Source organism: Molothrus ater, chromosome Z, assembly GCF_012460135.2.
Source record: "Molothrus ater isolate BHLD 08-10-18 breed brown headed cowbird chromosome Z, BPBGC_Mater_1.1, whole genome shotgun sequence".
Lineage (NCBI taxonomy): Eukaryota > Metazoa > Chordata > Aves > Passeriformes > Icteridae > Molothrus > Molothrus ater.
In genome coordinates, this window is record NC_050511.2 from 40,943,207 (window position 1) to 41,065,102 (window position 121,896).

The window sequence follows — 121,896 nt, forward strand, 5'->3', positions numbered from 1 at the left end:
ATATAAAACTAAAAAGACTCAGTGGAACTGCCTGTGCTTTTATTTTAGACACAATAGGAACCTAACCTTCATGTAGGAAATCACAAAGAGAAAATAAAATATGTCACAAATACAAACACTTTGTCACCTTTCCACTGTTCAACACAATTTACAAAATACCTTGAGTGAATAAAGCATTAATTTGTAAAACATCAGCTAATTTTGTTCTTAGATTAACAATTAAACAGGAATCACTTCTGATTCACAGTAGACAATCAGCAATTTAAACAAACTTTATAGCTAAGGCTTATTTGGACTTTGTTGCCTGGTCAGTCTGAGGTGTTCTGCATAAAAACATGTTTTGCTAACTATGGCAAGCAGCAGTCTCAGTAGGCAGATATTTCTGAACAGCACAGAGACAAGCAGGGACACCTGTCAATCTTGCAAAATCACATTTATTTCTGCACTATTCAGGTGGGAATTACTAGGTCCTTTTCCTCACCTGAGTGCTCAGTAAAATGACTCATAAGCTGCAGAAATTAAATACAAGTCCACTGCCCTAGAAGGAATGAAAGAATTTCAATGCCATAGATGTTTCTGAGCACAAGTCTTCCACTTGCAAACAAAAAAGCAGTTCAGATATTTCAAAGTTCCTGGTGTCATAACACCATTTAGAATGTCCTAACACTAGGACATGAACATAACACAAACATAAACAAAACATAAATATTAGGACATTTTTCAAGGCAATCAAACACACTTGAAAATAGGAAGAGGTAATAATTTTTCAGTATATAAAGAAATGTTTCCCAGCAAAGAGTACCCATATGATTTGTATCAATATCCTAGGATGCACTACTCAGCAATTCCCACAGTAAAAATCTCTTAGGGCCCTGGAGTGAAAGAATAGAACTCTTACACAGAAAAGGAGCAATACATACCTCGAGCTGCACAGAACCATGGTGCTGACTACTCACAGCGAACTGGTTCATAACTAATTTTAACCAGAAATGGTGCATTTCTGAGCAATGACTGCACCTTACTTCACAGGCAGCTGGGCTCCTGTGAAGCTGTCTGTCATGGCAACACTGGAAGAAATCTTGCACATCACCAGTAACATGGCCTTTAACACCCAGAAATCAATCTGTTCCTGTTCACTGTGACAGGTCTTTGGCTTCATTCTGCCACAGATGCTACTTCTTTTCAATCAAACACAGAAACATTTCTTCAGAATGTGCAACAACTCTGGGAAAAGCCTGGGAGAACTTTCTCTTTGGTTTCAAGCTTCTTTGTCAGGCCACTCATATCAGACTAGTACTGAAGGAGCCTAAATAATCCATTTGCCTTTGTGCTGCTTTCTTAATTGAAGACAGAAAAGATTAATGAATGACTGTGATAAAGAAGATAATCCACAGATAGTGAAAAAGGTAAGCAACACAAAAGTCAAGAAAAAACAGAACACAAGAGTTAAGAATATATGCTATAGAAAAGGGAGCAAAAGCCCCAACACCCTTGAAGAGACATTTTCTACCAATTAGTCCTTCTGAGTTTATCTCTGAGACAATATGCTCATGAAAACTCCTGTTGCTTTGCCACACACACATCCCCCTCCTGCAATTCTCCACAGTTCATCCATTAAAGTAGCCACTCTCACTCAAGTCATCCACCCCCTGTATATTTATAGCACTTCTGCTATTAATTCACTCCTTTTGTGGGTGATCTCTTGAGATATGCTTTCCCTTGCATCCTGTGATTATTCATGACAGCTAAAAATAGTCATCTGAGTGGGTCGGCACATCCCTTCCCCCTCTCTGAAGCAGATTTAATCTACACAAATATTCTGGTCCTCATTTGCTGTGTGGGGACGTCTTCACTGCTGTAAGAAGACACTTGAAGAGGATATCGCTGAGACTACAGTATTTGATGAAATAAAATTAGTGAGGTACTTCTCCAGCTCTCCTGGGGAAGAGGAAGAGAAGGAATAGAGTCTTGTATAAAGTACAGGCAGATGCTTTACCTTTGCAGGGTCATGTCACCCAGAGCAAAACATTTGTGAAGAAAGCTTCTCAACTCTCTTATCTCCAACTAGTGGCCACATGGCTATACCTGGAATCATGTCACATTCCACAACAACTATTAAGACACCGTGTCATTTCTTTTCTTTCTGTGCTAGGGAATCATGCCAAATTTTCCAATCTTGTAACAGGAAGAATCCATATCAAACAACTATTTTAAGCCACGCTAGTTTAAGCTGGCCATATATTAGGGAGCCTTAACTGATAGGACAATAACCAAGGTTCAACATAAAACTCACCAAACAAGCCTGGAAAAATATCAGCCACTGTCAGTATGACCATTAATTAGTGCAGGACAGCAAATACAGATCACAGAAATTCTCAAAAATTAAATCATAGATGTCTTCAGAGCTTATAGTGGTAGGTAGCAGTCTCACCTCATACACCTCTGGTATCTGTTATTACAATCCACATTCTTATCATATGCATATCTCTTGAGGACTGCAAAAATATGCTCAAAACTGCTCAAAATCTTCTTAAAGCAAGAGACACAAGGTCTGTCAGATTCAATTCCAAAACAAGCAACATGTTTTTTCATTTCTTCTATTTAAACGGCTGAGGAAAACAGTATCAGCAAAAACCCCAACATAAATAATTTTAAAACGAAAAAATTTATAAAAAATCCAGTTCTGTTCAGAACCCTAAAAGAAGAATTACAAATTTCTCACATAGAAAACTTCTGCTTATGGAGATCTTGTGAAACTACTCCAAGGGAACACACAACTACTTTCTAGTGACACAGCAGCTGGTGTTTTCAGATTCATCTGAAGGCAACCCACTGACTAAACACATTGAAAGAAAACCAAGAGAGGAATGCAAAAGGTATGAGATGTACACACAGAAATTCAGTAACCTAGCTATTTTCACTGAGGCTACAAAATCAATGCTTGTAATCACATAAATACAAAGCAGATTTTGAAATCACCAAACAGTACTGAAAATAATGCAAATTTTGTTTCCAAAACTCATCTATAAATTGTGTATACATTACGCATGAGATTTCTCAGGACAAAATACCCTTTCAATGGTATTTCTACTTGCCCAGAGTTCTTGGAAATCTGGTATGTGTCAAAGGAAAGTATCACAAAAGTGTCAGACCTTTTTCAGTCTTTTCTACATCTTTCACTGTACCTCAAATTCCTGATTCATAGGACATCCAGGTAACACCACTAACAACATATAATTTCTGTGTAAGTAGGTTTCAAACGTTAGGTGCTGAAGTCAGATAGTGTGGGGCCCAGTCAAAAGGAAAATATCTATCAGTTTCAGTGTTTTCAGGCTGGAGTTTTGACCAGAAATTCAGAGCTGGAATGCATAATTTCTGGACCACAATCAAATTTAATAGGTGATATTCAGAACATTGCATTTGCTGTTTCATAAAATGACTGTGGAAATTAAATGAAAATCATACATTGATCTAAAAGTGCAAACCCCACAGAATTAATTCCTTATACAAATCTCCAAAGTCTGAAAATAAACAGGAATGCTGCAAATTATTGTGCTCCACAGCCACTGTCCTGTGTTACTTCTTTGTCTTGCAGCACAAAGACAGCTCTGTCTGGAGGCAGCATGAGACAATGACCTATAAGAAAAGAAATTTATAAAAACCAGCATTTACAAATAAAAGGTGATTGAAACAAACACAAGGATTAGCCACACAGCCACTGTTCCCTAGGTGCCATGTAAGTGACATGGGCACATATCATTTCCATCAAAATTAATAGTGGTAAGGTGCTTTAAATGAGAACAGAATAAAGTCATTCATGTACTGATCTCTCTCATTGTGTCTGGTACAGAGAGTCTGTGCTGGTGTAGACCAAAAGACCATGTTGCTGTTAGATAAAATATCATGTCACAAATCCTTGATATGATCTTAGTAGAACAACATTTTTGATGTGTGCCCAGCCCAAATGACAACTATATGTGTTGACATCCACTCCTAGACACACTGGTCTTTGACTACAAATTTGTGCTGGTCCAGGTCCCACCGGCCTTGGGAGTACTGTAACATCAAACCCCTCGATATTTTGCAATGACAGCTTATTCATTAGCTATTGAAAATGAATACTCAAATATAAAGATAGGCAGAAAGTTGATATAGTAGTAGTAATTTGATGCAGAAACTGATTTTTGTCAATTAAATAGTAAAGGAAGAGATTCTTATAAGTGTATATCTGTACTTCTAAAAAAATAAGTACCACAAACATCAAACAGTGCTCAGAATGAGATGTAAACAGCTTCTTAAATATTTATCTCATTGTGTAAAATTTTCTCCTATGCACAACTATTTTCTTTAGAAGACTATTCTCTGTACAAGTGAAAGCATCATATTTACAGGCCTTTACACAGTTCCAAGGAAAACAGAAAGAGCATTGAAGGAAATACAGAGAAATGACAGATTTTGAATTTAACTTCATGTTGAACTACGATTCTGCTTTCTGGTCTTCCCTGCCTAACCCAAGCTCCTGGGGCTTTCAGCTGCTTGGGGCTGAGGTATAAATGTGCAAGCAGTCCTCCACCTTGGGGTCATTCTGTTTCCTATGCTGTTCCACTTCCTATGGTGCCTATCCCAGTGGGGTGGGTAGAGAATTTGTCTAAAATTTTTCTAAAATTTGTCTAAAAAGCTACAGCAACTTACAGCAGTGATGATCCTGCTGCAGCGAGGGTACTTAGCTCCCTTTTTCATTGCCCTCTCCAGTGCATGCACAGTTACCCAGTAACAGCTGGAAGGATGCCACTGGTAGCCATTCTGTGTCCATACATGCTACATGACCATCCGCACAGATGCAAATGAAGGATTTGTGTTCCAGAACCAGAGAGCTCTGTATTTAAGCTAAATAAGGCTTAGATTATGCCTTTTCTTCCCAGGCTTGCCAATGGGTGGGGCATAAATAACACTATTCCAAAAACATCCCAAAAAATAACATGCCTGGGAGACACACATTCCTACTCTTCTCTGGAGGTGGGAAAAAATTATTATCAGCAATGTTTCTCATCAGGCAATAGATCCACCACCTCAAATATCAGGTGCCCCATGAACTGCATCTAGTTCCACACCTATTTACTTTCAGCTCTGCCACAAACTTCGGAGACAAGGTTTGATAGACACCATCACCCTTAAGCAAGTTGTTCTTGCTCCAGCAGACATGCTTCTGGGGGCATGTGAGCTGTAGCACTAAAGCAACAAGAAACTAATTTTTGTTACAACTGATGTTTTAAGTATTGCTGTCCTTAGAAGACTTTTAAAAGAGTAGCAATGAGCAGAAAAGATATATGAAAGAAGCAGGCAAACTTAGTTTGGGAAATTGAATAGTGAAAAAAAAGACCTCTCTCCAGCTCTCTCAGTAGCTGGAGAACCTGACATTCTGAAAAAGGTAAGGCATATAAAAAGGTAGAGTGTAAGACAACACAAATGAGAAGATATTAATAAAGAGGAACCTTAAGAAATAGGAAGACGTTTAATATCAGTAGGGATCTTTGTGTTGCGTTGGCATAAAAAGGCCAATATTTCATCTTATTTCTGTACTGCCATGCAGGAAATGGCTCAGTGTATAAGTTAATAAAATAAATAACCTAAAGGAATAGCATGCAGTAAGGGCATGAGCCTGAGAATCCCACAGACAGTACTAAGTAGTTGGTATGGTACTAGTATTAAGTACTACAGAGGCAGTAGGGTGTCGCCAAGAATGTCACCAAGAATATGCATTACTTGTCATACCCAGTGACAGAGCAGTGTCCCATGCCAGAGGAGCAATAAGGCTGCCAGTGTCTGGGCAGCAGTGTGGGTGGATGTTGCCACACAGCACTGCCTCACACCACACTGACACTCTCAAGAGGAACAGTGAAAAACATATTCCGAACTTTAAAACAACTTGCCACTATTTTATGTGCAGGTATGGACGGCATCATGTGAATATGTGTGAAATCATCTGGCGGGCTCACTCATTTTCAGGTCTTCTTCCACCAGCAATCCTCCTACTCCGTTCAGCGACACAATCCTCAGCCTGGCCTGCAGGCCATATTGCCATCTGGGCATTATTTACACAGACCCTTACTGTGACACTTCAGCCATCGTGTTCCATGAAACAGCAACAAACACGCCATCCATTAGCTCCTAAAAAGCTCTTAAAGACTGATTGACAGCAGTGGCACGCAGTGCTTCTGGGGAACTTCTTGTTTCAGCAAGTAATAACACTTCTTAAGGAATGCTATGCGGTATGGGAGGAATTTATCTCCTGTGTAAAGGGAAACAGATGTCGAAGAGAGCAGGACATAAGAACATTAAGGGGCTGCTGTGACTGGTCTAGGGCTCTTTTCTGAACAGTGCTTGTTTTCTACTTTTCCAATAATGTTTAGTCATTATTGTAAAGTCATTACATATGCCAGATTTTTAACATTTCTGAGCACTCTCAGACCCTCTTAGCTCCAGTAATTTCTAAGAATTTCTCAGTGGCTTTCAAAATCAGATCTATTATCTCTTTTAAAATGTTAATTTTGTTTTCCTACCCACCTCCACTTCTCTTTTCTTTCCAGCATGTAAATTTCCCATGGCAGAGACAGCTAGAATTCCAGTTCCTAGAATGAAATGCCTTTACACTTAGAGTAGATAGACAAGAAGACCAGATTTTAGCCTAGTATGCTACTAATACAAACAGTGTCTTCTGTTTGAAGTGCTCTTCCTCTGTGCTGTGTCACATGGCCCCTTTGGAATAGATAAACTGGCCTATGAGGGAGTTTCTGGTCTTCCCAAGCAAGTTTAGGGGTGGTGTAAGTAGCCTTAACCCAGGCTGCCTGTAGACAGATATGCTACAATGCTCTGCAGACATAGAGGCACTTAAAGGCCTCTTTCTTTCCATCACTCTATTACCTGGATAACTTAGGTCTAGTCTAGATATGTATTTATTTCCACTGCTAAGGGAATACATGTTATGTTTCCACAGCTTACTTCCATATGTCCCACTGTGAGTCTCCTCCTTGGTTCTTTATGTGTCTTGTCAGCAGTGACTTGTCCAAGCTGGCGGTAGCCAAGATGTAATTTGCCATACAGTCCCTGCACACTGTGAATGAGCCTCAAACACAACTTGAATTTCATTTTCCAGAATAGACTTTGAGGGAATTTGGAGACTTTGAAAGGAAAGGTAACTCATTAACTGAATAAACTTGATATGGCACAGCCACACCATTTTAAAGCATGGAATACCTCAGAATTCTAACTCACAATGCCTCATAGGTTCAGCAGAAGTGATTCATTCATTGTCAGGGGCCTGGGGGCACTACTCACTGGAGAGCCATATCTCAGCCCCATCTCTTGCTGTTTCCCTGTCTGTACCAAGGGTGGCCATGACCCCATAACCAGCCCTTCCACTGCCCCCTTCTCACAGCCATAGGTGAGGGCCTGGACATGTGAGGTAGCCCCTCTCCAGGCTCCCAGACACAAAAGATGTTATAATCAGAGCCTACCATACCTGTCTGAGGTATGGCATGCCCTTCAGCGGAGACAGCAAGGCTGATGTGAAACTTGAACCCACAGTGCTTTGCAGACCCGAGTACAACACGGTGGCCTGTGGTTTAAAGAAACAAGACCAAGCTATGACCGTCTCACTTATAGACAGCAATAAGTTTCAACTTATCCCAGCAGGGCAAGAAATTCATGCCCCACTATTACAAGAGTTAAATACATCACATCAAGCATCACAGTGAAATGAAGTACAATCTTCCAGCATTACAAAAGCATTGTGTCAGTACAAACTCAGGGGAAAACCTTCCTGCTTTGTGCCTTTTTGCTGTCCCAAAAGAGGTCCGTTTTCAGCAAGATGTCCCCAGAATCCAGCTGTTGTTTTTTTTCTAGCCTTTTTCTTTTTTTTGGCCTGTCCCAGGCCTTCAAAATTCCAAAACAGTTGCATCCTTCCAAGAAGGACTTAAGTGTGTAGGTGAAAAAGAAGCTCAATATTCCTCAGCACTGCATGCTTGCAGCCCAGAGAGCCAAACGTGTCCTGGGCTGCATCCAGAGCAGCGTGGGTAGCAGGGCCAGGGAGGGGATTCTGCCCCTCTGCTCTGCTCTGGTGAGAGCCCACCTGGAACCCTGCATCCAGCTCTGGAGTCCCCAAGAAAAGAAAGATGTGGACCTGTTGGAGAGAATCCAGAGGAAGGCCACGAAGATGGTCTAAGGCCAGGATCAGGCCCTCTCCTACAAGGACAGACTGCAAGACTTGGGATTGTTCAACCTGGAGAAGAGAAGACTTCAGGGTGACCTAATTGCAGCCTTCCATTATGTGACTACATTACATCAACAAGAAAGCTGGAGAGGGGCTTTTTACAAGGGCATGAAGTAATAGGACAAGGGGGAATGACTTTAAACTTAAAGACTGTGCATATCAGGAAGAAATTCTTTACTTGGAAGTGAGATACTGGCAAAAGTTGCCCAGAGAAATAGTGGATACCCCATCTCCAGAAGTGTTCAAGGCCAGGCTGGATGCATCTCTGAGTAACCTGTGTCCTGGAAGATGTGCCTACCTGTGGCAGTGGAGGTGGAATTATTTAAGGTCCCTTCCAACCCAAACCATCACATGATTCTATTTGCATCTTCCTTTAATATGTTTAGCCTCTGCTTGCTTAATATCTCTATTAACTAAAATTTGGTTCTTTACTGCAAATTCTATTCAAAACTCTCAAATTTATTTTGATTTTTAGTCATACTGTAGTACTTGGCTAGTTTAGAGGAGTTCAATTGGATGACCTACAGTTCATTATTTTTCTCTTCACGCTTTTTTGCCACTTTTGCTTAGAGTTGAGGCTTTCCATTCTTTCAGCCCATCCTTTTGGTTTCACTAAAAAAAAAGATGAAAAAGAAGAGTCAGTGTGCTCCAAAGGACATGCACACATTCCCACCATGTGATGCTGTGTTAGGGAAGTGTAGAAGTCTTCCAGAGATGGTGTGTGTACAGCTGTGCCCATGGATTTGGCAGGGGGCACCATGCCTCAGCCACGCTCTGCCTGCCCTTCACAGGGGGCAGGAATGCCCAGCACCGGAACTGGGTCTCATGGAGGAGCTCTGCAGGACCTGTGTGTGATGAGTGATGCTGCAGCAGTGGCATTCACATGAGCTGGCCCAGGCCACCCTGGACATCTCCCTCTGGCACCCTGAGGCTCTCTGTACAGGAGGAGATGGCAACAGCTGGGGAAGGATGGGAATAATGTGCAGAAAAGAAAGGAGGGACAAGCCTTCAGACAGTGATGTAGGCATCTTCATGTCTTCCTGTCTAGAGTGTTGAGCTGCAGAATGCAGATGGGGAAGCCCAAGGAGCTGTTTGACTGAACTAATTTCTACTTTTTTTTCTGTATTTCACTTTTTACATCATGTCTGGCTGGAAGTGCTATGATAACAGCTATCTTTCCTTTAACATGTGCTGTCTGCACAGTGATGTACATCGAGCTGAGTCAGTCTGAACATTAACAATACCAATAAATATCTGGCCATGCTCAGAGCATCTGCCCCTTTATCCCTAGAGAAAGGTGTCAGTTGCAAGGCAGACAGAGTTCATCTTAGCTAAGCACATGATCCCTGTAGTTAATATAAAACTTGCAACTGAAATATGTCCTATAAGAATATATTTACTTACGCATATGCTATGGTAGCGCACGAGGAGGTGAGAAAAGTCATAGTTTTTGAAGTTTCCAAAATATCCTCTGCTTATATTTTATAATTTTTGACATATTTCTTCTTCAATGTAGTATCCAAGTGTATTTAAATCCCTGCAGATTATGCTTTAAAAGCTCTCCAAATAAATGTTCTCCCATTTTGATTTTATTTTTTATATTCAATTGAAATATTAATTAATCACACATCTTTCAATGATTTCTAATTTAAACAGTCCTACATTTAATACTGGCTTAACACTGAGTTAGAGTCACAGAAATAAGAAGAAAATGGTGTTACAAAAAATATGTTGCACCATTTCATCTTCTAGATGGAATAATGCATAATACATCTGTTAATATAAAGATGATAGTTCAGCAGCTGTAGAAAAGTAGAGAGCTAAAATAGGCTATCACAGAATCAGATGAATATCATACTGCTTTGATTTGTAATTTTAAAATTGCCTTGCTGCTGTTTAGCTTTCATACCCAAACATTCAAAATAAGTTATTGATTTTCCAAATGACGAAGCACTACTTCAAGAACTCCAGGCAAGTAAATCAATGACAGACCTGTACAGCATTGGATGAATGTCAGTATGAAGAAATTATAGCTAGCACATTAATAAAATTTTGCATTATCTTGACAGACAAATATTACAAAGATTTTATCATGCCCTAAACAGTTAACAGAAAAAAGACATTCTTCAAGGACTTAACTGTAACTACTACATGAGAAGGTCAATATTAATCTTGAAACTTTATCTGTTTTGTCTGTAGAGAAACCACAATATCTTTCATCTGAGAGTAACTTCCGATTTTATTGCATATTTATGTATTTTATCTATCTGTAAATAGAAGTGACTTTAACCACTTTTCTGACTTTAAAGCATGTATTGAAAAGCCATCCATATCAATGGCACTCATCATGCACTATATTCACTGGACCAAATATTGCATTTGGAAAAAAATTACCCTTTCTTTAATCAGCTATTCTCCACGTAAAACCCATGACAGAAAAGCAAATCCACTGGCTGTCACAGGGTGATGAGAGGCCCAGAATCACTCAGATAACTTCACTAGGACATTTGCTGAACCCATGGCACTCACTGAGCCTTCTCTCTCTGAGTTCCTCTGCTGACTCTTTGTCTTCCGTGCTACAGAAACACCTTCTTCATTCAATACCCACTAAAATGGGCAACAGACATGCTTTTAAATGTGCCATGGCTTGCCCCTTAGTCAAGATCACACTTAATTGCAACACAGAAGAAAGGAGCACAGACAGGATTCGGCCCATGTCAACTTTGGAGCTAGAATTGTGCAGGATAAATAGTGCCCCTGCTTGTGACTCCAAACCACTGTGCCCTGCACTGCCTTCTCATTGTACTTAACAGCTATTAGCAGCCCTTTACTCCAAGTGGTTTTAACAGATTGTTTAACCACTTTTTCTCTCATGTTCATTGGTTTCCACGACTCAACAATACATTGATAGAAATTTGTCCCCTTGTGTTTTAAAGTATCCCATCTTGTGTTTTTCCATCTTTTTTTTTTTTTGACCATTGATTAACCAGAGCCAACCTGAATTTTCCCTGCACAGATAACTTTTCTAAATATTCCATTGCCTTTTTTGCCTTTTTGTGTTTTACAGAATAAGAGATGAAGTAACCATAGAACTCATGGTACTCGATGTGTCAAGCTCACAGAAGGGCTCAACCATGTTTTCCAATTTGTTATTCTTTCCTTTCTTATTCATTCTTAGAATTCAGTTTCCCTTTGATAGTTAATGAATGTCAGTTTCTTTTTAAGGACAATCCACAAAGACCTCTCTTCTGAGTATAAACACTCCACACGAATTTGTACATCTATTACTAGAATTGGTTTTCTATGTTTCACTTAGCAGCATGGAAATGAATACTGCATTTTATCAGTAGGTCACTCAGGACCTCCAAGTCTTGCAAATGTCTCGTTCTCAGTTTTAGTTTCACTGTCAAATACTCCCAATAAGATCAGTAAATAGTACTTTCCCATTATTCATCCTGATTGCCCAATCACTCAGGAATTTACAGGGAAGAAAGGATTTCTCATCCTCAGAAAACTGAGCTGTTAACCTCCTGTTGCTATGAAAATTCATCACTGCTCCTGGCCTTCTCTTTCTGTGTCTTTCTTAGTCATTAATCTCTCTACCCCACAAAAAGTAATTTGTTTTAAGGTTGAGATTGTGGAGGAAAGCTCTCCATGGGTGCCTCACTGGCTGTTGCATGACATTTGGAATTGAACTAGTGGGTTGTATCAGCTATTGCCAAAGAGGCTGAGCTCTCAGAAGGCTTTTGCCAACATTTGCTTTGGCCTGAGATGTCATAACTGGCAAATCCCCTGCAGCCTCTGAACAGGGACTCTCTACCACCCTTGGTTCCTAGGTAGGTCCTCCAGCTTGCCCTTCAGTATTCTCCCACCTACCTCCTTCAGTGACATCAGCAGCCACTGCAACCACAGGGGTCAAGAGCATCTGCGAGATGCCTGCTGATGAACCAGACACCCCTGCAGCACAGCTGTGTATGAAGTCAGTTTCCTATGATGGATAGGAAAGATGGGCCATGAGGTTCCTGTTCTCACTTGGTGGGACTGCGTTGCTCACAGTGCTTTGCTGCCAAGGTGGTTTCAGGCACCACCACATCAGACACTATCAGAAGTCTCAGCCAGAAATAACATCATACACCACTTCCCTTGCACTGCAGTGGGACCTTGTTGCTAGCCACTCCTGTGGGTTGCTGGAGGGGGTAAGCCCAACTGAAGGCAATTTAAAACCACTACAGCAGGACAGCTCAGGGCACAGTTTGTCACTTCCTGGAACTATTGCTAAAAAATATTTGTGATCGCAGTAGCTTGTCCCCTCATCCATGACAGCTTGGTAAGAGTGAGTATTTCTTCTGGCTCCCCTCTCTAAGTAACCACAAGGTAGTAAAGGAAAAATAAGGAGAGAGGGGACAATAACAAGGAATAACAGCAGAACACAGAGCCAGGATAGGGGCTACTTACATCCACTATATATGAACAGGATCTTGTTGGTGTGTAGCAAGTGGCTGTCAAGAGGACTACAGAGCTTCCTAGGGTGGTTTTTAGGGAATCTGTAGAACAAGGCTTTACGGAGCAATGAGAGAGTAGTAATTCACAGGCCTGAGCTCCCCTTTGACAAAGAGTGGTGTGTACCTTTACGTGACATGGAAAAAGTTTTCCACTCCTATTCTGCAGAAGATAGCAGCTTTCACACAGCACACAAAACAGGAGGACAGGAGATAAGGCTAAGACCATTACAGATTACACTATAGTCCTATCCATAGCTAAGTGGGGCCATATCCATTAGGTCCATCAGCTTGGAAGCAATTTTACCACCATTTTGTTCTGTGTAGTCCTTATTTCCTACCAAAGTCCTAAACCAGAAAAGTTCTATTACTCCTCTTCAGGAGACAAAAAGCAGTCACAGGAACAACCATTTACTCTATCAGTTTGAACTTCTGGCTATAAAAAGCCTAGTTCTGCTTTCCTCCAGGACTTTTCTTCCATGCAGAACAGCAGTGCAGGCAACCCAACAGCCAGGCCCATGGCATGACTCCAAGTATGATGATGCTCAGGTCCAGACAGGAGGCTCCCAAGAAAAACACTGACTGCTGTGAGACGATAGGCAACCCTACACATCTGCCTCTGCTTAACAAGGTTGCTGTAGTGCCTCTGTTTGCCAGCTTATCACACACACTTCTGACAGAAAGATTTGCTGTACCCACAAGCATCTTACAAGTACATTTAAATAAGACACTTGTGGGATCCAGGTTCCAACTTCTTTTTCAAAGTGCTGGTCCTGTCACTGGCACAATCCATGTGCCTATCGCTGTCCTTGGGCTGCTATTATTCACTCAATAACTCTGTCAAGAGGTACCTTTCCAGGAGCGTGCTGTAATCGGCAGTTCTGGGTCAAACCCGAAGAAGTACTTTTACCGAGAATTTCTGAATGTTTTACCCTGTGCCTCTCGACTCAAGCTCTCTGAAGGTCGCATTACTAGACACAAAGAAACAGAGGAGAAGAGGTAGAGTACGTACAACCTCACTTGAACATTCTAGTCTCCCGACCCGAGTAACCCTCCACCTCGCATTCTTCTGGGCGTTATAAATACTCGGCGGTGGGCTCTGCTGCCTCGCATTTTCTCGCCGGCTGCCCAAAACGCCGTTTAAGCATTAACCGCGCTGGTACCCCCCGTGGCCGTGCCCTGCCAGCAGCACCCAGCCCCGGGGCGCTGCTGCCCCGGGCACGGGGCACGGTGAGCGGCCAAGGGGCGGGGTGAGGCGTGGTGGGACGGGACGGGACGGGACGGGACGGGACGGGGACAGGCAGGGGCCGCCGGAGCGGGGAGCGGAGCCCGTCCGGCGGCGACGGCGGCGCGGGAGCAGCGTGCCAGAGGCAGGGGCTGAGGGCAGGCGGACGCGGGGACCGAGAAGAGCCCGGAGGGGCGGTCGGAAGGTCGGTCGGGGGTATCCGGGCGAGGCGGCTGCGGGGAGCGCGGAGCCGCGGGGATTGGCGGCGGCGGCGGGGCAGGGCCGGGGCGATCCCAGCCCCGCCCGGCCCGGCCCGGTCCTGCCCAGCGCAGCCCCGGGGCCCGAGCGGCGCCGCGCAGGCGGCGAGTTCGGATGCGGCGGCCGCGGAGCGCCGAGGGACGCGGGCGGACGCAGCAGGTACCGGAGCTCTGCGCCCTGCCTGCCCCGGCCCCTCTCCCCTGGCCGGGATGTGCCCCCGCTGCCGGCCCGGCCGAGGTGCGGTGCCGGTGCGGCTGTCGGAGCGGGAAGCCGCCGCTCGGGGTGTGTGTGGCTGGCACGGAGCGGCATCGAGCCGCGTGGGAACGCCGGGTCTAGGGATCCTTACGCCCCGTGGGTAGAACGATGTCCTCTGTGTGAGACGATCGCGGGGCGGACACGTCGGGTAACTTAAACAAGACGTTTGTCAGCCCAGAAGGCTCAGGCCGCAGCGCTAATGGAAATTTGAGAACAGTTACTGAAGTTTGGAGCGGGGGGAATGTATCGGGAGCGCTGGGGGACGGAGGAGGAAGTCAAAATGCCTTCCCTTTAACGACCACGAATTAAACCATCCGGGAGCTCCCCTCTGAGGTGTACATGTGTGCTACTCGGCGTTACAAAATTCAAACTGATGTCTAAAAGCCAGAACCAAGAAAAGTAACTATTTGTTTTCCTGAGGCTGTAAACTGCCAGCACATTCACTTAAGAAAAAAATCTTCTGCAAGTTTGTTTGAGTTCTCTGAGACATTTTTCTATAGCAGATGTTTATTGTCTAAACTTCATCTGCATCTAGCACAGCTTAATTTCAGTGGAAATGTGTATTGAAATGAACTGCTCTTTCTGTTAATGAGACTACCAGGGTAAGGGTGTCTGATAAACTACATGTGTTTATTTTTCATTTGGAAAGGCTTTACAGATACATAAAATATAAAAGGGTTTCACTTCATATTTGCATTCTTGTCTTAACCTTTGCTGTTTCTAAAATTCTCTCTTTTGGCCAAAATGTGGTGCTGTACATGGAAGCAGAGGGAGAACTGCAGTGCGGGTGGTGGCGGTGGTGGTAAAAGGGCATCAGGTTTCTTTGGTCAAGTCTGTTTGTGGCTGTTTGTAAAACAGGAAAATATGATTCCAAATTACAAGTCTGCTGAATGCATGGTATCATATGTTCTTCTGCAGGCAAAAGTATGTAACAGAAGGTCAAGTTCTGTGCTCACTTTATTCTCATTTGTTGCTTTGACTTCAGGACAATTGCAAGCAGTTTGGTTCACCTTTTGAATACAGAAATGTCTTATTTCTTCTAGCTATAAAGTGCCCAGTGACTTGTGAGAGGGCAAAAGCCCTCAGCTCCCTGTAGGACTCATGACCAAAGAGCCCACTGGAAAGGGAGAGTCAAGATGTATGGGAGGGAGCTGGTTACTGAAGGATTATCACAGGTTCCCTGTTGCCTTCTGGCACTGGGAATTATGTATTCCCAGAGAAAAGTTGCAGGCCAGGGGAGCCAGTGAGAGCTATGACCCTGACTTTCTACCTGCACCACTTTGGGGTTCAGTTGGAGAAGATAGAGGAGCTGTGTCTTGCCATAGAGCAAGTCAAGACGTTGTGGCCTTCCACACAGCATTGCTTCTTTCATGGGGTGTTGGGCAGAGGGATCCTATCCACCAGTGATGTGATCCATGGTAAAGAGCCCCTGCTCTAATTGGAAAGGGTGCTTGACCCTTCCAGGATCCTTGACCTCTGCAGGAGTCTGCGTTAACCTCCCTCCGGTGGTTAAACTCCAAAGTGTGCCAGTGGGTGAGGAGATTGCACAGAAGGGGGGATATCTTGGTGCTCACAGCTTGGACCCCAGCTGCTCTCTCCATCCTCGGAGCTGGGACAGCAAAGGTCAGCCAAATAGCTGGAGAAGGCAACTGAATTGTCCTGAGCATGACCGTGGTTCTTGACATTGTACCACTGCCTTAATTTGGTAATTTACGATCACTGGTTTAGCCAGCACATCATGAGGAAGCACAGCCAGATTGCCCCTGCACTGCAAAGAGGTTTAACCTTCTAGTGGTACCTGCTGGTGTAGAAATAGGGGTTCTCTGCTTTGCTTCAGAGGAAATAAAACTCATTTCCAGTGGTTTCAAGAGTCTGGGGTGCTGAGGTACCTAACCATGGCAGTGCTGGGCAAGCAACATGCCACAGACAGGTTCTTCAAGTTGTTTTTTCAATATTTTGAACTGAGGTCCATACTTTGCAGCTAGTATGTGACTGGGGCAAACTTGTTTTGAGGAGTAAGTCGTTGAGCTGTCACAAAGCAGTGACACATGTTATCCTGCCTTGTAACTTTCTTGTTATTATAATGCATATCCAGCATTAATTTTTCTAATTGTTAAATAAAGAATGTGCTTTCTGAATTACTGGCTACAAAGCAGGAGGTAAACAAAAGAAGATATGGCTGAATGATATTACTTGGAAATAAGTTCTAATTTATTACATAATTTATATTACATTTTAAACGTCTTGTGTGTGGTACTCTGTGAGCATCACTGAGAGTCCTGGTAAATAATAATGTTACAACTTTCCTTGTCTTCTTACTAGCTTGTCAAAGATTTAATTTTGTGATACTAAGTTTGCTATAGCAATTTTAAGAGAAGCAATTACTAACAGTGGCCGAAGCTGTACGATTTCTGCTGATTGAGTGCATCATCCTTGCTTTCAGCCAGGGGAACTGGTATAGTGCCATTACCTTTAGTACAGTCATGACACTTTACATCTGCTGAATTGTGGCTGATAAATTCCTATGTCTGGCATATAATTTTCTTCATAGAAAGAAATGTATTTGCACTTTGATAGACGAGTGTGATAAGTCACTTGAAAATGTCTTAAAGAAATATTTATTTTGTTGCATGTGGTGCTCTTAAATGATAGGAATATTATTCTCTCAGACAGTCACCAGCCAGTCTGGTGAGTATTGCTGGTTGAAATATTCTTAACAAATACTTTTCTAGTCAAATGTAATTGTTTATTTTACAGTGGAAAGCACTTGCAATTCATATGGACACAGTGGGATTTTGTTATAAGCCAATACAATGAAAGACTGTGACAGTTAATGTGTTAACAGTGCACAGATTGTAACTGAATTACAATTACACTGAACCTTAGCTGAGGTGAAGTTTTTCTGTTGAGAGCTTCACTGTTACTGTGCTTCAGAAAAGAATTTAACAGCTCAAGGACCCAGTTCAGCTCCTGGGAAAGAAATAAGGTGATCGCTGTCATCTTCAGAGTCAAAAAGGACAAAGACACCAAGCAGCAACTCTGTTTCTTGGATGTCTTTTCCTGTGGCCTCTTCAGCTGTAGTAATTTGGATCTGTGAACTAAAATGGGGAAATAACAGTGGGAAAACACCAAATTATTTTCTCAGAAAGTAATTTTAGAACATCCTGAATATACTAAAGAATTCAAGTTAGTTCACTGTAGGCTTTTATCAGATAACTTTTTTTTTGAAGAAGGGAATCAAGGAAAAGGAAGGGTGGGAAAATAGGGTGTGGGTCACCATTTAAATACCTTTACTTTCATCTGGGATGTGGTTTGCTCCTCCCCTCATTCTCAGAAGGCACTTGAAAATGCATCTCTGACTTCTCAAGTGCCCAAAACAGTCTGTTGGGTCATTAGTGGCTCAAACGTGTTTCTGATCTTAAGAAATCCACATACAGAATCATAAAATCTGAGAATGGATTGGGTTGGAAGAGACCTTAAAGATAATATTTTTCCATCCCTTCTTACCTTGATACCTGTCCTTTGAAAGTGTCTTTAATGTGTCTTTAATGTGTTTGGAAAATGTTCATGACCCTTGAGTAAATAAATGCTATGGTCAGGAGCTCCAGCTCTTAAAAAGTTCCCTAAATTATTTAATTTTGGGCCCATGAGAAGTGTCCTCCCATCCAGTACAATTATTTTCTTACCTTTCCAAAAAAAAGAAAGAAGTTATAAATTTGGTTCACATGAAACAAGTTCTGTCCTCATCTCCATCCTTGTTTTCTTAGAAAAGTGAAAATTTGGCCATTTGCTCATCCTCAGTGCATATATTTGCGGCATGAGCACTGATTGTGAACCAAGAAAGTCAGGATTTCTGGGAAAGTCAAATTTGGTGTAACTATTTTTTACTTTTAAAAAAAACCAAGAATATTAAATATATGTCCTGCATATCTACGCAAAGGGAAAAAAACAGTAAAGTTAACTATAAAGAAAAACAACATTTATAAAAATATGACTTGCCATGTTTATTTTTAAAAATCCAACTAATTTGAGTGGGAGGTTGGCTTTAGGATGACTGGCTTTCAGTGCATCTTCTCAATTGTAAATAGCAGGAATTTATACCATTAACTGGGGGAAGTTATTTTAAGCACTGGCAACATGCACACTGGCATCAAAACTTGACACCAACTTTCTCAGTATCTTTCCTACCTTGGGTCTGCATGGCAAACAAGAACAAGGTTTAAAAGCATAGAGTTTGCCCTACTGATGTGAAGGGAGTGATGTTTGGGCTGTCTTTTGGTATTGCAGTGTACACTTAGGTCTTTTTGAGAGGCAGTGAGCGCTTACTGTGCACACTATGGCTTATTGGGTCTGTTTGCCAATCCTTCTCGTGGCTCTTCTGGGTGTTTTTCAGCATGGAAATTTTGTATGGGGAAAACACCTTTGAACAGTTATGACATTGTAGTGGCATTGCCCTTGTATTTCTGCATCCAGGCTGTGTCTGTGCTTACCTGCAGCTACCAAGAGAGGAACACAGCAGTGCTCGATCTTAGTGCCCTGTCAGTCACAGACCCTCACCCCTGGCTCCTGGGTGTATGTTGCAGCTTAAGCACTGGGTGACATGGGAAGGCAGTGATATTTATGTTGAATTTGTTGATTTTATTTTCAGAGCCTGGTTTGAGAGCCACTCTCCCGAGTTAATATGCGAGGTGTGCTGGAGGTGAGGATAAACAACGCCTTCCCAGAGGAGCACTGGGAGGAACGTGGCTTGATCTCCCTCTTGTGGAAAATTATTGGAACTATATTCTTGTGATACTGAAGAAAAAAATCCAGCATCCATCAGGAAATAAATGATGGCAGCAGTTACCATGCCACCTGATGCTCTTATCAGCCCTCAAGGAAATGAAGAGGTGGACTCTCTTATTGTACTGCATTATAATTACACAGGAAAGCTTATTTTAAGGGAAAAGGCAAGTGATAAAATAGACCTGCCCACTATTTCATTTCTGATCCTATGTAGTTTCATAGTCCTGGAAAACTTGATGGTGTTGATTGCCATATGGAAAAACAATAAATTTCACAACCGCATGTACTTTTTTATCGGCAATCTAGCTCTCTGTGATCTTTTAGCTGGGATTGTTTACAAAGTAAACATTCTTATGTCTGGGAAGAAAACTCTGAGCTTGTCCTCTACAATCTGGTTCATTAGGGAAGGTAGCATGTTTGTTGCCCTGGGAGCTTCCACTTTCAGCTTGCTAGCGATAGCTATTGAGAGGCACTTGACCATGATTAAAATGAGGCCTTACGATGCAAATAAAAAATACAGGGTGTTCCTTCTCATTGGTACATGCTGGCTTATTTCAATTTCCTTGGGTGCCCTCCCCATCCTTGGCTGGAACTGTATAAACAACTTACCAGATTGCTCAACAATTTTGCCTCTGTACTCCAAAAAGTATGTTGTGTTCTGCATTAGTATCTTCATAGCCATTTTAGTTGCCATTGTCATCCTCTATGCCCGCATCTACATACTGGTAAAGTCCAGCAGTCGTAATGTCACCAACCACAATAACTCGGAGCGGTCCATGGCACTCCTTAGGACTGTTGTGATCGTCGTTAGTGTCTTCATTGCATGCTGGTCTCCACTGTTCATCCTGTTCCTCATTGATGTGGCCTGCAGAGTCAAGGAGTGCTCCATCTTGTACAAAGCCCACTGGTTTATTGCTCTGGCAGTCATCAATTCCGCAATGAACCCCATCATCTACACCCTGGCCAGTAAGGAGATGCGTCGGGCTTTCTTTCGCCTTGTATGTGGCTGCCTGGTGAAATCCAAGGTGGCCAGATCTTTGCCTATTCAACCCACTCCAGATCACAGTCGAAGTAAATCCAGCAGCAGCAATACCCAGAAGCCAAAAGAAGATTTCCCGCCGATAAATATTCCCTCATGTATTGCTGAGAAAAATGAATCTCCATTTCACAATGGAAACTTCTGTAAGTAAGGGACTACTCAAAACAAGTACTCTTCTGTGTTTTTAGATTTAAACTACTGGTGTAGTTTAAATATTCATGCACTTCAGTCACAGGGGAAAACACTAACCATTTATTTAACTTTGAGAACTTATTTATCAACAATCATTTGCTTTGGGTGTTCATTCAGTAACACACCTGATCCAGAAAAAGCCTTTCATGCTACCCAGTGGTCAGGACAGAGTCCATGCACAGCTAAGGTCATCAAGTGCCACAATGGCGTTGCATGCTAATGCTTCATTTGGCACCTCGTAGTCTTGCAAGACATCATTAAAATCTGTTAGAAACTTCAGCATTCACTAAAGACTGCTGACAATTGTAAGATGAGACCAGTTATTGCCAGCTGGGAGAAGAATTCATTGCATAAGTTTGTGATTATAGTTCTCTGTATGTATCTTGCTGTTGTGTTAATGGCCTTATAAGTATGTGGTATAAATAGCTGTATATTTGTACAATTTCTTATTAAAAAGTCATTGATTGGTAAAAGTTTACAACATGCTAAACATTGTATTGCAGTATACAGTGTGACTAATAGTACAAATAGATGTGTTTCAATGGGGATATTTAAAATGAAGTAGTAGCTTTTAACTGTCAGAAACTTTAACAAGTCATATCAATGCAGTATTTTTATTTTTTCCATTGTTATTCAAACTTCTCGTGTTTAGTGAAAGACAACATGGCAGTTGTCACTGTGGCATTTCACAACATATTTTAAGTGAGCAGTAGTAAACCATTGAGAGAGGATATATATTTGCTATTTAAAGTAGATAAAATGTGACCCCTCAATACATGTGTAACAAGTGTATGTGCTGTTTCAATGAATATATTTTTGCTTACTATTTTCAATATATTTAAAAATGTATGTCCAACCTATATAAACCTGTGTACATTGTGAATGCACTACCTAAGCAGAGATCCTTCAGTTCTGAAAGAGAGACGTATCATTTCAGAAAGCAGTGAACTACAGTGGGTTCCTGTGGAGTTCCTTCTTTCCTTTCTAGGCCCTATCACAGTGTGGGATTGTGTTAGAAATTCCCCCTGGGAAGTTCTTCGAGTGGGACAATGTCCCTTTTTCTGTCAGTGGGATCCTATGCTTCTACCATTTCTGGACACTTCTGCAGATGCAAGAGGGAAGATGTGGTACAGCAGGGTCATGCTGATGGGCATATCTCCATTTATACCCAACCCTGCCTTGGATCTGGAAGGAAGGTTTATTTAGTTTGGAAGACCTGGAGCCTCAGCCCCGACCTTTTGAGAGCCCATTTCAGAGAAACCTGACAACAACTTTATAGTTCATCACTGCCTTACCAGCCTGAGGACAGGTTGATGTTGAGTGTCAAAGTGGTTTCCTGAGTCCTGGAGCGGTAAAGACTTCACAGACATCTGGTTTCAGGTCCCCATGGAAGTGGCCTGTGGTACTTCCATCAATTGTACTTTATGGCTGGAGGCTTCAGTGGAGTTTGATGGGAAATTCTGGGACAAGTTCCCATTGTCTCAGTAAGAATGTATACATCTAACTTCATTGGACTCTTTCAAAGATTTGTGTTTAATGTCTCAAAATACACTTTGCCTTATGCACAATCAGAAGTAGTTGAGGCTTTTTTAATACACAGCCTGAAAGAGCTCATCCTTAGCTTTACTGTGGTCTTAATCATTTAAAGCAGCAGCATTAGACTCTTCTCAAATATGTATTGTGTATACGTTCTTTATTGTATGTAGCAAAGACCTTTAAAATGTAGAAGTTTGCATTGTGATTATCTTTTACAAATTAATAGTCTGTAAATGTAGAAAAGTGTATAAGAACAAAGAAGAATTGTATTTGAATGAAATAACTGTGAAAGAGAGTAGTAAATATGAAATAATTTCTACCAAAAATGTTGAAAAGCAGTGCACTTAGAGAAGAAGAAAAAGCTAAACCAAGGTAAGCATGATATAACTATATGGATTGTAGATACAGGCTGCAGGCTCTGTAGCTTTGTCAGAAATAGAACTGGTGACATTGCGTTGCATGGCTTGATAAGGTTTTTAGATTTTACATTGCTATTGGGCTGTATTGTGGAAGTTCTCGCCTGAAGTTGTGGCTTTTAAAACTGTAAGCTCAAATATTTGTGTACTCGTGTTAGTTGCCAGAGTGGTGGCACATGTCAGCTTCCTTGCTATTGTAGAGCAGATAGGCCTTAGGAACACACTGGTTTGAGAAAACATGGTTGCTGAACGCACAGCAACCCTCATGTCAAGGATGTTACATGATTCTTATTATATAGATGAAAAATAAAAATTTTTGATGGCCTAAGTCCAAAAAGATGTACATAAAAGTGATATTTAATATCTGTGTTCTAGCCTTAGCTATTGTCAATATTGATGCATGGTACAAGTAATGCAAAGAACTCTACCGTTAAAGGCCATGTGGTTGCTTGTTAGTACAAAACCGTTTCGTTTTACTTTGATTTCCTTCTCTTATTTTGGAGCTGTGGGGATATTTTGTTAGTTCACTAGCCTGCTGTACTTGAAGCAGGTTTCTAAGATTCATGGCTTCATATGTAACACTGCTAATACAATTTACAAAGTACTTATGATTGGAGAAAAAACCTGTTGTCAATACAATCTTCAGTGGGTCCATCCCGTTGGGAAGTACTAGGTAAGGCTTAGAATGTGGAAGATTTCAGAGCAGAATTTAAATTAGGATGAGTCAAGAATTTAACAGCAGTGGACTTTAAACAGCCAGGAAGATCACATACCTTTGAAGCTGAAAAAAGATGGAGAGTATCTTCTTTCACCCTAAAATATTAGAAAATTCCTCCAAACACATCCCAGAATCTAACCTTTTATCATCCAAGGCTGATTTGAGCATACAGTTGGTTTTACATGGAGCAAAGGCTACAAAGCCTTTAATTCATATTATTTAAGGAATTGGAGTATTTGTTTTGATTATGGATTATTAAATAAATGCAAATCCAGTCACCCATGGAGAAAATAAAGGTTTTTACAATCTGCTTTCCAAGAGTCTTTTATTGCCAACAGTCTTAGAGAATGTTTTCAAATCACTAGGTACCAGACACATTTTGAAAACTTCTAATAAAAAAATCTCGAACCTTTAAACTAAAGGTGTCAAGTAACAGTCATTTTTCAAAGAATTTTGAAAAGGTTTTGGCCTTCTATGGAAAACATTCCTTTAAACTCTGGGTGTTGTGGCTGAAGGCAGTACTCCAGAGGGTTGGTTGAACAGGGATCTTCTCTTGGAAATGAGACTAAAATGGGAGGTGTGTCCCCAGTGGAAGCAAGGTCAGGTGACTTGGGAAGAATACTGAGATGCTGTTTGGGAGAAAATTTGTGTAGGGAGTGTAGAGAGAAAATTCATGTTGTCTAATCTCAGTTGGAGATGAAGCTGCCAGAAATGTAGGGAACAATGAAAAGAGGTACTTCAATATCAGTGACAAAAGGTATCTTAGAAATAAAATCAGCCCATTGTGGGTGAGGATGATCACATCACAAATAGGGCATGGACAAGGCAGAGGTATTTAATGCATTCTTTGCTTCTGTCTTCAACACGGCTAACAGACCAAAGCTCTGTGCACTGAGCTTCCAGGACCATAACTGCAAGAATTATCAACTCCCAGTTGACCCTGAAGTTGTGCGGGACTAGGTGCTCCAGCTGGATCCCTACAAATCTATGGGACCTGACTGGGATTTATTCAAGAATAGTCAAAGAGCTATTGCATTGCAAAATCTCTTCATGGGGTTTTGGGAATCCAGAGAGGTCTCAGCTGACTAAAAGGTGGAGAATGTTGTCTCAAGTTTCAAAAGTGGTAGGAAGAAGGACCCTGAAAACTACAGGCCTGTCAATTTTGTTTCAGTGCCCAGTGAAATCATGGTCAAGATTATTCTGAGAGGTATTGAAAACCTGGAAGACAATGCATTCATCAATCACAGCCTGCACAGCTTCATGAGAGGGCAGAGTCCTGCTTGTCAAACGTGATTTTGTTCTATGACAAGGTAGCCCACTTTGTTGATCAAGGGAAGCCAGCTGATGTAATCTTTTGGGGTTACAGCAAAGCTTTTCATAATATCTCTTTCAGAATTCTGGACAAAATGTCCAGCCCACAGCTGGATAAACACATCATGGGGTGGGTGAGCAGCTGGCTCATGGGTCAGGCACAAAGGGTTACAGTGAATGGGGTGACATCGCAGTGGGGACCTGTCAGTGGTAGGGTTCCACAGGGTCCCATCCTCAACCCTCTGCTCTTCAACATCTCCAGGAATTACTTGGATGAAGTACTTAATGGAATACTAAGCAACTTAGCTGATGATACTACACTGGGGGAAGCTGCCATCTCCCTCAAGGGCAGAGAGGCCCTGCAGAGAGACCTCAATAAATTTGAGGGCAATCACCAACTGCAAGAAGTTTAAGGGCAAGTGTTGGGTTCTGCACCTGTGATGGTTGAGCCCTGATTGTGTGTGTAGACTGGGGGATGGGAAGCTAGAGAATGAGGCACTGGAGAGCAGCAGTGAGGAAACAGACTTGAGGATCCTGCTTAATGGCAAGTTGAACATGAGTCAGCAATGCCCCGTCCTGGGGTGCATCAGGCACAGCATGGCCAGCTGGGCAAGGGAGGGCATTGTCCTGGTCTGCTCTGCACTGGGGCAGCCTCACTTTATGTGCAGGGGGCTGGTTTGGGCACTACAATATAAAAAAGATACTAAGCTATTGGAGAGTGTCCAATAGGAGGCCATGTGGATTTGGAGGGGAAGCTGTGTGAGAAGCAGTTGAGTCTTATCTTTTCAGCTTGGAGGAGACTGAGAGAAGACCTCATTGTGATCTACATCCTCATGAGGGGAGGGGACCTCTTCACTATCATGACCAGTGACAGTCCTTGAGGAAGCAGCATGAAGCTGAGTCAGGGGAAGTTTCGGTTGGATGTTAGGGAAAGGCTTTTCACTCAGAGTGTGGTTGGGCACTGGAACAGGCTCCCCAGGGAAGGGGGCATAGCACCAAGCCTCACAGAGTTGAAGAAACATTTGGACTCTCAGACACAAGGTGTGATTCTTGGGGTGTATTGTGCAGCACCAGGAGTTGGATGTGATGATCCTGATGGATCCCTTCCAGCTCAGGATATTCCATGATTCTGTGAATGCTATGGAGCTGAGGGTGGCAGGCTCTGCATCTGCTATCCCCAGAGCTGGAGGAAGTCTTTGCCCCTGCTTTCTGGGAGTAGGGTCAGTCCATTGGCCTATCTGCTTGGAGTGCAGTCTGCTCCAGTTATGCTAGGCATGGCTGCTCCCTGGAAAGAGACATTTTGCAAGTGTCTAGAGTGAAACTTTGTGCTGCCTTCAAGGCTTGTTTCCAACTGCTCTAGTAAAGAAATGGAAAACACACCTGTGCATAAAGTGCCAGGCACCAAAAAGCTTGGGTCCTAAAAGTGGGCAGTCAGCTCCTTCTGAGCAGAGATGTGCTGGTATTCACCTGCAGATGCCATTTCACCTGCCAGCACAAGTAAGGACACTTCCAGCAGGAGCTGGGAGCCTGGGCCATGCTAGGCCTGGAGAAACTCCCTTCTCGTGGCCAGACTCATGGGGGCCAGGTACAGCAGCAATGATTGGGGGTTTCTGCTGTTGTCCTGTGGCCCCCCAGGACCTGAAGAAGGCTGGAGGCACCATGCAGAAGCATGCAGAATTTGCAGGTGCCCCTGGTGCATTCAGAGCTACATTTCTTTTCCCCAAGAGCAGTGTGACTTTCTAGGGCATGCTTAGGCTCAGCTTGTGTCCAAGTGGTTAAAAGAGAAGGAAGGGCCTTTGCAAGAAGACGTGGTCAGTGGAGGAAGAGGACTGGGGTTAGAGCTCAGCAGAGCTAAGCTTCCTGCTGACATGGAGACAACATTGTCCTCTCCACAGCACACAAAGGGGCTGCTCTTGTCCTTGCAGCCAGTCCCCACGGACACATCATGGAGTGCACTACCCTTTTCTATTCTCACCTCTTCAGTGTGCCAAGCAGGAAAGCTACCTTTACAGGACAGAGCATCATCTGGCTCAGAAGGAGGGCCTGTGTTAACACTTGCATGTTTTTGCAAAAGTAGTATTTGTTGAAAACAAATGTGTGTTGTCTCTGTCAAAGAACATGGAGCTCCTGTGGTGGTGTAAGGTCACTGTAGCTGAGGTCCAGGTCCTCATGTGCCATTTGGCCCTCTGAAATTGTTCATCCCTGATTCTACTGGGTTGAGCAATTGATTGACTTATTAATATTCAGTATCCAGGTGAACCTTTTGAAATGGCACATATTCTGCCCCAAAAGGTGCCTCCCTTCAGGTTGGAAGGCACAAGATGCAGAATGGGCTCCCAAGCCCAATCCCAAACCCAGCAAATAAACTCCATTAAGGAACCTGAGCATAAGAGAATAGACTCAAGCCCACTTTACATGCATTTCAATCTAGTAATAGTGCTCACTGTTTTATTACTTTGCTTAAACATATACAAACTGAATAATCAGAAAACAGTTGCATGACACTTATATTCCAAACTACATTGCTCAAGGACTTCCTCAGAGGCAAAATTTGTCTCTATAGCTAAAATATCACAGTCAGCAGAGAGGCAAAGACTTGAGATTCACAGAAGTGGTTAGGAATATAAATTATCACAATATTTCCACATACATTATTTTTCCTGCAATTCTCAGTTAAAAATGTTTCTAAAAGTAATAAATATTATTAAATAACAATTGTACAATAAAACTTCTTTTTACAGCAAAATAGTCACTTTTTAATTTTGTTGTTGCTGCCCACACAATGCAAAGAAAACATTTACCTCAAAAGAAGAAACCTAGCTTCTTTCAAGTTTTAACTCTGCAGGACTTTACTAAGAAGCAGTTATCACAGCAATCCAGACAAAAAGGACACAAATATATACTAATTATAATCTTCACATTCTTCACTTAATAGAAAATTTAATGTAATTTTGAATTAATGTATGCCTGGGTGTGTTTGATGTCATGTTCCTCATGGAAGAAGCAGGAGGACTGCTGGAAAAAGCTTCCATTTGACCTGGACTTTATTTGATCTTTATGATAGCTACATAAAGTGTAACTCTGCATCTTAATCTCAAATTCTGAGGCTACCTTTGTTTTCTGAGTCATCTGCACTCTCTCTTACACAGTAGGGTAGCAGAATGAGTCATCTAGTTCTAGCTTCTTTCTTCTTTTGGTTTCCATGACCTGTTGTGTTGTCAAATAAGGTTGAAACACTCTCTCTTTGTATGGTGCTTTTGCTAGAAATGTGTAGCTCTGAAATATTATCCCCATTACTGAGACAAAAAAAAAAAAAAAATGCCCTGCATTTTCTCCCCGGAAGCCTTAGGAGATGTTTACTTTGGAGTGTGCAGAGGAACAGATCAGGGCTTGTGAACATAAATGTCTCAATAAGAGATGAGCAGTAGGCTTTGTATCCCCAGAGGTTCTGCTTTAACTCTATCAACCAATTAACATGCTTATAAATTGGCAACAACTCTCCATTCTCATTAGTGGTGTAAATGCCTACTGGCTCATGTTTCCAGGCTTCGCATTTCTTATCCCTGAAGTTTGCTCTCCCAAGACAGCTTTTCATTCTCTGTCCAAGCCTCTGCTTAACTGCAGGCAAATTGTATGTCCATGTTATCTTTTCCATGGGCATGCCCTCATTCCAGCTGCATCCAATGCAGATATGACCAAGGTCCACAGACACTGTATGCGAGTGAGTAGAGTAAGTCCAGCTGATCACAGAGCACTAAGTGGAAATTCACCAACTATTTTGACAGCTTTGAAATTCACATGAATGTGTGAAGAGTGAAAACCTCAGCTTGAGCAAAAGAGACCATGTAAGTCAAAGCAGTTTTGACAGTACACTAAGGTATGTCTGAATTTAGACTTTATGCAGACATATTTTGAAACTGTCAGGCAGATAAAAAGGGAACTATGTCTCTTACTTCATCTTAGACTTCATTTATGCAAATATGGATTATGGTTTACTTAATATAAATTCTTGGTTCTACTTACTTTGGATAAACATTGGAAGCTAAGAAAGAAGTCTTGAAATTGGAATTTGTAATCTTTTTTCAGAGTATTCACAAATTCCAATTATCCCTCTGATAACTGCAAATTTTCTAGAAAGTGGAAAACTTTGATGGTTATCAAATGTTTATGATTCATTAATGATAATTAATTAATGATTATTAATACATTATATCTGGTACTGATGTGCCAGCAGCAATCACATTACAGTATAATTTTTTTTTTTTAATTCTCCTCATCTTACTGCATATGATGCCTGGGGACCATGGTGATAAGAAATGTGAGTAAATTATTCCACAGTGTGGAAAAAATATGAATATAGGCTATAGAAAACTTAGTGCTGGCAGGTGACATTTACCAGACTGTAAAACATTTTGTTCCATTTGCACATTTTGCACTGAAGTCTTGGTCCCAGGACTATGTCCTTTGTTCAAGCTTTTATTGAATATCTGGCAGACAGGTTTTGGCAGAACCAGTGTTACCTACCATTGTGAACCCTGTAGGAAATGAAGTGGAGTGAAACAACTGTATAACTGGGCAAAAAGGCAGGCATTAAGCCATGGAAATTGCATCTTCTCATAGGGTGACCAGCCAGGTATGGTTAGTTTGAACATTCTCTTCTTGCATTAAGGAAAGGGAAGCTGCAATTTCTCACTCTGAGCAAACTCCCATTTGTCAGAAGGTAATTCAGTTTTCAGACCATATTTTCTGGTTTCAATGCTTCTGAAGCATATGAAATAATGAATAGTTTGGGAACATGAGTGTACCTAGATGTGCAGCCTATCACTGCCAGCAACATTGGATGAATTCTATTAGCTTAATAATTAGTCTAGATCCACAATAAAAAGTAATCAAAATCATCTGGTTAACATATAAGTGTTCTTTGTTTAGCCATTGATTCCTATAGTTGCAACACGACTGAAATCAAAACTGTTAATCAGATAAGACTCAAAACCAATGTAGACAGTCTTGCAGGATATTTAGAGTTCCAGTTCTGACTTCTCAGCTATTCACTGGAAAAACAACAAAAGATACTATAATATCACCTAATCTCAGTGATTATTATTGAGTCTAGAAATGTTTTCAATTCAGTAAAATCCCACTTCTTGAAGTCAAGTAGTGAATTACCACAAGCAAATATCTAGTCTTTGAGATTGCATAAAAAATAATAAAAAAGGTGAAGTACTCCAAACCAAAGGTGAACATTAAAAGACTCACATTTTTATGCTGTCAGTTGTCAGGTTTTCACCTAACTTCTCAGCATTTAAATCTATCTTACTACCTTTACTTCTCTTAAATTGGTGGCAGCGTTGGCTCCTCACAGAAGTGAGCCCAGCCACTCTAGCAGGTTCAATTAGTTCTTGGTGAAACCAGTTGGTCTAATGACAACTGGTTTGGAGCCGCTATCCAAACAGCTTTACAGTTTATTTGCCCTTTTCATAAAGGGGAAAGCCAAATCCACCAGAGCAACAGAGACAAAAACATGGCTGGATCCACAAACTGAGTACTGAGCAGCACACATGCTCTTCCTTTCTGGACAGTTGTGAGACTGTGTGGCTCCCAGTGATGTAGAAAAGCCTCTGTGTGCTCATGTGTGGCCAGGCAGGATGTGCTGGCAGCCCACTGTGTGGGCAGGCACTGTCGCAGTGCAGCGGCGCTGCTGCTGTCTCGAACACAGGGCATCTAGGCACGATGTGTGCACCCTTTGCATCACCAGAGGATATGCTGAGCTGGGCAAATTGGCTGTGCTGACAGAGCAGCTCAAAATAGCCACATTCCCCTGGAGGCACGGTTTGTGAAATATAGTCTGGGAAATTCAGTATTTCTGTCAAGCAGTTTCATTTTGTGTCTCCTTGGCATCAGCTTTAATTTCCAAAACATGCAGCTAAGTGGCTGCTAAGTTATTAAAGCTACAGCTAGGACAGTAGTAAAAAAATTAAGATATCTATTTTGGTGTATATTTAGTGCCTTAAATTCATACACCCAAATCTTGTCACATTTTTGCAGGATATTTAGGAATCCAAAATGGACACAGGAAGCAGGTGGGTTTCCTGAAGACACCTAAGAGGGTTATGCAACAGACTTTTAACTGAAATGATATGCAATATTCAAAGATAAAAAGACACCTTCTCTTATAGGTAGTGATATCACAGTGAAAACTTCCCAGGTCATGGCTACAGGAAGGTTAGAGCATGGAATAACAAGCATTATATATGAAAAAAAAGTGGCAGCTGAGAAAATTTAAACTGGTGAGTTTAATATGGTGAGACATGGGTAAGTAAAATCATTTTGTGAGACTCTCAAAGTCATTTTGGTGGATACTACTTTGGCATATAAGATCTGTTCCTATTTCCTTGCCACTCCCGGCCTAGTAAAACAAAATTTTAAGAATTCCACTAAACGCAGTGCCGTACTGATCTGGGTTGAATTCAGCATTTAATTGCTCTCCTTAGCTCTCAGCTACCATTCAGACCTAGAAATATCAAATAATAACTACCTTTAGTAAAATTAATCACAAGCATTTGGTTCACTAATGTCTTAGTTTGGCTTCTGGTTGTCCTAGTTACAGAATGAAGTGTATTTTTACATAGGTGCATGATTAGTCTTCAGTGTCTCAATAATTTTCAGTTTTCAGATTGCTCAAAATCAAACTTTCAAGTTGCAACTTCACCATATTTAAAAGCAGAAGGTACAAGAAAGTTATTTTGGAATTTTAACATGATAGTCCTGCTGAATATATTCTAAGTGAATTATTCAGTCAGTTTGATTATGGTGTGACAAATTTTCAAATTCTTAGAACCAAATGTTAACTTTAAGTATACTGTGGGGTAGGCAGGTACTTAACCTAGACTTACCCTGCTGAGTTTTTATGAATCAGGTCTGAAGATTTGATTTGAGAGACTGGTGTTAGAGAAGACCTTGGATTGCTGAAGGCTAAATCTTGACTCTGGCACAAGCATTGCATTTACAGGAACCGAGTCTATTGAATTTGACTCATAATAAGATTCATAGAATGGGAAAATAACTTTATATAATGTTTAAATGTGAACAGTACAAACATCCCTTAAAGCATTTTCCAGTACCAAAAGTCAAGGGCATTGCTGCCAGAAATGTGTCTTAATTGTATCTGTATTTTTTAAACTTGATATTTAGAGAAAAACAGTATATTCCCAATGCCTATCACTTGCTGAAGGCCAAAATGAAGTTATGCTTTGGCAAGTAAATGCAAGTGACATCATTTGCAAAACTGACCACTGAGTTCAGAGAGTTTTCACTGCTTACAAGAAGAAAAGATTTTTCAGATATGTCTTTGAACAGTCATGTACATCTTATATTAAGCCTATTAAACACAAGTTATTTGAACTTGTCTAATCAGTATGCAACATCTCGTTTGAGACTGTTAGTTCAAGGACACCTAGATCTTCACCATAAGCGGAGAACTACTCATAAATAACCTTAGCACTGAAATTAAAAAATTGAAGTTACAGTATACTGTTACAATATCATTAGAAAAATCTAAGCACACACCTCGTACACATAGAGATCACACCAAATCTTTGTTAAAGTAAGATACAAATGGTTTGAATAGCATCATATAAGAATTCAAACTTGACGTCAGAAAGATAAAATCCTTTTGATATCAGTGATTGTGAATAATGCTTTTAAAAAACATTTTATGGTAAATTTCTGAGTTGGAATACTAGTTACTGAATTCAGATTCCTTCCATGGTTAACTAGCATAATCCATCTGTAATCCCCATAGTTGTGCTTCTTAGGTAAAATCAGAAATAAGATTTGTAATATTAAATTTCTCAAGAAATTGAGACTGCTGAATTTATTTTTTTATCTGAACAATCACACTTGTTATTTTTCTTTTGGTAAAAACACATGGCACAGAAGATAGTTTTATACTGTCAACAGACTGACTTGAAAAATATAAATATATACTGTATTTATATATATAATGTGTATATACACTATCAACATTCACATTAGAGAATCTGAACAATTTTGGTGAAATTACTTTTAAGAAAGGTTTCTGATGTGATTTCATGTCACATAAAGCATTGAAAATGTTCAAGTGGACCATATGAAATGGGGCTTCTTAAATTTAAAACATACATGTGAAGTGTATGTGAATATGTGGGGGTTTTTTAATGTACATTTTCCTTTCAAAACTGCAATTTCTATGAGTTATAGCTTGCAAGTTGCAATAACTAAAAGAGTTATCTGGAGTCAGTGTTTTCTTTCAGCAGGCTGTTGCAGGCAGAGTTCACTCACTGAAGAAACTATAGGCAAATTATTCTCAAGGTGATAGTTGATGAGATGACTTATGCTGTCAAAGACACGATCTTTTGTACGAACCTTCAAAAAAAAGATGAAAAAGATGCAAGAAGACAGATTAAAGAGTAAGGTACTTTTCCCTTAGCTTAACACCAAAATTATCTAAGAATAAAATGACAAAATCATATTTTAGAAACTGGTCTCTCTTCCACATATGGTGGAAATTTGGCACTTATGCAGTGTGGCTTCTGTTTTCTCTCTCACTCCCCCTATTTTCACCAAATAAATATTTTGCATGCAGTTCCATGGACCAGCCTACTCTTATTACTCTTTCTGAATAGGTCTGCTTGAAAACATCTCTTCATGATTTTGTTTCACTGTAAGTCAGATTTTTCTTCTTCAAAGGACTACCTACTTTGAGATGTTTGTACCTTTTTAATTAGGAGGAGCTATCATGCCAGATATGTCAGAAAACAGCTTCTTCGTACACTTCAGCATTTTTGTGCTTTTCTTCTTCCACTCTCAAAAATTCTCTTCCTAGAAAGTGATCCGTCCACCATATGTGCTTAGTTTGGGTTTGTCCTATGATGCACATACATCCCTGTGCCTTCAGAACTGAAACACTTCAGGGCAGGAAAAATAATTTTTCCAACCCACATGCCAGACCTCTGTAGCAGCATCCTACTGGTATGCAATATTCCACCCATGATAAGAGGAAATTGATGTTGCAGGATAAAACAGTCAAAATTATCTGAACCCAAAAACTAATCTATATTACAAAGCAATCTCTAATTATTTAGCCACATGTTCACAAAACATTTCCTTCCTATGTTGCAAATGAGTTAGGCATACAACTGCTACAGGCAGAGCACAGATCCACCTCAAGCAAGCATGTTGCACTAAAACTTTGTGTAGGGCTGGCTCTACACTCCTTCAATCAAACGCCTGTGAGCACTGCTCTAAGAAATGTTGTCTATTTTCCTTTCCTTTCCTTTCCTATTCTCAGGAAGAGAGAAAAACTTGTGTTAAAACTTTCAAAAGTCATCTTATGCTATGGTGGACACCCCTCCTGAAATAATTCAGTTTCAACATTAAGTTCTGTAAAATTGCTAGAAGTTTAACACAGTATGTCACAGGATTAAAAAAAAAAAAGAAAACAAATAACTTTGATGGTATATGATGCTTTCTGGTCAGTCTACACATAGTTATATCACTGAAGGAAACCAAAAGGCTCTCCCAATTTCTGAAGCATTCTGCTTTGAAATGTCACTGTCTCTAAAATTAAACTATAATTTTAAAATGAAAAGATATCTTTAAAAAAGCACTAACTTTACTTATCTGTATTCTGAGATGTTCTTACCATAAGTTAGACACTCTACCGTCACCAGAGGTCTAATTCTAAATGTAGAAAAATCCTGCAATCCTCCATTTTAAGCATCCGTTGTCTGAATGAGGGATCTCTTTTTCCTATTTTTACTCTTTTGTTAGCTGGATGAGTGCAGAAGCAACTGGACAGTTAACTCTGCTCTGAGAAACACCCTTAAGACCTGTTACGTGTCACTGGATACTGTGTGTGAAATTAATTTTCAGGCAGCCTTTGTGTGAATCAGTCTTCAAGAACAATCCCGCTGAGACCATGCAGATGAAATACAAGCCACTGGCACACTGTGGTGGCTGGCCACAGACTGGCATGTTATTGATGATTCTCCACTTTGACAAGTTGCAAATAGGGCTGCTCAGAAGCTGTGTCAAGATCCCACAAATCATACAGACAGCACAGCTGTCTGTAAGTAACCACAGTTGCATAAAATCAGTGTTCTGGAACAGTGCCTCCTGAGCCAGGCATCTCAGAGACATTTGGGCCATGATGATACAAGCAGGCTGAGGGAAGGATAGGTGCAGACAACAAGCAGGTCCCTAACCAAGGAGGTCAGCAAATTAGAGATGCACTAGAGGCAGAGCAGCAAAGATGGGGGAGCCCCTCCAATCTGCACAGGAAAAAAATGCCCTGGAAGTCACAGGACCTGAGTATTCCCCAAGCCAGTCCGCACTGCAGCAGAGCTCCCGGTGGGACACAGCATTCCTGCACTTGCCAGGTCACACAGCAGTGTTTCCCGTGCAGTAGCCTGTAACAGCTGTTTGTGGGTTCATGAGGAAAAGAACTAGGCTACCTTGTTGCACGAGTCACAAAACTTGGCAAATTTTAGCAAACGAGGCTGCACCTCAAGAGGCATTAAGCCACTCCCCTGGGCTGGTGTACCCATCAAACCCAGGACTAGGCAACTGGCGTCTCAAAAGTGCAAAATCATTCTTTGACTGGCCTCATGTGGCAAATGTAACTAATTGCAACAAGTACCATGGACGCTCCTCACCACTGCAATAGGGACTCTGCAGGACTGATATAATCCTGCCACAGCTTTCTCAGCTCAGATGCCAACAGGCCAACTCCTTTATGGGAGTTTCTCACTTAACTTGGGGCTGGTTACCTAAAGCTGTCCTTTATAGAGGAAAAGGAGTTGCCTATTTGCAGCTACCAGGAGTCAGGAATAAAACTCATAACAATGATTTCAATCTCTCTGAAGAGTTTATGCCTCTGCAGAAGCAGGACAGGACAGCTACAGAAAACTAGAGCTCCCTTGCCCCCTCCATCCTGCTGTGGGGACCATCCCTTCATCAGCTGAGGGAGTCTATTTGCAGCAAAGAAATGGAATGGGTTTACCCCGATTCTCTCCTGGGCATACATGCAGAGAAATACAGAGGGCCTGGTCCATATCCCAGATAACAGAGAAGCCAAGCAGGCTAGCCAAACCTCCTTCCTTTAGCAAGAATGCTGAAGTGGCTTAGCTGCACTTTTGACCAAGACCACAGCAGTGGTCAAAGTGTTAACTTGCTTGTGAATCAGGTCCCTAAGGCTCCCTGCAATGTGCAGAAATCATGTGCTAGGTCTTCTGCTAGGCATCAGGGAGGGAGTTAGAGATGTGACGGCACATCAGAGATATGAGGTGGTGCTTATGGTAAGGTGTGAATAAGCTGTAAAGAAGATTAAAGGCATTTAGAGAAAATGAGTAGAATCAGAAACCTCATCTGATAGTGATAAGTCAGTGCTTACAGTTCCTTCTGGGTCCACCAAAAGAAGATGCTTGGCTTGTCCTTTGTGCATGCCTGTCAGCACATAGGAGCCAGGATTCGTGGTACTCTTCCTCACAAGGAAATCTCCACATTTCTTTAATAGCTGTTCTGCTTCTTTCCTGCTCATCTCTCCTTGATACCATGGCTCTGTACTCAGCTCCTCAGCTTCAGTCCGGACAGCTGCTCTGGATAAAGGAGGACTGGTGCATCCCATGGAGGTGGATTTCTTCAACATAGCCTCAGATGCTTGATTCTTGAGAGCATCTTCAAATGGTCCTTGTTATGAAAATAGAAACAAGAGCAGGATCATTCAGATGTAAATCATGTAGCCAAATGGTAATTATCTGGTCATTTTAAACTGGATTTGTTTTGCATTACAACCACTTCTGTTTATGAAAAAAATAAGGGAAGATACACTAATAGACTTACTGATTTATATAATATATTAAGACTGAGGAGTGTAATGTGTTTAAAATATATATTATGCACAGAATGATACTGATAAAAATCAGGCTGAACCTTGGCAGGATTTTTTGAAAGGTACTGGTTTATTTCACTAGTGGCTATTGTCAACAGCTGTATTTATACAATCTGGTAGCAGGCAAATCTTTTCTTCAGTCTTTCTAGGTATTTCAGACAGTTTAATTTCAAATAAATTACATAATAGGGGTACCTAACATAATTATGCTCATATCTGGTCTCTGTTCAAACAAGTCATTCATTTAAAAATTATCCATTACTGAGTCTCCAGCCCAAGGCTATGTCTAGTAAGGAACATTCACCCTCACCACTCAGCCTACTCCTAGCCTCCATCCAGGAAGAGAACTTCACAAAACAGACACAGGTTAACACATTTAACACCATTTACCTAGTTAAAACCAGCTTTGGGGAAGCATATTTTAAACCTCAGCTAAGTCCTGAACTCAGTGCAACTGTAGAGTTGAGTAGAAAAAAGTGTCATTATGGATCCCAACAGTCTTACAGAAATAGCAAAGAGGATGCATACAGTGCTTTGTTACATGTTGTACTGACCTCTTGGAAGCTATTTGCTATTGCAAGACCTTCATCTGGCCCACCAGTACATATCCAAAAGAAATGTTGTTCTGTGCCCCTAGGCTTACAAAAGGACATCTGGAGAGCAGCACAGTGAAGTGATACACCAGCTCTGAACAGATTGTTCAGATGCAAGGAGTACAAAGCCCTGTTTGCATGGGGCCACAGAGGCTAGTTTAGCTCAAAGAAAAAGGAAAAATATTGTGCTGTCACTGTTTATCGATATCTCAGCCAGCTATTAAAAGTAGCTTACTAATGTCTGCACTATACCACAGTCTGCATAGAGTCCAACATATGTTTATCTCAACAAACTACCATCTTAGGGCTAATTAGCACATTTTCTAATACTACTTTTCTCTGATATTCCAATGGCTGATAACAGCTAACATCCCTGATTTCAAACAGAAGATTTTTTTCCTTTCAGATCTATAATCACAGATAGATACTCTCTCAACTTTCTTCCCTCCTCCTTTCTTTCAATTGAACACCTCACTTAGCTGCTGAAATACAGCCATATCTCAGCAAAAACATGCCTACACTAAGATAACAGAAATGTAGATACTTTATTTTACAAATAATTTTTTAGGCACCAGCTGCTTTGTCTCACTGCCTTTTAATTATGTGAACTGAATTAAATAAAGCATGGATAAGCAATTTATTTGAGGTAGGAAGAGTAAAAAACCCAAGAAATTTTTCTGTGCATCAAATGCTTTCACTATTTCTTCACCTTATGTATCTTCTCAAGGCTGAAAACAATGTGTATTAGTAGCACCGCTACCAAACAATGTCTGACGCTTAAGCGGTGGTTTTGCAGCTGTGGTGATGATTGTGATCTAGGAAAAGCTGCCTTCAAAGTTGGAACAGATAGGACAGTAGGCCTATCCAGAGGAAGAGGTAATCAGTACTTTAATTTCCATGCTACATTTCTTGTAGCACAAAGCTTTTCCTATATGCATTGACTTCCTCACAATACTCACAGGACAGGCTGAAGACAATTTTCCACCCATCCATACTTTACTTCACATCACCCTCCTTTACTTTCTTGTATGGCAAGCTTCCTGATTAACTTTTCCTCTGACATAATTGCCCATGATATTAAGGACAACATGGACTGCAACTAACCTTAACTCAGATGTTATACAGACTAGCTCCAAGTCTTCAGCCACTCTCATTTTAGTTCAGTCCAATATGAAACCCCAATCGATATTAAAATTCACCATAATTACACCAGGAACACTAAATTTCGAAAATTTCGAAAACTTTTTTTTTTTTTTTTTTTTTTAAATGCTGAACTGATGCATAAACATATTTGGTCACTTGTTAGAAAGGAAGCAAATAGGAAGGGAACTCACTCATGTCAAACAGATCCTTTCCTGGGCTGCTTGCTTGAGCATCCTCTGCTGTTCCACTGAAGGCACTTTCAGCATCTGCCTGAAGTGCCAATAGATCTTCCCTATTTATATGCTGGGTGTTTACATATATTGGCAGCTCTCCAGTTGGTGCTACTTCTGATTTCTCTTCTGACATACTACAAATATCCAGAGATCCTAGAAAAGTCAAGACTTTTTTTGTGTAATCGACAGAACAGTGTTGACCAATTATCATCACACCACATCACTACAGGTTTAAAATTTCCTGGGAGATATAAAGTCAATAATTGTTGGATCTAGTAGAAAAAGTGTAAATTAATGGATTCAGAACTGTGTTTCAGTGAGGGTATGGTGGGGCTATTTCCCAGAAGGAAAGGAAATCTTTGAAAATAAAGATTGTAAATTTCAAAAATTATATTCTTTTGGGGAGTCATGAGAGAGGGAGAAGGTATAAAATCCTCAAATGTGTACAGATTAACAATAGGGAATATATTCTGGCCTTTGAACGAAAGTGTCCCTAGAAACACAGTAAATTATTACATAAAGCTGGATGGGGTGAAATCTTTATATGTGTTTTGAAATTACTTGAATTCAAAGACAACAAAAGGAACATTATACACTATTTGCTATTTATTGAGTAGAGAAAATTGCTTCACATTTTGAATTAAACTTTTCATTTTAGGCTTTTCATTTAAAAATTCTATTTTGCATACCCTAGTGGGTCACATTTTCAGAACAGATCATGCAGGAGACATGGGTTTTAAGATATAGAAAGTTAGAAAGCTGAAAGTCTGGGTAATTCTATTCATTAACTGCTCTACAGAAGAAAATATTTCATGAAGGTCTGCATTTAATAATTTATCCAGAGGTAATTAGCAAATGCTTTTCACTGGTATCAACACTAAAACTCAGACAAAGGGAACCTATCAATCAAGTTCTGTTTATTGCCTTAAGGCTTTGAGGCACCAGACTTTCACATGCTTTGCCCTTCAAGACCACCTGCAGTATTACAGCTAAAAGTAGCAAAACTCACCTTGTTTAACAGGCCCATGATGCCATTCTTCGCTGAATTTTTCTCCTAAGTGATGGCTCTGATAATAAATTTGCTCTCCTCCCATTCCTGATGCAGACTAGAATGGACACATGTGCAAGGAATTTTTAAATTGCCTTTAAAATGCTCAGACACATTACAAGTGGCTCTGTCAATTTCTTTGGACGTATTTTGTGTACCCTCACTCTTCCTTTCCAATTCATCATAATTTCAGAATATATATATCTCAAATACATTTGTTTAAGAGTAAGATATTACCAGTGACCTTCAGGTGTTCTTCCCTGGTTTCTGGTTTTAGTTACCCCCTATGATACCAAATGATGCATAATTTCTTTGGTTTGCACTCAGGTAGTGAGTCAACCTGTTACTGAGAAAAGTGTTCCACAGAAACACATGTGGGACCAGAAGACAGCCCCAACACCATAAGCTGAAAGATTCACATTGGTACCAGGGGATGATGGGACTTGGGGACTGAGGGGAGCATGTTGGCTGCAGACAGGACCCCTCTGGATTTAAGCAAAGTCATGCTGGATCTGAAAACACCTCTTAGGGGTCTACATTGATACTGCAGTCAAACTTTCAACAGAAGTGCTGGTAGAAATATTCAAGCTGACCTTAGTTCAACATGAGGTGGAAATCTAACCTAGGAACGTGGCTGAATACTGATCACTCCCAAGTCATTAACATAATGAACTGTTAGTAATGGCTGCACTAGATTGTTTAAATGATTCTGCATTAAATCATTCCCACTTAATGTGCACTATTTGATACTCTCTGAAGCAGACATGGTTTCTGCAAATGTAGTAGCCCCCAGTGGATTTCTGTTCCTTGAACCCAGTTAATCTTTTAATACCATGAGGATTTCATCTCCTTTAATTTGTTCTAAACCTGCCTAATGTGTTGCCCCCTCAATCTGCAATGGCCATTCAGATGGAAACTGGCCACACAGGAAGGGCTGTGAATTATAGACAGTCCCAAGGTATCCACTATAAAACACATGTCTTTTAAAAATTTTGGATCAATCAGCAGGAGAGTAGAAATGAAATTATACTGACCTGAGCTGTGTCTGCAGCAGCGAGAAGCCTTGTTTTGAGCCTGGCATCAAGGAATCCGCCAGGGGGAGGTATTTTATTTGGGATGTTGTTGTAATAGGGATGCTCTGTTGCCTCGTTATCTTCCTCTGTCCATGGGTCCTCAAAACTCTGCATCCTAAAAGAAAGAGAGTGCTTTCTTTTGCTTCTTACTTGTAAAGCAGTTACAGACACTTTCATCAGGTTAAGACTGCCTGTCAGGGGATCACTACTGCATATCGTAGGGACACTTCAGCTACCATTCTAAGTCAGGAAGCAATGATGGATCATGTGTCAAATCTTCTCTGTTTAGACAAACTGACATAAACCTCTTTCGCAATGTACCAAATTCTTTATGCTGAGAAGAGTGTGTTTGAACTTGGCTTTAAAGACCATTATAAACTGCATTAACAAACAACTTTATCTAATCTTAAAATAGCACTTGTAATACTATGACTTGATTGACTGACTAGACTCTAAATCTTTGTCTTTAGTTATGACTGCTCTATCACCAATATAATTCTGCAAGAACCTCACAAAGTCAAGAGATGTGAATATAGCATGCTTCCAGATTAGGATAGTAGCATTGTATATTCCCAATTTAACCAGTTTTGCTTTGATATAAGAAATTACAGAGGGTAAAAGTTTACTAGGGTTTCTAGTAATGTTAGTAAGCACATAGCAATCCATGTCTCTAAAGAAAACAAAATGCTATATCCCAGCCTTTTGAACATACACAAGGAGAGTTTGTATCCTCCAGATATCAATGCAGTCAAACCTCCCTGCAATACATCACATTCCTAGAAACATCACCCTAATATGAGAAATACTAGAACAACATTAGTCATTTTGGAATCCCAGCAGTCTGACCTACTCCATCTAAACTGACACAGCTGCTGTGACAGTAATGAGGAAATGGCACAAATAACAACAATTCTTGGCCATCCATCTCTGCCTACTAACTACAGCACAAAACACATGATCATTTCAACATCATTGTGAAATCCATATTTAGCCTATCTTAAACTGACTGTACTTCTTCCATGTTCATTAGGTAAACACTGTTACACTGTTTCACTAATACAGCAGAAATAATTTTTAAGTATTCAAGTCCTGTCTGTGCCCAGCAACATTGTCCACATTTTATCAAGTAAATTGAAAGCTAAAGAAGGTCCTGTAGCTGTCTTCTGCGATTGCACTCACCTATCAGATAAAGTAGGGGTCTTAGAGGGGCATTGCAAGTACTGCTTAAATCGAAGCTCAAATGCTTGCCCTATGGTGCTGATGACATCCTGGGCCAGGCCATCACAGCATTCCAGTATATGACAAGCTAAATGAAAAAGATTGACACATGCAAATCACTGTTTATGTCATGGTGGGATGCAATGACCTATGACAAAACACCTACACTGTCAAGGTTAGTTGCTCCATTAGTGATGTGCACATTTCAATAAACCCCAATTCTGATACTGTGAATTTCAGGCAATCACAACTTTTTAAAGGTTACATAAAATTGGACTGATGTGTTACTGCAATAGACAAAGTCCCTAATCTGTTCTGCTATTTTAACAAGCCCACAAACAGAAAAAAACCTCATAAAATTTCACTTGTTATTACCTGAATGCAATAGATTGTGTAAGAATTCTAAGCTTTAAATTGAAATTACACAAATATTAATAGATGGTAATAACAATAAAAGCTTATTTTTTGTTTTCCTCAGTTTAATTACTTCACTTTTATGTCTTATCACCCCAAGTTCACAAGCTGCTCTCTTTTTCCAAATTACAGTCTGAGGGAGGAGCAGTGTCCACAGATACTTCCTAGATAATGAGCCCTGATCTTATTCCAGGAATACAGAGGTTAGAGCCTTTTCCTGTTTGTTTGCATGGAGACACTCCCAGCAAACTGCACGGCTGCTGAGGAGTGCAGAGCCAGCAACCTGATTAGCTCCAGAACTTCCCCAGTGCAACTTCTCTAAACCCACTGTGGCAGTAAAGGGGGAGGATAGTAACACAAACTCTCTTCCTATAAAGACTGAGAAGCCTTTATCAGCTGTCTGAGCAGATATATCTGTCCTGGTTTTAAATCAGAGAATGGCTTGGAGGTCTCATCATTTGTGAAAACATAAAGAGGTGAACTTGTGGAGTTCCTGCAATTCAACACTGCGGGAACATAGATGGGTGCTAAGAGGTGGAAGCTAAAGATCTCAATGAACAGCATCTCAGTGATATCCAGAGAAGCCAAAGTGAGTTAATTTTCCATACTCAGAATTGGACATGCATATTGTCTACTGGCTAGAGCCTGGACTGGATTTCAAACTGGTTCTTTTCCAAGTCCTGCTGCAGGAAAGTGGGTTCTTGCTCAAAGCTACCAATTTATTCATCCCTGACTGCTTTAATAACCTGAATATAAGCTCCTCAGTTGAAAAACTGCATTTTAGTACATGCCCAGTGTCCAACTCACTGGAACCAAGTGCATTGGATGCCAGTGTCCTACAAATAAGGGTTGGTCGTGACATTTAGCTGAAGTAATACAGGGAAACTAAGTAGGTGTAGATATTAGTTTTTCAGAGGCTGAAATATTGGATAGACTTCTGGAGAGGCCAGAAAAAGGGCCAAGAAACCTGCAGTTGCTCGTATGGAATGTCTGCTGTCTCTTCCTCAGCAGCAGCAGCAGCAGCAGCAGCAGCAGCACCTCATTCAGCACGAGATGGCACCAGTGACAGTGCCAAGCATATACAGTGGTGTTCTCTTCTCACCTTAGAGCATCTACTGTGCCAGCCATCAAGCTGAAATGCCTCATCCAGGGAAAATGCCCCTGGCTACATGTTGAAAGTGGATTCAGCAGAAAAAAACAGGACCTCCATGTGTCCAAAGACAGAGGCAGACATCCCTGACTAGCAGTGAGACATTTGTTTTTTTATGACCTCTGCAACACTGCTATTGGCATTGAACAATCAGCCCCCATGGAAGGTGCACATTTATCTCTGGAAAAGGGGTCCAAAAGTAGTTAGGCCAAACAAAGCTAAAATGTTTGCACTCCATAACTAGAGTGCAAATTTAAGGAGGCGATATTGCTCACTGCTAAACCTTTCTGGAGCAGAAATGAAGCATGAGTCATTAAGTAGTTTCAGTAGGTGACATAATGAGTAACCTGTTTCCTTGGATACGTGAATGGACTTTCAGCAGGTAGGAGATACGCTTCTTGTAAAAGGATGAGAAGGTTTGGCTCACACAGAGATGATTTCTTGTGAATGTTACAGCAGAAAATAGACAGCCTTGAGCTTGCTAGATCCAGAATGCAAAGCACGAAGATAGCTTTTCCATCCTTGTGAAGAAATGAGTCTAATATGCAAGCTATACTACAGCATTGGTGATAGGGTAGCATCAGTAACAGCAGCAGTAACATTTTCACCAGATACAGAGGTAAAGACAAATCCCCTTTTAAAGTAATTTGCAGACAACACAAAGAATGACAGAATGGCAAGTGATGGTAAAAGAGGGCAATTCAGATCCCTTGGTAAATTAGACCCTTTTAAAGAATGTGTTTTAATACAGGTGACATACAAAGTCACTGATGTGCAAAGCACTGATGTATACAGACGAGTGGGGAAAAGCACCCATAGGAAAGCCATAATGCTGAAGGCTTAAAGATCACAGCATGAAAGAATTTCACATGAGGTAACAGTGCTTCACTGCAGCAAAAAAAGGGCTTAGAAGGAACCAGCTGACGAAGAGGACAAAAGGAAGAAAAAATAGGAAGGTGCGTTCTGTGCTATAGTGACAGCCCCTGTTATGCAGCTATCATATACCTTTTTAAAAGAGCTGCAGGAAAATGAAGGAAGGAGGTACAGAAATTATCTGAAGGATGGAGGATGTGCACTGCAGCTGGAATGCTACACAGTCAATCTTTTTATAAAGAAAACTAAGAAATTACTTGACCTGAATAAACGAAAGGAAGACAACAATATCAGGTGCTCAGATGATGTCTCAGTTTAGGATAGCCTAGCTTAACAAGGAACAGTCACAGGAAGCTAAGGATGTAAGATAGAAGGAACATAGTACAGGAAGACCATAGTGCAGGAGGAACATGACAGAAGACAGAGCACAGGGCTCCTCCAAACCCTACAGAGAAAATATTTGGTCTACAGTGTTAGTCCCTACACTGACTGGGATCTCTCAGAACAGCTAAATCAGGCTTGGATTTAGAGGAAAGCTACTGCTAAAGCAGGTGGGCTGGAGAGCAGCTCTGCACCATGCATTCCATAGTCTGACACTGGAGCCTCTCCAACAGGGTATTGTAATGGAACAAGCATTGCAAAGAACTGGACTATTCCTTTCCTCCAATTCTGTTTAAGTTCTCTAGGTATTTCACTTACATTCAGCATATTAGTATGCTTAGGGCAGGTATTATTTATGAGCCAATACCCTCAAGTCTGGACATCTCTGCACATGGACACAGCAGATTCTACAGGTATCATTAAAGATGACTACATAAGGAAGCTACTGGGTCAGTTGTGCTGATGGTAAGGTGGACAGTTGAGGGTTTGCAGGATTAGCATTTTGGAGTTAAAGTGTCTGAATTCTCCAGAAAGAATAAGTACCTCCTGTTGGAAGTACTTAACATCTTTTCTTTTTTTTTGGAGATAGTCCATTCTTCTCTCTCTATGATCTATGATCTATGAATAGTAAACAGATTCTCAGGTACATTACAAAATGCTTTGTAGGTTGCATTAAGACCTAGTGAACACAATCAACAAGCAGGGCCCTGTCCATGACTGATTGCTACTAAAGCAATACAATCTTGAATAAAACTTTACTGAGAAAGAGAATTACAGCAAGCTGGCTGTAAAGCTAGTTATTTGATAAAGAATCTGATTCTGCCAGGAAGACTTAGGCATGTACTGGGAAGACCTAACAGATACAGCTGCCTCATCAGATGACTTAATCAGAAGACTGCTCAGCTCTTGCACAGTGATTGGGTGTAGGTAAGACTTGGCTGTTGCCTAGAAGCTTACACAGCCAAGTAAGGCAAGTGTTTGATTTCAGAGATGAAGAGAATCAAAGTGTTATTTGGATGTTATTTGTAATCTGTATGAACTAGAGGCAAGACCTATTTATTCCAAGCTTGAGAAACAAACTGCTGCTTCTTATTGCTACACAATCTTTCCATGGCTCTGTCAAAGGCCATCCTTTGATTGGGCTACATTCCACATTCATGTTTTTCAGGAGGGAAGGGGGTGTTATCTGACTTAAAGCATGAATAACTAGTGTTTCTCAAAGGAAATACAGACATCAAATAGATATTTATAACTTACCTCTACGATTAACAGGATCCTTAGCTACATATGCAATATAGTCTGAAGTATCCTGTCAAAAAATTAAGATATCTACAATGAATGCAAAAGCATATTTGCACTGATTACAGCAAAAGATCACAGTCCAGAGTATGTACAGTCCTTTGTGCAGAGTCCCAAATGAATATTTTGCTCTACAGATGCATACTACTTAAATCCCATATAAAAGTTTATGGGTTTTGGTACTCATTTCCTTTTACTGCTTTCTTTTTTACAGAATGTGATCCAATCCAGCAGAATTTTAAAAATCTCTTCTATCAATCAAACAAACTTAGTAGGATTTGGCCCAGGCCTCATTTAGGAGGGAATAAAATTACAAGTCCTTATCTTCAAACTACCCAGAGATTTTGGTTCATAACATGAATAATCATCTGGTTCTGTGGAAGTAACAGCTCTGGCCCTCAGAAATACTGAGCAATGGCATTAATTCATGTGTGACAAGCAGGTGTTTACTTTACTGACTACAGTGCCATATGGCACAGAGGTGCTCAGCCAGTGCTTGGCTCTGACAGGCAGTATCCCTGCACGCCCTCTCCCAGCCCTTAGGCTGCTCCCTGCCACACCTGTTGCCACATGCCTGGTGGATTTTCTGGCAAGAGCACACAGACATCTTCTTGTGGGATTTTTTTCTTCCTCTCCTGACACTCCTATGGTCCTCTGCAGAAATGGTGCAGACTTCTAATATTATGCAGACTAAACAGAAAGGCCTGGGTTTCCGGGAAACACTTAGGCCTGCTGATATATCTGAAAAATGCCATGGAGCCTTGATGCAATCAGAAAGTCCTGGTTAGATCTGGTATTTCCTGACTATGCCTGGCTAGTCAGGTAGGTTAAACCCAAGGGATATACAGGATACATTACAGCTGACTGTGTACCCAAAGCCTTTTCAGGTGACTGATCCAAAATCATTGCCAATTATGACAAGATCTAACATCATAATAAACATCAATCTTCAATTAAAAGATAGACATCTTCAGCACAGTTTTTTCTAGGGCAAGCACAAAACCACCACCAGCCACCCAAAACAAATCACTGTACTGAATGTCTACATAATTTCCTTCCTAAGGAGGGAGCAAGGGAAAGGATGAAGCACAGTCATGGGCTCTGGTGACAGATGTGTAACCACGTCAGTTAATGCATTGTTGGAAGGCACTCAGACACAGCAGCAGCGAGGCTGGTCTGTTAAAAAAGCACAGCTCTACCATTTTGTCTCGTAATTTCTTATACATCCTGTGGCACAGTGTCTGGGGCAGTGACCACAGTGGAAATAAGGATGCATATCAACAAGTAAAGGGAAAACAAAGGTGACTATGTCTATAGTAGCAAATAATACAGAACCCTTGTCTCACTGTACTAGTTTCTCACATGCCCTGAAACTCTCTGAGGGACCAGCACATGCTTGGCATCAATCCCAAGAGACCACTATGAGGGAAGAGAGTGAATGTGTGGGCGCAAATTGCGCTGCGTTATTTATTTCAGGGCCAGAAAGACTAGAAAATGGGCCACAGATCAATTTATTTACTACTTCAGGCATAGCTAATGGATACATTTATGCCTGAGTAAATCATAGACCTATCTCATAGCTAGTGTGGGTGTGGCAGTCTGAAAACACCTACTCCTTATTTCATTTAAAGCTCTGAGATTCAAGCTGACTGTGACAAACCATTAAGGACCTAAGGTAGGCACATTTCAGTGTGGCTAAGTTAGAAGACCCTCATCCAAAAACTATACAGGACTTGGCAGATGCAGGAAAGTGTTCCTTGACATTCAAGAACTGAAAACAAGTATGAATGAGCTATAATTTTCAGCCTGAAGACATTACATTGCAGTGTTAAAATTTGGAAGTATTGCTGAAATTGAAAAACTACTGCCTTCAGGGACCTCTGAGAGACCTGCCTTATTAGACTTTATGGCATCCTCCACTCCAAAATTTCAGCAGATATCTCCAAAAAACAGATGTCTTCTCTGGCAGCCTGGAAACAGCCACCTGAAATTACTGTGGAGAAAAATTGTTTAGAGTATCATAGGAGGGGCTGAATAGAGCTAAAGTGGATTGAGAGCACAGCCTTGGAAGTGAAATAAAATGGTTCTGAAATGGCACGTAAAAGGATTTGGTACAGAGGTTTTTAAGCTCCCATATTCTGACACAGCCAGAAACTGACTCATTGCAAAGGGAAATATTGCAGAAGAATATATTCAAGCCATTCTCCAGGACTGTGAAACACTTCTCCACGGGTTATATTTTGAATAATATAATTAATGGTAAGGGAGTGGGAGGAAGGTGGTAGAGCTAACTGCTATGACAAATGGGAGGCAGATATCCAGAGCAGAAAAGTTGACGGGGTAGAGAAGTGATAGTCTCACCTCCTAGTAAACCAAACTCCAAAATAACTTCAAAATAAGGAAATCACTTCCTGAAGAAACATGGGCACATATCTAGTTTCCTAGGTCACCAGGGCCTTTCTCCAACCTGTTTAAAAGTCATATAAGGAGATACATTTATGGTCTGGAGGCCAGCTGTGGTTGGGAGATGCAGTTTGGTGGTGGCAGTCCACTACCAAGTAGAAATCATTAAGGGCTGATGAAAGTTATGTCTAGATGGCTCTCTGATGAGTAAATAAATCTGTGAGCTAAATCACATCCTTGCATTTTGTCATCTTTGACATGCACCCAGGACAAAGTAACTAGCTGCTTTTTGCACAAACTTTTGAGTTAAAGTTGTTCCTTACTAGACCAGAGATAAGCTTGTAAAAAACATTAGATACTCATACCTATTTTCTTCATCCCAACACCAGAATGAATTCATGCAGTAGTCTTATTGGGAACACAAATTCATAATTTCACTGTACCTTGTAGGCTCCCTTGCACCATGCAATTTTATTTCTCTGGTAGCTCACTGACTCAGTAGTGAGATTTTTATCTCTTTAAAACATTTGGAAGAGCTTGTTTACTCCAAATCCAGAACTCTACTGCTGTTCCTCTCCTCTTTCCTGGTAAATCATTTCATCAGTGGGCAGTGTGAAATGGTGTTTCCAGGACCTAGCATTTGGGATGGCAGATGGGTAGCAAAGAATCTTCTTATGGAGGCAGGGAACTGTGCTAATCACTCCTCTGCCCACTTCAGGAATTGTTCATTTACAGCATCCATTGCAATCTGTTGTGTTTCCAAGCTGCTGTTGATCCATTTTTTGTTCCCCAAATTATTGTGATATTGTGTTCTTTTCCCTTCTGCAATTGTACTGAGCTCAGTGAAGCTACACTAAGACTAGAATTTGTCTTTATGCTTTCTGACAAAAACACAATGAACAGAGAAAGCACCAAGCACCTTCACCTTAACTGAGTTAACTGAGAGAATTAACTCACAAAGCAGGCTAGAAATTGCCTTACTTGTAGTACATGACTGATATATGACAGATAATCACATGATGGAGAAAAAGGTACTCATTCAATTAATCTAAGTTTAAAAGCTTTCAAACCTCTTAGGTAAGAGCTCTGTCACTAATTTATATTTTCCCCATTGCTTCCTGAATGACAAATACTTTTGAAGCCCGTTTATTAATATACCTTTGGATGAACAGGTTATAAAAATAAGGAAAAGCACAATAAGCAGGAATCTGCCCTTTGATCCACATTTATAAAATTTGTAGGTGTATCGAAAAGCTTTGCAAAACAGAAGAGAAAGATCTGTGCTTTTCCTGAAAGCCTGCCTTCAACCTGCATGGCTGTAGCAAATATACCTGCAGGCAGAATTTAGCAGTCTTCTCAATTCACACTTGCAGTTGAAAAGAAAATAAAATAGAAAGAAAAGCACGCATTACTACAAATACTATAAATATAGCTGCAACATATTCTACTACTGTAAAAAGTGCAAGATAAATAACAGGATAAAAATCCATACAATGCCCATATAACTATTCTACATTACTCTGAAAAACAAAGCCCTGCTTATCAGTTACTATATGAATGCTTACAGCCCCTTGATAGTTTTTGTTACAGTCATCCAAAGGGGGGGATACATGAACGCTTGTCAGCCATTCCCCTCAAACAGAGCTTGATCGCAACAATCAAGAAAAATTTATGAAAGAAAAACAGGAGTTGAGTTGTGGTTGTATTTTTCTTTTAGTAAGATGTGCTTTAAATTTTGTCACACGGCCCTCGTAAAGCAGTTTCTGTGTGGGAGAAGGCTTTACAGAAATGCTTACCGGATCACCTCCAGACGCAAAGGAGATGGATTGCATATGGTGATTTGCTATGATCTGTATGGATCAGAAAGAATAAGTGTGAGTCAGATGGGTTTCTTACAGTTTTCAATTCTGATTTCAGTTTTTTGCTTGTATGCTGGTGGAAATCCAAAATCAAGATCAAAATTACCTACAGGGACTTCAAAGAGCAGCATGATAATATAAACAAACTTAAGGATAAATGTTTCTGTTCCGGTGTTCTTTAAAATATATCTGCAAGATTGCTAAATGTACTCAGAACTCTAGTAAATCATACAGACCTGTCGGAAAGTGTCTTTGGAGAAATTTTAATCTGCTAAAACTCACTTTCTTTATTACAGATAATGATGAATGAAACAAAAGGTCCTATTCATCAAACCATTTTTCTGCTGATGCCACTCTGGTGAAATCAATGAAACCATGCCAACTCTACACCAGCTAAGATTCCTAACATTGCATCCAATACCTACTGTGTCATTTTATGTTTCAAACATCAACATGTTTACAATATGCAAACAGAATTTTGAATCTAGCTGCAATGTAGTATTGTGGACAAATTCACAGGCACACTCCAGGGCATTTGAAATTCAAATTGCTTATGTACAATTTGAATTAATATGATATTTCTCTGGGAAAAGACAATTTGTCCTGAACCTCTAATAAAAGCAGAACATCTCTGCTATTCTGAGAATCAATGTACAAAATCTTTTAATAATGAAATAATGTAACAACCAAGAAAGAAAAGGTCATTTGAAAGAAATTTTCACTTGATATTTGAGTCACAGAAGCCATGCCAAGGGATTCATCTGGGGTGGGACAGGCCGCTGTTAAGTGCCTCAGAGCATCTGACAATAAGAATTAAGATCTTGGTTCTTCACTTTGAAGAGGAAGCCACACACAACAAACCATTCTGGAAAAAACAAAATAGGGTAGAAAACTATTCTCTGTGCTGTTTTCCCTAACCTGCTTCTTAAAGACATGAACTATCAACTGCCTTCCTTGGAAAGAAAAAAATGTGACAGAACTTTCTCTGAATCTTGCTGCTTCACTAAGTCAGAGAGAGGTGACTACTATTTGTAGTGTTTCTTTCATGTAAAGAGCACTTCATTTTCAATAGCCCTGCTTGTCCCACAACATCCTCCAAAGATGCGGTTAGTTTTTAAGAGTACACTTGTAAATTAGTGTTCTGCTACTCAGCAGTGAGGATTTCCTTCTCTTAAAGAAGTAAAAATTGAATATATAGTACATAGAATATATATAGAATGTAGATTATCCCAGCAATAGAACTAAAGTAGTGAAGTTCTGTTACGCAATTTCAAATTATCATTATCTTGACATGTGCAAATAACCTAATCTTCTATTTTAGCATGTAAAAAAAAAATTACTTCAGACTGTCACTAAACTAATTTTTTCCAAATTTTAAGGAAGCTGAAAAGTGCTTGAAAACATTAGTTCAAGTCAGGCATTTTTTTGAATGCCACAGCTAATTTAGTTTGAAGTTGGGGTATTCCCCACCTCATCTCTACCAATATCAAAATACCGAAAAGAGATACAGCAAACTATCAATGCCTTGCATTGCTTAAAATAAAGCAATTCACTAATGTTGGCATACAGCTCAGAAAACCTTTTAATCTACGCCAACCTTCATTTAAAAGAAATAAGCAAAACAAAATCATGTTCCACTCATCCCTGCTCAATATGTTCACAGAACTGTTGTGCAGGAGTACATGGAGTTGCTTTCCTTCTACCACAAGGGCCAACAACCCTGGCTTGTCTTTTCTTTCCTTTCAGATCTGCCAGGAAAAAGACACTATTACAGAAGTTTGCAGCTATCCTCCTGTATGGAGCCTCAAAGGGCAAAGCTGCTGGGCCATGCTTATCTGCAAAGCAAATCCTTGGCATAAACAAGAAAAAAGGGAGGCCACAGCCAGATCAGGGACCTCTGAGAAACCAGACATTTCTCAGGCCTGCAGCACCCAGAAGTGTCTACCTCAAAAAGAATGATATAAAAGGAAGATGAACAGTTTTGTCAATTCAGAGAAAAGGCAAAACATGTAGGGGATGACTCTTTGAAATAAATGAGTTTAACTACATTTCTGTCCTAGCATTGACTGAAGACAAGCTGACTTTCAGTGTTTGGCACTTCCTTGGTAGAGCTAATTAACATCACGTTCTTATGCTTCTGAGGGGAGTAATTGTCCTTATGAGAAGCACTGCAGTTCATATTCCATAGTAAGGCTACAGACTACTGCAGCCAGTCACGCCCCTGCTCCCCCAGTCTCCATGCTCACTGCAGAGGATTGTGATGTTTTCTAAATAAGGATAAGAATGAAGATATACGAATGAAAACATAGTAAAGAACAGCAAGCTTTTTAATAAATGGTATATATATTCTTTCTTACTTTTTAACCCTGAGGCCCCAAAGGCATCAGTAGGAATTTTACTTCTTTTCTCTCTGTATCTGGGCAGAAAGTTGCATGCCCTAATGCAATATGTGGCTCACAGCAAATAGCACAGCAGTGGCTACGCATGTCTGTCTGCTTCCTTTTTATATATACCCTGAGCAAGGATTTTTCTCATCTCATACATCATTCACAAACCACTGCAGTGATTCCCCAAATTCTGTCTGTACCTTCAGCACAGTGAAGAAGAAGAAATGAGCTACTTTAAAAAGGCTGCCTTGTCTCTCTAAAAGACTGGCCTTTCACTGCACTGCAAAATCCCTGAGGCTGTATTTTTGGCAGCACCTCAGGAACAGTTTGCCCTTTAGGGTAAACTCTCAACTCTAAATGAGAAGAAAACAACAAAATTGGGGACATACATTCAGTATTTTAGTTGTTGCTCCAAGCACACCCCTTTTATGACTCTGAAAGTTTGTAATTTTATTCAATAAGAACTCCCACAACCAGATAATGGTATTTCACATCACAGGTCTTTTAATATCAAAACCCATCTACCTGAAACATGGCAAGAAGAAAATAATTTATCAAAACTGTGTTGAATAGTGAAATAAGCTGACTTCCACTATGATTATATTTTGAGTTCATTCATTTTATGACATTATTGAGGAATAATTTTGAGCAACTGAGTACTTGGCAGACAGCAAATAATTGTGCAGCAGGCTGTTCATCAAAAGCCTCACAAGTTAATACAGAAGTTACACTCACCTGTTTTGTATCTGGATTCATTAGATTTAAGCTGCTGGTGGAGATATTCAACATTATGCTCATTCCTGCAAACTGAAGATTGCTCTTTCCCAAGATGCTAGAAAGGACTTTGCTTGGTGGCTGTGAGGAGGGGGGGAAAAAGCAGATTTTTGTTCTCTGATTTTCTTTTTTTTGAATGACCTTCATTGTATGCAGGGTTAGTGGTGACCTTAAAGGCTTCTAAAAAATTTATGACTTTTCAAAGATCATTAATTTGCAACAGCTGTTTTCCTCTGGAAATTATTTCTCATTTATACCACTACTACTACTAATAATAATAATAATAATAAAAATAATAATAATAAATAATAATAATAGTGATACTAGCCAAACAGTTCTTCATATACTCTTCACCAAAAATAAAAAATAGCGGTTTTGTGAGACAGCACTAGTGTCATCATCACCAAGGGACCAAGTAAGCAGACTAAGATGAATGCCTTCAGTCAGTATCTTAAAACAAAAATGCGCTTGTTCTATAAAAATATATTCAACTCTTGAAATTTACTGTTTGCTCTACATCTACTGACTGTTCTACCCCCTTGCAACATGGAAAGTGGGACTCCAGTGATACCGATGGAAGGCTCACAAAATGGGATGCAGAGTATTATGGACTGGATGACCTCTAAAGGTCCCTTCCAACCTCAAACCATTCTATGACTTTGCTTGTAGACTTAAGAGTAGGTTAAAGCCAGATATAGACAAATAAAACCTCTTTGTGCTGGGGTAAAATATGCATCTAAACATTATCAGAGAATAAGTCTATGAATGTAAATACAGGGGATGTAATAGTATTGATAACTTTTATAGGCATTTCACCAGCTCTTCAGAGGTATTGCAGCAATAGAAATTATGCTGTCAAATCAAAATTCATAAATTTCTCACCTTTGACAGCTATGGGGGACCACATAGCTGCGTGAGAGCAGTCACATTCAAGTAACCACAGCCTGTAAAAAACAAGGCTGCCCAGCAGTCACAGACCGAGCCCTTTAACTTGCTCTATTTGCACTGGTGAATATTTGTGCTGGTCATTAGTATATAAACACAAAATGACTGGAGACAGTGCTCTTCTGCCACTATGTTAGCACTTGTTCTAAGCTGCCTGCAAGCATAGATGGTATTGTTCCTAGCAGTCTGGACACACTTGAGCTTCTGCAGTCCTGAAAGTTTACATGCATTTAATTTAATCATCTTTCCCTTCTGTTTAAGTGATTAAAAATACACTACGTACGTACTGCTCCTACGTAATATGTGCTTCACTATTTCAACCCTTTCATGTTACAGAGCTAGTACTTCATTAAGTTCTCTTTTGAACAAACTCTTTTTGAGTATCTCTGTATCTCCTCTTTCCTTAATCCTTCATGATTCCCGAGTCATGCCTAAGGATTACAACCCATACTGCAGGTAAAGTGTGAAAATTTGGCTTCAGGAAGTACATGTCACCTTAACCAAATTGATATGCCACTAGTGGGAGAAACATGATGAATGTACAGACCAGCAAAAGACACGTCTTTGATATTTATCTGAAATTCTGTTGCTCTTTTCAACAACTTACAAGCAACATTACTTTTAAAATCTGTAATACAGCAAGGTGTCTCACTAGTCACTTGGAACTCTGTTTAACTTATTTTTTCAGCTGTGTTTTGTGTCATTATGCTTTCCAAGAAGAAAGATACTTTTGTCTTTACTTTCAAATTTAAAATGAAATGCCAGAGAACCAAGAAATGCCAATGAGATAAATTTGGTGGAGGTGAAACTATAGCCTAATTTCTGACACAATTTCCAATCACACTGTGACACATGTCACATATGACTGATTTTACTAAGGTATGATTCTCCATTGCAAACAAGTGGCATTTCATGGTATTTCTTTCTGCTGATATTCTGCCTACATGGTGGAGCAGCTGGGGAAGCAGGCAGACCTTTTCCTTCACCTGCACATTCTCCTCCTCTGCCCAAGAACACACACAAGGGCCATAATTAATTACTTTCTATGTTTCTTCCCTTAGAGATAGCACCACATCCCAGCTTTGCTCGCAGGTCTCTGGAAGAGACTGTTGAGAGCCATCAGTGCAGGATCTGAGCCAAGGCTTCCTCCTCTCCCTCTATGAAGACTAACTCCCAGCACACAAATAAAAATAAAAGCAAGGTAGTAATGATGTCAGGTACACGCTGGACTCACCATCAGCACTGGACACTGAGCATCAGCCACCGGTGTTTATGGAAAAAGCGGAGGTAGCAAAGGATCACCTCATATGCTCTTTCCATTTCCAGAAATCAGTGATAACCAAAGTCTTTAAATGTCATCAGTATATCTATCTTTCAAGAACAAATCTAGTCACTTTCAAAACTATGTATGTTTTGGGCTTCTGCTGTATCTTCCAGCACCTATTTCCATAATTTACTCATGCATTTTATGGAAAGGCATCCCATTTGTTGGTTTTAACTCTTCCACCTACAATCTACAAAAGAAAGAAAGTAAAAGGAGGAGGTTTCTATGGAAGGAACACAAAGGCACAATCTTCATCCTAGATGTACTTATATTTCCAGATGCGTACAAAAGCAGATTCTGACCAAAAGGGCAAGTGACAACATACAGTGAGTAAAAACAGCCAGTACTCTAAATGATTAATCAACTGCAGTTCTCAAAGCTGCCTTAAAGTCACCTGCCTGCTGTGCCAGGTCTCCACTGTGCTGTACAGAGAAAATACAGTCAACTGCACTACAAAAAAAAAAAATACCTTTCGTTTCTTGAAGGCTCTTTTGGCACCAGGCATGGCTTCACAAACACGACTGATTGCTTCCCTGAAGAGACAGAAAAAAGCTTTATGGCAAAAGAATGTGTGAGTTTCTTCATTACGCTTGAAATGCACTGGAGAGAACAGTTTCAACTGTATTTCTGTGCACAAGTGAAGATAGTTAGTAGGTCAGTTAGCTTTCCTCTAAAAAAGAGAATGTTTCTTCACACTATTAAAAAGACCTTTTCTCACTGTAAATTAGAATATTGCTCATAATACCATCCTTCCAGTCTCACTTTTGTACATTGGTTAACACCTTTAAAAAGAAAAATGTTTCTTTTAATGTGAGAGTTAGAAAGCATAATCTTTCTTACTACTATAGTATGCACTTTTCCAGTCAGAGCAAAACCACCAGGATTTAGACAGGATCAGAACCCTTGGTAATATGGACATTCTATACAGTACATGGGATGTACATTTTAATTTATACTATTTCAAAACAGTCTGAGTAGTTTATTAGTGGCCTTACATTTATATTACAGGGAATATCATTGCCTGAAACAATAATTTATTTCAGTTTTTTTACATTGCTTCATTCTTCCCATCACACTCAGGTTGACTGAAAGAAATGCATATCCAACATGGATTTGAATCTTTACCCTTTCATAGAAGAGTAACTCTACATCACAAAAACTCTTGAAATCATACTGCTCCAAACAAATCTTACAGTTCCTTTCAGTATTTGGCAACTTATTTTCTGAATGGTTAATCTGGTCAGTGTTTAGAATTTGCTCCTGTACACACACAGGCTTTCCCTCTGACCACTAGGCACAGGACTTTAATAGGCTTGTCCCACTGCAAGACAGAATGGTTTCACAGGAGCAAGCAAAGGTGACTCCCAGCCTTGTTTAACTATTTCTTATATGCATTGAGACTAACAGCAGATTATATTTAGAGCCAAAACCATGCAAATAACAAATATTTTAAGCAAAAACCCCCAAAACTCAAAACCAAACCAACCAACCAACCAACCAACCAAACCAGAAAACAAAATAATGGGCAACAATGAACTACAAGATAAAGAACAGCCAAAATAATCAAAACCTTGAAACATCATCTAGATAAAGACATAAATGATATTAACTTTATGCCATGTGCTGTATATTCCAACTCTGCACAGGATCAACAAGTGAGTCAGGAGAACAATGTCATACACATAAATCAGCGTTCAACTTGTAATGGCTTAGCAAACATGACAGATTATATCAGGTGGCTATCAGTAACTGACATACAGTCATGCCTTGTGCGCTTTTAGCTTGGACCCAGTTCAAAGTTGGAATCACCTGGAAGAATCACATTTTATTGGTTTGGGGAGATGAGTGGTTGGGGGAATGGAACACACCTTGAAGCAGGTTTACAGTCCTGCCATTCTGAAGTAGTGTGAGATTTATAGTAAGAGATGGTTAAAAAATCTTTCAAGCACACTATCTTTTCTTCAGGTCTAGAGAAGAGGTGGTTTGTTCCGTAACTTGTCCTATGCCTTTTTTTCCCCCACCTACATCTGTTTATCTAATAAAATTGCCTCTCACTACAAACCCTGCCTTGCATATGCACTCAGACCATTATAGCTACAATACCCCATTTCACGGTTCAGCACCTGTATTTAGCTCCCACCTTCACCACATTTTTTTTTACTCCAAACAAGTGTTTCAGTTAAAGTAATTACTAGATTTTCTTACAGGGCAAGTAAAAAGCAGTTGGTTTAAAAGAACATGTCTGATGCATCTTGGAAATAAAGCACAGCAGGCATCAGACAGTGATCACCATAATACTGAGACAAGGATAACTCCTGAAAATGTAACCAGGGAAAAGTAAATAGTACGCCTCTCAAAAATTCACTAAAAATGCTTTTCTTTGACTCATGAAAAACAAGCAGACATCATCTTTTACAGAGTCATCCTCACTGGCTACAGAGCTAAAACTTGTGGTTTCCCATCTCTTTCTTCTGCTGAAGCAAATCCTTTGGAGGTAATAGAATGGGAAGTTCAGGCCAGTGGCAGTCTCCAACCCACTTCAGTCTTTCAGACCCACGCCTCTTGCTTCACCAGGTGTGTCTTAGTTTCCCAGGCATTTTGACTGCAAGCTGCTCTCACAGAGACATCACCAACACTTGTAACCTCTTTGTCTATTCCAGTGGTTCAGCTGGTACATTGAGATACCTTGTAGGTTTTGAGTCTCACAGAAAGGACTTGGATTCCTGAGATATGTGCTTGAGGGATTAGTTATTAAATTAGTCTATCATTTCCTTTCTCTTCCTATTTGCCCACATCATCTTCTCTCTGTAGTGGCAGCACAGAACTTAGAGAAAGACAAAGGGATTTTCAGGCCACTGCACCCAACAAAAACACATATGCAATCTTGTTTTTTTTCTAGGGGAGGGTTGGGTCTTGTAGCAGTACCTCTCCTATCTGCCAGCTCCTGATAACCAGACATTAATTGTGCTACTGAATAGATTCATCTGATTCAAGGACCTTGTTGATCGAAACTGCCACTTGAGATAGGAGTGGAAATAACCAGGTGAAAAAGGTGAAACCCAGGGCAAGGCAGCCTTGACTCCTCCTTGCATGCCCTGTCTTGGCAGAGCAGAGAAGACTTTAAAAAAAACCCTAACAAACAAAGAAAACCAACCAACAAAAAAAAACCCCAACCCAACAAAAACCCCCCATAAACAAAAAGAAACCCCAACTGGGCTACGTGTCTTCTCACTCCATAAAAAAGCACTCTTCAGTTTCCTGCTATCTGTCTTCCTTTTGGTAAAATATCTTGGTTTTACAGAACTCAGTGTTCCCAAAGGCTATGGGAAGACTGGGAGTCTTTGGGTTTTAAACCTCTGTGAATACTAAATCTATTCAAGCAACTGCAGGGTTCAAGTTAACAATGCTTTTAGTGAAAATGCTGGGAACTTCAGAAAACATATTCATAGAGCAATTCTGTGTAATCAAGGTCAGAGTGTCCTGGCAGCAACTCTTTGCATGCCTGCAACAGAAGGCACAGTACTTTTCCTGTGTGGGAGTTAAGGAGTCTAGAAGCAGTATTTGAAGAAAATAAAAAGAATAAGGACGACTAAACATCTGTCACTGCACTAAATATGTATTTTATCCAAGGGCCACCAAGACACTTAGAGGAATGGAGCACTTTTTCCATGATAAGAGGCTAAGAGAATTGGGGTTCCTCAGCCTTGAGAAGTGAAGGCTTTAGGGTGAATTAACAGCTGTCTTCCAGCAGCTGAAGGGAGACTACAAGAAAGGTGAAGAGAGACTTTTTAGAAGAGCATTTAGTGATAAGATGATGGGAATGGCTTCAAACTGAAATGGTAGGTTGAGACAAGATATTAGGAGGAAATTCTCCACTGTGAGGGAGGTGATGCACTGGAACAGATTTTCCAGAAAAACTGTGGGTGCCCCAGCCCTGGAAGTGTTCAGGACCAGGTTGCATGGGGCTGCGAGCAACCTGGTCCAGTGACAGGTATCCCTGCCCATGGCAGGGGATTGGAAATGAATGGTCTTTACAGTCCCCTCCAACCCAAACCATTCTATGATTCTGTGACAGTTCCCCAACCAGATAGCCAGACTGCCTGGTGATGTTGAAAGGATGGCCTAAAGACTTCTTTTTAGCTTGCACTGCTAGGAAGGACAGGGTAGATGTAACCACTTTTTGTCAGCAAATCAAATTTGGAAATGCCTCAGCAGCACGAACACCTGATATACAAATCAAGCCCAGGAACGGGTATTGCCACCAGGCTGATCCTGCCATCACCTGACTTGTGCATGGAAACCCTTGCCTAAGGAAGGCAAAACCAAAAGTTCTGTATAAATCTGCATATATATCTGGCTAGATATTGTACAATTTGGGAAAGCTGGATGTGATTACAATTGTTTCCTTTCTAATAGGAAAATTATTTGACATAGACAGATATTACACCTTTCTAAGCCACATTCTGCTTAATTAGCTAGGCTCAGATAAAAATCAGTGTAGAGTTATGCTGATCTCTTGTAAAATTAGTTATTGTGCCGTCTGCAGTAAGGACCACATGCTGAGTTCCAAATCTGCCCAAGAGTATTTTCTGCTTTGCAGATGGTCATACTGTGGAGTCATTTTCTTGGCACAAAACATGTTGCATATTTTGAATATAATTTCAGCATTCAAGTGCATTCAGTAAAAAATCACCAATATTCATTTTCTGAGATTGACCTATACTGCTTTAAAGTGGCTTGACATCTGAGAAAGAGGAAAGGACATTTTACATTGCCATTTAGTTCCATTAAAAAGGCTAATGCCCTGGTATCGTTCATAGCTTTAGTGATATTTTATTCTGTTATACATAGTCCACTCAGGAAGTTCAAATGTGTTCCTCTATGAAACATCATCACATGAAAATACTCTCCATTTTTTGATTGTGGTGTTCCTGTTCTTAATTAATATTATTTAATTGATTAAACCCCAGAATTCTGGAACTCATATTTCAGGAAAATTACATACACATAGAAAAACCACAGATTTTCTCAGCATATTTGAAAAAAGTAAAACCATCTCAAATAATGAGAAAATGTGACTACATTTTAGTATGAAATGTTTTGTTTCAAAATATTTAAAACCTACTAATACTCTATTTTTAAGATATTCTAGTGCCCTGTAGTTCCCAAGTTTACTTCTCCCCACCTCAAAAGCTTAGGACTTCACAGGTTGAAAAACAGATAGCAAAAGACTGACTTTTTAAATGGAAGAACTGTTCAGAAGGCTCACAGTTATTTCTTAACAGTACTAAGTTCCTGTCAATTTTAATCATTACTAAATATTGTACCAGTATTTGCTGAGGAGAAACAAAGTCTGTACTAAATTTAAAAATAACTTGCTTCTGAGAAAATAAAAAAAAAGAAACAGAGACCAAAAATACATTTTTAGAAGTCTGTTTAATAATTGAAATACTTCTTGTTCATTTGCAAAACAGGCAAAATGAGCATGCGCTGTCTGAAGTAGCACAGGGGACATTGACAACATCCAAAGACTAAACCAGTTTGACAGCAGATTGACCATGTCTGAAGGGTGCAAGGCTGAACAAGTAGCTAAGGAGAACGAATCAACAGTATGGAAAGAAAGGGGAGGCTAACTGTGGTGAAGATGCACCTACTGCCACACATCCAGAGTACCATGCAGCAGCACCCCTGAGGGGAAACCCCCACAGAAACTGGAGCAGAGACCAAACGATGTCATTTGTTACCATCCTGACCAAAGTGAAACCTGTCTTCATGGAAAACCTGGAAGAAAACTTTTGTGGAATAAGGTGACATCAAGCAGATGTATTGCGCAAGCTGGTGTCACTTGTAGAGCATGGAGACGACTCTTCTTTTTCTTTTTTGTCAGCTACCCATTCTTTTTCTTCACATGGAGTTTTCTCACATGTAGAAAATCTAAAAGCAGAAAATGAAAGGAAGCTGGCCAACTTAATTTTTGCTTTACTGAATAAATTATACACTCAGGTGGTTGGCTTTGAATACCACATGTCATTAGATACGTAGTTTGCAATCTATCTAATGATACTTACTCTTATGCTCCTGCATCTTCAGTGTGAGACTTTCATTAATCTCCTAAGAGAAACCAATGCAGTTTGAAGGACTCTTTTGATTTCACTGGCAAAGAAACTCTTTATCCATTGGTATGCTCAGCGCTCTGTTCTCGGTATTTACAGATGACCTAACTTGTTAAGGAATATTTGATACAACTTTAAAATTTATACCTTCTTCTATAACATGCAAGTAAGTTTCAGAAAACCCAGTCTCATTCATCAGGAACATAAAAATCTACCTGATCTTGATGATTTCTTCTAACACAACAGTTCTGAACAATGGTCCTATTTAAGAAATGTAGAGTGAAACTTGTTTATCCTACTGGCACACCTTAACTATATCTCTTAACTCTGCATGCCTACAGAGCTTTGATGAACATAAAGTAAGGGTATATGAAATCTTGGTTTTGAATGTACAGCTACAAAACCTTCCTGATAGACAGCCCTCTAACTGTCAAGAATATAGACAATGACACCAAAAGCATCTAAAAAAAGGTTCTTTAAGGTTTACATCTGCTAAGTAGCTCAATCCCTTAATATCTTTTATGACCTTCAGGCTTTTTTCCACTCAGCCTGGTCTCTAGCTACTTATCATAGTCCTGGAGATAAAAATTAAAATTGTTTTCTGTTGCTTAATCAGGATCCTAGTAATCTCCAAACTGGGCCGAGCCTCAGTTCATTTACTAAAGTATTTTCTCTCAAAGAGTAGATATTAGCAGATATTTCAAAGGCAGACACAGGAAACTTCACAGAAGTAGAGTGAAAACATTGAATCTAACAATATTTTTCTCTAATGCCTGACTTCATGTCCAAAGCACGACTTTGGATAGGTATCTTACAAAAGCTCTGTGTAAGACAGATGACACTTTATAAATATCTGGGCTGTGTTTGCCAAAAAGGACTGTTCAGCATTGATGAACTGTCTGGTGTGACTGGACATATCATGTGAACAACACACAAATTCTTCATGTCATCAATTATTTGTGTAATCAAGCTGCCAGGTGCTGTTAGCAGAACTTGAGAGTGTTTTGCTTTCCAGATTTCTGTCAGTTGTTAACTTTGTACTGTAATTTTCATTTAAAATGTCTTAAGACTACTCTGCTTCAGGTCATGCTTCTGCAGACCCATGTGGAGTCACTATCTTTCTGAAAATCCAGGACACAGTGATATCTGTAACTGCTTCCCTGATTATTTGGCTTCCAACTTTCTACTTCCCCATCCTCCGAGAGGTTCTTTCTTTACTTTAGAAGGCACGTGGACTGGGGGAGCTCAGTTAATCGCTCTCATTCTGGCTTTGCATTACCATGTATTAGTAAAATTATTCTAAATATTAGGTAACAATTTCCAACTAATACCACATTGAAAAGGAAAGATTCCAGTCTTAGGCATACAAAAACATATTCTACCACATGTCTGTGCTAATAACAGCTTAACTAGCAATTGTAAATTATTCCCAATCTATCAGGCACTATAGTTGTCATTGTCCCACTCAGAGGTATGCTGTATGAATTATAAGGATGTCTCCATCCACTTTTGAGACTCCTGCTTCCTAGTGAACCAAGCAGCAGCTAGCACCTCATGCTTCCCACAGCTTTGACTCTGAAGTAGCTCTGCCCACCTCTTCCTGCAACTGCAAATGGTCTATGTGTTCTGCCATCTCCTAACACCACCGCACAGACAGAGTTCTCATGGAAGAAAGCAGAGATAAAACACACTCACCTCTAAGCATGACAGCATGTTAAGGAGGACACTGAATGCAGAATTCACTGCAGATAACAGATTACCTTTCAGCCTTCAAGAATCACAGGAGACACATTCTTGCTTTTCAATGTCTTCCACCCTTTCTTTCAGTGATGTTTGCTGACAATTTCTGCAAACAACACAGATACAGGTGAAACACTACATCAATTAAACTGTTTCATATTGTTTAGCATTGGACTCAAATGCAACTCTAACATTTGGATTTTTACCATCTCTTCTCCAGGGATATTGGCATAAATGGATTTGGTTTAATAATTTTATGAATAAAGTTCAGGCCTCAAATTTGGAGAGGAATACTTTTCAAGCTGTTCGTTCCAATAGAGTTAATGTAGTTACTGAGATCAGAGTTTGGATTTGGGTCCACTGCTGATATGAGGTACTTCCATCCTACTGACCTACTGCTATTAAAGCAACGTGCAACGTAATATTTTACTGAGCATGGGGCGGTGTGACTTCATGATGCTGCATGCAGTAAATGGATTTTGTTCAATTAAATGCCAGTGAACATGCACCCTTGTAGTTCAGACTCAGATGTACAACAAACAGTGCATGCAATATCTAATTCAAACCAGTGCATAAGTCACTCATGCACACCATGACAGTGAGGTGCATTAAAAAGGACACATTATTCTACTATAGCTTTAACAATAACCAAACAAACATATTACATGAACTGCAAACACTGCACATATTTCAAAAGAATTTTACCTGATTGTTAAGATTTTTTTTACAAAAAGCCTGAAGGCATAAAGAGCCTGGCCACAGAAGCTTAAGAGTGGCCCCTTTCTATGACGATGATGGTAGGTTTCAGATGAATTTTAACCACTTGCCACCCGTGGTTAGCTCAGTAGTCTTGTCTGCTGTTCCCCCACTACGTTGAAAATTAAATGCTTTTGTCTTGCTGCCCAAGAAAGTCATCTTGACTTCACATGTGTTACAAGAATTATCACTGGGTAATCAAAGATGCAACACGTGAATTCAGTTGGCTTTCATTTATCATTATGTGTAATGACTGACCGTTGTCTGGCGCATCCTCTTATTTGCTCAAAGATTCACATGACATTACATTCATTAAAGGAAAGAATAAATACAATACAACTAATTAATACTACTCTAGTTCTTCTATTTCCCCTGTAAGGAGAGAATCTTGAGACTTGAGAATATGTGCAATGATAAAGGCAAAAAACTGTTAGAAATTTTACATAACTGTTCATTTTTCCTTCAACTCAAAATTAGGGCAGTAATATCACTGCAAGGTGCCACCAAGGTTATTAAGATCTGATGAAGAGTATGCCAAGTGAAAGTGTTCGCTCACTGCTCTCACATGAGGATAAATTTATTGCTACAAGTTTTAACATTATATTGTACAAAAAATGAAACGGCAAAACAAATACAAGTTACAGGATAGGATAGGTAAGACAGCATTAGATGGCACAAGTCAATATTTTACAGGACTGCAATAAGGAAAGAAAGGCTGCTGACCAAAGTATTTACTCTGGGGCTTTGATGCAGCTTGTGAAATTGAAGCCAAAGTTCTTCATTTGTCAGATACATCCATGCATGCACACTGATGTATATACTTTCCTAATGCATTATAACAGCTGTGATTTCAAAGCCATTCCAATTATCTACACAACCTTTTCACATGAATTTCTTACCTCTAATTCACCAGATAAGTGGAAATCTCAGTCCAATTTTTAAGTAATTTCTAAGTGCTCACTCAACAATTTAAGTGCCATTTACAAGCACTAATTCATTTAATCACAGAGTTGTCTGTGACTGGGACTAAGAGTTTTTCTAAAATAACACCAGGAGTTTTCAAGCAGAGCAGGAGACTACATGTCTTACCCTCCCATTACTGAGCCCCACAATTTTTTTCTTCTAGGAACTGATGCTGCTTATTTAACTTTTGGGGATTTGCTCATCCTCAAAGCTGACAGACAAATAAAGTGACATATGCAAAAACTTGAAGGCAGAAAACAGGCAAATTTAGGATTCCTAATAACTGACTTCCTGTGTTTAAGCTCTGCAACATGGAGAAAAACTAAGGTTAACAAAAGAGGCAGGGACAGGCATGTGATGCAGTGCTAGAAAGGGAGTCAGTGCTTTCTATGTGTCAAAGATGATGCCTACTTATTAGGAAGAAATGCATCCAGGCTTTCACAATAAATCAAGTAACTTGATTCATTTTTTTCTACTTTTTTTAATACTGCATAATGCCAGAAGTCATATCAGTCCAAGACAGATCACTTTCTTCTATAACTGGTTTTGAAAGGTCTTGAAAAAATAACAGATCCAACAGGTGTGATGCATGCAGTAGGATCAATTTATAAAGTTGTGGGTCAGAAAGGGATCACAGCTGCTGTGACATCTATTTCTCTGGAGAGAGGAAATAGCACAGAGGGGTTTACACAGAGAAGCTTTTACTTCAGCTATGGACCCTGGCTCCTTGGCTGATGCAGTCACAGCTAACACTACAGACCTAAGCCTTGGCCACACCACATCAGGAGCCATCAGGTGATGGCAAGCTGCAGAGAAATCAGCAATGGACATACCTAAAAATATAAGTATGATGTAGTAGACATAAATGTAACTTTCAGGTGCTTTTATTTTATTTGCAATCAAAGGGCTGCACAGATGATTTGGTACCAGGTGCCTTCTTAAGAGGGAATTGGTGCCTGTAATATCAGAACATCAGTCTTATTAATTCAGTACATACCTTGAAGCCTATGTTAGGTTTCTTAAAACACACCAGAAAATTAAATAGCATGTGTGAATTCTGGCAATTCCTTAATATTTTCTTAATAAAAAAAAGGTTTTTATGTGAAATGCTACATAGCAAAGCACGTAAGCACTGAAAGCCTAGGACATGACAAGGGGATTTCTAGAGCCAGATGAAGTAATGAAATGCAGATTAAAATCCTAGGTCCCGACTCAAAAGCTACCTAAAAACCTAAAAATTTTAGATCAGGAACTACATTACAAAAATGATGGGATTTCATTGTTTAATGATAAATAGAAAACCGTGAATGCAAAATAAAAAGTGAGCTGGAAAGATATGGCTTCCTGCTTGAAAAAAAAATATTCTAGATATAATTAGAGGAAGGTGAAATAACAAAATGATTTCATGTAGTGATATATGCTATAACTTCAACAGAAAAAAAATACAATTCCAAGTTTGTTTCACAGTAGAAGCCAATAAACTTTTTTATTGGAGGAACTACAAGGCAAATACATTTTGTATACATAGACCAGTTTGCTTCAGATCACCAAATATGCTTATGTATGCATGTCAGAGTAGTGCCTTTAAGCTAGAAAGTAAGAAAAGTACAACATTATTACAATGAAGGCATACAGTGAAGGAAACTGCAGAAAAATTAAGATGAATTCACTTCCAGATATAGAAAACAAGCCAAATAATTATCACAACTGTTTCACAAGCCAGTATCACTGAATTTCCAAGTGGTAAACATAAATGTACCACCTGCATTAGAACTACAAGTCTGCTTAGATATTAAATAATTTTCAGAGGTCACTGCTGAAATACATCAGAAATGTACATGATACATTTTTAAAAGTACAGTAGTAAAATTGCATTGTTTGAAAAACAGGATTCTGTCATTTACCTGTCCTTTGGATTCTATGCCTCTCATCAGTGTAGTATGTTCACAAATTAATGATTAACTTTTTGTGAGGACTTACATGACCCAATTCAAAGCTGCTGTATGCAGGTGTAACTCAAAGTCAATGCATATAGACCATATGATTAGCATCCAAAACTAAAAACAAGTTATTTTTCTCATTTAATAAAAGAAATATTTAGCTGTTTATGGTATATGACAGATTTATTTATTGTCAACTCTAAGATGCCTCAAAGGGTGGAAATACAAGCACTGTATCCAGCCATATCACTTTATATGTGTTTCTTCGAAAAGGATTTCTTTTATCATTTCAATTCCAGAATTTGAAAAAGTGGTCTCCAGTTACTAGAAGACATCAATGCTACATTCCTCTGAAATCAATGACTCAGCTTTTCAAGTGAAAATACCTGCAAAACACCATTCCTGTAGTTCTCAGAAAATATTCTTCATAGGAAAAAAAAATCATGGGCATTTTTACTTCTTTAGTCTTGTACTTATATGTTGCTCTTACAAAAATACCATTACACATTTAGAGGAACTGTCATAAGAACCTAATACAAGCTTATTGTTTCTTACAGGCAGTCTGAAAAAGAAATCATTCTTCTTTTTTTTTTTGTCTCTGATATCATTGTGGTGATATATTTTCCTTTATATTCTTTGTGCAGATAGTTTATAATCTGAAAAATTTTCATAAGAAATTACTATAAAACCCATAAACATGGGCTCCAAACCAGCTCCCTAGATTAATCTTGAGATCATAGATTTTAAGCATATTCTAATTCTTACTGGCTTAAATGCCATTAAATTGGTACCCAGATAAGTGCCTTACTTGGCATAATGAACAGGCAAAAATTTTCTAAAGTAGCTCCTGGCACATCAAAAATCCACAGAGAAAATAGCTTTTAAGTCCTGCTGAAACTGTATTAATACCACATAAGAGATTTACATGTAAAAGCAAAATTTAAAAGTGAACTTATGGTATCCAAAAATCCTTTACCATGTGTTTTGACATCTTTCTGACCTTTTCACTCTGGGGACACAATTCAGAAGTTACTTTAAAAAACATAGTTGTACGAAATCTTACCTTGCAACCTGCATTCTAGTACTGAAGTCAAGAGATCTCATTGACCGTAAGACTTCTATACAGCCCAAGTACTGTAAGGAAAAAGAAACAGTTGGAAAATGTATTATAATTAGGCTTGAGTTCCGGGAGAAAGTGCAACTCACCATTAAAAGGCAATGTGCAATTTTTAGTTTTTCATTTGATTTATCCTATGCATAAAGTAGGTTGTTGAGATTATGCTGTTCTATGTCACAGATTTCTTCCATAAACATTTTGTTTTATTTAAGTGTCACATTTCATTCAACATATAGTTTTATGTTTAACCTGGTCACTGTAATACACTCAATTTATTATTTGTTGTTGTGCTTTTTTTTGTCTTCTTCTATCTTAATTGGTCCGCTTTAGGTACAATCAAAGTAAAAAATAATGTTAATGAGAAAGGAAGTGTGGTAAAGGACATTTATCTGGTATTGGTCAATAGGACAAAGTTATTTAAAAGGGAGAGAACTAAGTCTCATTAGAACAAAAAAGGCAACTTATAACAGGGAAAGCTGAAAAGAACACCAGCAACCAAATTTCTTAGTAAACACTTCAGGGATAGATGTGATTTAGTATTTTTATTTATTATAGTAGTAAAAAGGTGGAAAATGCTAACACAATATACTAATAACCTATGTTGGGAAATGGCTTTAACAGGGTCATTCAAGAAAGGAATGACATGAAGGTTAGCTAATATTAAGACAACATCAGACTTTTTGAACAAGATTTCTGCCCTGCATCTCTGTGGAAAAAAGGGAGTACCATTATAAAAGATGTTAAAATTCAACAGCATCTATCACTAGGAGTGAGAAAAAACTTGGGTGAATCTTCTAGATTTGCTTCCAAAAGTGGGCATAACTTGCATATGCTAAAGTCTACTGTAGCTAAAGCTCTTGTCAGATACTTGGATGGTGCCTTTGCAGAAACTGCCTCATGACTGGCATAACCCATGTATCTTTGCATGTAGGTTAAGTATTTAGCCATACACTGGACTTTTGAAAGTCTGGGGAATTGTGGAGGAGTCTTTACATCATGAGTCTGATAATGATCATCATGATGCTATTGTAGCACTGTGTTTTTATATCAGTTCTTATATCAGTTTTATATCAGTTTTTCTATCTTGACAGCATAATACAATCTATTGGGATGAAACTGGTGCAAAAATCAAGTGAGGCCACAATTTTTCCTGTTTGGGATTTTTATTTTTGCAGAACAGATAATCTTTTAAATAGAGAATGACTGGATCAGTAACTGTAATATGTAGAATTTCAGTTAAGATTTTCCATAGAGACATGTATGTCATAAAATGTTTACAGGCTGAAGGAATATCTAGTTTTTTTTCACATATCCACTATTACTTAATTTATTTCTATCAAATGCTATGAAATCAACACAACATTGAATAAAATCAGCTAGAATATCAACTGGCTCTTATACATTAAATTGTTTGAACTTGCATTATTATAGCACACAGTTTCTGAGAAAGGTTATCTCAAGATCCATTTCCTAGAATATTTTAGAAATCTGCAAATCTATGTTTTTTGAAAAATTGTCTTGTCTAAAGAGATCCTAGAACATGGAGCTTTCAAGCTAAAGATCATACTTTCAAACTGTCATCTATCAGTGCAAAATTAGACAATCCTTGTATCTTACTACAAATAAATTCCTTTTTTTACATATACTTCTGCCTGAGTACTTAAAACATATACAACTACATTTTCATGCTCTGATGAAGGAAGTTAAGCCATTAAGTCTATTTTTAATTATCTCAGAGGGCGATTTCATTTTCTTGGAGATTAAATTCTTTAGCAGTACTTGAGATAATCAGCTGGAATAATTTAATTTATGCCAATAAACAGCAATTATCAATATTTTCCTGTTTTCTTTCTGTGACATTTTGTTTTAGTCCAGGATGCTTTAATAATTAATTTTGTCCCATTATTTATTTCATATGAGATGCTTTTGTAATTAAATATGCTATAAATGGTATGACTATTCAAAGGTATCCCTGTGATTTTTTGTTAAAGAAATTTCATTATTTCATCAACCTGTTAGTTTAGATCTCTCAATACTAAAACACTCTTGGATTGCACTTGTTCCTTCACTTACCTATATTTGCCACAAGTCTTTCAAAACAAAGTAATTGCATGAGTTTGAGAACCAGGTCCAGCATTTTGGAAGCAAACTCTGGAAGGTATTTTGACAAGTACATGCAGGCGTGCAAATAAATACACAAAAACATGTGCACACAAGCCACTGCCAAAATAAACAGACGAATAAGTAGACAAAAACCCATAAACATACTTAGAAGACGTGCATTCAGACCCCCTTTGAGTCACACTACCTGATCTGCATCAACAAAAATAGAGACAAGATCAGACTGAAGGAAAGTCAGATGGAAAAATTACCCTGTACTTGTTTTATGTATATACAAAGACAGCTAAACACAACATAGTAAGGCTTGCAGTATTCCTGACTGATCAATGCAAAGATGGCAACTGATTTGCTGGGATAAAAGATGTGAACACTTAATCACCATGGCATGTTTTCAAGTAACAAAATTACTATAAAAACTGACATTCAAAAGGTCCAAAGGCCAACTACAGGGACATATAACTCACCTACTGCTATGCTTCAATTATTCCCCAAGACCAACACTGCTGTCTAAAAATATCCATTTGAAGTACAACCTGACAAGGATCCACAGAAAGAAGACATACAACCAAGATAGCAAGGAAATAAATTATTCATTTATTTCAACAAATAAATACCCTGATTAAAAAGAAACACTATCTTTTGCTTTAGGCATTCCATGAAACATTTAAAATATAGTTATAAAACAGTTGACTTCTAAAAAAAGCTCCTCTTCACCCAGCACTTAATGTATATTCTAACCAATCAGCTACTGTGCACTGTGAAATTTATGAGCTCCTGCTATCATCCTCCTTCTCATTGCTCAGGAACCAAATATATCGAGATGTAGCCCACCTTGAAGTAGGAGGATTTGGGACTACCAGTTCCAAGCTTTCTCAGAAAACATTCTGCTTTCTGTTGGCTTTCTAATATTTGAATGAGTTTCCAGCTTGTGTACACTGAAAGGTACTATGTCCCAAGGAAAAAAAATCTTTCATATGAATGAATACCTTCCCATTCAGAGGTTTTAGATTCATAACTTGCACTTTGCATGCTAAACAGTACCTTGCAGGAAGCAGAGTGCCACATACTGGTGGTACCATGTAGCTCTCGTTCCATGTGGTTCCAATATCCTCATTAGTTACAATTTTGACAGGTTAGTGTAAGAGAAGGCTATATATCTCAGATTTCTGGTTTGTCCCATATGCAAAGACTAGTTCTGTACTCCCTAAAGTACCTGTCTTCTTCAGAAAATTCCTGTATGGCAACTAAAAATTTTAACTGAAGCCTGTGTAAAAGAAGATATTGAGATCTCTCAACACTTCTCAGAAACAGACATGAACGCTGACTGAGTGCATTTGTGTACTTGGAGCCAAGAGAAAAAAAGAAAGAAAAGAGAGTAGTCACTGTCAGAGAAATCCTTTGCTCCAGAAATATGAACAATCTTGTTTGGTGCTTCCTAACAAGCTCTTCAAAATACAAGAAATTCTCCATTGTAGGACTGAGAAGCTGGCAGTAACAACAGCAAGAAATACTTTTATAAAAATGTAGCAAGACTTATTTTATTATTCCATCAGGATGTAGCTCCATACAGCACTGAAGCAGTTCAACCTACATACATGTCTAGCAGATGAGTGTCTGCCTTGTGCACAGCATATCTATGCTCTCAAATAAAATAAGAATTCCTAACCTCTGAATCCAAACTACCTGAGTATCATTAGCTCATCAAAACTGCATGGGTATTCTTAGTAAATTGAGATTTACTGGTTTTAATCTGTGTAACCAGATGACCACCATCAGATCTGAGAGATTCACTACTTTGCAGCTTGTACCTACCTTGTACAAGTCACGTAAGAGATAACAGGGTTACATCAGCAAACAGACATACAATTTTATTACAAGACAAAAATTAGCCTGTGCCTTCAAATATTGACGTATCCAAAGTATGCTCTAACATTGCACAGCTGCAGATAATAGCCTGGGGGCTCAAAAATTAGATTCTGATTCCTGAGGTTCTGGGTGCTGTATGGAGATCTAAGTTTCAAAAATAGAAATAAAATAAGCTGGGCAATTCACTGCAATTTTCTCACCCACGGGCTTAGGCTCTGCTTTTACTTGGCATGTGCAAAAGGGAAAAAGTGAGTATCTTTTTACTTGCCACATCTGGTTCTCATGTGTATCTCAAGTCATACGCCTACATTTTCTTGCTTTTCATTTCTTAAAGGATGAGGGAATTCATTTGCTTGGTTTTGAGGGTTTTATTGTTTTACATTTTATTCTCATTCACCAAAGAGCTAGTCCAGAATTACATTATGCATGGAAGTAAACAAGTAGTTAGTATGAATCGACTAGTGATAGTTAACTATGGTTGAGGACTCCCTTATTTAAAAATAATAGCTTTTATTTCAGGTTCCATTGCTACTAGTCCAAAACACATTTATTTATGCATCAAAATGATAGCTGCCTCAAATTTCAGGTATCACTACTCACAGCTAAAGGAGCTTGTGAAATGTGCACTGGGAGTTCCTCAATGTACCACAAAACTGAAAAATTACTTTCAGGTTTGCTATCTACCCTAAATCATATTAAGATTCAAATCCAGATGCCCACTAACAAACAGGCCATAGTACAAAAATAATAACAGCCCAGGACTTCATTTCAAGATAGTAAGTTTGTCCACATGAAACTGTGGATACAGACAGGATTTTTAGTAACAATACTGATGTGTGAAAAGGAGAAGAGGGGAAAAAAAGAAAAGAAAAAAACCAACACAAAAGCAGCCCAAGCAAAAAGCAGCCCAAGCTATAGCCAGAGACTGCAAGATTGATAAGTATTTTACAAAATGAATTTTTCTCTTCAGCAAATTAATATGAAACTCTATCCTTCAATCCCTTTGATATCATATTAGATTAAATTCCCAGCTTAACTGAATTTAAAATACCCACTTTCTAAATCACTGAAGTAGAGAAAAAAAAAATCCACAAAAAATTTTTTTAAAAATTTCTTCGAAACTAGAAAAGAAATACAAGTCTAAGCTGTAATCAAAAAGTGCTCCCTTTAATAAAATTAAATAAACTAAGTTAGGGAAAAATAGTAAGTGCCACAATGCTTTCTAGTTTTTTAATTATGCTTTAGAAGAACATTTATTACCCTGAATATCTTACTAGTTTGACTGAGACATGCATCACAAAATTACTTAACTTTCCTAATCAGCAAGACATGGGCACAGAAAGGGAAGATAGCTTATCAAAACATACATTTGCTTCTTTACTTCATAGAGAAGCTATAGTGTAGTTGTATGTGTATTATTTATATGACTTACTTGAGTTAGCACTTGAAATCTTTTGAATATAGAGGCACTGCATCCATACTGAAAAAATGTACATGTAAAGGCACCCTTATAATATCATACTCATCATTAGCCCACAGATGTGGCTCAGCTTCCCAACTGGGACATAGATCTGGGAATCTGGAAAATCTTTCTGGACTGAATGATTAGCAAGACCTGCACTCCAATGTGCAAAAACCTTTTTTCTCTGTTTTTGTGGGCTTTTTTTTTTGTTTCTTGTTTTGTGGGGTTTCACTTCTTTATTTTGTGAGGGTTTGTTTCTTTGTTCATTTTCTTTTTTACCTTAAGAGCTGCCCATTGCTAAGAGGGTGTTGTCAAATGTCAGGGAAACCCTTCCCTGGTGGGTGGAGAGCCATTGTCCTGCCATTATCATGGCAAACATTTCCCCCAAACTCTGGCATCACAGAAGTCTGCAGGACACCCTCTCGCTTCAGGTGTTGTTGAAAATACAAAGCATTTGATGAGCAGAAGAGGCAGCCTTTGAAAATGCTGGTTACCATCAGCTGAACACAGAGCAGTGTGGTTAAAAGGAGGTCCTGCATGCACAAAACCATTCACATTTATGCTAGTTTACCTAGGCACTTTCAGTAGAAGAATGGAATGGAAAATTTGTTCTGTGACATTTCTAATGTAGAGTAAGTTATAATATTAGAAAAAGCTGTGGGCAGAACCAAGGCTAGATATTCAGAGAGAAGTAAATTTTCATAAGCACTAGTCACAGAGTTTTAAGTAAGCTGCTAGAGATTTCAGTTTCTCTGAAAACTCTGAATAGTTTGGAATATAAATATATTTGCCTTTAAATCGTCTGCTTAACTATCACACAACACCATATTAAAATCTTAGCTAACATGGGTGCTTAGCTAACATGCTCTCCCAGCCATGCCACAGCCTCCTGTCCTTCCCTCCCCTTGGGGCAAGACATACCTCCGGACATATATGCAGGTCTCTGGGGGCACCTGGTGACTGTGCTCTAGCAGGATATGCCACAGCGCCCAGTCTGTACCTCTGCCCTGTGCTTTCCTGCTATGTGTAGAACAGCAAACCTGGTTGTGGAAGCAGCAATCCTGCATGAAAGAAGCTCTGGCAGCCTCGTTCTGAATGAGGAAAAGGCCCTATATTTAGACACTATCAGAATCCGGCACCAAAAATGTGTCATAAACATATGCTGCCATGAAAAACAGAAAGGCTCTCTTCCGTGCTTTCATACTTTTGCAGTTGGTAATTTTTATATCGGTAAGTAATCATGTACAGAGCTTTGCAGTGAATCAATATTTCCCCCAAAGGTTTTTTCCTCCTTAAAGAATGCATGTTCCAATCCAGATGGAAAACTCTAGGTAAGGATTGATTGAGCGTAAACGGAAAAAAAATCTTCTTTGGGGTTCAACTAAAGATAAGCCTCAACCTCAAATTTATCATAACAAAATCCTCCATGAGGCAAGTAAACCAAGAGAGCTTTCATACTAGTAGAAATGATGATGGATATGACTGTCAATTGCATTCCTCTTGAAAACAGGTGGTCTGCTTCTACAACAATGGATGAGAAAACAGTTCTCCCAAGAATCCCTCCAACTCTGGCCAACACCTTCCTATTTCCTCTTGTATATTAACTTGTTTCTGTAGCAAAAATAGATTATATGTGTCTATATATTCAGACTTACAATTCTTAAGTGGCAAATGATAGCCAACCCTTTCTATGAATTGTCTTACCCTGTGAAAGCATCCTGGCAGCATCTCACAATCAACTCAACAGTAAGGACTCAGAATCTCTTAAAAAAGGCAAAAGATTCAGCTAGGAAAAGAAGAAGATATTTTATCTTATCTCAAAAAGCAATTTCTTAAGTCAACTCTGAGGTCTCATTTCTTGCTTTAGAGGGGAAAGATATAACCGAGAAACAAATTTCGCTTCTGACAATTTTCTCATCTCCATCTCAAATGGGGTTGAAAACAAAACACCTTCAAATAAAATACTTTTTTCTTATTTCTTACTTGCAGGTGGATGAAATAAGATTGCTAACACCATGCCCAGAAATATTTATGCAGTAGAGATGCTAAATGAACAGAGCCTTCACAAGATTTCAGAAAAATCCCATATCGGTAGTTATGCATGAACAATATTTCTTATGTTCTTATCTTACAGATAAATGTTTTTGCATGCAAAACCTCAGGAATGTTTGAATCAGAAGCTCACAGTGGACAGTGATTTATTCTATTAATTCAAATGTAAACACATTCTATATTAAGACTCAATTTTTTGCATGGGACAAAAATTTCCCTTAGAAAAAGCTACATTTGAGGAAAAAACCCACAAGGTTTAGTTCTATACTTTTTACATTTAATTTTAAAAATACATAATAACAGTGAATGCAATTATTGCAGTGTGAACCACTTAGAGTATGCACTGCAGTAGCACAGATGAATTGCTTCATTTTCACAGCTGCATACTTTAATTCAGTGAAGACTTTCCAGACTGTTTTGCTACTACCTTGAATATCCACTATGATATACTTCCCTTTAAAGCACCATGCAGATTAGTTCCAGCAGCTTATGTTCTGCATCAGAATTCCTTTAACACAAACACACAAAAGCTTCTGCAGCCAAAACAATATGCTTCAATAGGTGGAAATCATAATTAGACATTTGAAACTGTAAATATGGACACTGTAAATATATTTAGCTATTAAAGAACTTGTTCTTCCTCAGTCATTAGAGAGTAAGAGAGTCATTAGCAAGTTGAACTTCTTGATGAGGAGTATCATTAAAGCACAGATTCAAAAGACAAAAGATCTAGCAGGTGCTTTTCCAGTATGCCAAACACAAACCCATGTTAAGTATCTGAAATGCATATACTGTTCTGCTTTCTAAACTGTGCATTTGGAGGTCTGATGTAGGAAGGACTTGTCACTGTTAAAATTGAAAATCCAAAACAGGCATGGAGGGAGAGGGAGTACTTTTTTGTATGAGTGACATATGTACCTCTGGTCTTCATCAAAAGAGCTCAGCAATTAAACCAGATCTTTTTTTCAGAGTCTTTATCAATATTTAACTCTCCTATGCTGAAGCTATAGTTTTTTGTCTTCTCAGAAAAAGTGCTCAAAAGATAACCCCCACTGTGCAGAAAACAGGGATAAGGGGAGAAATTTTCAAGGCTGGATTTAAATAGTGAAAAATCTCTGGAAGGTTTCCTTGCAGCATAAAGGCTATGAAGAGGCAGAGCAGCTCTGGGAGGCCAGGGGTACCACCAGGTCCCCAATGGCCCCAAGCAGGCCTACTCGAGACCCCTTTTTACCACCACTCCTGAAACTCCTAAGGCCAGGGTCAGCTCAGAATTGGCACCTGCAGCTCCAAGTAGGTGCCCATACCAAGCAGCCCTGCCTTTCCATGTTTTCCATGTTTTTTTCCTTGGCAGAAGTAAATACATTGTAAGAGAGAGTTCATACAATGTTTCCAGTTAATTAGTGCTTGCTGCTTAGCTTTTCCACACAATTAACTTACCAAAAATGTTAGCAGAAGAGCAGCATCTGCATTCAACGTGGTCACAAAACATGGCCCCTACATTCAGTGACAAAGGCAGTGTTTCTGAAACATTCCAACTCTTTGGGAAGTTATAGGTGTTTCTAAAATGTCCTGGGGTTAATGAAAGCAACTTGTCTATAAAAAAGAGACAATCCTGTTTCTTATTATGCTTCTTAATCACTTTATCACAAGTAAGAAGTGTCAAATGTCAGTCAGGAAAGATGTTGCTGTCCCATGAGACATTCTCTTCCTTGTACAATTCCTAAATTAGTAAGAGCCAAAAATGTAAATAAAGGTATCTGAGCACAACAATATATCCAAAGGATGGAAATGGTGCTGAGTAGGCTTAGACAACATCTTAAGATAAAATCTCTCTCTTTTGGTCATGTGCTTGTTATTTAAGGTATTTGTTCAACTTATGTCTCTAATTTCAGGATTTATTCTGAGGTAAAAAAAAAAAATTAAAAAAAATACCTGTAGCAGTAAATCCAATGTGATGGTGCTGTAGGGGAAAAAAAAAAGTCTAGACATCTTTTTCTCTCTTCCTCACATTTCTTTCTTTGTGTCACCCTATACCCTATCTATTTATTTTTTTTTTTTATGGCTTTGACTGTCATTTCTGTCTAATTTCAGACATAGTTTTTTTCAGTCTTTGAACTTTTTGCTGTGACTTGGATTGTCTGGTTCAGCCTTTTTAGACTGAAATTTCAGCTGGCCCTATGAAAACTTATTTGAAAACCAAGGGGAATATCTAACTTAATAAATAAACATTCCAGATTATCCTGACTGAGTTGTGCCTAATCCCTCCAGAAAAACAAGGGATGACTGGAAATGTGCTTGCACCAAGTCCCATCATTATTCCCATCACAACTCAAATGGACAGGCTCTGCCTCAGACCTGCCTGCAGCTGACAAAGGTAGAGCTGCATTACATTTTGTCATAAACATATAAGCTCAAATAAAATTAGTATTACATGACTACTCAGAATTGCAGAGAAGCAATACTGAAACCCTCTTCCTCTATGAAATTTGTTTCATTGCATGGGAGAGTAAATCACCTTGAAAGAGCATAAGTAGCTAGGAAGGCTGGTTGTCTCTGACACTACACCAAAGCAGATCCAAGCTTTTTCTCACCGTAAACAAGAAAATTTAATATTGATACTTTGTGCATTCACTTGAACTTTCAGCTGTAAAATGAAGCCAGGCTGCAGCACAAGTATAGCTGTTGGGTTAGTGGAGATAAGATTTCACTTTGGCTAGGGGAGAAAAACACCCTGTCACTGGGACAAAGGAATGCCTTGTCTCCAGCAGCACAGAAGGGTATGAGTTTTCACTGAAGATCTTGATTCATCTGTGTTTTCTCTTTGTGTTTGTAATGGCAGATATTTACATTGGGCACATGATATTCTTACTATAAACATTGTTGGAAAACAAAGAAACAAACAGTCCAATTTCCAAGGAAAAACAGAGAAGGAATTCTGCCTGAATGCAATTTTACCTCCTACACTGACCAGCTAAATTCATCTAGGGATTTTAAAACTGTAGGACATACATAACTAGCAGGATAAATAACTAGCAAGAGTATAATTTTTGTTTTGAACAAAAATACTCCATGCAAACAGTCCAAATGTACTGGAGAACAGACATTCATGTTGACAGCTGAATCCTTTAACTCTGAAATCAATACATGCTTTGCTTTCTGCAGAAAGAAAAAAAGGGTGCAAATGTACAGTAATAGTACTTGATTCATGTAATTAGAATAATATTATAATTAAAGACTCTATGGTATGATTTCTGCTCGTAGAATCTGATCTAATTTCTGTGAGAAATGCTCTTTTCCTATTATTGAGCTGTACAACAGACCCACAGTAGTTCAGGCCCATGAAGATCAAAAGAAAGGTTTTCAGCAGACCAACAGGCATCAACATCCTTCTTTCATAGTTCAAATAACAGTGAAGAAAAATGGAAAGGATACTAACTGATCTCTCAGGAATATGGTACAATAGGAGGGATTAATTACTTAAACCAATGCTGTCTTTGTCACTTACTTCTCTCTCCCCTAATCTGCATGCATGCAGCTTTAAAACCCACAGTGATAAGCCAGTTTCATTAGTCTTTGTTAGCACTGTTTTTGTACCCGGGTTGAGGCTAGTAGATTCTGAAGTAAAAAGTCAGTATTCTATCCTATTATTACCATATGGTTGAAACACACAACACACTTCTTAAACATGTAAACCTTATTACAAACAGGATGCTCTAGGACTGTGGTTTGGGGTTTTTAGTCAGGCCCTGCAAAATGATCAGTGATTAATGAATAGCATCACCTCAATTTGATTGACAAAAGTTGAAATTAAGTTAAAAGAAACCCAAACAAGCTTGCAAATTTTTTTCTATAAAGAAGATAATTTTAACCAAAAAGAGAAATGAAAAAGCTTTGCTGAAATGTTTTTTGGGATTTTTTTAGTGAGAGCAAATCAATTCTGGCTACAACAGAAAGGAAAAAAAATAAAAAGAGAAACATTTTTCCAAAGAGCCCTGAAGTCTTCTAGGGGAAGGCAACATATGATGCAGTTTCCACTCTGTTAGCTCCATTTAAGGCTGTGCTTTGCAGTCTGGGTTAGCCACTAAAGAGACTCAGCAATTCAGTTCATCCCTGAGCACACACTTAACTTCCAGTGTACAAAGGTAGCCTCAATTATTTCAATGAGAATGCTCCCGTAAACAGTGTCATGCAGGAATGTTTGCAGAACTGTAGCCTTTACTTGGTGATGTGTTTGAACAGCATCACAATGATGTCTGTTTTCCACATCAGATATAAACTGTTATTATTTCCTCACAAAGAATGAAAGTGTTAGAATATTAAAGAAATAATATCAGTTAGGATTATATTCTTTGAATACTTTGCTATAGTAAGAATAATGTCCTTTATATTGAAATATAATAATAATTTAATGTCCTTTTTATTGAAATATTATTTGCCTGACTTGAAGTGATTCTTTTGGATGAAATAGTTCTTCCTTCCTCTCTCTTAGATACTGTATTTCTATCTGGTTTTTAACACTAGATTTACTCAGGTCTGTTCTATACTACTGTGTTGCTTTAAATCTTACTGGCTTTTTCAGATACACTTCATATAGACATATAAAATTATACAGTATTTTTGGTTTATTTGGTTTTGAACTGCTGAACAACAGTATTTTAAACTCATTGACACTTGTTACAAAATCCAGCCACAAGTTACCTGAAGACAAAAATGCATTTGCCTCTTAACTTTTGTGCTCACATTTAAATAAAACAAACTCCAAAATGTCTATAATATTAGCCAGTGATACTCATAAGTAGATATTTATCATTTGAAACAACAGATTACATTGAAACATTTAATTGTTGTTGCATTACTCAGGCTTTTTTACACTGTTTTTATTCTATGCCTTTGTTTTTCTGACAATATGAAGACATAATCTCTTCCTTGAGTAATCAGTACCACTATAGGGAAAGCACTGAACTCTTTAAATACTTCCAGCACAGCAAACTACTGCCTTTTTTTTTCATTAATTCATTATTTGTTAAACAGTCCAGCAGTAGTATTAAGTATGATTTCAGTACCTGACTACTTTATATCCCCAGTATGGTTATGGTCATTGTCTAATTTGTTGCTAAAATGCTTTTTGAGGTTGTTTTTGTGAAACATTTTATGTTATAATATATAAAAATGCAATAGGAAATCCACAGGGAGTAAAAGATTGAGAAAGCACCAGCACTTTTATGGTTGAAAACAATTCCATTGCAGCAGACCATGGAGATCAGAATATAGCTACAGTTTACCACAAACCTGCACCCTTTTTAAGCATTAGAGTTATACTGCCTATTTTTAAAATGAGTAATATGTAAAAATGTGGGAACAGCAGTGAAATTTCATATTTTTCATATATTGCACATAAGAATTTTGTGTCTCTTACTTCAGAAGATTCCAATGTGAGCTATCAAACTGCCCAGTAGTTACAACTAATCCTGTCCCATGACAAATTTTCTCTTTTAAATGTGGATTAATGAGAAAATTGTAACCCAGTGCACATTTGCCCAAAAAAAAAAAAAAAAAGACTTTGCTGGTTAACAACAAATCTAATTTTTGTCTCATTTAACAAATGGCATATGGAATTTTCTGAAAGGCATATGGTACTAATTAAACATGGTACAAGTCCCCCAGACAGTCAGTATAGCCATGAGGTATCCAAGGAATGTTTCCCCTCAGTATACATTATCTGTGTATTGATTTGATGGTCTGATTGGATAAAAGCCTTGGTAGCAAACAATGTTTAAGGATTTGGGAACTGCACTTCTATTCTTATCCATATGAATGCTGCAGTTGCCAAGGAAAACTGAGATAGTTAATAAGCAGGCAAATTAGGAACTAATCAGGACCAGTTTATTTTCATTCATTCATTCATTAACCACTTATTTTGATATCTATTTTCAATCTTTGTTTTTACATTCAGAGCACTGTTCTGTGATTCTTATGACAGAAACCATAAAGTTAATCATCCTATTTTTTAACAGAAAGAATAAACTAGATTTCATATATTTTAATGACTAATAAACTACTAACAAACACCTAAAAGTAAGTTGTTTGATTGATTTTGAAAATTCTGATATACACAGTGTGTATAAATACACTTTCATGTACCCAACATCTATTGCACTAATTAATATTCATTCTACTATCTCAGTTAGGTATGGGTAAATTACTAACTGTAAATGTTAGTCCACTTCTGTATAACTTTAATTCTCTTTTCAATTCAAAGATATCAGCTTCCTATAGCATATAGTATGTAAACTGCTGAAAGGATTAAGAAATTCAGTGCTGTGTGTGTTCTTTTTCAGAATGATCACTTCAGGTAAAACTAACAGCAGCAGTGTATTCACACAGTCATTATTGGGCTTGTACTATCCTATGCAAAATAAAAAGTAAAATGTTTGAGTTGCCTGAGCTAATGTGAAAATGGTAAATGACCTTTTGTTAACCAGAGTATTTCTGTGCAGAAGGACATCAGGAGTCTCAAGACCACTATGTCTAGCATCAGTGGGGATTTTTTTACTGAGACATTTCTTGAAGAGTAACAGAACAGCAGTTTGTGGCTTGAAAGGTAGCACTGACTCCTTTGTGATCCCAGTAAATTTCAGAGTGATAAAAAAGACAGTACAATTTCAATAGTGCTCTGAATTGGCCAACTTACTCAATCTAGCACCACCTGCTAAATCTATTATCACCACTAACACAAAGAAATGAAAACTGCTTCCTAGTCTCCCAACAGCTAAAAATGCACTCTGCTTTTGATAATAAGACTTGAGAAAAAGCAGTGAGAGTTAAGTAACAAGGGTGTTACTCAGTTTTAAAGCATCCTGAAATAAAGTCACCTGTGACTCTTACACCTAAAATAAGATGACACTAAAAATAGACCTGTAATATTAATAGCCTGCTGCAAAACAGTTTAACACTTAAGATACAAAAGCCTCTTGGCAAATGAAATATGGCAACTGAAGAATGAATTCTGGACAATAATGTCATTTTTACACTTTCTGCACACCATGCTGAAAGGTGTTACCAGACTCTTGCCTAACTACAAAAAGCATTGCACATACACTTATCTTGAAGGCTCTACTTTAACAGGTGGTTTCAAAATATTTTCAAAGCATATAGAAACATTAAGTTTAACCTGTAAACTTAAGATCCTCTGCTCTTAACATGCTGTATCAATGGACTGAAAAGAGCAATAACACTTAAAGTGGCTGAATGCTCATTATGTAAAACAAGCTGCATTTTCCTGCTCTACCCACAACAAATTGTGAAACAGAATAAGAACTGTGCTCCCTGCCTTACTGCCCTAAGATTTCAAATATCATTTCACTTTAAAAAAACACTTGCCCTTAGAGGTGTTTAAAACTGAAAAATTCATGCATGATTAACAGCTCTCCTCACATCAAGGAGTCTGTCTTTCCTCCTGTATATTGCACCAGACATATTGAAAGCCTACATATCCAAGATATATAGAGTATGCTAGATAACACTGAAAACCTAAATTCAGAAGAAGGCTAAAAAACCCAGATCAAATCAGCTTTTATCTTAAGAACAAGATTTTTATACAGCTGTAGAACAATATTTGCAGGTTTGCTTTAATGTAACAAATTAACACAGCTTCTCAACCCTTCCTTCCTGCATTTACATTTAATGTATTATGCACCAAAAAAAAAAATACAAATAGAGATCCTTTCAGCCTGACTATCCTGTCAGCAAAACCAGCAGAGAATTTTTCATTGATAAAAACAGAGAATGGAAGAAAACAGACCAACCTTCACAATGTACGTCACACCAGGTCCCAGGATCTTCTCACTCGAGTGCAGCCATCCTCGAGAGGATTTATTGACAAAACTGCTAGTTTGATTCCAATCTTCACTTCCCAGGTGCATTTCCTCTGACCGTGCTTTTTTCCCCATACTCATCTTGCTCACGTCCTGCTGAGAACACGAAGTGGCAGAGACAAGGTTACATGTGTTGTCTGAAGCCCCTGCTGCTGAACTAGAAGCACTCGAGCTTCCCTGCAATTTGGAGACAGCAAGCTCCTTTACTGCAGAGGAGAGGTTTTTGATACCCAAAAGGCTGCCCGTGCTAGAGAGTTTCAAGTGGGACACTTTATGGATGAGGGTACACAGGGTGCTGGGTCCATCTTCTTGGTCCTTGCGGAGAACCTCTGGTGAGACCAGGTACGAAGGTGAAGCTGAAGTTGTAGCAACTCCTGAGACCTTGCTGTTCATGGGCAAATTGTGAATAAGATCATCAACAGATGTCACAGAATCATTCCTGAAGCGGTTATACTTGGTACGTTGAAGCATGCCCTTCTATATCTGCTTTCCTGCATACGTTCTGGCAAATCTGATGCCAATGCAGGAGATGCCTGTACTAACATAGCAAGCAATTCATAACGGCACGGGGGGTTAACAAGAGTTTAGGGTAAAAAAGAAAAACAGTATAAGGAAAAATGAAAAACTATATATATTAGAAATTTCTTTTGGTTCCTTGTTAAGGTTGGGTGAAGTAACAGTTTTCTGTGACTGAGATCTCAGTCCTGCTTAGAGCTGCCAACTCGCTCACAGCAAAAGCATGACTCACACAAATGAGAAGGACCCTTTTCAACAAAAGGCTGTGAACACTGCAAATCACTTCCTGTAGCCAAAAAAAAAGGAGAGAGAAGAAAAAAAAAAAACCACATCCACCCACTTACAGCACACTAGCACCAATCAATTCTCAAATTCCCTTTTCCTATCTTCTCAAACAGATACTTCCTCCCAACCTTTAATTCCTATCCCCTCCCACCACCCTTTTAGTACCAAAGGCAATTACCTTTAAAACTGAATTAATAGCCTTCATGAAACACCACACTTTATTCATCTGTTAAAATGTTCTTCCACCTCACATATTTGTGAATCTATAAAGAAATCACAATTAGATAGCAAATATCTGGATAATATTTGCATACATATAATCCCCCTCTCCTGCCCCTGCAGCAGAACACAGACACCTTAAAGGTTTTCAGAACAGATGAACAGAACTAAAGAATATATACATTTTTTCCACAAAAGCAGCCTAACAGTGCCTTTTTGTCAATGCTGTCCCTCACAGAAACTGTTATATTCAAATTTTGACAGAGAAATAAATCCTTCTTCCCTGTTCCTTCACAAGAGCATTCTATTTTAATGCAGGAATTATGTAAGTACCTATGTGTGAAGAAAAGTATTTTTCTGATGTCCAAAAACAGGCTTAATAGACGTTTTTTCTTTCACAACTGATTTCAGTCCGAAGAAAGACATGAAGAGGGTCTTCAATTCACTGGAATGTTTGGTTCAATTCTGAAAAACTGAAAAAAACCCTGAAAGAATATTAAAAAGTCCAGGTAGCAGCAAACTGACACCCTGCAGTGAGGAAAAAAAAAAAAGCCTTTATTAAGAATGAATGTCAGTCACAAACACTAGATCTGGAGAAGTAGCAAAACATGCAGAAAACAGGCATTTCATTCCTCCTGCAATTTCTTTAGAAGTCCAAATGTGTACAGCATTGTGATATACAATGCCCATCACAAGTCATATGGTTTTTTTCCTATAAATCAATCTGCTTTGCAAAACATTTTTTGGATGTAGGACAACACACTGCATTATAAACAAATTCAGACCAGAGAAGTTGCATAGTGCAAATTTTTAAAATAAATTACTAACTGCAGCACAACTTAAAGGAAAAAGGTCTATGGAATTCCTTCCTTCTCCCACGACTAAAGGCTGCAGTATACAAACTCCAAACACAGTGGAACAGCCAGCTTAAATACAGGTATTTAATTAGTATATTCATGACATACTGAATTAAGTCAGCACCTCTTATCCCAGCAGTGATGAATAATGGCAATGTCCTAGTCAATGTAAAGCAGTTTTCTACTGATCTGCAGAAGAGCCTTTCATCACCACGCTGCAAACCTGCTACAGCATCCTCACAGCATTCATTCCTCTCGTCATCCTCCTAGCACAGCAACAGCAAATATACACACCATAGCCTATTTTTACATGTCTCTACTGCCCAGAAAACCCTACTGCTCCCGAACGGCTCTCTTCATTAGAAGCGGCCAGCAGGACTGCAAAATGTGAATGAGATGCTGCGCGAGTGAATGAAAGGGCTGGCTAGCATCCCCACATTTCTGTGAATGAAGCGAGGCCTCGCAGCCTCTGCCAGGCAATCCCTTGGGTGCTCACCAGCCCAGCCAATACCAGCCGGCTTTGATGACTCATTCAGCAAAGCCTTGCTAAATAGTGGAAGATCCCATTTCCAGCACAGGCGGCACCTTTTTTGCTGCAACACCAGAAAATGAAGCCGGCGTGTCAGCAGACGGGAGTGGGTCGTGAAGCCCCTGCAGAAGACAGGGTGTTGCCAGAGAAATGCCTAGGGTGTCCACAGGAGTAGCAGGTGAGGAAAACACCGGAGTCAGATCTCTGTTTCTCCCCGACTGTGTTCATTCAGCCAATTCATTTACATCCAGCATAGGAACATGAATGTGCACATTTCGTTTGATATTTGATTGCTCTCACTGCACCCGCAGATTCACAGATTTTACAGGTTTGTCTTCAGAGATCTCTGACAAAAACAAAACAAAACAAACAAACAAAAAAACCCACAACAAACAAACAAACAAAACCCAAACAAAAAACCCACCCAATCAACAAATCCTCCCATAAAAATAACCACAAAAACAAACCCAAAGCTCTCCTTGAAAAAAAATTGCATATACTTATTTCTCCCTTATTTACCCTGTTAGCACAGTAGATATTTAAAGACAGTATGATCATCACTCATGAGAATGGTAGGCAAAGGGAAAGCTAGAGGATGAAAGCTTCCCAGACCACCAGCAAAAGGTCTAATTTTGAAACTTTCACTGGACAGAGAAATGCTTGCAAGGCATCCATTGGATGCAGAGCTCTACTGTAAATCTGACATTAGACACTGCAGAGGAGTAGAAGCCACTGAGTTACCCAGTGCTTGAAATCCAGTGCCTATTTCAGTGTCTGATCAGGAAACTGTCTCCCTTACAAATCCAGTCCTAGGGCAGGAGAAGTGAACATTTCAAAACCTTGCCTTTTATAGTTCCAGGGACTAGAAACAGTACATAATTTTGCCCTGCAGGCAGCAGGTCCAAATCCAACTCCAGGAAATAATGAGTGAAATTAGGAGACTGTGTAATAGGCATAAACTGCAATATAAATTAGGATCTAGCTCATTCTAGCTATTGCCAGAGCATTTATAATGTCTTCTGCATTTCCAGCACTGTGTCTGGAGTTTGCACACTGACTTTACCATGCCTGCCTTAAACAAGCTTGTTGCTGCTATTATCTTGCAAGACAGCAAGACATTCAGAGCACTATTTTTTTCTTACTTCTATTTAGCAACATGTGCTAAGTCAGCACGTTGAATTTCAACCAGGTTGAAAATGAGCCTTTTTATTTTCTTTTTGTTTTTTGCAGGCTTGTGAGCCAGACACTACAACATGATTAATAAATGGCCATGGAAAAATTACTCCTTTGTCGACACAGTAATAAAATGGCAGGTGGAAATTCAATGTCAGTAAATGAAAAATAATATGTAACCCTAGAAATACATACACAGTGAGGGGGTGTACACTGCCTCTAAAAAAATACAGCATTTCTTACAAACTACTGGTAATTTTGCCTCTTAGACCCTTCTTTCTTTTTTGATCTTTTTTCCTGTTGTTTTTTTCAGCTTTAATTCAGTTCTTGTTTCATGTCCTTTTCTTCCGCCAAGTGGCTCTTAGGGACTTATTCTTAGCTGCCACCTTTTTACTTCTATATCCAAGCTACCTCTGCAGCCTGTATTTCAGAAGATACTAATTTTTATTAACCACAAAGGGTAAGAAAAGAAATTACGCTGGGGGCATGATTAGAGAAAGTACATTTTGCTGAGGATTAAATGGCTTTAAATTGCCACAAATTTAGGAGATATTGCCAATACACAAGCCAGACCAGGTAGGATAATGCAACCACCATAAATAGGAAACACAGGAAGTACCACCACTATGTTCCCCGACCTATAGTAAAAAACTTACAGAATGCAAAGATTTGACTTTCAGTGATCATATTCAGAGAAAATTAAACATATGATCAGAGTCGGCAAAAATGCCTCATTCCAGTAACACACTGTGGTTAAGCATGTACTCTACAACAAATAAGTGCTAGAAACTGTTGAAATTCTGCTGAAATATTTGCGTTTTCAGAGTTGTCGCCTGGTAGCAGTAAAACTGCTTGCCGGCTAAACCACTTAACTTTGGACCAAAAACACCCTCCAAATGGAATTTAGGTTAGCTAAGTTATAAGAAACACTGACTGTCAGTCAAGCATAAATATAGATGTTGCTAAGAGTTTTAATACTTCACAAAATATAGCCATAGAGCATCATAGTTAACATTCCTCCTTATGACAAGTCCTAGACAATTACTGTTGGTGTGATGTAACATTAAGCCATCAGCAAACAGGATGCTATTCCTTACATTGTAATATGATGGACACAAGTCTTAATAATCTGCTTTAGTAAATGTTCTTGGTGAATCTTCAATATCAACAAATGGTCAATTCCTCAAATAAAAATACAGCATTCCTATAATACAATGATTTCTAATATCCTTTGGGGACATTTCTTCTTTTGATAATTAAGAAAATATCAGCATTCTTTGCACAACACAAGATATACTTATATCAGAAATCTCTTACCCATGTATTTATTAATCAGCCTAATTCAGCTTTCTTTATGTGAGGCAAGCTTAGATGATGTAGTTAAAAGAAAAGCAAGATAACATCAGGATAAGCTAAAAGGCATTATGTCTAACCTTCTTAAGAATTAAGAATTTTAATTTTAAAAACTAAATTGTTAAATAATTCTATATGTACTGTTTGTACATACTTAACATATCATATTCTGTATTTCTCTGTTTCTCTGATCTACCTACACAGAGCTCAGTTACATCCTACTGTGATTTCAAGGGGGGCAAGAATTATTGAAAGGCACTGTACTTCTGTTCAGTGGCAGGACTATATACTTCTACTTCAAAACATTTTTCAGGAATCAAAGCATAGACTGGGCTCACATTGCTTAGGTTTTTTTCCATAATGAGTTCAACCTCAGCTTACTGTCCTATGCAAAAAAACCTGAAGGCATGTAGGTAAAGGGTGCCATTGCAGAAAAACCATTACAGAAAAACCAACCAACCGACCGACCCAAAATCAAGGAACACCCCCTTTCCCAAAAAAAAAAACCAATCTGAAACCAAAACTATTCTAACAAATTCTAGTTAATTTATGTTAAAAAAATCCAAAAACCAAAAAAACTATAAATTGCCCCCATCTCCCTTTCACCCTCACTCCCTGTTCTGTCACTGGATCAGAGTTTTGCTGTTTCCGTGGCAACATTATTGCTAAGGGTGGGCTGCACCAGGAAATGGGAGCATTATCTGGTTTTGCAAATTATTTCTCTGGAAAATCATACTGTTGAAAATATTACTATTCAAGATCAGTGATTATTAATCATTAATGAGCAACATCCAACTAAAATTACATCAGTGAAGTATAAAATCAAGGTCTCAAATGTGCCTACAAATTTTTGAGGAGATGCTTATATTTTTAACCAGAAGCAGACCCTAAACAATGTTCAGGAGGCTGTTTTTTCTGTTAGTTGGAAATACTGAAACAATTTTATTGTAAGACATGTTCACCCATTGAAATATGACATTAAATATTTGGAAGAAAATTAAACTTGCAATTCCTTCTGCTCCATTTATAGTGCCTGAGCCGACTCTTAAAAGTCAACACACTACAAAAGTTCACAGAAAAGACAGAGCTGAGATAATACCTAAATCTGAACAGGACACTGAGCTTTTGTGAGGACAGATCAGACAGCGATATGTATTAAAATCTACAAACACTAAATCAACCCTTCCAAACACCCCAATTTTAATTATTTATTTCTTTCAGGCAGACACTGAAACTAGATAATTAGCAGCAGTGTAACAGAACTGTCTATCCTAAAAAACAGACAATCTAAATCTCTGCTTGGCTGCTTGCACCTTCTGCAGACCTTTGTATTTAACAGGTCTTTTCCAACCTAAATGATCCTGTTTCTATGGTTTTTTCCTCTTTCTCTCTGTCCCAAACTCCCATCCTCTGCACCAGGCGTCTCACTCTAGCTGGAGCCTCACCCTAGAGAGGGTCTCTGTCCTAAGAAATACATCCCAGTCACGTTTTCTTTTTTGTCCACAAACTGTGGCATGGTGTACAAAATGTACTGCATTGTGAATAATGTAATGAGAGGCCCATAACATGGTTCCATAATCCATTCATACTGATGGAAATGATGCTTCCTCTGGGCATATAGGCATCAATGTCCATGTATCTCCAAGTGTTTCTATCTTAAACAATCAGAAAAACCTGTGATTTGGAGGAGAAAGCAAATAACAATCTAGCTCACTGACAAATTATGCAACAACTTTTTTTGCTTTCTTCTTCATATTGAAAGCCAGTCATTTACTTATTTGTTAACCTAGCACCTTTTTGGTTCATTCATGAATGAACCATCAATATATTCATGAAATTTATTTAATAATTCAATAGTTTTCTACATTGTAACAGGGTGTCTGTTTTTTAAGTTTTGATACGTTTTTTGAGTATTTTATTTTTATTTTGTTCATATCTTATTTTCCTAGGAGTGGTTTGCAAAATTGATTTTTAAAACCCCCTGTATATGAAATCTGACTTCACAAATTTCCTATCGATTCCAAGAGGAGTCAAACTTCATTCTCCATTTCCAAATCCAAATGGAAGTCAGGGAATTTTAATTGTGTCTGACTTTTTGTACAAGATTTCTTAGGTTGTTTGCCACTCATAAAGTATATTTACTTTTATGAAAATGCAAATTATGGCTTTATTTATATTTTGCTTTTAAAAAACATGAAAAAAATATTTATTACTTATACAGTATATATATAAATATGTTCCTTATCACCATAAGAAAAAGATGCTCTAGTATCTACTCATTAGTTAGGACAGCTAAATACTGGCAAGAAGAGCAGCAATGAAAAGGAAATGTGAAAAAAGGCATAGTGCACTTTGTTGTAACTCTTGGCATCAGGAAGAGCTAACTATACCTTGTCTGAGCAGACAGCAGTCTATTAAAAAAAATGCAGACTTTCCCAAACACATTAGTTTCCCCTCCCCTAATTAAAAGGTTATCATCAAAACTGTAAGAACCAAACACCAACAGAGAGCATAAATTACCAGCTTTGTCTTAGGTCACACATCAGACCAAAATTCTGGCAGCATGTGTAGAGATCTAGGGACAGCAGGGCTGCTCAGACTGCATCACCTTTGCCACATTGCCACAAAGTGCACGCTGTGTGTGGCACCTGGCTGAAGAATAACACAGAAAAAACTGTCGGACAGTTTTGGGGGTTACTTTCAGCTAGATCAGTTCTAGACTCCAAATCACTTCAGCGATGAACAGTGAAGAGGGGGAGGAAATGAATTGCACAGGGCAGGACAAGTGTCTAATACCCACTCGCATCCACTTCACCCTGAAACAGAACCCATTAACTTGTGTCACCAAACGATACAGATGCTCTTGGCAAACATGGAGCTACACGCAGAGCTGCTATTGATCAGCTTCAGTACTAAAAAATTCTGGCAATTCTGCAGTAGTGGATAACAGCACCAGTGGAGGGTTATTCACAGCAGCACTCACAGCACTCATTCCCAGTGAATTAAAAATAAGGACTACTTCTGCATATCATAGATAATATGAACCACCATACCTGTTTATGCCCATGCTACCTGTTATCTGACCTGAATTAATGGTTCACTTCCACTTCTTTCTGGGCACAGTCAAATGAAAGAGGCATCTGCAGACAAGTGTATATGTGCAGGTATGCCCACATGCCTGCATGTATTAAGGATCCATTCTTATCTTAGTTGGGTTGCTTTTCTTCCTTGCATTTGAGTTGGCCTACCTTAGATACAACAATACATATGGAAAGCAGGATAGCAAATCTGTGAAAGACATGATAATGAGGCAGGGCTGGATGGAGGGATTTACATCTCTTTACATGTTCATTTAAATGGATTGAAGTTTACAAGTTACATTGCTAGTAATGTAAGGAAAGGCACTAAGTGAAATGGCTGCAGATGTGAAGCCTGAGAAATTCTGTTTTAAGCTCCATGAACTGAAGCAGAGCAGTAGGGAGGCAAGCACCCTGAACTCTAAAAGGGTCTCCAAGATTAAAAAATGTTTAGAATGGTGGAGAAATGGAGATAAACGTGTGTTTAGCACCCTGCTGTCATACACAGCAGCCTGTATATTTCTTTCGTGTAGCAAATGTATATTTTTGTTGCAGCAAAAGTAACTTCCTCTAGGTACCCTCAGAAAATGTGTTTTGTTTGCTCAAGCAGGGCAAGCCCCTGACAAGCTTCAGTACAATTAAGGCTGAGGTGGCATGAAAACTGTTGGTATTCCGAGGGTCAGCAGTTCTCCAAAGGACTTTGGGCATATGCACTAAGACCAGATTCCAGTAACAGCAAATACATGTAGCGAAGACATATAGCAGAAAGGCTGGAGCAAAAACATGATAAGTGCTTGCACTGATAAGCAGAAACCAAAGCCACTGGCCAAGCGAAAGGTAATTGATGGGTATCCAGGTCAGAGGAGATATTGGAATGGGGAAAAATAGTCAGCTATGAGGGTCTGTGGAGAAATCTTACATCAACAGCCCAATCTCAGAACTGCCCAGTGCTCACCTTGAATTGGGTTTCAATGAAGCCCTGGTGCCAAGATGAAGAGGTAGAGGAGAAATGCCACTGGCAGAACAAACACAGCTCACAGCTCCAGAACAGAGAGAGGAAAAAGGGATGCTGAAGCCACCAGGCAGCCTGAGGTATGCTATACCAGCAAGTAAAGCAGAAGGAAAAATCCTACCAAGTGCATTGAAAACAGCCTTATTACCCAGTGGCAACAGTAGTGCTGTTGTCTCCAGTTAGTTCAAGCTTAAGCAGCAGCACATGTGAGACTGACTGCACTCTGTCAGTACAGTCAACGTTTGCATTGCATAGATGTTGATTGTCTGCTGTTATTATTCACTTTGACTAGGATATGGAAGAGTAAGGATCCATACTGTTATGAAATTATCATGTGCCACTGAAGCAACATGTTACACGTCTATTCTAACAGTTATTACTGACCACAAGGAACTGCAATTATCCTTAAACTAAGACTTTATTTTGAAAACTAGCATCACTTTATCTGTCTAGGACTACCGAGACAGTGTCATAGCAATGCTTTGTCCTACTAAAGCTGCTCCTCTAACCAAGTGTAAGAAACTTTACCAGTAAAAACACAGCTTTGCACCCAACAATGTGCAAATACTAAGCCTGCTTTTGAACAGCACCTTACCAACATATGCTTGATTGGAATATTTAAACCAGAAGAAATCTGTTGGCTAGCTACAAGCATGAGGACTTCATGAAGCAAAAAAATCTTTAACTGCAATTAAATTGAAAACTCAACAATTTAGGCAAAAGTAAGTCTGCTATATAAAATTTTGTACCAGAATACATATGTATTCTGTAATGGAATACATATGTAGACCACCATGATGAGAGTGAAATGACCAAACAGGAGGATATTGGGAGGTTTCAATATAGTGATGCAAAAATGGTAATGTTCCTGGACTGATACTCTTTCTTACCTTGCCACTACCATTTTAATTTTGTGTTTACCTTTTTTTTACCAAAACAATAGTTGGGTTTTTTTAAGAGAAAGAAAAAGAATATTCTGCTAAAAAAAACACTTCCTATATACACCAAAAAAGCATAATCTCTATTTAATTGCTGTATATTACACCTTCCTAACCCTTTCTAGTATGCAGATGGAAATGTGCACACACAACCATTCCACACGAGCTTTCAGTCACACAAAACTAACACCTGCCCTCTGCTGTCCAAGATGCAAACAAAGCTGGAAGGAACTCTTCCTTTCTACATTAATTCTCACATTAATTCTCTCTAGAGCATTACCATCTACAGGTAGCTACACAACCTCCTAGCAAATCACACTCACAAATGGAATAAGGAGAATGAAAAACTTAAAAGTTTCTGCAAGGTCACACATGCTGGTTCTGGCTGGGGTAGAGTTAATTTTCACCACAATGCCTCGTATGGGGCTGTGTTTTGGAGTTGTGCTGAACACAGGGTTGATAACGGAGAGATGTTTTTGTTACTGCTGAGCAGGGCTCACACAGAGCCAAGGCCTTTTCTGCTTTTCCTATGGCCATGCTGTTGAGGAGACTGGGGAGGCATGTGGGGCTGGGAGGAGACACAGCCAGGACAGGCGACCAAAGGGATATTCCAGACCATGTGGCATCATGCTCAGGATATAAAGTGGAACAGAAGGGAAAAGGGGGGGATGCTTGGAGTGATGGTGTCTGTCTTCCCAAGTAACCATTAAATTTAATGGGGTCCTGCTCTTCTGGAAATGGCTGAACACCTGCCTGCCGATGGGAAGCACTGAATTAATTGCTTGTTTTGCTTTGCTTGTGTGCACAGTTTTTGCCTTCCCTATTTAAGAGTCTTTATCCCAATCCACAAGTTTCCTACCTTTTGCCTTACCAGTTCTCCCTGATCCCACTTCTGGGAGAGCAAACAAGCAGCTGTGTAGTGCTTGGTAGCTGGCTGGGGCTAAACTACAACACCATGTTTCAGCAGCAAGAAATAAGCGTGGTATCTCATCAAAAAGTAAAACCACAGTTTAAAAGGGCAGAAATGTCCTGCCTGTCTCATCTGTTCAGAAGCACAGAGTAATGACCAGCAAGCCAATTTCTATTGCTGCTTCAGCTTTTTGTGCTCATGAAAGAAAGCAGTCTATAAAATTTCATCAGTTGATAAACCATCTTGGCTTACCTTTGGGGTGGTCCTTTACAGCAGAAATTATCTCTCCATCACTTAAGGAAAAGAAGGGATACATACTGCCAGGAAAGGTGATGCACATGAAATATGAGCAGTGTGGGGAGGTTCATATGGCTGGTCTTTCTGTAATTATGCCTAAAAAAAGTCAGAAAACTGCAAATAGATCAAAAGGATGACTGAAAAACCCCTCAGGTAAATTTCTGTAGCATAGATAATCAAAAATAAAGAGGCTATTTCAGGTTTTCCCTTTTATCATTAAATTTTTACTTCAAGGTTAAAAAAATCTGAAACTTCTCAGTACCACAGATGCCCATAATCCTGTTGATACATAAGCACTGGGTTAAACCAGTAGAATATTCATCTGGCATCACTAGAGATGTAACTGAACTTGCCCAAATGAAAATACTTTTTAACAGCTGTTAAGTGGTTTTTTGGGAAAGATATTGATTTTCTAAACTATCATTAATTTGTTCATTTTGAACAGAACTTTGGCCAAAGAATATTAAAATTAGTTCCTACCATAAAAAACATCTACCATAAAAGCCTCCTTTACCTGTACACCATGACTAAGAGATTCATGACCCTTTAGCCTCTTTTCCATTCCTTGGTTACCTCTGCAGCTGCTCAGCATCCTCTATCTACGTATCATTGTTAGATTGACAGCCAATGAAACCATGACCAAATTCAGCCAAAAACTACAAAGAAGGGGAGGTTTGGAAGATGTTTAGTAATAATGCACTCATGGGATAAGCAGGAAGAGGGAAAGGTAAAATTATACTGATGTCTCCAGAGAGGGAAGCATCATAGTATTAGCCTGTATTTCTTAAAGTCTAATGTTTTTAATAAACATGCTTTACATATTATCTGAGGTATTACCAGTATCACAAAACTTCACAGATAAATGTCAAGACACTGGCAGTATAACCCACATGGTTAGCAGGAGTTGTTTTGCTGTCATTTAACTGGAGGAAAAAGATTTTGTATATGCCACAGAGCAGTGTTTACATTTGTGATTAAGAATCATAAACTCATTAATGATTTTCTAATAGAAGTTTTACACATTTTCCTTTCTCTGAAATCCTAAGATTGTTCATAATGCCCTTAATCTACCTCACAAAGTATGTGAAGCTGCCTGTCACCCATATCTTCATGCAGTCTGGGATAAACCTAGTACAAATTCTTAAAAGAGGCACTTGAGAGTACCTCGGCACATCACCATACTTCAGCACACTTGCCTTTATTATCGTTATCTCATCTAGCAACTCTCAAGCTAACACTCAAAAATTTTAAATCTGAGTTTGCCAAGTTCCACATACAAAAGCAATTAGAATTAATTCACTTAATCCTTCAGACATTCATCTCACCATGATCATGATTATTGTTCCTAGACAGAATACACATCACATGATTTCTCACTAGTTAGGCAAACCTCAACCACTGGTCCAGATGTTCAGCTGCACATTCATTTCAATAGAACTAAATATGGTACTCTGCAAGTTGCAGTTTACCAACTGGCTTGCAGTAAGCTTAACAGTTAACAATTCCTAGAACAAAAAGTAAAAAGGAGCTGCTGTTAGTATCTCCTCTATTCTTTTGTTTAACACAAGGAACATGTCTTCTGTGAGTGAATTCTTCATTAAACTAGTCAGTTACTTTCAAGGAAAATAGCTGGTGTTTATTAAAACTTCAGAGAGGCTGTCACAACTCTGGGCGAATTGCTGCTGTAATCAGTCAGCCAGTTGCTTACTGTTTGTAGAAAAGAAAACCACTGCACATTACACGTTTGAGTCTGTTCCTAGCATGGGGAGATAAGGTCAGTATTAGGTATCGTTTTTCTGGGTAATTCTTAAGGCTTAAATCAATCATTAGTAGCTACCAGTGCTCGGCATACTCCTACATTATGCAGTCTGATGATGCAGACAGATTTGCTCCCACCTGCTGTGATTCATGCAGTCCAGTCAGATAATACAGTAGCATTATTCAACAAGCTGCAGCAAGGTGGTCTAATATTGGCCTTTCTGGAATTGCCTTCTAAAATGCAGCCACATCAATTTTTAGCATTAAAAAAGTCACAGGAAAAATAATCTTACTGTTTCTTTGGTGATCTTGCACTCAAAGAAAGGACACAAGTATGTTTATAGATTTAATTATATATATATATACACACACATGCACACATATGCTTTTCTCCGTTTCTCTGTCTCTAGCTAGTATAAAGAAGTTACAGTTTATTTCCAAGGCTGTTTCTCCTTTTAGTGTACATAGCTATACTGACTCCTACTATGCCTGTAGTTTTGCTTTAATTTGAACATATTTGGTAAAGATTAAGTAGCAAATGCTTAAAGTAAATTATGTAATTCATTTTTTCCTCATCACTGTGCAATACTGCATGAAGGGAAACCATGCACATATTTTGGTTTATTAATTAATGTTGCTTCCCCCAGTTCTCTCCTGAAAATATACTTCCATTGCAGAATGCCTGTGTCAGTATTTAGAGCATATCACACACTTCAGAATACCTCTTGAAATTAGCAAGAATATTAAACCAACTTTAATTTAATTAAAGACAGTGTTAGATTAAAAAATATGCAGCAGTTAGGGATGCCAATTTTTTCCCTCTTAATTTGGAGTCACATCACTTCAAAATCAACATTTGATTCCAGGAGACATTCGAGTGTACTTGACATGGAGATTGGTTCTGGTGTTTGTATGGTTAATCTGCTGAGTCGTGACTACTTGTAACTGTCAAATTCTCTCCAAGGATAAATAATTAAAGCTTCTGGAAGAATAAGCACACAGGAAGCAGTGGAGATTGGATATACGTAGGTGTTGAGGGCATTAATTTTTATCCAATCGCTGAATAAAAAGCACATTATTCATGCAACCTTGTTCATTCACTGCTACGTGACCTGCACCACAATAGAAGACTGCAGCATCCAATGCTGAATTCAAGGCAATGAGGAAAGGACTCCAACAGTACCAGCAGAGAAGAGCAAAATGCTACACTGTAGGTGTAGCATGCAGCCTTTGGTTAATGCTTTAGCTCTTATGACTAATACTAGAGTAAAACAAAAATACTTTTTCTCATAGAATATTTTTCTTTGGGTGCAGTAAAAGTAGCAAATATTAGCCTTAAGGTAGAAAGACCTTTTCACTTTCTTTTCAGCATGTATCTCCCACATGTTGATGACAACTACCAGATAAAAAATCCAAACTCATAGTAGCTAACAAACAAAAGAATTCATTAATTGGTGAAGAAAAACAAATGCAATGCCTTGTAGTATCTGTGGTACAAAACTTTTGACACAAAGTATCTCAATAAAGTGAGTACTGAAAGGTGTAAAATCTACAAAGAAATTTTAGCTGTGAAGCTCAAAAAAGCCTGTTATAAGTTCCTGAAGGTTTTTAAAGCACAAGAACAACTCCCTGTTCCAAAATAGATTCCTCCACCTTCGCATTGCTATTCCTGTACCATGTTAACTCACTACAAATTCTATCTTTGGCTTGATGCCTCATATGCCTGTTAACTAACTACTTTCACATGTAATTGTTTATTTCCTTGAATATTCATATACCACAAAGGTGAAACTCAAACAAGATTCTAGTGAAAAAAAACAACCCATAAATGCTAAAAATTCAAGTATCTATAAACATTCATTAAGGTCCATGGTTACTGGAAAGCAAGGCACCTGCTAAAAGTGTTCATATCATCTCCCACAACTACCTACTCACTCTGGCATTTTTAAATACCAGATCAATTACATCATTCTTAGTAGCAGATGTAACAGCTTCAAATCTTATATCCAAGCATAGGCACAAAAGATTTTAACTCTCATTTACAATGAAAAATAATGGTCTTTTAGAAGGGCTTGAAAGCTGCAGAATTCCCTAATGACAAATTTGGGTGTTTGAAATGTTATCAGAATAAAAACTCATTTTATTTTTACACAAAAACAGAATTCTCCACAGATTTCAACCATACAGGAATGAAGGAAATTAATTAGTTTCTTATCACAAACCAAAAAAGAAACTGAAAAATAACCAAAAGGGCTTTAAAAACTAAAATGCCTGTAATTTAAATATATAAATAATGCAATTTTTAAAAATACATATATTTTATATATAAAATTCTACAGAAAAAAATATGCAGAGAAAAATGGATGCATGTGAGAAAAAGAATTAAGGTCCTCCCAGTACAAAAAGAGAAAATTGTATCTAGGCAGTCAAGAAGAAGAAGAAAATGAAAACAGAAATTTGTACATATATATTAATGGTTGTAATAGGACAAATTTAATTTAGAAATAATCAGTAAATTTGAAAATAGCAAAGTCCTCAAGAAAACACATAAAGTAATTTGTTGAAAAACACAAAGTGTTTCATCCTACTGCCAGACTTAGAGAGTTTGGATAAGCTCTCAGAGTTGAGAACAGTGTTTTCAAAAGCACTGCTATCAGACACACTCAGGAAACAGCATGGAAGTTTGGATAGCAGGTCACTCCTCCTCTCCTCCACCTTTATTAAAGCTAAGGACAGCACTACAGAGCACGTGAAGTAGGAAATTGAAAATGGCAAAGACTGTTCTTTGTGCTCTTCACTGGTCACCCTCTTCACTGAAACTCTGGAACAAAAATATATTGCTACAGGACAGGACAGGACAACATGAGATGTAATTAATCAAAAGAGCATAAAATTGTCCTGTGTCCCAGTGATGTAGTACTAATGGTTACCATTGTTGTAAAACATTTGCCTTACATTTTGAAGGAAATTAATCAACATTGCAATAAATCATATTATATAATTAAACACTATTAATGCTGGAGCTCAAGATCCAGCTCAAGATTACTGAGCTCCTAGGTAACGTCACATTTGTATGATGTTAAGGACTGTGTGACATTACTCAGGAGAAAATAGCTTTCCTAATGTCAATAAAGAATGTAATATAATCTCCCTCTGCCGTTTCAAAATTGAAAAATGATTAACTGAATAGAAGAGTAACACAGGACTAATTCTCCATTTATCATGGCCAGGTCATAAAATGCTGGTCATATCCATGATAGGTTCATTTCAGGGCTTAGCTCAGGAAAGGTTAGTTACTTGGGAAAAGGGCATTGCTGATACTGCTGTGAGAGAGATTTTTTACTGCATATTTTATGAAAAAGAGAATATTCTCTCAATGTTCATGGCATAGATTAAAAAAAAAAAGAAAGATAAAGATTTCAATTTTTAAAAACTGGCTAAGATCATATGGCTTTTATAATTCACTATTGTCATTTGTAGTATTTGTGAAAATTCAGCTCCTAGATATCTAGAGATAGACCATAAGCTTTTTCTGGGCAACAAATAAAGATGATGAATGAAATCTATGAATGTTTGCTTGTAAAGTTCAGACAGGCCAATGAGAATTCAATGTGTTTAAAACAGCCACAGAAAGCTATCTCAAGTATTATTATGGAATCTCAGCAGAAATGCAACGTGTCCATAAACAGTACAACTGTTTTTATCCCGCCCATATATAGCACATGTTTCTGACACGTTAATATGCAGATTGCAGGTGGGAGTTTCCAGGTTCAAAGCTAATTTTTCCACTGAGTGGCATGTTCCCAAAATTCATTTTCAACCCACCTAATTTTAGACACTTAGTGGAGGGGCTAAAGTTAGAAACCAAGTCATCCTAAACTCTCTCTACAGGCTATGGAAAGATAGTGATGAAGGGCTGGTAAGATTTTACTGCAGCTGAATTACATCTAGTGAATGCCTGTTCAGTATTCAGACTGAAGCTATCTGCTTAGCAGATCAAATGTTTGAATATTGTTCAGAACAAACAAATCCCATCTAATCATTAAATAAGCTGTATAATTCTCCCCTTACTCAATCTCCTCAGTAGCTACTTCTGTGAACAGCAACTTGCTGGCCTTTTGATCATCATTCTTTCTCTGTTTATTATCTTTCTAAACAGATAATTCTTCCTCCTTTCTCCTCTTGTTTCCTTAGGTAGCAAATAAGTAAAAACTACTCTAAAATAGTAGCACAACAGTGTTGGGTTATTTTTATAACTACAGGTGAATGAGCAACTTGTCCACCTAATGGCTTAGATTACTTTAAAATTACCTGTAGCTCGCAAATACTTTGATCAGTGTTCAATAATTTTCTATTCTCACAGCCAAAACCTCTGCTGGAAGTCTGGGAAGGTATCATTATTTATCAATTTTACTCCAAAAAGCAAAATCTATGCCAAAGAACGTGTTGACAGTCAGAGTTAAACAATTTTACGGGATGAAACAGTAAGTATTGGAAAATGGTAATAGGAAAAGTAAGGGCATTTATTGCCTTTTGCATTTCAACAACTTAAAAATATGAACATAGGAAACCATATAGTCAGTGTACATAATGTAACGATACATTTTCCAAGCCAAATATAGTTAACTAAATCAAGGCAGAAACATGGGCTGCAACTGCAAAAATAGAACACAGGAAATGTGGGGGAAAAAAAACCCAACAAACTCAAACTGACTTGAATTTTAAATGTCTTTATATATAATTATCTTCTGATTACTAAGTTTCAATACATACTTATTAAAACATTTGTTTTAGAAAAATTAAAAAAAACCCAAAAGGACATATATCCTGAGATTTAAAAAAATTACTCCTACAGTTTCAGTCCTACTTGCCATCATAGCCACTCAGAAATCTATTGGTAGAGCCTTCCTTGTTACCAGTTTTGATATTCTAGGAAGCCCATACATAAGATACTCCAGGTATTTGCCTTGCATATTAAAGTGTTTGTCATACATGCAACATACTGCTTGCATCTGGGGAAAAAAAAAGTAATGAAACTTCTCCTTCTTTATTGCATCCTATGAGAATCTGAGAGGGACCTCCACAATCAGTTATTCAGCAGACCTTGTTTTTAACCTGTGCAGGGGCCCACCACATTTACCAGAACTAACTGTAGTTAGATACCATAATCACTATTACAAATACTGCAGAAGAGGTACTATATTTTCTTACTTATATTGTGAGAAGAAAGCAAAACTTTTGGACATGAAGTAATACATAAATGAATAAATTAATTTATAAAAATACATTTAATGCAATTATAAAATGGACTATTTCAGTTCTCTTATGAAACTTGTACTTTTACTATTCCCTAGGATAGGATATGCTTTGTAGAATTAACTAAGACAAAGATGAGAACCAAGTAAATGCATGCTTCTCTAATTTACAATGTTTTAAGGAGTAAGTTAAGTTCAGTGAAGCCCATTAATTAATAATATGGAAATAGAGCAAGATTACAGGACTTTTTCTCACCTGCCTTATAAGGCTTGTTTTAAATTCAGCAAAGCAAAATGTCTAGATTCATTTAAAACCAAACTGAAATCCTGCTACCATTATCTTCCTTCTAATTCTCATCATCTTCATTTTTCTTATTTCAGTGACATATGCCATGCACAATAATAACAGTGTAAAAGACACAGCATGAAAACAGAAAGAAAAAAAGGAAACACCCACACACACAAAACCAAAAAAAACCGATACAAAAAAAAACCACCATAGAAACTTTGCCCTCAAAGAAAATCCCATGCAGCTAAAACCTCTTGAAAGGATACCTGGAATGTACAGAAAGCAATGAGGAAGTAAATGCACATTTTGACCTATAGGCTAAAAACCAAACATATTCTTATTCAGCCTTATGATGTGTACATACTGTTTAGCATACCATTGAGAGAAATTCACTGACATCTAAGAATGGAAGGAATTTATGCATATAACCTGTCTCAAATCATGAATCTTCTTTCAACACTAGGAAAAGTATGCTAATATTTCATACAGGCACCAAAGCTGGGACTTAATACTCTACTCAGTACTGTGTATAACAGAAGAACACAGAGTATCTGCAGGAACAGAATTAAAGCTGTGTTTTTCCTGATATTAAAAGGCAGAGGAAAATTTCATTCAAAAAGCCTTTTCTCTCCCTGGCAATTATTTGCACTAGGAAAGTACTAGCCAGTTGCCTTCCCAGCTAATAGGTCCTGAGAATATGGTTGCATGTGTGATTGCACTGGAGCACTCCTGATTGAATGACTAAAGAGAACTTGACCTCCTCCCCACTCATATTTTCAAGCTGCAGAAAGAGGCATCCTCCAATTATAAACAGGGCAGATTGAGATGCAACAAGTGAATGGTAAGGAACAATCAGCCATAGATCTCACTCAGAGTGGCACAAAATGACATTCAACCATCTCAAAGAAACTGTGTTCATGCTTACCAGATGCTAACACAACCATTTCATTTAGTTTTGCCTTCTGCACAGTGAAAAATATTGTAATTTTGTAGTAATTACTGTCAAACTCACAGCTCTAATTATATTCTGCCATTTTAAAGTGCTTGCATATGCATTTAATGCTTCCAAAGATGTCACCCTAAATACTGACATTTTCTGTTCATTCACAGAAGATATACAGCACTAATAGCCAATGCAACAGCACTTTCATGTAAAACAAATCACCAAGGAAAGTAAGGTTCAGGCAAACATTTTTGCATTTTAAAATCTGAGGTACACTTACGTATTTACATTTGCATTGTTGCAAAATACCCAGCTTCTTCCTTTGAATCTGCTTCATGCAGCAGGAAGAACTCTGACAGCACCAAAATGCATGTTGAAGAACTGCTGAGTTTATGTTAAGCTTCAGGCTCTTCCCTTCTATATTTTGGTCACCATAAATGTGAGGCAAACACAAGGGCAAAAATAATTTGATCCTCTTACTGTTTAAATTCTCTTGTGCTTTGAATTGCCATAGTAGAGTAGGTTCAACATTTGGTTGCTGGATTGTACAATCCGTACGACAATTTATATTCTCTTTAAAACTTCATCTTGAACAACAGTTGGAGCAAAACACATCCTTATCCTGTAACAAGTTGAAACTGGAATATACAAAACATTCCCTACTGATAAAACCATATGTCTTCAACTAACATGTTGTATTTACAAAAGCTCAATCACATGATTGACTGTATTTTAAAAAAAGCAACATATTTAAACATATTTAAAGCCTTACCACCTAACTTATCTCCTGGAAGCTTCACAAAACTCACATTTTGTAAGGTACTCTTAAGGAGGGCAAAGTACTATATTTTGGCAGTCACAAGAAATTTGTGCTTTGAAAATATGAGTGAACTATGGATTTTTAAACAACTCTTTCAGTCTTCAACTGATTTGTGAGGAGCCTTGCTACCACTTAATACCATTCAGGAAAACCTTTTCCCTCTTGCATCCCACCACATCTTCAGGAAGGAGGTGACTGCATTGGCAAACTAGTTCTATGACAATGTTAAAACTACCACATTCCTAATTCCTACATTCTATCCAGTGTCTCCATTTTAGTTTTACCATTTGAGAAAATACAATATTGAACACCCTGAAGGTTAATTTTTTCCACTTTTCCAGATATTGGATTGAAGGCTTAAATAAGGGGATATAGCTTCAAGTTAATTAAAGGCTGTCATTTGTTGTTGCTAATTTGTAGTAATTGGCTTTGGTTATGTACTGATTAGATAAATGAGAGCACATGTTTAACTAACAGATGATACATTACAGGACTGTTTCCTTTAATTTATCATCAATCATATGGAGCATTTTTTATAACAGGTTTATTTTAGCATTATGCCATTCCAAAATTCTTCTCTCAAGTCTTTTTTCTCCCCTTGTGGCTCCATATGCTGATTGAAAAAACGTTAAAAGGTACCATGGTAACGCTTGCTATGCTTTAAGACATATTGAAGAAAGTTTTCAGACTCCTCAGGCATAACTAAGACATTAAAAAATGCACAATAATGTCAGAAAAATACTCCAGAGATACTGTGCTAGTATCCAGATATACTATTTTCAGATTTCATACACTTGTTAATTATATATATATTTTACATTAAGAAATTATAATACACAGAGAGTGGGAAAAGTGTCCATTCTGAAAAGAAATTTGGTATTTCCCAGATGCAACATATTTAGTGGTTTAAAATACAATTCAAGCGCTCTCAAAGTATGAACAGGCAATTCTGAAGTCTAAGCTTCACTACATAGCATCCAACTACTGACATCAATGATCAATGTCATCAAAAAACAAATGATACATATACAGATTAATTTTGAGGGACAACAGGTTGAAAATTCAAAAGCACCTACTGTTTTTGTCTTTATGAAAGCCCACTGCTGTCATCAAGGACCTGGATGACCAGCTACACTGTTTAGACTCCTGTTGTACCCTTAAAAATCAAACTAACACTTATCTTCACTGGGGGCTCCCTTGCAGCAGCACAGGTTAGTAGCTGATATCAAGCAGCAGAAACAGCATGATCAAGCCAGAGCACTAATCCCACAGGCAGCCTTTCATCTCACAAGAAAAAGCACACATCTAAATCCATACTGTGCTTGCACACTTCTGTGAGATGGAGCCCACAGAGAAAGAACTCCATCTCCTGCGCTCAGGCAGGATAATGAGTCTGACTTCACACATTATTTAATTTTCTTTCAATTGCAAACCCACCCCACACATAATAGTAATATATAATAGCAGTAACACAGCATTTTCCCCATGGGGCTAATTTCAGATTTGTTTTATGCATATGTAAAAAATGGTAGACCTCACAACACAAGGTCTCTGAAATCCTTCCTAAATTAAATGAAATGTTTCCTATCTATCACAACCCAAACTCCAAGCATAACACTATCCACCCAAAGCAGAGTAATTTTTGTAAGCACACTGTGTAACACTGAGCCAAAATAATAAAGTGACTTCATCTTAAGCAACAATTAGTTTACTCAGTGTCCTGAAACACACCCCCCCCTTATTCACATTTTTATTTCTTGCATCTTCCCAAAACAGATTTTTTAAGTCCAAAACCAAAGTACATTCTCAAAGCTGTATACATTTTATGCCTTCTTGAAAGAGTACTGTTCCAGAATTATAGCCTTACCCTACTGCAGTTGAAAACCAAGAGCAGTTACAAAACCTAACCCAGTTCTTTCTGCATACAGCTGCACGATTTGATAGTGAAGTTATATTCTACTGGAAAGCTACATATACCAAAGACTTAGCAATAATCTTAAAATATCAATTTATAAGGTAATTTATTTACCTTATGTGAGGTAAATAAATAAGATAATTTATGAAGAGCCCAAAAGTGGAAGCCCTGATCAGATTTTTATGAGTACAGCAACTGTTGCAAATCACAGTTCAGTAAAAATGTGTCTGCCATTTCCACACCCACTGTCATTTCCAAGAAGAAAAATTTATGACACATTTTGGCCAGTCCTTGGTCTGTGCCATACAGGAATGGAGAGCCCAGGATGCATTCTGGCAGGCACATCCCACGGGCATAGATGTACACACAGCTCCACAGTGCAGATTCAGTTGAAAATGTGAATCAAGTTTACACATACCCACCCCTCCGCCTGTCAAACGCTTGCACTGCAGTGGTTATGTTACTAAGTACCTCATTCCAGAAGGCATGTAAAAAGACAAATTAACAGTGGTTTTTTGTGTCTTCACAAAGAATCAAGCTATTGTTTCCCACAGCCTTTAATGTTCCATCTAAAATTAAAATCAACATGGCCAACAGCAACTAAAGGGGTTCTTTTTTTGTTTTTTGCTTTTTGGGTTTTTTTGGGTTTTCTTTGTTTGGTTTGGTTTTTTTTAACAGAGAATTCACAAAATGTGAACTACCAGCAGCATTTTGAGAATCAGTGCATCATAAAACCCCTGTCCTGAGCCTGAAGCAAGAGTCATGAGGGTTCTAGCTCTGTGCTGTACAGATGGTAGAATGAGTGGGACCAGTGGATCAAAAGTGGCATTGCTGTGCCAGAAATTCAGGTGATTCCAGCATCACAAAAGGGAGGTTGAGTTGGAAAATAGGCTGGGGGAGAAGGGAAACTGAAATGCCTCTACCTCCCTCTGTAAGCTGGTAGAAAGTTCTTGCAGGGTTTGAATTTATAGTAAAACACAAAAAAAGGAGATATTACAGACATGACAGTTCTAAGATACAGCTGAAAAAGGTTAGGGAAAAGCACCTGAAAAAGACCAGGGAAAAGCAAGGACCAGCAGCTCCCTATGGGAAGGAGTGCTGGGAGTCCAGTGTGGTGACACAGACAGCAGGTTTAGGGTCCTGGGCCAGTCACAAGCATGCCTGTGACACAGAGGGAACTGCAGCTCAGGCCAGACCAAGCTTAAAGCAGCTCCTGCAGGCTAGGCTTGACCCATTCTCCTCATGGTGCTCCCTGGGATGGGGGCCTCTTCCCACCACTGTCACCAGTGGGAAGGGGTCACCAGCAGCTGCACTGACTCAGCCACCACAGCCAAGTCCACCCTAAGGGAGGCATATTCCCATGACTCACAGACCACAATAAAAACACCAGAAAACACCACTGTATACAGGAATGGTTTCCAAATCTGCACTCAGTCCATACTTTGAACCTCTGACTACAAGATTATACCCCAAAACAAAAGTTTTAAAAAATTATTTAAAAAAAAAACGGTAGCCCTAAGGCCTAATATTTTGAGCCTGCAAACCTCTCTTAAAGTGGCGACAGTTTCCTGGGAGGAACAGCAAAGTGCAGGAGCTGCACTACCAGACTAAGTCAGCAGAAGCTTGCAGTTTGATGTGCCCTAGCATGAGGGAAAGCACACAACACGCATCTAATTTTCAACAGTGAAATGAGATGTAAAAATAATTGAAAAATATTATTAAATAAAACATGTGCTGACATTCTATTGTTCCCTTATGTCTTAGTCCAAGATCTGCTGAGATGGCTAAAGACTTTTCACTGATTTCAAGCAAGTTCATATGAATAGTTAAGAGGTGGGAAGTGAAAATCCCATTTTTAGCACATCTGCAAGATGGCAAAACAGGATATCCATGACAACACCACTAATATTCCACTAAAAACACGAAAAGGCATTAAGTTTTAATACCTGTAAAGCAAGATGAATCAGTTTGCCTGTTTCTCTTCTGTGAATTGGCTGATTTTTTTCCTTTTATTTTAAAGGTAAGCCTGCAAATGCATGCATGTAATGACTAATTCTCAAATACAGCCAAGGAAAACTTCAGTCAAGGATAGTCTTAGGAAAACTAATAGTTTAGAGCAGAGGCAATCCATTCATTACATAAAGGGATATGTCTGTAAAAACAGGAAAATGTTTCAAGCTAAGCATATTTCCAATATATGCCATGCTTAGAGGTGAAGTTATCTGAGAAAGGCTCGTTTCATATCAAATTTTTAAGATGGCCCCATGTACACATGTCCTGAATGAAATGCAGAAGTGAAATTGACAAATGTTTTTAGTCTGAGAAGAAGGAAAGACAGATTCAGACAAAGTGTATTTCCAGGCAAGATCTTCTTCCCATCTAAGTTATAACTGGTAAATTATTTTCTGTATAGCTACTTCATGATAACATATAATGGAAGGGTTTAACTGATGGATGTTTTTCTTTACATGAATAATTAAAAGGATGATGGAAGGTGGAAGGAAGATGTGTTAAGAACTAAGAAACCAAAAATATTTAATATTTACTTAACTGTGAATTATAAAAGAGGTTTACCTGCCAGAACAAAATCAAAATTTCGTGTATCCCCTGCAATAGATGACTTTTTAGTATCTAAGATAAAGGAACAGGGGAGTCATGAGGAACACTCAAACTGGACAAATATAAGCAGAGAAAAATAAAATAAATACATAATTAGTTTTCAAAATGCAGGATCCAAAATCATGGGAAAGAATTCAAACAGTTACTCAGTGCAAGGCAAATATTTTGAAATAGGTTGAAAATGATCATGGGAGAACAACAAATTAGATGAGTTTCCTTAAATTAAAGCAACACACTGAGTGAAATTCTGGTATAATATATTCCCACAGGAACAGAAAGAATAAGATAACCACAAATTACTAGCAAAATCACTTCAGGAACAGTGCATTTCATAGAGCACATGTATATCCCAGAGAAAAGTGGTGAGTACTGCTGTGAACTTAAGGAAGCTGTCCATAATACATATAAATCATTTAGCTCCATTCATTTTATCAGTGATAGGACAACACAGTGCATTTCCAAGAAGGATACTTAAAACCCAAAGAGACAAAGAAAGGATCCAGGCTGGGAAAAATACAAAAATATTATTGTATGCAAGCAGAACTAATTGTTCCCAAAGTTTCTGAAAACTAAGTTCTGTTTAACTCCAATTAAATAAAGGCTTGATTAAAAATGTCAGGAGAAACTGACACCAATTAAATGTGTTGCATTTGATCCCAGTTCTACCAGTGGCCTGTTGTGTTGTGTTAAGTTGGTATGTTCCGTTCCCCCTTGTTTTGTAATGGTTCTGCCCTGGTTCTCCCTCCCCTCCTGGTTACTGTCAGTTACCCCGACTCCTCCCTGTTGTCTCAGTACCCAATGTATCCTTTCCTCAAACCCTCCCTGGTACCCTGCCAGTCACTCTCCACTCCCACCTTTATTGCTAGAAGCTTCCAGCTGGAGAGCTGAATGATTGGCTCAGGGACCGGGGCCCCTCCTTCGAATTGCTCCTATTGGTGTTTTCCCCATGTCAGTCCTTTGGATCCCACTCCCCACTGTATCCTTATTGGTCCAGGGACTGGCTCCTCCCTTATATCCTTCACCCTTTAAAAGTTGCTGTAGTCCCTCCCTCCTGGTCTTCTCCTGCTGGTTCCCCTGCGATCCGTTAAAGCTTGGATTACCCGCAGTTGGAGCCTCCCCTCTTTATTCCGCTGGTTGCAGTTTGGATACGGCTACATCCTGCACAAGGCGACGTCTACAGCTATAACGCTGAGCATTGGCCTTAGGCGCTGTCCTGAAGCCTAGTTATTGGGACAAGTGCCCCCCTGTGCTGCTAGCGGTGCTGGCAAGCTAGCCAGACATCCGAAGAGGACAACTCTCTCGCAGTTGCACTGCTGCAGTGGTCCAAAACGACCACAGCCCTAGGCCTGACTCATCACTGAAGCTTTAGTGCCACACATAATGGAGAAGCAAAGGGAAAATCTGTCATGTGTGTAGGTGGCTCCTCAAAATGGGGAAACCCTGCTGTTTGACAGGAAGAAATGTTACATTTTTTACGGTAAGACAGTGGGAACTCTGGTCCTTTATGTTCATTTTCAGGCATCTAGATCCTCCTGCCTTACAAACCTTTGTAAATGTTCCCACAGTATGACACAGGTAACAAGCACAAGAATTGTTATTCTTTGAGATGAAAATGTAGATGTTCCCTGTGCATTATCTTCAAAAATTCTGCTATCATCCAGTCTTCTTCAAACGAGCACACCTATTAATACTGCCTTAACCAAAACTCACAAGTACTGTCTTTGAAAGAAAAACTTGTCATTTACCATAAGATCAGTGAGCCCTCCAGTGGCTATTTTAAACCTTAAATTGTAACAATAACCATAAGAAAAAATATTTGTATTTGTATGGTTTACTCAGATTACACTCGATTTATTTCATTTGTATTTTGTCATCTTTTACCACTTTAACTAAACAACACTTAAGGCAACCTTTATAATATTTGCAAAGAGATGTATTTTCAGCTCACAAACACTTTCTTTTACTCCTGTGTATCTACAAAATTTATAAGTGATATATTTTAAACATTTGAGTAACGTCATAGAAGTCAATGAGCAATATTTATGTAAGGGAGGTGGGGAAATATCAATGCAAAATCAAAATCTTAGCCTATAATCCTGTAGGATATATACCCTATCTCTTGGAACTACGAACATCTGGGACAATGAATAAATATTCACAGGCTTTTTCAATGTAAAACCTAGCAAGTGCAGATTTAACATAAATAAAAAAATACCTCTTCTCATAAAGGAACCTGTTCTTCAGCCATGGAACCCCTTGCAACAAGATACTGTGGAGAGAAGACATTTGGCCCAAAGACAACCTGAACATTCATGAAGCAAGAATCCATATGGGCAAATAAATCCCTCAAGAATCTAGACTAAGCTAGGAATGTGTCATCACAATACTCTTCCAACTCTTAAATTGTGCCATTACAGAAGGTAACCACTAGAGAAAGCTGCAAAGTTTGGCTGAAAGTATCTTTTTTCAGGTCTAGCACTGACATATTCCAGTTTAAATAAAACCTTACTTAAAAGTATTTAAACACTGTATGAACAATATTCAGTAACTGAAGAACTCTCCACTACAGATTCTTTACCCTAGATCCACTCCAAGACACTGTCATGTTGCCCTCCATGCACCCTCCATGAAAAATCTGAGCAGGACTGTGCCCCATCCTCATTTGACAGAATCTTCTTCTGCTTGATTCTCCAGTTATTATACAGTATCATCCTGAATGTGTTTTATGAGCATTGGTTGCTATGGAAATCATCTGCTAAATTCTGCATTATTGATTTTGTTTAACAGGGGAATTGAATCATAGAACCATTAAGGTTGGAAAAGACCTTCAAGATCATTGAGTCTGACCTTTGACAGAAGCTGATGTTGTCAACTAAACCACAGAACTAAGCGCCATGTCCAGTTGTTTCTCAAACAGCTCCAGGGTTGGTGACTTCACCACCTTCCTGAATTATGATTTTTAAAATTTAATGTTGTAGCTGAGGGTTAGAACCAATTCATATTGAAGTTAGATATACCAATGATAAGTTAATGATTATTAGATGCTTAAGCTAAAGCTAATTGTTATATTATAAGCTTTTTTATAGAAAGAAGTGGAGCAAGTGGACCATTATAGGAACATATTGAAACCAGTAGAACAATGCCCAGCACCGGGACTCTGTGTTAATCCATCACAAAACAAAGGGCCTTTGCTTGTGCCAGAGGGTTACAGAGACCTGACAAAGACCTTCCTGACTTCATCCCCGGGACCACTGGGTGGGACTGAATCTGGGACCGAATCCAAGGCCACCAACCCAATTCAAGAGAAGAACTGCGCATGCATGAAGGACTAATAACCTCATTTTAATACAAAGCGGGGATGGGAGGTGCTGGGGTTATGCATATGCATTATTTTGGGAAATAAATAGAAGGCAAAAAGCCTTGTGTGGCGTGGTCACGCCATTTGGGAACAACCCCACCCCTCCCCCCACCCATACTGCCCGCTGGCATAATAAACATACCACTTTCTAACTTTAGTTAGAGAGTCTTTGTCTGTGATTTTTGGTGTTAACAATTCACCCCTGCACAGAGCATTCCAATGGCTCAATAGCCCTTTTCATGAAGAAATTCTTACTGATGTCCAACATGAACCTCCCTTGGCACACTTGGAGCCTATGTACTCTTGTCCTGTCACTGGTTGCCTGGGAGAAGAGACTGACCCTGAGCTAGCTACACCCTCCTGTCAGGCAGTTCCAGAGAAGAATAAGGTGTTCCCTGTACCTCCAGGTTAAACACCCTCAGCTCCCTCAGCTGCTCCTCACTTGTGCTTCAGTCCCTTTATCAGCTCCACTGTCCTTCCCTGAACATGCTCCAGCACCTCAATATCTTTCTTGCAGTGAGGGGCCCAGAAATGAACATACAATTCAAGGTGCAGCCTCACCAATGCTGAGTACAGGGGACAATCACTGCCCTGGTCTTGCTGGTCACACTATTGCTGATACAGGCCAGGATGCCATTGGCCTTCTTGACAGCCTGGGCACAGCTGGCTCATGTTCAGCCACTGTCAACCAGCACCCCCAGGTTCTTTTCCAGCGAGCTGCTTTCCACTCTGATCCCGGCCACTAGCACTACCTGGAGCTGTGACACAAGGATCCATCACTTCACCTCATTGAACCTCATGGAACTGGCCTCTGCCTATCAATCCAGCCTATCCAGATCTCTCTGCAGAGCCTTCCTACCCTCCAGAAGATCAATTTACCTGCCCACTTTGGTGTCATCTAAAACTTACTTAGGGTGCAATCTCCCCATCCAGATCATTGATAAAGATGTTAAATAGGAGATGCACAAATACTGAGACCTGGAGAACCCCACTAAGTGACAGGCCACCAGCTGGGCGTTACTCCATTCACCACCACTCTCTGGGTTCAGTCTTTGCTTTAACTCAGCAAACAGAGCCCTTGTCGAAGCCATGGGCTGCCAGGTTCTCCCGGAGAATGCTCTGGGAGACAGTATCAAAGGCTTTGCTGAAGCCCGGTAGACAACATCCACAGCCTTTCCCTCATCCACTGGGCAGATCACCTGGTCATAAAAGGAGATGAGGTTGGTCAAACAGGATTTACCTTTCCTAAACCCACACTGGGTGGGCCCAATCCCCTAGCTGTCCTCTATGTGCTGTGTGATAGCACTCAAGATAATCTGTTTCATAACCTTCCCTGGCCTGTATTCTCTGGATCCTGCTTCCAACCCTTCCTGTAGATGGGCATCACACTGACCAGCCTCAAGGTGTCTGGAGCCTCCCTGGTTAACCAGGACAGAAGATAAATGATGGTGAGTGGCTGGGTGAGCTCCTCCTCCCTTCCCTCAGTACTTGGAGAATCCCATCTAGCCCCATACACTTGGGAGTGTCCAAGGGGCACAGCAGGCATTGACTGCTTCCTCCTGGACTGCACGGGGTCTGTTCTGCTCCCCATCCCTGTGTGCCAGGGCTGAGCAGGTTCTTATCACTACTATCACAATAAGATCCATAAAAGCAGAATGAGAGAATTAAATCTCAATGAAATGACACAGATCAACATTAGCCTCCAACCTCTGCAATGATCTGAATTTAGAAATACAGATATTCTGTATTTCTATACTCATCCTGCAAGCTGGGCACTTCTATGACTTGGGAATAATTTATTCAAAAATCTATTCAAGAAGACCTTCAAAATGCAATTCTTGAACCAGCATAGGAACTGCATGGAGCATGCATCAAAATTGGCTCTATTTTTCTAGGGAGTTTATCCTCTCTCAGAGGACAACCCTCAGCAATTCAACTGGATTATTTTCAACATTTACATTGTTTTATTCACAGTCAGCTACAGAAGGATAAGGCCTTCCCTGAACCTCCAGGCTAAACACCCACAGCTCCCTCAGCTGCTCCTCACAGGACTTGTGCTTCAGTCCCTTCATCAGCTCCACTGTCCTTCCCTGAACATGTTCCAGCACCTCAATATCCTCCTTGCTCAGAGCTGAACACACAATTCAAGGTGTGGCCTCACCAGTGCCGAGTACCAAAATCAAACCATATTATCATCAAACCATAGCATCATTCTTTAGTCTCTCCACAATTTTGTGCAGACCAAAACAAAACAAAAATAATCCATCTTCTGCATCTACTAAGGGAATGTTAATTAGCACACAACTAAACACTTATGATAAAGTCCTTCAAATTAAGTAAGGCAGTAAATCCAAATTTAACTATCTAAATTGAGATAAATTCTGAAGATCAAACCTTCAGAGACAAATATTGTTAAAACTACACATGTAAGCAGCCTGAGAGTGCTTTGGGGACAACTAGTGTTGCTGAATACTAGGCAAACACTATATGAAGCCATCAAATAAAATCAAAAATAGAAAGTTACCTTACTGAGTATAAGAATTGAGACTTGTTTTCTATGGACTCATGGTTTGTGGCTCTGCAGTCTCAGAAGGCATGTACACCAAATGTGAAAAGATATTTACCCCTGAAGCATTTATACAAAGCTTTTTGTCCCATCTCTATTAGATTCTCTGTCTAGTAAGGTGCAATTATAATTGTAACATCATGCCCCATCAGAGTTCTTCTGCTCTATTTGCCTGCCTGTTGTCATGAAACCTGCAGTAATTTATGAGCATTTGTCTTAAGTTTGAGCCAATAGGTTCAAAAGCTAGTTGAGGATCAAAACTGATGAGAATTACAACTGTGTACACCTTGCTTCCATAAGAAACATTGAAAATATAAAACCATAGATAACAGTTCATCTATATGTGCTATGAATGTGATTCACATTCAAATTACTCAAAAGTTATTAACTGTGTATATGATTATGACTCATGAAGAGAGTACAAAAGGTTCCTTCACTCTGATCTTGCTGTTCTATTCAGAAAAATACTTTCAAGCATCTGACATTAGTGTTTTATAAGGACATGTTTGAAAACTGAAGCACAGTAGAAGTACATAAAACTTTTCTTTTTAAAATATCTCACAGAACTAAACAGGAAAAGCTGCAGAGACTTTTAATCAGAGACTGCTATGCATAACACAGATGGGAAATTTTTCGTCTCGCCCTTCTGACAAAAAGGACAGAAAATATTTCCATATACCATAACTTACATCCTGAACTTTCCATATGCAATAGTTAAGGTGCCCTTGATGTAACAAGAAGGCCTTACATGGGCCCTTCATTGCAACACTGCCCACCTATCTCTGTGGAGGGCCTTAGTAACAAGCAAACAGGTTACACAGAGTATTTAAATCTGTTCCTCTCGAGATACACAAAATCACCCCCCACAAAAAAGTTCATAGTCCATCTTTAGCTCTGAAGAGCCTCTATGCTGACTACAGTCATGCTGTTCATATACAGAGCGCAGAATAACAGTGCTCCATTTTATACGTGTTTGTGTTACAGCTACAGGAGGGAGGGGCGCTCAAGAATATTCTCTTTGTGTTCTGCCACTTTATCTTGTGTTTCAACAGCAATGCAATCACAGCTGCTACCCTAATCAGACAGGTCTCTGAGCAGCAGCAGATTACTTTCCAGTTGTGCAGCTCACTCACATTTCTCCTAACCAACCAATACTCCAAGGCTATGTGGGATACTTTTTAGTCTGTGCTATGGCAAACTTCTTTCATAAATGCTTTAATACATGCCTCCAACATGCTGAGGCAAAAGTATATGATAAAGCTTCTGAGCAGCTTTTTGCTTTAATAAATATGGGTATTTATGGTCTCACTCACTTCCAACCTGGTTCAAAATCTTTGGAGTGAGGATTCAAGTCACCACTTGATAATCTTAATTCCAGAAACTAACTTCTTCAAATATGAAAACATATAACAATTAAAATTAAAAGGTCATTCTAAAACACAGGAGAGAAAAAAATTACTTTTGTTGTACACTCTGTATTTGCAAAAGTTGCAGTGGGAAAACATGACTGACACAAACATAGAAAGCAGGCCTCAAAGAAAGAGACAGGATGAGTTTGACCTAAAACATTACCGCAGAAAGCATTTTTTTCGGAAATGTTCTAAGACATTTAAATTATGTACTGCTAGGTGATGTTTCCTTAGGTGTAGACAAAGCTGCCTTGACAAAGTTCAAGCATTTTTGTTCTCTCCAAACTGTACAGAACAGTTTATTTCCTTCTTTGCAATGTGACTGATACAGCCTTTGTGAGTAACAGTATCCTGAAGACAGTGATAAAGAGCCTGTTTCGCGCAGTACCACACACAGTGTGGCTGAGGCCGGACCTGTGGAGGTCATGGGGTCTGACATCCCTGCTCAAGCAGGGTCACCTACAGCCCATTGTTCAGAATCATGTCCAGATGGCTCTGGAAGGTCTCCAAAGCTGGAAACTCCAGCAGCTCTGTGCCAGTGTCCCATCTGCCTCAAAGTAAAAAAGGCTTCCTGACGTTCATAAGGAACATCCCATGTTTCGGTTTGTGCACACTGCCTCTGGGCAGGCCAGTGGGCACCACCTGGTTCTGGTCTTCTTTGCTTCCTGCCTTCAGGTTTTCACACACAGGTTTTCATCTTTGTAGCCCTTCACTGAACTCTCTCCAGCAGCTCCATCTTTCTCTTACAGTCAGGAGCCCAAAGCTGGGCACCAGCAGAGGCCTCACTTGTGCTCTATGGAGGGGCAGAATGACCTCCCTCAACCTGCTGGCAACACTTGGCCTTATTGCAGCCCAGGGCACTGCTAGCTATCCTTACTGGAAGGACACAGTGCTGGGTCACAGTCAGTGTTCATCAGAATTCCCTGGTTCCTTTTCTGAAAAACACATCTCCAGCTGGGGAGTTCCCACCATGTACTGGTGCCTAGTGCCTATGGTTGTTCCTCCACAGGTGCAGGACTTCACTCTTCACCTTGTTCTACCTGTTCCCCTCAACTTCATGAAGGTCCTCTCAGCCTACTTCTGCAGTTCCTTGACCTGGCAGCACAACCCTGTGGTTTCTCCACGCCATCCCAGCTAAGTGTCACCTGCAAACTTGTCAGGAGTACACTCTGCCCCACTGTGCAGTCATTAATGAAGATGTTAAAAACTGGGCTCAGGCCCAGTTTTGACCCCTGGGACACTTCCTGGTCTCCAAATAGACTTGTGTCATGTGTCACCATCCTCTGGGCCTGGCCATTCACCTGAGGTTACTGTCTGCACACCCAGTCCATACATCAACTGCTTCTCTTTCAAGGTAGAGCCTGGAGCCAAAAGCCTTGCTGAAGTTCTGCAAAAAGTGCTCTTTATCAGGTTGGTCAAGAGCATGATGTCTCCTTTCACTTCTGAACGAACTCAAAGGAGAAAGGCTTACACACAGCCTTCCATAAAGACCAATTTTCTCTCATGTTCGGTATGCATGAGATAAGCAGAAAGCTTATAAAAGAAGACACGGAGAGGAAATGTCCTTCATCCACCATCATGGTGGTTTGATCTTTCTTCCTCATTATTACACAGTGATATTCCTAACAGAAATCATTGTGTACATTCTGCCTCAAGTATACAAAAATAACAGTTGTTATTACACTAAAAAACTCCAAACCTGTCTATTTTGAATAACCTAACCAAAACTTCAGAAAACTTGCAGGTGGTTTGTACTTTTACAATTATACTGAAATATACATTCCTTTGTTACATGAATTTCACACATTCAGCTATACCAGTCCAAAAACAGACTTCATTTTTCCTGTAAATGACCTGTGTCTAACAAGCTCTAATATGCAGTCAAATTAAGAGAAAATATTACTGCTAGATTATGAGGATCACTTCTTTTAATGGTTGCACGGTGCGAGACTGGCTTAAACTTTTTTTGTTTAAGGCAGGCTGGAGTGCCAGTAGAAACAATGCTACTAAAAAAATCATACCTATTACCCACGCATGTGTATCAGCAGTCATGCATCACATGGATTTGCTTGGTTTTTTTCCTACATCAGAACTGTTTTCAGACAGATGCATTACATAACCACAGGCAGTACCCACGTTTCTGGCAGCACCAAGGAAGCAGAAACTTCTTTAAAGACTTAGCTCCTTTTTTCTGCAGAGGCCCAGCAAGGAGAGGAGAGAAGAGCACACCACAGGCAGGGGGCATGGAGAGATACTTAGACATTAATAAACTCTTTACTGCAAGGGCATGAAGCCCTGAAGAGGCTGCCCAGGCCAGCTGTGGGTGCCCCATCCCGGGGGTGTTCACAGCCAGGTATTCAACCTGAGCAACCTGACCTGGAGAAAGGTGTCCCTATCTATCCACGGTTTGTGCCTGAACTATGTGATCCTTCAGGCCCCTTCCGACCACGCCATGGTTCCATGATTCTATGAAAGCGACCGCAGGATCGCTCTTTCTGGCTTATCTCTCCCACCGTGCTTATCTCATCCCACAGGGCACAAATAGCACGGCTTATGTGGGGAGCCACAGCACCTCCCAGCAAACCCTGGCAGCCTGCTATGCGCGTACTCCCAGGGAAGTATTCCATGGTTTGTTTGTCTGGTTAAGGATGCTTGTAACATCCCTAAAGCTGAAAGTGCTGTAACTGAAATGCTGTCTGCAGTTTCCACACTGCTCTGGGCACACCTGCACCCCGCGTTTTATCTGGATCACCCTGACCAAACAGGACCGACGGTGCAGCCATTCCCGACAGCTGCGCCCCACGACACCACGGGCTTACAGCAGCTACCCGGCAGCCAGGGGACAGCACCATTTTAAAGTGAACACGACGCTCAGTTAAAAGGACGAAGCCATCACTCTTTCACCACTCTGAAATAAGCAGGCTCCCTGTATACCGGGGACTGGACCGAGCCGAGCCCGGCCAAGACGGGAAGGGAAGGGCAAGGCAAGGCAAGGCAAGGCAAGGTTGAACCGGGCCGGACCGAGTGGAGCACTGCAAAGCAATGGCGCAGAGCGCCGGGTCGAGCTGCGCATGTGCGACGTGGGCGCAGCGGCCCCACCCCGGCCGCCCCACCGTAGGCTGGAAGGGCCCACGCCTGCCCCGGCCGCCGCTGGCCAATCAACCGTGCCCACCCCGGCCGCCGCTGGCCAATGAGCCGCGCCCGAGCCCCTTCCCCCGCCAGCCCCGCCTCCCCGCTTCGGGCCCGCGCCGCCGCTCTGCCCGACCGCTACCGCCCATTACATAACGCTCCCCCGCCCTCCTCGGCCGCCGGGGATTGGTTGGGAGCGGCGAGCGCGCGAGTCACGCGGCGGCGGGCTCGGGTGGGGCGCGGCAGCGTGGCACGCGATTGGCCGGCCCCGGCGAGAGCCAATGGGAGCCGAGCCGCTGGATTCAAACGGTGCGGGGCGCGGAAGGGGGCAGTTAGTGCGCGAGGCGTTCGTGAGGGAGTAATCTGAGGCCGCTGCTCGTCCCGCTGCTCGTCCCGCTGCTCGTCCCGCTGCTCGTCCCGCTGCTCGTCCCGCTGCTCGTCCCGCTGCTCGTCCCGCTGCTCGTCCCGCTGCTCGTCCCGCTGCTCCAGCCTGCGCTGCCGCCCGCCATGGCTCACAAGCAGATCTACTATTCCGATAAGTACTCTGACGAGCAGTACGAGTACCGGTAAGAAGCTGTAGGAGGGTGTGGGAGGCCAGCTAGAGCGGTTAGGGGGAGCTCGGGCAGGCGCCTCAGTTGAGGTGTGCGGGCTGCTCTCAGGGAATGAGGCGGCTCCGCCGTAGAATAGAGCCAGAGAGGGCGCAAGGATAGCGGGAAGGGGCTGTGCCCAATCCCTCCGTGGGGGCTTTCCGCGTGGCTTTGGACTGGCGGGAAGAAGGGGATGAGTGACCGAATACTGTTATCGGTTGGCGCAGACCGCTCGGTGAGCGGCCCCCACAAGCCCTGGCACAGGGCAGGGTGAGGGCTGAGGGGCGATACCCGCTGCGCCAGCTCCGGGGAAGGGGTTATGGCAGAGCCTGGGATGGGGCAGCGTCGTCCCCTTCTGACGGGGAGCTGTTGAAATTTAACTCTTCTAGACTTGAAATCGGTATTACAAATACTTTAGAAGTCCAAAGTTCTTATTTTTCAAATAGCTGATATATCAGCCTGTTACCAGGAGCGCATGTTTCTCTGAGTGTATAGTCATTGGAATCTGAAGGGGTCTAAATCTCATCTAGAAGACAGTTTGGCTCCCAGTTTGCAATTGCTTTACAGATGTAACATTTGATAGTCGTAAGTGATTTTAAACTGGGTTCTGGGACGGGTTTCATAATCAAATTTATGCCAAAATTCAGTACTCTTTTTTTTATAGGCCAAGTGAGTATTCATAATGTGGTAACTGTCTTTCAGTGCAGATCTCTTCTAATTTTCTAGTGTATAGTACTTTGTGTATGTGTTTAATTATTAAACCTCTACAGACATGTGATGCTGCCACGAGAACTTTCAAAACAAGTGCCAAAATCTCATCTGATGTCTGAAGAAGAGTGGAGACGACTTGGTGTTCAGCAGAGTCTTGGCTGGGTTCACTATATGATCCATGAGCCAGGTGAGCACATCTGAACAGAATTAGGCAAACGAAAAAGTCAAATATCAGACTGGAGATGTTCCTGCCTCTGCCCATAGAAACAGGCTTTTTGTGAGCTCTTAAATAACGTGAGTATGCGGTGACTGAACCAAAGTTAATAGAGCAGCATATCTTTAAGTCATAAAGCTGACTTTATGACACCTACTTTTTTGTACAACAACTTAATAGATGCTAGATGTGTAGACAAGGTCCTGTATTAATCCTCTGAATATTCTAGAGGATAGCTTTAGCTCTAGTTGTAGAGCCTCCTGAAAAATCAGTATTTCAGTTAATGGGGTGTGAAGCCCTAAGACCCTTACTAACTAGGATGTTGGTATTGCGGGATCAGCCATTACAGGCTTGTGCCATTGACTAGCCTGACTAAAAGGTAACACGTTGATTGATAAATTGCAGCAGCATGAAGTTCCAAGTTTCTGAAGAATCAGGTGATGAAATTAGCATGGCCTTCCAGTGTTTCCCTTATTTGGGTACCTTTGATATTTTAGACTTTTTTGGATGCATTTAAAATTAAGAAGACTGACTATAATGTGAGCAGGCTCTATTAGCCAAGGTGGATTTTGTTGGTGTTTGATATGTGCCTAACAGGCAGTATCAGCAGTTTGTCAGTCTAAGTTACAGTAACAGTGTTTATCAAGTAGCCTAATGTAAAGAGACATTATAAAATACTCTGAATTTTCCCTCCTGTAAGCATTTGCCTCCTGTAAGGCTCTTAAACTTATGATACTGCCAGCATTGGGTATAAAAATAAAAACTTGACTGTTGTAAGAGTACTGCATACTTGGTCTGTTAATATTACATGTGGGGCTATACTTAGACTTTCTAATTATTTATTTGAAACTAAGCCTCAATTATTGTTCAAGATTAAAGAAATCACTTTAATCAAGATTTGTACAAACTCACACTTTGTTCAATTTTCTTTCCACAGAACCACATATTCTGCTCTTCAGAAGACCACTTCCAAAGGATGAGCAGAAATAAGCCATGGCCTTTTGAATCTTCTGGAACTATGCATATGAGTGTATATATGTTGGTAGTATTCAGTGAATACTTTAAATTTACAAAACATACATCCAAACCTGTGCATGAGCTGTATTATTCACAGCAACAAAGCTCAGTCAAATGCAATTCCAAGCAGGCTGCTATGATGTTCAAAGAGTGATGAGTTGATCTTTTAATGTTAATGTAAGTGCCTCTCTGACTTAAATTGTGTTGTTTGTGCTGCATGTTCTAATTAGCTCATCACTTTTTTTAGTGTTCTGTAACTTTTGCACTCAAATTTTCTGCTGTAGTCTAGTATGTTCAAATCCAGTAGTTCAACTGTTCAGTAGTAAGTAGGCTTAAGAAATAAACTTTTAAAATGTTTTATGAAACCTCAGTGTCTGGAGTTGTGATTTAATGTTTTTAAGACTGCTTGCTTCAAAAAACAAAACTCATTTGATGAACCTGGTATTACTAAGTATAAACTTAGGGTTGAGTAGTACTCAGTATTTTGAAGAGCTTCTTAGGCTCCTTTGTTCGCCTTTGCCAATACCAGTTATTTTTTACTCGGGATTGTAGCCTGCTCTTCCTGTCTCGCGTCCACATTGTCACTG

At 39.4% G+C, this 121,896-nt stretch overlaps 3 protein-coding genes across 14 annotated transcripts; 2 read left to right on the forward strand and 1 right to left on the reverse strand.

The window, feature by feature from the left end:
• Positions 1-13,895: 13,895 nt before the first annotated feature.
• S1PR3 (sphingosine-1-phosphate receptor 3) lies at positions 13,896-23,503 on the forward strand. Of its 2 annotated transcripts, none has more exons than XM_036404000.2 (2): positions 13,896-13,998; positions 19,155-23,503. In XM_036404000.2, exon 2 carries the CDS (start codon positions 19,336-19,338, stop codon positions 20,479-20,481), a length of 1,146 nt encoding a protein of 381 aa, XP_036259893.1. In that variant the 5' UTR covers positions 13,896-13,998; positions 19,155-19,335; the 3' UTR covers positions 20,482-23,503. The 2 variants fall into 2 exon arrangements, with proteins under 2 accessions (XP_036259893.1, XP_036259892.1); XM_036403999.2 differs by lacking the exon at positions 13,896-13,998 and adding an exon at positions 14,119-14,198.
• A 3,416-nt stretch (positions 23,504-26,919) lies between these two features.
• Positions 26,920-94,732, reverse strand: SHC3 (SHC adaptor protein 3). 11 transcript variants are annotated; one of them, XM_036403871.2, is made up of 15 exons: positions 94,675-94,732; positions 84,907-85,046; positions 84,533-84,617; positions 83,485-83,649; positions 68,125-68,195; positions 56,019-56,082; positions 53,242-53,361; positions 50,057-50,110; positions 45,816-45,867; positions 41,702-41,828; positions 40,484-40,637; positions 39,411-39,507; positions 38,360-38,554; positions 35,935-36,230; positions 26,920-32,906 (listed from the first exon to the last, which is right to left on the reverse strand). In XM_036403871.2, exons 3-15 carry the CDS (start codon positions 84,578-84,580, stop codon positions 32,778-32,780), a joined length of 1,572 nt encoding a protein of 523 aa, XP_036259764.1. In that variant the 5' UTR covers positions 84,581-84,617; positions 84,907-85,046; positions 94,675-94,732; the 3' UTR covers positions 26,920-32,777. The 11 variants fall into 11 exon arrangements, with proteins under 11 accessions (XP_036259764.1, XP_036259760.1, XP_036259763.1 ...); XM_036403867.2 differs by lacking the exon at positions 94,675-94,732 and adding an exon at positions 85,555-85,902; XM_036403870.2 differs by lacking the exon at positions 94,675-94,732 and adding an exon at positions 85,555-85,902 and having other exon boundaries at positions 84,907-85,058.
• A 24,483-nt stretch (positions 94,733-119,215) lies between these two features.
• CKS2 (CDC28 protein kinase regulatory subunit 2) lies at positions 119,216-121,674 on the forward strand. Its single transcript, XM_036403411.2, has 3 exons — positions 119,216-119,346; positions 120,138-120,265; positions 121,230-121,674. The coding sequence occupies exons 1-3, from the start codon at positions 119,288-119,290 to the stop codon at positions 121,280-121,282; spliced, it is 240 nt and encodes a 79-aa protein (XP_036259304.1). The 5' UTR covers positions 119,216-119,287; the 3' UTR covers positions 121,283-121,674.
• The last annotated feature ends 222 nt before the right edge of the window (positions 121,675-121,896 follow it).

What these genes read in the sequence shown, in the direction of transcription:
- S1PR3 (XM_036404000.2), top strand. Translation starts at nt 19,336, where the DNA reads ATGATGGCAGCAGTTACCATGCCACCTGATGCTCTTATCAGCCCTCAA.
- SHC3 (XM_036403866.2), bottom strand. Translation starts at nt 84,024, where the DNA reads ATGCTTCAACGTACCAAGTATAACCGCTTCAGGAATGATTCTGTGACA. An exon ending in GAGCCTTCAAGAAACGAAAG is followed by an intron (nt 53,362 to 56,018) that starts GTATTTTTTTTT and finishes CCCTCCTCACAG; the next exon opens with CCACCAAGCAAAGTCCTTTC. An exon ending in GGATCCTGTTAATCGTAGAG is followed by an intron (nt 41,829 to 45,815) that starts GTAAGTTATAAA and finishes TTTTTCATTTAG; the next exon opens with CTTGTCATATACTGGAATGC.
- CKS2 (XM_036403411.2), top strand. Translation starts at nt 119,288, where the DNA reads ATGGCTCACAAGCAGATCTACTATTCCGATAAGTACTCTGACGAGCAG. An exon ending in GACGAGCAGTACGAGTACCG is followed by an intron (nt 119,347 to 120,137) that starts GTAAGAAGCTGT and finishes AAACCTCTACAG; the next exon opens with ACATGTGATGCTGCCACGAG. An exon ending in CTATATGATCCATGAGCCAG is followed by an intron (nt 120,266 to 121,229) that starts GTGAGCACATCT and finishes TTCTTTCCACAG; the next exon opens with AACCACATATTCTGCTCTTC.